General features: G+C 35.2%; 5 protein-coding genes and 1 long non-coding RNA gene across 13 annotated transcripts; 4 read left to right on the top strand and 2 right to left on the bottom strand.

Moving 5' to 3' along the window:
• Positions 1-2,830: 2,830 nt before the first annotated feature.
• On the bottom strand, positions 2,831-9,567 carry LOC138329254 (uncharacterized). 2 transcript variants are annotated; one of them, XR_011209432.1, is made up of 3 exons: positions 7,219-9,567; positions 4,091-6,671; positions 2,831-3,039 (listed from the first exon to the last, which is right to left on the bottom strand). XR_011209432.1 is itself a non-coding variant. In XM_069276096.1 (2 exons), exons 1-2 carry the CDS (start codon positions 9,493-9,495, stop codon positions 4,989-4,991), a joined length of 3,960 nt encoding a protein of 1,319 aa, XP_069132197.1. In that variant the 5' UTR covers positions 9,496-9,567; the 3' UTR covers positions 2,833-4,988. The 2 variants fall into 2 exon arrangements, 1 of the variants encoding a protein (XP_069132197.1); XM_069276096.1 differs by having other exon boundaries at positions 2,833-6,671.
• Positions 9,568-17,658: 8,091 nt separating this feature from the next.
• On the top strand, positions 17,659-33,573 carry LOC138328764 (uncharacterized). Its single transcript, XR_011209352.1, has 3 exons — positions 17,659-17,864; positions 32,382-32,474; positions 33,103-33,573. It is a non-coding gene; the product is annotated as an uncharacterized lncRNA (long non-coding RNA).
• A 233-nt stretch (positions 33,574-33,806) lies between these two features.
• Positions 33,807-44,745, top strand: LOC138329253 (uncharacterized). Of its 4 annotated transcripts, XM_069276093.1 has the most exons (10): positions 33,807-36,170; positions 36,486-36,579; positions 37,062-37,262; positions 37,402-37,675; positions 38,181-38,233; positions 38,858-39,370; positions 39,727-39,804; positions 40,218-40,427; positions 41,111-41,288; positions 44,338-44,745. In XM_069276093.1, exon 1 carries the CDS (start codon positions 34,866-34,868, stop codon positions 35,547-35,549), a length of 684 nt encoding a protein of 227 aa, XP_069132194.1. In that variant the 5' UTR covers positions 33,807-34,865; the 3' UTR covers positions 35,550-36,170; positions 36,486-36,579; positions 37,062-37,262; positions 37,402-37,675; positions 38,181-38,233; positions 38,858-39,370; positions 39,727-39,804; positions 40,218-40,427; positions 41,111-41,288; positions 44,338-44,745. The 4 variants fall into 4 exon arrangements, with proteins under 4 accessions (XP_069132194.1, XP_069132196.1, XP_069132192.1 ...); XM_069276095.1 differs by having other exon boundaries at positions 37,062-37,675; positions 41,114-41,288; XM_069276091.1 differs by having other exon boundaries at positions 37,062-37,675.
• Positions 44,746-52,699: 7,954 nt separating this feature from the next.
• Positions 52,700-89,795, bottom strand: LOC138329251 (ubiquitin carboxyl-terminal hydrolase MINDY-1-like). Its single transcript, XM_069276089.1, has 9 exons — positions 89,494-89,795; positions 82,982-83,607; positions 81,727-81,833; positions 76,549-76,739; positions 73,048-73,190; positions 61,801-61,991; positions 61,141-61,242; positions 60,550-60,754; positions 52,700-59,344 (listed from the first exon to the last, which is right to left on the bottom strand). The coding sequence occupies exons 1-9, from the start codon at positions 89,663-89,665 to the stop codon at positions 59,330-59,332; spliced, it is 1,752 nt and encodes a 583-aa protein (XP_069132190.1). The 5' UTR covers positions 89,666-89,795; the 3' UTR covers positions 52,700-59,329.
• LOC138329252 (uncharacterized) lies at positions 65,583-70,269 on the top strand. Its single transcript, XM_069276090.1, has 4 exons — positions 65,583-66,497; positions 66,932-67,055; positions 68,151-68,287; positions 68,671-70,269. The coding sequence occupies exons 1-4, from the start codon at positions 66,395-66,397 to the stop codon at positions 68,781-68,783; spliced, it is 477 nt and encodes a 158-aa protein (XP_069132191.1). The 5' UTR covers positions 65,583-66,394; the 3' UTR covers positions 68,784-70,269.
• A 228-nt stretch (positions 89,796-90,023) lies between the features above and the next one.
• On the top strand, positions 90,024-123,871 carry LOC138329250 (recombining binding protein suppressor of hairless-like). Of its 4 annotated transcripts, none has more exons than XM_069276086.1 (14): positions 90,024-90,510; positions 101,611-102,016; positions 104,560-104,749; positions 108,097-108,123; positions 109,457-109,552; positions 110,057-110,222; positions 113,540-113,714; positions 114,486-114,623; positions 115,527-115,639; positions 116,302-116,442; positions 117,907-118,062; positions 118,782-118,885; positions 119,487-119,568; positions 120,068-123,871. In XM_069276086.1, the coding sequence occupies exons 2-14, from the start codon at positions 101,761-101,763 to the stop codon at positions 120,248-120,250; spliced, it is 1,827 nt and encodes a 608-aa protein (XP_069132187.1). In that variant the 5' UTR covers positions 90,024-90,510; positions 101,611-101,760; the 3' UTR covers positions 120,251-123,871. The 4 variants fall into 4 exon arrangements, with proteins under 4 accessions (XP_069132187.1, XP_069132186.1, XP_069132188.1 ...); XM_069276085.1 differs by lacking the exon at positions 90,024-90,510 and adding an exon at positions 91,113-91,480; XM_069276087.1 differs by lacking the exon at positions 90,024-90,510 and adding an exon at positions 99,418-99,551.
• Positions 123,872-124,150: the final 279 nt, after the last annotated feature.

Below are 124,150 nucleotides of genomic sequence, written 5' to 3'. Positions count from 1 at the left end.
ATGTAAGACACACATTGCCATTGATGACAGAATCTAACCGACGGTTACCATGGAAATAAAATAAACAATTATTTTACAGCACTTTATAAAACTTATAGGCATATATACCTAAACCGAAAAGAAGAGTGGAGTCACCGACAAGAGATAATGAGAGTTAATATCTAAGTTCAATAGAATTGCGTAATCAAATGTGTTAAACCAAATCAGGTTACATTTAATTATTTAAGTGCTACATGCTAATATGTACAATTTATGGATTAGATCAGTTTATGAAAGAAATCCGTAAAAGCGAATTGACATCCACCCAGAGTTGTCTCAGGAGCACTATATTATAAAAGCTTCAAGTCGACGTGCGTGGTATCATTTGCAAATTATATTTGTATGAAGCTTTCACAATAAAACAACGTAAACAACGCAAATATTACATTGAACGTAAACCACGCAAATATTACATTGAACGTAAACCACGCAAATAGAGATTGTCAGCGCTACATGTAGAATATGTCTGTATCCCATTGCGTTCATACCACCTTTAACGCAATCAAAACAATGTTCAATCTTTATATTTACATATTTACATTTTGCCACTGCGACTTCCATTACTCTAATGATAATCGTGATCTGCATTATGAGCCAATAAATACAGCCTTGACTTGGTGTAGTTATATCTACATAGATGAATGCGAGTCTTGTTTACTGACACCATGTTAGTCCGCGCGGGAAAATTTACATTATAGTTGAATGAACCATTTTGGTTAAAAAACTTATGAAAAATCTTTTAAATGTCTGGATAATTGAAAGTAAACGGAAAAGCTATTGAAAAACTTTGAGATTTTGTTATCTTTCCAATTTTTATAGGGACTTTTTATCACATTGAACTTAGCTGTTGAGGTAAAATGATATATCGATAATGTCCATTTCGAATAAACCGAGGCGGAACGACTACCGGTATGTATCGTTGTCAGGGTAGTGATGCGGTCCGAATTGGAGCGAGCCGCCATATTTAATTTTCAATCGAGGAAAGCAACTGTGATACAGCCTATTGATGGTATGACCATTGAGCTGCTGAATGTTTTTATGTATGTGTCGGTCAAAGAACGCGATATAGACTAAATTCTTTATAGTCATGACTTTTATTTTATAGTACGGAGGATAAACAAGTGTTTACATGGTGTGTGTGTTAGGCCTATTTTGAATGCAAAGACGGGGGTAAAGCTGAAGATACTGTTTTGTATCGAAGCGTGAACTAGAAGTAGTCCGAACCTTCACTGTGTTTGTATTCATACGTCATTGCGATTACGCTAATTTGAACGCAACTCCTCACCCATTGTCTATATAGGGCCATATGTAAATATATTACCTTGAACGTTAATAACGCAAATTACCTTGAACGTAAACAACGTAAATTACATTGAACGCCAACAACGTAAATTACATTGAACGTCAACAACGTAAATTACATTGAACGTCAACAACGTAAATTGCATTGAACGTAAACAACGTAAATTACATTGAACGTCAACAACGTAAATTACATTGAACGTCAATAACGTAAATTACATTGAACGTCAACAACGTAAATTACCTTGAACGTCAACAACGTAAATTACATTGAACGTCAACAACGTAAATTACATTGAACGTCAACAACGTAAATTACATTGAACGTCAACAACGTAAATTACATTGAACGTCAACAACGTAAATTACATTGAACGTCAACAACGTAAATTACATTGAACGTCAACAACGTAAATTACCTTGAACGTAAACAACGTAAATTACCTTGAACGTCAACAACGCAAATACCTTTGAACGTTAACAACGCAAATCGCATTGAAAGCCTCTCTATCCTCACAGGAAAAATATTGCCGGTCAAAACATACAGATTTTATCCAAATGTCACCCGAAACAGAAAAAGTGCTTATTGTAAACAAAGAAATGTTGATTTTTATTGTAATCTTCCATGCATGTGTGATAAAAAACAAGATGTGATGAATCAATACTAAATTCTCATTTCCATCCTTAAAGGAAGCACATGGATTAGTTCTTTTGAGCATTGTTGAAAGAGTTTCATCTCTTCCATTGATCTATATACTTTGAACGCTTTCACACGAGAATCCCCTTATCAATAGTTTTGATTTCAGGATGATCTCAATGATTTTCTCCGTGTAATCATACTTACTATTGATTAAATCATGTTTTGAAGTTCACCATATCCAAACGATTCACCTGATGAAGATTAAAATTGTGTGGTTCGGCAACAGAAATCGACTTGAATTATAACAATACTCTGATTAGCCTTTGAAGAACAAACATCAATATACGTATTTCCTGGGTTCTTATCGACGCATACATACTGAAAATAAAACACCTCTTAAATAAAGGGATTCTGAGCCTAAGTCGTATTTCAGTACTTTGTAATATTTATCATGTGTTTTTAATTGTATTGTTGAAAAATTATGAAATCGAATGAAGTCTGTATATTCAGCTAAAGACTGGCTTATGTAAGTATTCACAGAACAGGAAAGATTTAGTACTATGAAGTCGGCTTTAAAAACACTATTGTCACTATGCGAGAAGAAATAAAAATGCGACGAATTAACATTATTCCCAGTTTTTCGATCACTGTTTTCTCCTTGTGTTCATTATCCTCTAAATAGATGTCTAAGAAATTGTGTTAATCAATCTTCAAGACAACATACCATAACGATAAGTTTATTTATCTATCTAGCTTCTGTATTACATGTGTAGTAGGTTTTGATGTAATGACAACAAAAAGGTGAAAACATATATATATATATATATATATTTAATTCTAACAAAATATTCAATGTTAAACAAGTAATAAATACATAAATGCTAGCAAAGTGTATATATTTGTGTTCCACAAGTATGAATATATACATGATAAAGCTCACATAAAAATGTTGAAGATTCGTACATACAATAGCTTGTAAACACTTAGTAAGCAAACTGATAACTGCGCACTGTTCAGAAATAAATTAATAAATACGATATGCACGAAAATGAAATTATCTTAAGGTAGCTCCATACTTTTGGGAAAACCCATGTCATTTTTTTCTAACAGGTCTTATTTTCTTGCATTTTTCAAGTATATTTCAAATCTGTAAAGATAAATGGGTGTTCTCGAACTACTTTTTGAGATATTTGAGCTTGAAATATACCATCCATGCAAATTTGCTGGCCGAAAATAGAAACATTCATAAAATTATGTTTTCTGTAATATTAGGGTGAATGTAGTCTCGATCCTGTTGATTTTTTGTCCTAAATTTCTAACGATAGAACAATATACAAAACTCTTGTATTTTAACAAATGCTAACTAATTTTCGTTATTTCCCAGGACCGTTTCTATACGTAATTATCATGTTTTGCCATATTTTCGCCCGTAAAAAATCAATGAATAGGCCAAAAAGGAAATGAAAACCCATGTCAATTTCACAATATTTGTATATGATATGCCCAAGATAATATATTTTTCAAATATCATATAAAAACATGGGGTCCTCGATCAAAATTTCACAATTTTGTAAGCTTGAAGTTTGTAACTCGCAACCCTACCCCCATTTCATCCAGTGCTAAGATGGGTCATATTTGACTATTTTTTGAAAATCATGCCACAAAAAACATTACACATCAGTTCATATGTTTTTGTGATAGTATATCTGGTTTATGTCTGTTTATTTTTATGATTTTCTCCAAATTTTGTGTTTGAAGGAAATACGTGTGCGATTTTTTTAGAATTCCGGAATTTGGGTCCGGCCGGGTCCCCTCTTATCATTTATAGCGACGAACGGCACTTCCGGTGTTTAAAAATCCATTCCCATTTACGACAGGGACCGCAAAAACCTCAGAGATAGCATATAATTTTCACTTCACTGCTTTTATTTGATTTATTTAATGATTTTAAACATTCAATATAATATGTAGACAATTTTCACCTATTGAAAAAATATCCAAGTGGGATGTCGTGGCGTATCGGAAACCATTCTGGAATTCAAAACAAACTCCGCAACTTCCGGTATAGCGTCATATGAATTGGCGCGGTTTTCAAAAGTATGGACCTACCTTAACTTAATAAGGTACAAATTACCAAACAGAACGGGTGATAATAGGAAAAACAAGCTCCATTCGTTCCATGGTAACTCCTATTGGTGCGATAAGTCTGATGCTGATGAAGGATGTAACCAATAAACAGTCGTCAACCCTGTGTTATTGCTTGTCTATTTGTTATATATAACACAAGCAGGAGAAACTATGGGACAATCAAAGTGCCAATGCGAGCCTTTCTGGTTAGTACATTAATAATCTCGTTTACGAATGGCATTGCTATTCTCCAAGCAATTTCCGTCGTCTTTCTTTAATACAGGGTAGTCTCGTTAGCAAAGAGATAAAATGACATCATTCGAAATGTCCGAAATAAAAAGGATGTTCGAAATATGATCAGATAAATCATTTGGTTAATGAACTTTTAATTTCTCATTTGCTTCAAAACCTGTGATTATGTCTTCTCTAAGTAGATAAAAAATAAAATATATGGAAAGTCATTAAATGATATCAAGTTTAATAGAAATTGTTGATTTTGATTTGAAACTGTCGTTAAACTGCGATTAATTAACTTATTTAACAACTGGGTCCATAAAAGGTCATTTCCAAAAATCTTATAATGATTTTTCGTATAGCCGTTTACTGTGTTTTTAAGCTCAAGATTTCGAGATTTTCATTCTAAATATAAAAAAAAAATCACAATTTAACTACATGTGTATTGTTTTACAACGTTTTCCAATTATATTACATTTCCATGTTATATTATTGCAAGAATGCATTTTATAAAAGAAAATAAATGTTGTCTGCAATCGCGAAGATAATTATCATCCGTGAAAGAATCGGCCGTATGGTATCTCCTCATTTCATTCAAGAGTTGATACCAGTTGACTTAGGCTTTACGAAGATCGACATCAAGATATTATATACGATTTTCTGTCGGAGTCTCTTTGCTCGATTTTTCTGATTCTGGCGCTGGCGGTCTTTTCCCCCAGGACGATATTCCTCTTCCTGAAGATGATGTCAAAACTGCCGACAATGTCTTAAGCGTTAAACTTTGTCTATAGTACGATCGAACCCGTCTATTAACAGAGTAGGCCATAAAAATAAAAATTCCCTGAGAAGCGTTGACTAAATTCACGACGATGGAGAAAAATGACATTGGAACGAAGGAGTCAATCAGCTGGAATATCCATGAGATTCCTGTCAGTAGGAATAGTTTGATATGAACTGTGACCTCTCGTCGCGAGGACTTGTTGGACGTCACGCGGGGAACCTTGGAGATGTGATAAGCAGTCACTGAGAAAAACACAATATTGGCCAAGCAGATAATGAAGATAGGACCGATAAATGACGCCATGAAGGCGAGCAGGGACGATATGAAACATTTATTGTCGCTCCCGTACCCAATACTGCCTTCCCCGCTCACAGAGATACCAACATAAACCGAGATGATCACGATAGGCAGACCAAGGCAGTAACCAAGGTAACAGATATGGGTCAAACGTTCTGATTTCTTATCTTTAGCCAGTTTCAAAGGGAAAACAAAGACTTGGAACATGTGATAGGAACATACGTTCATGCTGAAAAATGTCGCCAGCCAAAAGTAATGGATCAAGAGGCCAAATGTGGCGCAGAGTTTCCTGTCCTTGGATTGTAGTATGCCAAGCTGAGTGAGGAACTGGGAGAAAAACAGTGACGCTATCAAACACATATTGTTTTTGCCGGGAAGTGTACGAAGAGGTGAGAAGAAGCAGTAAGTCAGAAATGTTATGAACAGACCCAAAACTGATAAACAGACACACGTAAAGGACATCACTTGAAGAACAAATTTTACAGTGTCTTCAATGGAGTTTGTTTCTGCTCCTACATGAGACGCCATCATTCTATCAAAATCGTCGATACAAATTTGTAAGAGACTGGAAGAAGCATTTTTCCGGAATTCGCCAAACTTTAGCTTTGGCCCGTTAGGTAAGAGTTTGATGTGAAATTTGTTCTCCTGATATTCATATTGATCTTCGTCAATTTCAACATGCTGACAGGCCAAAAACTTCGACACATACTTCAACTTATATATGTCAGAGTTGAAACTAACCTGTTGATGCGAGACGAGGTAGCAACTTTCCTCCAAATCAACTGTATGGATTATGGTCGGCAGTTCGAGTGCATCCTTGTCGTAAGCGAATTCCACATGACACATAGTACCAAGACATGGCAGACTGAAGTTTGATGACGTCATATTCAAAAGCTTATTCTCAGTAGCAATCCTGTCAGCCATAGCAGAAATAAGAAATGACGTGTGCAATAAAAATGGCTGCTCACTTGGACCATACCTCGAAGCACAATCTTGATGAACAAGCATATACAAGGATACATACTCAATATCATGCGACATAATTTTAAGGTTTGTCGATATAAGAGAATCAATTACGTTTCTGATTGGCCTCATGACTTCACCGACTGTTTCATTATTTAGCGGTGTGAAATACACCATGACTTTTGCCGCCATTGCGTAGCCAAGCAACGTCGCATGTGGTAAAAACGGTCGGCAGTCGTTGTTGCTGAGGTATTTTCCTTCAAAGCAATGCAACGGTCGACAAACTTCCTGAAATTGAAAAAAAACAATGTTTATTTCACAAAGCAAACTTGAGAAAGAAATAATAAAAATGTTCATGCGATTGCAATTTAAGCCTTAAATCGTATGAAGTTGAAAAGACAACATATCGTATAGCGGGTAATTCTCATGAAGATGATATTAATTTCTAGAATCATTGATGAGGTCATGAAAAATTCACACGTGTAATACCAAGTAATACATTGTAGATAAACATGAACCCTTATAGCCGTATCGGAAGACATTGATGCGATAAAAGATGATTTTCCCGTTAATCCTAAATCACAACATTTCACACCTACAAATATAACCGACTATACCGTGATAAAAACACAACCAAAAAATAAAATAAAGCTCTAACAACACAATATCATCGTTAGATATTCAAAGATTTATGTAAAAAAAGTTATCGATAAATGATATCACTTAATATCCTTATTTCAACATTGTGTAATGTCAATGGTGAAAAATTTATGAACCATTTATATAATCTTCAGTATAAATAAACGAAGTATTGTTAATGAAATTATATATCTACCTTCCTTGAATCATACACTTCATTGTGTCCACATTTTCCACTCACATTGGCGTCATGTATATCGTCTAGAACAGTATAATCAGCAATGGCTTTGAATTTAAACATTTTCCTATAGGTAGAAGCGATAATTGGTCCGATCTCTAAGAGGTTATAACAATCGTCACTTTTAAATGCGTCATTTTGAATCACGTTTTGATACGAGTTATCAGGGACCTTCATACTGAATGAGGAAATATAACACTCGGCGCAAAACCTGTTCTTATATAGAGTCATAGACGGTGACTGTGGGTATACGCCACATCGTGTTGTCATGGTAACATTCACCGGTGTCAAATGCCCTTTCTTGTCACACGTATCGATAGTGGTTAGGTTAGTGGGCGAGTTAGAATTGCAGATCTTACAAAATATATTTCGGTATCCATTAACTTCATACTTGATAAAATGCGAAATACCGGATAAATAATTCTCGCATGCCCATTCTATGTCCGGATCATAATCGCCCCACGCTCCTGTAACGTTGCACGTAGAAACTGACCTATCATGGATCCAGTACTTAAGACGCCGGCCGTCCGAATACAATTTCATAGTACACTTTTCCTTTCTATTGTGTGGAAAGATATTATGTTCTATGTTTTTGATTAATTCACTCAATAAATAGAACTCTTCATGCTTGATTATGAAATTACATTCTAATTCCAAATCAAACTTTTCAAACATGGTTTGAGACAGCGATATGTTGACATTTCTGGTGAGCCTAGCAGGCGGTAGCAAATAACGTCCTTCGTTACATATCAAACAGTAGACGTTACGATATCTAACCCCTGATTGGCTTGACACAATTGGTATATGCGCAAAGCTGGCATCCGTGTTTCTATTTTCACACGAATCCATTAGATAAGGGATGTCTGTGACATTGTAACACTTTGCTACAACATAACCGGAAAAGTGTTTGGAAACCATCATCGGTGATGTCATTGCAAAATCGGTACAGCAATCTGACCTCAACACGCACGTGACGTCACATCCGCAATCTTGTAAGTTGCCAACTGTGTCTTTGGGATTCACGAAAGATATCGTCTTGTCACAGTACCGTTGGTGACCATAGTGTAGAAAGTGGATAAAAAGCAATTTTTGAATGTCAACTTTATTTCCAAAGACTGTAGCAGCTCCACCATAAAATGGAGCGTTCTTGTTGATGGTTTTCATGATCGGCTGATCTGCCGAGACAACTTTTAAGTTGTTGAATGATGTTATTTGAAACCCAAATATGGATAATCCATCAGATAAGTCTGTTGCCATAACGATGGAGGCATCTAAAAATATGTCGGCGTTACTAGTATTTCTGTTACACTGATAACAGAAAACGTTTTTAAAAGGAAAAGACCCCGCAACTAATGGAGTCGATTCACACAAACGCTGGAGGGTTTCATTCTGAACTGGCCATGCACCTGTCTGATTACATCGACCAATCACTTTACTCATTCTTCTCTGTATACCTGGGTTACATATATAGCAGAACATGTTTTTGTAGTGTTTGTATGGTTGATCCACTGTTCGACAAGCCCAATTTATATCTGGGTCGTAAGAAGCCCATGTTCCAGTAATGTTGCACTCTTCTAAATGTAACTTACGTGGGTCCTTCAACTTCTTTGGGATGTCGCAGTCTACATATCTTTGGTGGTTTGGAGATTGGTATATCATAGAACATCGATTATTCTCAATCACATCCAAAATGGCGTCGTACGAAGTAAGATGATTGAGGTCAATCATTCCTTCACAATCGATGTTCAGTGACCAAGGAATAGTGCTGATCTCCCCGAAACACTCGGCACAGTATTTGTTTCTGTAAACCAGAAAACTGTCGGCAGACGACACTGGTGTTACCGTGAATTTCTCCGTGCTGGTGTAGTTTCCAGAACATTTCCGAGCTATTGTCTCCGATGTTCCTTTCGGACATTCGGTAAGAGCAAATGTCGTGTTTTTTTCAAAGTTTCTCGGATTAAATACGGCAAGATCCATACACACGAGTCCCGGATGAGCAAACATGACATCCGGGCAACAATCTTTGCGTTTCAAACAATGCCTGTCGCATTGACACCTGGGACAGAATCTAGGACCATGGTGTGTCCTTGTTAGGTCTACGTCGTCTGTCAGTGTCTTGTCACCACAAAGATGTGTCTGTCCACATGTTAGATAGTATTGATGAAGTATATTGGTGAAATTAACAGCGCTGGTCTGTCCAATGTATAACAGCAAGGCAAGGAAGAGGGTCTCCATCTTGGATTTCTCTTCTTCAGTCAACGCTCGCTCAGACTTCGTACGCCATGTATCAATTTGATGAATCTGGTTGTGCTGGATAAAATAGCAGGATATGTAATTAAAATTAAGGTATATAAAATGTCTAGTTAGACTGACTATGATATTTAATAACATTTATCAAACAAGTGAAAAAACTTACAAGTATGAGACAATATGCCTGAAAAATTGTCACTGCACGAAATGCATAGCATGAACGATAAAAATGTTATTTTAATTGTATGTATATGAAACACAATTGTAAAAGCAGCCTCACAAAATTACCAAATAAACTCTATCAAAAGATAAAGATTGATTTGAACAGTTTATTTTATCACCCGGCCTTTTCCAGTACCGCACAACACGAGATAGCCTTAATCACTTTCATTCATAGCTTGAAACTCTCCAGTTATTTCGTGAGTAGATTTTGCTGCAGTTATTCTTTGTAAAAAAATTACTACAATAGTATACAAAAGACGGATTTCTTTGTTTTTTGACCATGGTTCCTCTAAATAACGAAAAAGTCGGGCACGTTTAGATGACCAGCTCAATATATATCAATTTTCGTTGATACCACCGAACGCGTACGATCATTATATTGTTTGTATAATTACCAAGAAACATGTTACATTATCTTTTCAGATGGAACTGTCCATGGTCCGACATTATGGTTGGTTTTTTTTTAATCTGGGAAAGTACATTGCATGTATTTAATCGTATATTAAAAACAGCATCATTGGCACCACTTCAACTTACAACCATACACATGTATAATAATGATAACATTCTCACCTGTGTAAATCCGTGACCACTGTGTTCGCTGCAAAAACCTGGGTATGAAATGAGCATGCCGGACAGTTTAATTGGTTTAAAAGTTGACATTTATGAATTATTAAAGATGACGACTGTTTACCTGAAATTTTATCTGTACTGATCAACAAGCGGGTCGGTAAATATTAATAGTCAATGTAATAAAAGTGAAATGATGAAGATCAGTCCCCAACAGACCATCAACTAGGGACCGGCTCTTAGATATACCTGATCACCTCAGCAAATTATTCCAGAACTTACGAATAGAAGAATTAACACTAGCGTGCTGTATAGGCCCTATCAATGATTTAGTACCGTTTAATTGAAGTTTCACAGCAGATAAAGCGGTAGGTGTAAATATACCATGCTCTTTAGACCCCTTTCTACAATACAGTGAAAATTTATCCTAATTGCCTGTCCCAAGACTTGAATATTTCATGGGGTGAGGACAAAGTGTCATGTCATAATTGTTCATTGTCCGTGTGATATAATACTAGGGATATATACATATATATATATATATATCTCTATTCTAATCACCTACATTTTAGCCAAAATCTGAGGTTGAATAGACCAGACAGTGGCACTATTTACTGTAAGCTAACTGATCTCTCTCTATATATATATCTTAGCAGTTATATTCTGACGAAAGACAAAAATCGCTGAACCGCTTTGGTTACAAGACATTGTGGGTTAGTAATTCACATGTCAGACACTTGGTAGGGATTGACCCATACACTTCCTGATCCTATCCGATACTTACATATGTTTGTTGTTCTACTGACGATGCCTCAAAGAAAGTCATTAATAAATGCCAAAACGATGACTTTTGCTGTTTGAAAGGACCCGTGTAGAGTTCAATCATTATTTCGCCAATCCTGGTTACTATCGGGAATACCAAGTGATGTCATTTCGTTTGACACAATCGCATTTGATTTGATCAGTCATTATTGTGAAAACCCGACGAACTAATGGCTGTTATCCACAGGGAACCTCGAATGGCCTGTCTCGACGGCATTTTAATCATCCAATTACATCCAATTGACTTGAAAGATTAATAAGGAACGATCTGAGAGAGATTTATAAGGCTGTATTCCCATAGGAACACGTGGCATATCGTCATAACGATGGGTCATTCTGGAACAATATATCCATTGGTATCAGAATTCTGACATCATACAGCACTATACCATAGAACAATCGAAGCACTATAAAAATATTAAGACTACCACTATTACATAAGAGTAAAAACACGAACATACCACAGTCGCCCAAAATACGCACCACTCACATCACACACAAAACACACCGTACCGATATATATAGAAGGCCGTCCTAAACTGTCCCTGGCTGTTAATAGGATGCTAATCTAATCAACTAACCAATCAAAGTGTCTCTGACATAGGTTAATAGGATGCTAATATAATCAACTAACCAATCAAAGTGTCTCTGACATACTAGGCCCCAAGAAATAGATTGTCGAAAAGAGTATTAATAAAGATAAGACACTTGAGCTCAAAGATTGCTCCACACATCAAACTATTCAGACCAAGACTACTAAATGACATATGAGATGACAATTAACATTAAAATCACTTGATGAGGAAAAGCTACCAGGTTTAGCCTACCAACCCTGACGGAGAATTACTGCTGGACAATGTTGGAAGAAATGTCCGTCTACCGGTAGTTAGACTACAAGATATAGGTATTAATCTGTACATTATATAAAGGCCACAACAAACCCAAATCTGACCCAAATAACTATCGAGCTATCTCTCTTTTGTTTGTAATTGTTAAAGTCTTCTGGAAAGTTCTGGTTGAAAGACTTCTACCCGAAGAATTATTTCATGTCAATCTCTTACAAAACGGATTCCAAAAGAAGCAGTACGATGACGTCATATGTCTTGCAAGAAGCAATGGATCTTTTGCGATGAAAACAATAGTAAACTGTACTCATGTTTTTTGGATGCAGCGAAAGCATTTGATTGTGTATGGCATGCAGGCCTGTTTTGTAAGCTTGCCCTTCTGGGTTTTAATCGTGATTTTGTCAGTTTAATAGTTTGCATATACACAAAGATATGTACAGTGCAGTTATGTACCAATGTTTTATATCTAAGTGGTTTTCATATGTCAATGAAGTACATATGTATTCTCTCACTTTGGATTTATTCTGTATTTAGAAATGACCTATTGAACGAGCTATGTGCTTCGAAATCTGCTTTATAAATTAATGATATTAAAGTGAACAGTCGGGCAAGGATTGCTGAAGTCGGTAAAAATGGTGTGAATGTATCCAGTATAATTTCTTATGAAATGGAAAAATAAAATCTCTCGTCAAAATCTGTCTGCGTACGAAGAAATTGATTTAAAGTATGGAAATTCTAAAACGTCCTCCTGGCTCACTATGTCCGTGGTTACATTTCCACGCAGCCTCGCTTTCAATGCTTTCAACTTTTCTTTACTTTAATGGTCAGAACTGGTAAACTAAGCAGAACTTGACCGTCGTATTAATATGTGAGAACTTTTGGAAGGCCAATGAACGCATTTAGACTGGTTTTCTTTGCCCGACTATTCACTTTAAAGGGACTAAATCGTTAAAAAATCATGTAATAAAAGATAAAACGAATTATAGAACTGAAAATAATGGTAAAAGTTATGTACTTTGTGTTTATAACAAAATTTAAAAGTCTGTATAACCATTTTGTTCAAAATGAAGAAAAAACTAAAAATAAATAGGAACGACCTAGTCACTATTTCATATCATTATCTTTCGGCGAGGTAAACAATCCCTGTGTGCATGCGCGATGTGGGAACATTTACCGAAGGAAATCTCATCTGTCTGATGGACATATCTGCTGTCGACTGAAAACACCAATTTATCGACTACAAGTACCTGATTACTGTGTTAAATCTAATAAACGTTGAAACGTATGCAGAAGTTTTGTGAAGAGTTTCTAAGTGTAAATATTCATATATTGTACTGGTTTTTGCAGCTTTAAGGAAGAGTTTTCATTATATTATAAGGTTTTATACTTGCTTCTTACATTATTTTATTTTCATTTTACTAGTTCGTTAAACCTGCCAATATTATTAGGTTTAAAAAAGGGCCTAATATATCAACATTATAACAAGGAAAAACTAATAAATAGGCATGTTTAGCGGACTAATAAGTTTCATGTATTTCTTTTATCATTATATCAATATTTGACATTCCCTGTATATCCTTAGTGATAATGTCTATCCGTCTAATGGACATTCCCTTTATAGCCCTAGTTATAATATATATCCGTCTAATAGATATTCCTTATATAGCCCTAGTTATAATATATATCCGTCTAATGGACATTCCTTATATAGCCCTAGTTATAATATATATCCGTCTAATTGCCATTCCCTATATATCGTTAGTTATAGTCTCTATCCGTCTAATAGATATTCCTTATATAGCCCTAGTTATAATATATATCCGTCTAATAGATATTCCTTATATAGCCCTAGTCATAATATATATCCGTCTAATTGCCATTCCCTATATATAGTTAGTTATAGTCTCTATCCGTCTAATGGACATTCCCTATATAGCCCTAGTTATAATATATATCCGTCTATTCCTTATATAGCGATAGGGCGTCTTTAAAAAATCAACCGAACTATATATCTAAATTATATGTGTATTTTCATGTATTCAAAGCAAAAATATATCTTACATATACATTGTCGACCTATGTAAAATCCGTTTACGATAACAATAGGTGTGTACGTGATATCGCGAGAACAGCCCTAGTTACTTATCCCAATACTATTTAAATCTCTGGTAAAATGTATATGTTTGCTTAATAAAGTACATGTACACCTGTATAATATATACATAATTAACGGGTGAAAATACCTCTCACTTCTTGTCATATTTTCATCACATACTCTAAAGCTTCATAGAACGTATGCTGATTTACTTACATTGTATCAATGTATGTATCGGCTGTTTCACTGAATCAGGCCAATATAACCGATAGAATACAAGTGGCCTCTTATAGTGGTGTTATTACATCTATATCCATTAGCCGGATGAGATTTTCAGTGATCCCGATTTTGAACTCAAAGCTGCACTCGGTTCTTTCCGTGATAAACAGCCAATGCCGATAGATACAGTCTCTTGTTGTGTTTGGCGATATTTTAACGTTGATAAACATTGCCAGTATTTAAAATAAGATGTTGTAATTTTGTAAACTTTCTAATTTCAGGTATAAGAACGTTTGTAGGAAGTCAAAACCCCTAAGAAATCTATGTAAATCTAATGATTTAGTAACTTTAACGTAAATTGTCCTACACACGCAGATGAAATTGTCTTATTTTCACTATGCAAAATTGACTTGGATAAAATAATGCAATTTTGTTATTTATACAGTTTTAAATGACAGTTCAAGTATAATGCCTCAAAATCCATTGTTATTGTTATTGTTTTAACGAAAGAAAACGTGCATTTTCAATCCAAAGAGGGAGTGGTACATGTATCTAGGGCCAAACAAAGTAGAAGAGTCAACTAATACAACCAACACATGTCGGTATTTTTGTAGATAAATTCAGTACTGGTCGTCCAGACATAAATGAAGTTGTACATAATTTACATGGGCAAAGCACTACTCTGATGCAGTGTGATTTATTTTGTCCGGGATTCTATCCAGTAACAAGTCTGAAACGGTTCACGTCGTTTCGAGACTATCCACTGTTATCATACGTAACTTCATGTTGGTTCATTTACAAATTCGTTATGCCTTTATATAACAAACGCTTCGGTGAAAAGATAAATGCAAATATATATTTGTGAAATTCAATGTGGTTTCCCGACTTTGGATGTAAAACCACGTCCCGGGAGGATTTTCATCCTAAAGATTGAACCAATATTAATAGTACACGGCCATTAAAACCGTAATGGAAAATTCGTTATGCCTTTATTACGGTGGCTGATTTGTGCCATTTCGTCTTTTCGTCTTTTCGCCCCGAAAAGACGAGAATTAAGAAACCTTAATTTTCGTCTTTTCGTCTTTTCGCCCCGAAAAGACGAAATTTAACACATTTAAATTTCGTCTTTTCGCCCCGAGAAATTGCTCAAATACAGTTTATTAGAACAGTCAATCAGTAGGTACAATGTACTGTGTATTATTTGAAAAGACATTTTGACTACATACATGACATGGTTTCATCATAATTGTACATTAGAAAAAAATCGGGGCGAAAAAGACGAAAATTAACAAATTTAATTTTCATCTTTTCGCCTTCAAAAATCTCGGGGCGAAAAGACGAAAATACGAAAACTAAGGTTTGTTAATTTTCGTCTTTTCGGGGCGAAAAGACGAAAATACGAAAATTAAGTTTTGTTAATTTTCGTCTTTTGGGGGCGAAAAGACGAAAAAACGAGATTTTTGAAGGCGAAAAGATGAAAATTAAAGGCGCTAATTAGCGTGCTTCACTTTCGTCATTTCGTGTTTGACTTTTCGTCTTTTCGTCTTTTCACCGCGAAAAGACGAAATTTAAATTTGTTAATTTTCGTCTTTTCGGGGCGAAAAGACGAAAAGACGAGAATTAAGATATTTAATTTTTCGTCTTTTCGCCACGAAAAGACGAAAAGACGAAATGGTATAAATCAGCCACCGTACTTTGTATACAAAACGCTTCGGTGAAAAGATAAATGCAAATATATTTATGAAATTCAATCTGTTTCCCAACTTTGGAAATGAAACCACGATCCGCGGGGGATATCCCCCCAAATGGTACAAAACACGTGGTTTTTGTAGTAAAAACGTAGTAAAACGAGTCACGTGCTATGATGTTGTATTATGGGTAACCAGTGATCACGTGATTGCGTGTTTATTTCCAAATATAGTGATTTCTCTGACCTTTGATAAGGTATAATGCCTGCTGTTTTCAATTCTAAACCAAGACTACATGTTCATTAGATAGATAAATGATAAATAAATGCACGGTTTTGTTGTCTTTGACCCCCAATAACAAAACATTGTTCGCTTTCTTCTTCAACATACCGATGTTGGTCAAGTGATGCCACTCGGGTTTCCATTATTACCCGAAAGTGACGTTGATCTGCGGTCGTAATTTTCCTCAGTCTATCTATCTCAATTTTATGGACGTACTTTTAAGCGCAAATGCGAAAAACTGCAAACTAGGATTTATTCGCACGACTATGAATTAGCGCTATCTGTGGTGCAATACTAGCTGCAATATTGTAGCTCAAAAGACTTTTTGACAGAAAATGGTGTCGTCTTTAGAGCTACAATTGGTGCCTATTACTGCTAATGGAGCAAAGTAATGATTATGCAAACCATTATAAAACGTTTGTTTGCATTTTTATCGTACTTGTTTGATATCGCTTACCTTCTAGGCAATAAAACTGAACCACATGAAATATCAAATTCTCATCGAGGCATTATTTTTTTTACATAATACATATGAATGTCTTTCTGAAGGGAATTTATACGGCAAGTCCACAAATTGTGAATTTGACGTCTTGTGAGCGGTACGGTAGATATTAAGAATGGTAGTTATGTTTGTTTTGGACAAAAATAATATGTAAATGCATGTATACGCATAAAATAATTGGAAACCTACAAAAAGTAAAGAAAACTATGCCCGAGTGATTTTCGGAGGCAGTGCTCCACTACGACACATAGGGACCAATTCGTACCCGGCCGAAAGGTATAGTAGGCCGGGTACGTATATTCGTTCTAGTGCAATACCGGTAATATAATTTACATGTATACATGTATGCTGTACATGGATTAGCTCTTCAAAAACAGCACGAAAATAGCCAAATAAAAGTACAGCTAAAGAAGTACGTTCACAGTATGTATCCATATTTACACATTGTATGGTTTACGACAGTTTGGTAGAGTGCACCCTCAGAAACCCTGAAACTTCAATACGATCCCTTCATAGGCTGATTAACGTGGATAACTGACGATGGGTAGAGTGAAAATTTCATGAAATATATATTTAAATTCTTATTTGTGCTAAGCCCAATGGTACAACTTTTGCCCGAGATAATTATTTTAGATTCAAAGATTTGTTTTATATAGATGAAAATGAAAGCTTCAAGTTTTTTCCCTTTTCATAGATGCATTATAATGTTAGACAAAAACTTTTTAAAATCTGTTTATTGTATCCTTTCCTTACAATATAATAATGCTGTCGTGTCCATACTATTGTTAAATATTTCATGGGATTTTTAAATAGTCTTACATTAACCACTGCTTCTATTGACGTGTCAGTTGTGACACAGTCTTTCGATGTAACAAGCCCCTGTGGTCTCGGTCACGTACTATATCATATAGCTATGCACGGACTCGCGCACGTGCTCCAAACAGGTAGAAGTCGTGCTCGTCGTGTGTTGTAATGGGAAAGATCTTCAGTAACAATTCCAATCAAACAAAGGATCTACGTTATATACATACGATAATAGATTGTTACATGTAGCTACATTTGGTACTAAAGTGGTGGCTGGGATCAGATGTTGATGTACATGCACACAGGTATGTGGTTTTTGAGATATTATTCTTTACATATTTATGTACATTTAATTTGTTGGTAGAGTCAAACCGTTAAGCATATTAATTCTAAAATGACCATGGAAATGATGCGGATACGCGGGAGTACCAGAGACTATGGTAGCTACATATATAATGTTGTATGTGGATACACGGGAGTACCAAAGTCTATGGTGGCTAAATAATCAATATTAATTCTAAAATGAGCGTGATATGATGTGGATGCACGTGAGTACCAGAATCTATGGTGCATACATAATGTTGTATGTGGATACACGTGAGTACCTGAGTCTATTGTGGTTACATAATGTTGTATGTGGATACACGTGAGTACCAGAGTCTATGGTAGCTACATAATATGGTATGTGGATACACGGGAGTACCAGAGTCTATGGTGGCTACATAATGTTGTATGTGGATACACGTGAGTACCAGAGTCTATGGCGGTTACATAATGTTGTATGTGGATACACGTGAGTACCAGAGTCTATGGTAGCTACATAATGTGGTATGTGGATACACGGGAGTACCAGAGTCTATGGTGGCTACATAATGTTGTATGTGGATGCACGCGAGTACCAGAGTCTATGGTGCCACCATAATGTTGTATGTGGATACACGTGAGTACCAGAGTCTATGGTGGCTACATAATGTTGTATGTGGATACAAGTGAGTACCAGAGTCTATGGTGCCACCATAATGTTGTATGTGGATGCACGCGAGTACCAGAGTCTATGGCGGTTACATAATGTTGTGTGTGGATACACGTGAGTACCAGAATCTATGGTAGCTACATAATATGGTATGTGGATACACGGGAGTACCAGAGTCTATGGTGGCTACATAATGTTGTATGTGGATACACGTGAGTACAAGAGTCTATGGCGGTTACATAATGTTGTATGTGGATACACGTGAGTACCAGAGTCTATGGTAGCTACATAATGTGGTATGTGGATACACGGGAGTACCAGAGTCTATGGTGGCTACATAATGTTGTATGTGGATACACGTGAGTACCAGAGTCTATGGTGCCACCATAATGTTGTATGTGGATACACGTGAGTACCAGAGTCTATGGTGGCTACATAATGTTGTATGTGGATACAAGTGAGTACCAGAGTCTATGGTGCCACCATAATGTTGTATGTGGATGCACGCGAGTACCAGAGTCTATGGCGGTTACATAATGTTGTGTGTGGATACACGTGAGTACCAGAGTCTATGGTGCCAACATAATGTTGTATGTGGATGGACGGGAGTACCAGAGTCTATGGTGGTTACATAATGTTGTATGGATTATATTGCTCCTTACACATTACACCTTACGTAGACACAAATGTTTAATTTTTTGTGTTTTCTGAACTTTTTAACTTAAATATTCTAAAGCCGATCTCGGTGTTATATCTTGAAATGTTGACCAAACTTTTGCTGTCAGTTAGCGGCATGGTAACTCATATTTCAAAATTCGATCAGAAATTATATAAACATTTCTATTGGATCAAGTGGAACTTTCCGTTGCAATCAGTAATCAATCATTTCTTTCAAAGAATTCCTCAAAGATGATATTTACACAACACAATTGATCAAAGTTCTGTTTAAAAGGTTGTACAATTCATCTCACTTACAAACACAATGTTTAAACGACTTTATCCATTTTCATTTCACAGAATCCTGCTGTAACAAAATTATCCCTCAAATACAGGAGTTTTACTCAAATGCAGGACTATCCCGCATATACGAGAGTGTCCCCAACCTGTCTAATACTCCATGTTTCTCTATACTATGTACATTATAAAGAGATAGAATTAACTTTGATGTTTGAAGGCACAGGTAATAGAAAAATAAATTGAAATGAATCAAATCGCTATTAATTACAAGATTCATGAAACTTGTACAGTCACGGGCGTTTAGCTCTATAGACGTTTCTCTCTATAGAGCTAAACGCCTGTGGTTCAATTGTACAATGCTAACTTTGGCGCCGTAGCACTATTTCCATACAGTTGGATGCATAATTCATTCAGTAAACCTAGCCCAAGTCATATTAATTAAAACATAAGCAAAAGAATAAAAATCAGAAAGTAACTTATGTGGACTCCACAAGCCCCATGTTTAATGATAATCTAAATAATCGTTTGTTTGAGTCATAGTTATCGACCGTTTAAATATATTTGGATATATCCTAGTGCCCTCCATCCTCGACACTTCAGGGATTACTAGCTTTCATTTTCGTAAATACATATTAAACGACTGTGATAGTTACCCCTGGAATATCGAGGATGTGTGTCCTTAAACAATTTTAACTAGATTTGGATACGTCCTATATTCAATATAAATCACATGGATTTGAGAATTAGTTACAGATTATATAATCATGGACCACCAGAGTAACCTGAGACCATTTTTAGACGTTTTAGAAGCCTAGATAAAAAAACGATACAATTCATATTCTACATGGTACTATATATGACCTCTAAAACGTCTAAAATGGTCTTAGGGCACTCTGGTGGGGCCATGATTTTATAATCTGTAACTAATTCTCAGATCCCTGTGAAATATATGTAAGTAGACTTACAAACTACGAGCGTAAAGTAGTGGGATGATCACTGTTCAGTAGTCGATATGTGCCCTTGCACGATTATGCTGGTCACATGACAGAAAGGAAGAATATCATTGGTTCACATTTCGAATTTCAATTCAAATCTCTGCCCATTTCTCAGAGATACTCTTGACCATACGCACGCATTTTGCATCGATCCGAGATATGGAGTCTTTCACCGCTCTCTTTCTTGCCATGGAAGTGATTTTCCAGAGCTTGAGCAAGGCTATTGTTCGCGGAAAGGTATGTAACCTAAGTTTTTATTGTCGGAACAAGAAAATCATAGGATTAGGGCCACACGTTCTTACAACTCTTAATGATTCTCAATGATGATTTCCAGCACAGGCTCCTTATAGATCCTCTTTGCTGGACTCACAATGTTATTAGTTACATATTATGAATGTTTAGTCGCTTCCTAGTTGATATTCTCTTTATAGTTATTGTATTTAATTTCCTGCTCGCTCCAGTGATTGTCCAATCTGTTTTTGAAAGTATCCAAAGTCTTAGATGTAACGACATGGTCTGGTAGGTTATTCCACTATTGAAGCAATCCTAACGGAGAATGAGTTCTTCCTGATCGATGTTCTAGTATGCTGGGGGAATATTTTCAGCGAGTTGTGTCGGACCACATCCTTATGAACTGAGTTGCTCCTTTGTCATATCTCCTTGTAACTGCCTTGTATGTTTCTATCATGTCGCCTCGTACACGTCTGTAACTCAGGGTTGGAAGTTTTAACTTCTTTAGCCTCTCAGGATAAGATAAGTTATCCATTCCCGGTAGTTGTTTAGTCGCCTTTCTTTTTATATGGTCTCCAGACAACACAATTAACACTTCCATATTTCAGATGGGTTCTTACCAAAGATTTGTAAAGTGGAATAAATAGTTTAGAATCTAGGAACTTAAATGTTCTTCTGATCATACCGAAAATTAAAGTTGCTTTATGGACCTTTTCGCTTATGTGTTTGTCAAATGTAAGTTCTTTATCAAATATGACCCCAAGGTCCTGATATAGCTTTCTCCAATAACATGACATAGTTAAATTTCATAGTTAAGACGAGTGTCCTTAAACTATAAGACGTTCATTAGGGATACGAGGCCATTTTAGGGGTCTAAATCTAGATCCATTCTAACTTCAAAGTTGTCTTGTTGCTCTCTGAGTACCCGCGGACATTATTTGAAAGTGTACAAAGAACATTCAAGGCTGTGCGTGAGAAAACAATTTGAATATGAACTCGATTCACATTGGAAAGATCAGCCACTAAGTATTTATACACTGAAAAAAAATCCGTAAATTTCTAAGAGCTGACTATTATAGGATTATAAAAAATCCTGTACATGTTAACATGTATGTTGTCAGAATAAATCTATGTATCTATGAATAAACACGCGGGTAAAGATTGAAATAAGAGTTTTTTTCTGGGGTTGATAAAAATATCTTTCTGGGGTTAAAATCCTACAATTTGAGGTTACTCTTTGCTCCAGTCGAAACAATACTTAGTAAACATGGACAGACGATTTAATCAGATAAATTGGTAGCATGTTTGGATGAAGGGCAATATCAAGTTATCAAATGGATGACCTTAACCTAATCCGCTAATCCTGCCTACATTATTGGACCTTCTTTTGCCTAAAATATTTATTAGGCAAAAATTATTAAAAAGGCCTTGTAGGTTTAGCGGTCTAACCTTAACCTTCATCGAAGGTCACAAGAGTAAAACAGACAAATCATGTTTTAGTTATTTCCCAGTCAGTAATATACATGCAAGTACTGTAGGCTAATACATCAGTGTATAGAGCTACATTTCCCGAAAACGACGTGCGGTGAAAATGGTATCAGGTCGTTTCGGTCACATAGCTGAAGTCGTTTCGGTACATTGTACGGTCGTTTCCATCCTCGATATTCCAGGGGTTCCGATCGCGATCACTTATCGTAAGTGATCGGAAGCCCTGGAGTATCGAGGATGGGTCGTTTCGGTACTTATATGTACAAAAAAAATAATAGACACGGTGGATTTCATTTAGATTTATAAACTGGTTTTTTTTCAAAATTGTTGTTCGCAGGGGAAATTAATAAGTACCTCCTGAAATTTCTACACGTTACTATGGGTAGTAAACGAATCCCATTCATAAATCGCACGTTTCTTAGATATGACTACAATTAAGGGGGATAACTCGCAGACAATTGTTGTCTCTTCCGTATATGGTAATTCAGTCGACTAGGTGGTAATCCTTAAACTATAAAAAATAAGGACAACTTTTTAATTCCAAATTATCGACTTTCTACTACAACAAAATCCTCCTTTCCTTAACTTGGATGATAATGTTAAATCACTACCGTTTTCTTCTTTTCAACGATATTTCTTTAATTTCCCAACCTATTTCTACTAGTCTACCATGTTATACATACATATACTAAATTTTCGGTATGAATTTGACACTAGACTGTACTTGTGTTTTAATTGTAGCAACATTTGTGAAAATGCTAACCATTTCTTTCTTGAATCTCGGAATGATACTACTGTCCATGCTGATGTGGCCCAAGTTTTTAATGACCTAGACATAGAAGTAAATTTATATTTGTTACTTTATGGAAATGAAAACTTGACTTTGAAAATAAATTGTTATTTATTTGAATTTGTGCAATCATTTACAAAGCCCAGTAGAATTTTTTATCATGAATAATTGTATATCTTGTAATTATGTAAATAATATGTTAAATTCAACTTATACAATGTACTTACAGTGTATACATGTATGCCATCACTTGTATATAATGTTGATTGAAGAAGGCTTCATATGTTAAAATAACCTTCCTTTTTACTTATCTTAAGACAATAAACTGCAGTGTATATGAATGTAAGCTAACCTTTACCCTTAGTGCACTAGTAGTACACAACATTTAAACTACAGGTAAACTACAAGTGCACTACACCCAGATAGGTGATTAACACAAAAAAAACATACAGGTAATGGTCGGCTACCTGTGATTCTCACCTTTGAATTTCTGGTAGTTACATGAAGTCTAGAGTCTAGATTGTATTTGGTTAATTGCTCAGGACAAAACCAGAGAGAGTGTTGATAATTAATTCTATTAAGAAGCTACCTACTGTTATCATATACTGCAGACTCTATCTGTGAAATGAATAATTATATCTAGGGAAAGTTAACAAAAACAAAATTAATTTATAGATACATAAATAAATAATTAAGTTGTATTTTCAAACTTTTCATTTTGTTGATAAAATTTTCTTATCAGTATGATTTCATTCATTTAGCTTTAACACATTTATTTAGCAAATGGTTGGTACATGCAACATGTACATCATTAAATACTTTCTAGGCCGCAGAAAGTAATAAATACTCTAAGTAACAACTTGAGAGTGATCTCCCTTTGCCTATAAAACTATCAATTATGCTTGAGATATCTTTAATTCAAATAACTTAAAAGATATCTTTAATTGAATAAGAGATATTTCCATTTAAATATCATGATGTTTCTAATTAAACACAAAATAGAGATATCTTTTATTAAAAATCTGTAATTTCAATTAAAGATATCTCTAAATTTTGTAGCAATACAGATATCCTTATTTTAAATACAGATATCTATATTTGAATTCAAGATACTGCTTTAGTTGTGTATACATAAAATTCAAGTTTCATGTTACATCTGTACACTAAAGATGTATAATAGTTACATTTCAAAACAAATTTTATCTCATAGTTTGGTTTGGGGTGATGTTTATTCTCACTGTTGTGATGATGTGGTAGCTACAGTTGGTAGTAGACTAAAGGTTACACATTGTGCACACGGTGTGAACTACGAGTGGACACGGAGTGCACGAGGTTTAGACTACAGGTAGACACGGAGTGCACGAGGTTTAGACTACAGGTAGACACGGAGTGCACAAGATTTAGACTACAGGTAGCGGAGTGCACTACGTGTGAACACGGTGTCCACTACAGGTGGACATCGTGTCCAGGTAAAATGTCCACTACATCCAGACCACAGACAGACTAGATGATGTGCCACAGAGATATGAGAAATGTATTTATTCTGCAGTCTATATGGACTTTGACAGATAGAAATATTTATTGCGATCAGAAACATAATATTTATTGCAACATAAAAAATTGCCGTTAATTACTGGAAATCATTCGTACTGTAATGTTTATTTTAATAGATACATATAAAGTAAAATGTGTCAATATATATATATCATACAATTTAATTTATAAATAAGGACGTTAATTAGAATTTATAAAAGCAAATTAACTGCGTTGCAAATTAACTGCGTACGGTAAACCACATACTGGTTATGTCTCATCAATGAATGGTTCCCAGTGAAAACTATTTTTCTTAGCTAGTGATATGTAGTTTAAAGCTGAAATTCTTTTTCGTACGCATAAAGTGATGAACCCTGCGTGGAGTAAGATTTTTAGTATAAGCAAATCGTCGCCAAAGAGATATTTTGATCGGCAAATTATTTTGATTAAAAAGAATATTATATTGATGGGCATAATAAAAGCAAGGACATATAAACATAAACAAATTAAATTCTTCATAAAATGTTTAACTATGTATGTATGGAATATAGTTTTCTAAACGGCAATGTGCGCGAAAATAGTTTTAATCCTGTCAAATGTATAATACGTATGCATTTGCTACATGGAACATGGCGCGTTGCAAAGCATTGGAAAAATGAGAAATCGTCCATATATACGTTAAAAATCGGCATTAGAAATTACACTTTAATGTGTCAACCGATTGAGGAACCTGTAAGCACTGGCTTAAGAAAGCAAAAATTTATTATCGGGCATGTGGCTGCTCGTGAGCATCAACACTGTTCAAAGGACCGATCGCTAAAATGTAGGTCACATGCCTGATAACAAATCAAACAGACAGAATCAAAATAAATCCAACTTCTACCCATTTAAACTGTAGATTCATAGTTGTTGATTAGATTCTGAATTTGTCATAATTATTTTAATTCTATAAACCTTGATAATTTGACAATATCCTATTCTGACCTTCTTTTACAAACCGCGTGAGTTACATGATAACAATGTATGATCCATACATGTAGTATATATATTGTACCTGCTCGAAAGGTAGACCCCTAGGCTAGGACTGCAGTTGCCATGGTCACTTGGACTTCATACTGTTCCATCAACCACACCACGGGTATGATAATCTAAATTACCTAACATTGGTCAGAGTGGGGCCAGGGGTCTGGGGCCTTCTTTGCCCAAAGGGTACCCTTCAATATGTTCAGTCAAGTGTATCACAGACTAACAACACCTGTATATAAGTAGTACCTTATCCCAAATACGTACAGTTATACAACAATGCTAGTCAATAGGGATATGTGTTTTAACTGGTAGTGCATTTTAATTTATTTGTTAATGAAGCTTTATATATTAAAATTAAAAATAATCTAAATACCAAGTGTATAATTAACTAAAACATTTATTTCAAGATTATTGGAATATCATATTTCATCCAATATCTTTTCATTAATTTATTTTTTTTACACTGGCTTTTTACATATATCAGAAACCTGATTACTTAGTATCATGACTATGTATATAAAATACCATATTATAATGTTGAATAAGTACCTAATCTAAATTAATTTTGATTATAATATATACATGTATTATTGGTAAATTCAAGGTTGTGACAGACATGCATGATTTACGCATTGTACAGCTCCCGTCAGCTCCACTTCACGGCTGCCTGTCATGACAATAATTGAGGTGTATTCAGCATCACTTACTATATGTTTTGCCAGCTAGTTTTTACCTCATCCCAATCTAACCCCCCCCCCCCCCCACCCCGGGAAACGGTGTACATGTTTACCCAGGCTCTACAACAAGCATGTACATGTATCTAATAAGAATGGTACTATGTGTTTCAAACTCATGAACCTATATGATTTTTAAACGGTAAAGTATGTTTTGTCTTAACAAACTTCCATAGAAACAATTCTAAAATCACATATTATATAAAGATACTGCCCCCATTCTCATAAAGCCGTGCAAACACAGAAGGCAACGATTCTGCCCTCTGGCTATCTATCGATGGTCACCTTGAGGCACCTGTATAGCTGGATACTGTGGCTTACCTGTATGTTTGACAAGTTATAATTATTGGACCATGACGCAATATACGGTCAAGATAACTTGCGGGTTGGGATCATAAACTGATTGTGTGTACCGGTAATTAAGAATCAAAACAAGCTGAATTGGGTACTTGTAGGTAGACTAGCCACCAATTAGTGGAGGACGTCATATAGTTTGAAGTGGATTTAATTCTGCATGATCTTTAAAAGACGTTCAGTTTTTAATAAAGAATATGTAATTAAGCTATTTTACGTACATAATATACAATACTTTTAGAACTTAAAATAGGAAGAAAAATATTATAAAAATGTATATATTTTAATGAAAGACGATCTACAAAGGTATCGCTAGACAACTGATTGATCGGCACCAAATCTTTTTGTTTAAAAGCTATGTATTACCCGGTATATGATTGTATTACTGATAGCTTATTATAAAAGAAAAAGTCTCAAAAACACATTAGGACTGGTTTTTGCTGCAATTCAAAGTTGTTTTTGACTTGTGAAAATGCTTGATGTAAATGATATATATATATATATATATATAATGCAATTTACCCATAAAATATTTACTTTTGAAAACGTAATATAGACAATTTAAGATAAGAATGGCAGTGAAAAGGTTTTATTCATGTATACTAAAAAAATATCGTATTATATAGTTATATATACTGTACATTAAATTGTAGATGTTGTAATTAAAAAAAAAATAAACACTTCAAAATTATGATTATGTATTATTTCAAATTGAAGAACTTATTCTTCCCCGATCCCTAACTGTAACACATCACCTTGTCTGTCTAGGTCTCAATGTACCTGGACACGATGTCCACCTTTAGTGGACACCGTGTTCACACGTAGTGCACTCCGTGTCTACCTGTAGTCTAAATCTTGTGCACTCCGTGTCTACCTGTAGTCTAAATCTTGTGCACTCCGTGTCTACCTGTAGTCTAAACCTCGTGCACTCCGTGTCTACCTGTAGTCTAAACCTCGTGCACTCCGTGTGCACAAGGGTGTAACCTTTAGTCTTCTACCAACTGTATAAATACACAGGTAATTTTTATAGGTGCCCTCTACCTGTATCATGAAATTTTGTGAAGTCATTTCTATTGACCTGCAGATGTGTGGTCCCAGATGTGTCGACTTGTTTCATTTTTTCCAACCAGCATCCAAGATGGCCGCCACAGCCTTTCATTGTTCAAAATTGAACTGCTTATAGAAATTTAACTATACTGGTCCAATTTCCTGGAACCGTTTTCAATATGTAGTTTAAATCAGATTCTAAATTTTTTAAGTGAAAAACACCTTAATGATGAATAAGAAAACAAATTTTGTGACTGTTTCAAATTTTCTAAAAACAAGTAAGAGTTATCTTTATTTACCTTTATTGACTGGTCAGCAGGGATCCGTATTAGGTCCAAGTTCATTTTTGTTGTATTTTTTAAGTTGTAGATTCTGTTACTAGTGACATAAAAATAATTTGAGGTCATTGTTTGGGCAAATTTTGCAGAACAGGAGTCAAGATGGCTGCTATGGCATGCAATTGGTCAAAATTTAACAAAAAGGAACTTAGTTGAGAACACAAATCTAATACAATTATAGACATTGTTTTGCCTAATATATTAACTTTAAATAATGTGACATTTCAAAAAGCATTTTTCTTCTGGGAAATAAAATTTATTTACCAGTAAAACAATGTCGCATCATCATTCAGGTGAGGTCACTTTTGTCAAATTAGGCTCTGTGGAGATTGGGGGAACTTTATGTGATGGCACCTGTCACAATTAGATCTAGTTATTATTATTCTTTTAATTTCTTCAGTTGTTTCTTCTTCTATTTTTGTCGCGAATTTGTCCAACCATTTTCTCAAAAACTGTATGTCACATAACCATGAAATTTTACGAGGTTATTTTTGGTGACCTGCAGATGTGTCGACTGGTTTCATTTTTTCCAACCAGAATCCAAGATGGCCGCCACAGCCTTTCATTGTTCAGATATGAATTGCTTCACTCCTACTTGTCAAATTAGGCTCTGTGGAGATTGGAGAAACTTTTTGTGACAGCATCCGTCACAATTAGATCTTGTTGCTTTGTGTTTAAATATTAATCTTGGCACAGAGCACGTAAAAATGAGTCTTTATCAGAAATGTTCCAAATCCAACATAAAGAAAACTGAAAAACTCACCTCCATAAATGGATAACTTTAATTCAGAAACTTAGGAATTAAATGATTGATTTGTAGATATCAAAATTAATTTTGGTAATGAGTTACTATGACAGAAACATATATAATGTTCATGATGTTGCCATACTTAAATACCATAAATATCCTGTTTTAAAAATCCATTAATGTAATTAATAACTGTTCATTTCATTTTAAACTAAGTCAAAGTATAAATTATATTACTTTAATATGCATACTCCGTAATCACTTGACAAATAATATATCTCACCAGTCAACATACTTGTACTGTTATAGCATACAGGTACTTATTATATAAAATGATTCTAAAGCATAAGTCTTTTGAGACAAAGATTTTATTTTGGTCTTTCAATAATTTGAAATTTTTTAGGGCTTCTGACTCGAAGGGTCAAGATGACCTATAGTCATCATGCGATTTAGCTGAAACTTGCATGAAATGATCCCGACATGGTCCCAACCAAGTGTTGTTATTTTTTGGGTCGATCCAAATTCGAAGATGGCTGGCACAGCCACCATCTTGCAAAAAGATTTTGACCTTTTCAAGTTAAACCGGTACAATTTGGCTGAAACTTTCCTGAAGTGATGCTGATATGATCTTGACAAAGTGTTGTTACATATCTGGTTGATCCCAAATCGAAGATGACACCATTGCTTTTGCCATTGAAGTCAGATGACTGTTAAGGCCCTTGGGCCTCTTGTTGTTTGTTATCATCTTAAACTTATCATTTTGCAATATTTCTGTTCTGGTAACATTATGGATATTGATTATAAACTGTTGAGAAAGGTAACACAACAGACATTTGTCTGGATTTGTATGGTTCTTGATCATCATAATGACATTCATTGAAAATGGACTAGATAGAGAAAATACTATGATTTCAAAGAGTTTCAGATATATCTTATATTACAGAAGGAGTAAAATAGCAGTATTTCTTTGTCCTTGTCTGTGGTGTTACTATGTTTGTCCATACTGTTATCAGACTTAAAATGTGGTGGTACTTTTGCCGATAGTATGTGTGATTCATTATTTTGAAATGTATTTTATCTATGAAGATATATACATCAAATAGTATAACGATTAAATGAAAAGGTGTCTTAAATTTCTTCTTGTGTGACTTTTATTTTTTATTTTGTTAGTGTTGTTACTATTTTTATTTGGTATACGTAACACCAAGGACAGTAACACCACAGAAGTTTTCTTCAATTTTTAAAGATTTTCATTTCTACTCTTTATCATAGTACAAACTGTAACATCTCAATTTGAACTAACTAGTAGTTCTTTTACTGTCACTAAATACAACAGGGAGTTGGCCAGTGAAGGTAACTAAGCAGAGCAATAAGAAAATGGCTGCCATTTCCTTGGATATGACACCGTCATAACTGGGGAATGTCTCGGAAGCAATTTTTGAAAAAAAAATTCATTGTTTTTTTTTTTAAATTTCAAATGCATGCTTTTTAACTTGCATTGTCAGGTTCAAGTATGAATCTGGGTAATTTCTCTGGTGACAAGCCCATGTCCTTTGGTTGACCTACTTTGAATTGAAAACAAAACCTCAACATAATTGTTCTTTTCAAAACAAAGTGCATTAAAAGTTAGTTTCTTGCTTAAAGTCAGTTTTAAGCCTGATACATAAACCTTTTCCTATTAAAATATTTCAAAAAAAGACAATATATAGAGAAGACAGCAATTTGGAAATTTTCTGAGAATGACTCAAGTACAGATGTCTTAAATTCAAATTGAGATACCCGTATTTCAAATATTCTCTAGTTGATTTAAAGATATCTATATTTGAATTTTTATTTTAAATTCTATTTCAGATTGGACAAGAATTTGAAATAGAGATATCTGTAATTTGAAAGAAGATATCTAGTTTCAGTAGAAAAAGAGATATCTGTATTTAAATTAGACATCTTTATTTTAAATAGGGATATCTTTATTTAAATTAGAGATATCTTATTGAATAGAGATTTCTTTAATTAAATAGAGATATTTAAATATTGATGCATATATTCATATAGCAAGCGTACCAGTCTAGGTACAAGTCCTATATGACGGAAAGTGTACCATTTTTTTATCACTTCGCCAGAAATTGTGCCATATTGATCACCTTTAGCAGCCATAAAGCATTTGTATGGTTACCTTGGAGAAAAATGAAAATAACATGTCGGTGTCTGTACTGTTGATCCAGATATAAGAGAAAACTACCATTTCATAAATGGAAAGGAAGGATTATATGACTCTTTCATCTGTGTATTAGCCCGAGATACTCTAGCCCTGACACCAGACTTAGACAATATGACAGAAAGATGTCTGGTGTAGCCCAAGATACTCTAGCCCTGACACCAGACTTAGACATTATGACATAAATTATATGGATGTCTTGTTAGGACTAAACCAGACATCTATCTGTAATAATGTCTAACTCTGGTGTCAGGGCTAGAGTATCTCGGGCTACACCAGACATCAATCTGTCATAATGTCTATAAGTCTGGTGTCAGGGCCAGAGTATCTCGGGCTACACCAGACATCAATCTGTCATAATGTCTAAGTCTGGTGTCAGGGCCAGAGTATCTCGGGCTACACCAGACATCTATCTGTCATATTGTCTAAGTCTGGTGTCAGGGCCAGAGTATCTCGGGCTACACCAGACATCTATCTGTCATATTGTCTAAGTCTGGTGTCAGGGCCAGAGTATCTTGGGCTACACAAGACATCTATCTGTCATAATGTCTAAGTCTGGCGTCAGGGCCAGAGTATCTCTGGCTACGCTGGTACCAGACATCTATCTGTCATATTGTCTAAGTCTGGTGTCGGGGCAAGAGTATCTCGGGCTACACCATACATCTATCTGTCATAATGTCTAACTCTGGTGTCAGGGCTAGTGTATTTCGGGCTACACCAGACATCTATCTGTCATAATGTCTGTCTCTTGTGTCAGGGCCAGAGTATCTCGGGTTACACCAGACATCTATCTGTAATAATGTCTATAAGTCTGTTGTCAGGGCCAGAGTATCTCGGGCTACACCAGACATCTATCTGTCATAATGTCTAACTCTGGTGTCAGTGCCAGAGTATCTTGGGTTACACCAGACATCTATCTGTCATATTGTCTAAGTCTGGTGTCAGGGCCAGAGTATTTCAGCCTACACCAGACATCTATCTGTCATAATGTCTATAAGTCTGGTGTCAGGGCTAGAGTATCTCGGGCTACACCAGACATCTATCTGTCATAATGTCTATAAGTCTGGTGTCAGGGCCAGAGTATCTCGGGCTACACCAGACATCTATCAGTCATAATGTCTAAGTTTGGTGTCAGGGCCAGAGTATCTCGAGTTACTGTGTATATGAATGATAGTGATATTCTACCCTCTGGATCACAAAATATAATGCATTATAATGTAAACATTTAAAATATGACCCTAGGGTAGATTATCTCCAACTTCTCTGTTCACTTAGTCTTCTTTTACTGATATCAATTAATCTTATCTACATGAACATACCTGATCAATTTGTTTGACCAGATTCTTACTTAAATATTTGTTTACTGAACTTCTGTTGCTTTTGTTCTTTGTAGGCTGTGTCCTTCCGTGGCTTTAGCCTGGTGAGCCGAGCAGCAACATCGCTTGCTGTTGCGGTTAGCCAACGTCTGTCTCTGTCGGAGGCCGTGGTAAGATGTTACATTTTAACGCTAAGTGTAGAATACGTTATTCTCTACTGTGAAAAAAGTTCTGTCTGAGCTGTAATATTGTAGCTCGAAAGACTTCTAGACAGATAATGGTGACAGATAATTGGTGTAATCTTAAAACCTACATGTACTCACGCTGAATGGGCACGTACATGTACATTACCATATACAGTTTTCTCTGTACAATTGGAACTCCAATTTTCAGTAATTGGTGAGAATTTATTTTGAGTCATGGTTTTCTTAGAAAATGTCATAATATACATGTACTGTAAAAATAACACCAATCAAAGGTACGATAGAAATGGATACCCTTTCATTATACAATGTACTGTGTATGGATACATGAAGAATAGGGATATTCTAAACTCGCGGATCACAAATATCTGTATCTGTATAAACAATGGGAATATGCAAATAGATAAAAAATATATTTTTTGCCCGTCCCTATCTTCATGTCTACATATTCAAATAGTCATATCGGTAACCATGGTGTACATAAAACATATCTGATCATTGCTTAGGCCAGATTCTCACTTGAATATAGCTCTACCGAATATTGTGTATTATGCACCTTTATTTGTTTACTGAAATGCAGCTTGTGTTCTTGCAGGTTGTGTACTTCAGTGCTTCGTTTGACTGCCGAGGAGAGGATAGCCACTAGCCTTGCAGACGATGAGCCAGCTTGTAGCACCCGCTCCCGCCCCTGTGTCTGTCCGAAGGTCTGGCCGTGTGAGGAGGGCACCAGCCTGGCACAAGGATTACGTCATGTGATGTCAAAATCAAATGTACTGTAATATCCTTGTAAAAGTCCATGGACTGATGTTGCTTGAGGATGTGGTAACCCCTCAATAATCGTCCCAACCCCGATCCCTCACCCAAAAATGTACTCTCTCTGCACATGCAGTGTTACAACTAAGAGGTTGTTTGAGGTATACATTATATTTGTAAGGGTTTTGAGTGATTATCAAAAAACTTGAAACTTGACAGGCATACTCGTGGGGAGTGTGCATGAAGGGTTTTTCGAGATAGAAATTCCAAGATGGCTGCCAGGGGTCCACACTTTCTGGTATAAATTGGTAAATGGGGTTTTAAAAGGGATGCATTGTAAAGAATTGATTTGATTAGTTGTACAGAAAAGTAGTCAATAGGTTTTTTTTTTTTGTCCCTGTCCCTAACAATACTCACATTACCTGCCCAAAATACCCTAGCACAAACACAGCATGCACTTATCTTTAACATTCTAACCACTACTTTCTACATGTACACTCACAGTTGACGTATTCAAAAACATTGTAAAGAATTATGTCATTATTAACAGCCAAGGTCATTTATGTACATGCCAAAGTCAAAGGTGGAGAGAAATCGCTGACCAGAGGTCAGAACCTGGCAACTGCCCCAAAATTGAATGGAACCTAATTAATGGTCATCGGACAATCTTGGCACCATGCAGTGAAATAGGAAAGATATGAATAAAAAGTTTTTCAAAATGGTGACTTTTGCGCCCATCCTTGAAATTCAAAATGTGTTTTTAAGAACACTTAGTTGGGACCATGTCAGGATTATTTCAGACATATTTTAGCTTAATTGTATTGATAGAACTTGAGAAGAAGTTCAAAGTTTGCTTATAAAATGGAGGTCATTTAAGATATGTTCCATTTGCCCTTCCAACCCCCTGCCTCGCCCCGCTCCACTCCGCCCCACCCCGCCCCACTTAAGGATTGTGATATCCTTAAATAATTACCCGCCCCACCCCACCATGCCCCACCTCTCCCCGTTCCACTTAAGGATTGTGATATCCTTAATTAATTACCCGCCCCGCCCCGCCTCGCCCCAAACCCGCTCCACCCCGCCACACCATACCCCACCTCGCCCCGCCCACTTAAGGATTGTGATATCCTTGAATAATTACCCGCCCTGCCCTGCCCTGCCCTGCCCCGCCTCACCCCACCCCACCCCGCCCCACCCTGCCCCACCCTGCCCCACCATACCCCACCTCACCCCGCCCCACTTAAGGATTGTGATATCCTTAAATAATTACCCGCCCCACCCCACCCCGCCCCGCCCCGCCCCGCCCCGCCCCGCCCAGCCTCCCACCACCACCACGTGCCATCTAACTCCAGGACGACAGGAAGAGACGGAAGTTGTAGAATTAAATAAAAGGAGTGAAAGGAAGTATAGAAGTGTTGCATGTATTTAAATACATGAAGAAAGAAAGAAAGTTAGAAAGAGAGAAAGATAGAAGAAGAAAGAAACAAGAAAGAAAGAGAGAAAGAAAGAAAGAATGAAAGAAAGAAAGACAGAAACATGTGAAGAATGAAAAGCCCCCTGCGAGGGGACAAGAAAGAAAGAAAGAAAGACAGAAACGTGTGATGAATGAAAAGCCCCCTGCGAGGGGACAAGAAAGAAAGAAAGAGAGAAAGACAGAAACGTGTGATGAATGAAAAGCCCCCTGCGAGGGGACAAGAAAGAAAGAAAGAAAGACAGAAACGTGTGATGACTGAAAAGCCCCCTGCGAGGGGACAAGAAAGAAAGAAAGAAAGGCAGAAACGTGTGATGAATGAAAAGCCCCCTGCGAGGGGACAAGAAAGAAAGAAAGAGAGAAAGAGAAAGAAAGAAGAAAGAAACAAGAGAGAAAGAGAAAGAAAGAAGAATGAAACAAGAAAGAAAGAAAACGGAGAGAAAGCAGGAAAGAAAGAAAGAGAAAGAAAGAAGAAAGAAAGACAGAAACGTGTGATGAATGAAAAGCCCCCTGCGAGGGGACAAGAAAGAAAAAAAGAAAGAAAGAAAGAAAGACAGAAACGTGTGATGAATGAAAAGCCCCCTGCGAGGGGACAAGAAAGAAAGAAAGAGAGAAAGAGAAAGAAAGAAGAAAGAAACAAGAGAGAAAAAGAAAGAAAGAAGAATGAAACAAGAAAGAAAGAAAACGGAGAGAAAGCAGGAAAGAAAGAAGGAGAAAGAAAGAAGAAAGAAAGACAGAAACGTGTGATGAATGAAAAGCCCCCTGCGAGGGGACAAGAAAGACAGAAAGAAAGAAAGACAGAAACGTGTGATGAATGAAAAGCCCCCTGCGAAGGGACAAGAAAGAAAGAAAGAGAGAAAGAGAAAGAAACAAGAGAGAAAGAGAAAGAAAGAAGAATGAAACAAGAAAGAAAGAAAACGGAAAGAAAGCAGGAAAGAAAGAAAGAGAAAGAAAGAAAGAAAGAAAGACAGAAACGTGTGATGAATGAATAGCCCCCTGCGAGGGGACAAGAAAGAAAGAAAGAGAGAAAGCAAGAAAAGAAAGTCTCTAGTGTCAATGTGTGATGAATGAAAGCCCCCTGCGAGGGGACATTTCTTTATATTTAAAAGGCTGATCCCAAGGCCCCAACCTTGGCAGTCTTCAAATGTTCTGGGGTATTAAAAAATTTTATGAAAAAAAAAAACAAAAAAAAAAAAACAAAAAAAAAACAAAAAAACAAAAAAAAAAATAAAAAAGACAAAAAAAAAAAAAAAAAACACAAAAAAAAAAAAAAAAAAGACAAAAAAAAAAAAAATGTAAATACAAAAATCAGCATGTAATAATTGTTTCAAATATTTTCACATTTTCAGGATAGCCATACCATGAATATAGTGACAGTGACACCCGATAGCAGACGTTCCATGATAGCGACCATTAGTAATTAGCAGAGCTTAATTAAGGTATATTCCCTATAAAACTACCATTATTAAAATTGTAAAATTAATTACAGTTCTATTGCAAATGTGCATGTTTTGCAAACCATCATAAGATAGTTGCTGTTTAATTTGCTTTTCATCTGTGGTCAAGTGTTTGTCAGTCCTTTTGTCCATTAACAATTATGGTTAATGTTAATCTCAAAAAGAAGACAAGGATTTTAATAGTAACTGAAAATGTGATAGGAATTATTACAATAAACAATGTAATCTTCAGTTTAAATCAGCATGTATATTTTTTCCACCGTACTGATTGTTTTCACTATTTCTCCCCAATGGCAGCTCCAGCATATGGTGACCTGTGAGGATCTACCTATGTTTTAGTTTGGGGACTCTCACTGGCATAGTAAACATCTCGGAAGAATGTCTCCATCAGGTTAGTTACAGCTTAGAGAATAGTGACAACCATCAGGATAGTTGACAAGTATAGAGACAACATTGAGGTAAATTTACTATTAAAACTCAAATGAAAAGTTATATTTGAATTGTGAAATTAAACTGCAGTGTTATTGCAATGTCTAATTGTCCCCTTCCCTTACCCTCTTCAATCCCAACCAAATCCATTCCACTCAACACTGTGATAATTGGAAGAGAAGTGGTGAAATCGAATTCCTTTTACAAGAAAAAAAATATTCATTTTCAAAATACATCAAATATTTAAGTTGGCATTTAGGTCTAAAAACAGGAAGAGGAAAGATTGGTTAAAATGAAGTATGCAAGAAGAAAAATAAAACAAAAACTTCACATTTTTAATAGAACATTAACAATTAAAATGGACAATGCATTGTCTTGTCTTATTTATTACATCATATGTTTACAACCATACTAATGATATCACTATTTTGACCCAAATAACAGCTCGAGCATCTGGACCTTTTGATCCATCAGGATAGCGACAACCATCAGGATTTGATTGAAGAATGGTTCTATGACAATCGCAATCAATTTCAATATTTTTGTCTTTAACAGCGGCGCTCGCTCCAAAAGGATAAACGAATAAAACTAGAGTGTTCTGATATAGGGCGGGATTACTTTTCTAGACGGAAAGACAGAAAATAGGTAATTTGTCCCCGTAATTATCGGCAACCTTTCCGACTTATAGTTAACGTAGACACTTTAAGGGGTTGTGCTGTGCTGTTGGGGACAACTGCATTGAATTGACTGTGCGATTGCTGTAGAACCTTTGTCCTTCAATCAGAAAATGGAACTGTCATCACAGAAAGCCTGCCTGGATTACCATTGGGGCACCTGTGACCAAAATCCATAAGTCAAGGCTTGAAAGTCGAAAAATGAAGTGGAAAATTCAGAATCAAAAATTGCAACACAACATTTACTCATTAAGTATCTACTGAACAAGAAGATGGTTATCGGGTCGCAAGAAAGACAAGTCTGTAGCCTGTAACAATGGAGAACATATGAAAACTCGAAGGAAGGAAAAATAACGAGCAAGAATCCTTTGATACCAAAATGAGGTAGGTCAGATGTTCCTAATGAGGAGAAATGGGTTAGGATATATGAAAATTACATTAACGAAGGAATGTCGATGACCAAAGCACAGGTGAAAATGGAGGGAAAATGAAACTTGTTGAAATGAACATGTTTGACACAAAGGTTTGGTCCAATTATAAAATATGTTATTCACTTAAAAAACATTGGATAGAAGTCATTGATGTTAGAATCATTATAATGAATATCTGAATATCTGATCTTTAAGTTTCAGTTGGCATTCAAAGCCAATATGAATGCTGACTGGACAAAGACAAAATCCATGAAGAGCATACTTTACGCTTCATGTTGAATTGTCTAGGATTGTCTCCCCCTTGATTAATATCAATATTCTCTGTTTTTGGTCAGAGAAATTATCAAATATATACTCAATATTAAACAAAAAACTGATCAATACCATTTCAATAATTGATATATGATTATAGCAGTAAATCCATTACATTGTCAATTCACAATTTTCTTTTTTCATAGATTGATATCGAGTCCTGAAGAATTTGGTTAACAGATCAAGTCCATAATTACAGGTAGGATATATCCATTTCCATGTAGTGTACTTTTCTTCCAACAGATAAACAAACTGCATTATCATTTTCTGCTTATTGCAGTAAGATTTGGTGAACAAAATCTGTAACTTCTTCAGTCTCTGCTTTCTTTCTAATCATCACTTGTAATGTGGTCATTTCAGATATGATTCTATTTCTCATGATATAGAATATGTTACTATAATTTCAAGATTTTAACACAGGACATGTGTTTCTCTCCAAGCTGACCATTGACCATAATCTTTATCAGCATTTCTTTTTTCTCAGTACCTGTGCACTTAATGTTTCTTAGTGCATGTGTACTTACTGTTTCATCTTTTTAGTTTATTGTAACAGACAGGCTCTGTAAAACCTGTTTTAGAGCCTGCTGATTGTATATACAAGATCTTATAAGTTTCATAAGTTTATTGTGTATGTTGGGCAATACATGTAGATGTAAATTATGTAAAGAAATTTAACTTAGATTCGTTTTTGACAAAGGGAGGTAATCAAGGTATGAAGTTTATGATAATTTTGATCAATTTTTGGTGGGGAATACTACACAAGATGGCACCCCTACTTAAAAGTTTAGCAAGATGATACATCTTTAAAAAAAATTATTCACAGGTATGTGAGATGACCTTAAAAATCAGTGATGGGTAACCAGACTTGAAAACTTCATTGAACCTGGGAAGTGGCAAACGTTAACATGGTCGACGGTAGGAAATCATTTGGTTCTGCGGTCTCTTTAGGATGACAACCGGATATAACGCTTTCAAGAAAACATTTCATGGAGGTATTTTGGCAAAATTTAGAGCAGAAATTAGTTTCAAGAGAACATGTATGGGAAACAGACACCGGTGTAGACTGTGGAGAAGAGCTTTGGACCAAAGTGGTTACAAATGTCATAGGATGACCAAGCAAGTGCATCGTGTGGCTCATGATGGTCACGTACAGATGGTTTAAGGACAATTTCATGCAAAAGGTAATTGACATCAACATTTTAGAGGTCAGTCATCACTGCCACAAGAATTAGTTATCGAGACCCACGAGGCAAACCAGGCCAGAAATCATTGTCAGCTTCAAAACCAGTGTTCAGGTTGTCATCGTCCTACATATCTTCTATGAAAGGTGTGATAGGTAAGTGTGACAAATATTGTGTTTTGATGTCATGGTCACATGATGCACTTTTCTTAAGACTTTATCTATTTTTTTCTTGAGATGCAAACACCTTAAGTTTGTTTATTTGTAAACAAAAGGGCTGTGGAGGTTCCATCCATGCAACACTAAATATTTCTTCACGGTTGAATCTGTTTCTGTCTGGAGTTGTCTCCCCTTGATTAATATCAATATCCTCTGTTTCTTTCTGATCAGAGAGATCAAATATATACTCAATATAAAACAAAAACTGATCAATACCATTTCAGTAATTAATATATGATAATTGCTAAAAATCAATTTCGTTTTCAATTTACTGTTTATCTTTTTTTTTCCAGTTTATCTGCGGCTTGATGTTTGAGGCTGATATTTGAGATCAGAAGAATTTGATAGACAGATAAAGTTCATAATTACAGGTAGGATATATCTATCTAGTGTCCTTTACTTCTGAGGAAAAAACTGAATTATCATTTTCTGCTTATAACAGTAAGATTTGGTGAACATATCCTTTCTGGTAAAATCTGTTATTTTCTTCAGTCTCTGCTTTCTTTCTAATCATCACTTGTAATGTGGTCATTTAAAACATGATTCTATTCTTTATGTAGAATGTTGCTATAATTACAAGCTTTATACTTTTTATCTGTGGTCCAGGTTCATCCATCTTTTTGTCCATTAACAATAATTTCAATTATTGTTCATGTTATCTATCAAAAAGAAAACAAGGAATTTAATAGTAACTGTGAAGTTTTAACAATGTATTGGCTGGTTTAAATCAGCATGTATGCTTTCCACCATACTAATTGTTTTCACTGTTTCTCCCCAATGGCAGCTCCAGCATATGGACCTCTGTTGGTGCCCTGTGAGGATCTTGACTAAGCTTTAGTTTGGTGACTCCTGCTAGCAATCCAAAATGGTACATATCTCAAAAGGATGTCTCCATCAGATTAGTGACAACTTTGAGAATAATGACAACCATCAGAATAATGACAACCATCAGCATAGTGAGTCAGTGACATCATCTGGATAGCAACAACCGATGGTAAGCATTCCTCGATAGGGACCATTTGTTGTATATGAATTGTAAAGTTCTATCAGGGAAAACACGATCGATATAGGTTATCCTGACCAAATAAAGTATCATGTTAAATAATTTTAAATATTTTTCATTTGCCATTCCAACACCCTACCCCCATTCCCAATCCCACTCGGTGACATCTTAATCCAGGACGACAGGAAGAGATATTGTAGAATAGAAAATGTCTTTTTATAAGAAAAATATCAATTAACAATTAAAATATATAGAATATTTATAAAGAGGAAGAATAGGTTTCAGTGAAGTATTTGAAAAGAAAAAAACTGACAAGGTTAACTACATACCCGGTAATAAGAATGGATTGACTGGTTTTATTGATTTTGAATTATAATTACTGTGATAGCTATGGACAATCATTCAAAGGAGCAAAATGATGAATTTTTAGAATTTCAAGAGGCCCAATGGGCTGAAATAGCAAGGCTAAGGCTTTGGTGCAAGTCTTGTTCACTTTTATAATGATTTCTACAATGATTTTGAATTATGATTGTATGAATGGAACATGGAATTAAAATTAACAAGTGTCCAGAGGCGAGCTTTTTTATGATATTGTTATGATAGTGATAAAAATAATTAGATATTTTACTTAATTTGTTTTATTTATCATACTATCTTTTTTTCATCGTTATAAGCAGGATAGTGGCAACCAGCAGGATAGTGGCAACCAGCAGGATAGAGACAACCAGCAAGATAGAGACAACCAGCAAGATAGAGACAACCAGCAGGATAATGACATCCACCAGGATAGAGACACCCGATGGCAGACATTCCTTGATAGTAACCATTAGTGATGAACAGAGCTCCATTCAGGTAATAATAATGGTCTTTATTTCCTCCAGACTGAAGATTACAACATCACATTATAATAATGTGTATGTAAATAAAGTCATAATATGCTATATTAAAATTATGAGAAAAATGTTTTGCGAAACAATTTGTTATTAAACATGTAGTAGTAAGTACATCTGTTTTATGTTACATTCAGTCAGATTATAAAGGTATTGACAAATGAATATTCAAGTAAATGGTGAATAAATAACTTTGCTAATAATATACAATCACAAGTTAATAGATTAGCTGTTGTAGACAAAGAACATGTTGTAAATATTGATTACACAGACAAAATTTTGGGAGGCTGCAGTATGTTAAGCGTTGTGCCATTTAGTAACTTTTTATAGTGCTATTTCACTGGAGCATCTCAATAAAGATACCAAACAAGTACACTCAACCTTTTACATTATACTGACAACGTCAAACCAGTCCTCCCACTCTCTTTACCACTTTATAGACTATGGGTAAAAAAAAAAGCTAGTATCAAGGGAGACTTGGAAGAAGCATTGTAGCACATTTATTCATTCAAAAGAAGAAAACCTACTTTTTCATCAAAACAGAAACCTCCATGATTTAAAGATATTGTTTAGTTTTATAATATAATCATATTAATATTGCAGAAGATAAAATTCTAAATTCTTTTCTCTGCTTTTATTTTTCAATTGTACAAATTACATGTAGCTTTTTCCAAATAATGAAGAATTTTGGATTATAACAATAAAGACATTTTTGTTAATGTGGTGTTTTAGCCTATAAGAGCCAGTAGGATCATTTTTAGCTCTTACATTAACCAGTATATTTCTGAAAATCATTCTTATAATGAAAAATCTTCCAAATGTCCTGCATAATCTATCTTATGTAAAGTTTGAAGATAGCCATTGTAGCTAGTAAACATACTATCTGATATCATGTCTTGTTTTTTGAGTACCCGTAACTTGTTTTCCAAATTTTGTTTTATAGTATTCAATTAAAGAATATAGAAAATGAAGTTCTTTAATTCTTATACTAACTCTACAAGACATTGACGAAAAACCTCCCAACTGACTGGACACAAACGACTTGACTGGACAGACATGGGAGGCGCGTACGAACTGACCCTATCATTAAAACTACTAATTCACATTCTCACTACAAAGGACTTCTTTCCTATATTCTGTAGTTAATAATATAACCATAGATTTCAAAATTGTATATATTATTGTTTAGTGAATAATTTGTTAGTTTAATGAAATAAAGTAAGTTAATTGAAAACAAATAAATTGAAAATATCTAATTGGAAAGAAGTGTTAATTTCAAATTTTATTTTCCTACAAATACTTGTTTGAGCTATTATGACCATCTGTCTTGTAGACCAGAATATAGCTTTGTTTTTTATGCTAAAATAAATTTTTCCTAGAAAATCATGGTAATACAATAATCATTGAATTATCAACATGATGGAAATTTTGACAGAAGACCAAGATGTAGCAAGAATTGTAACATTATGTCATTGATAACGATTTTCAATTAAGTAGTTATCTTCCTTTTAAATATCACCTAGATGTCAATATTTTCAATCCTAAATTTATAACAGCATTTAATCAATATCGTGAACAAAAAATCACAAACTTAGATTATGGAGGTTATAACTGTTATTTTGAAATAAGTACATTTTATTTGTGAATAATTTCAAAAGATGCATCCTGTTCAGCATAATTACATGTATGTCGTTTAAGGGTTTGCAGAGCTTGCATTAAGGTATCTGTCACTAATCAAACTTCTATACAAAACAAACCATAAGTTCTCTCCCTTATCATGAACCTGCCATCTTTAAAAGGAATGTACTTTATTTGTTTTCAATATTCTTTAGAGCGAGACCGTATCATGCTAGTTTAATGTGCAATGAGTGATCATTTCGAGGCAGGTTCCATACAGTACTAGAACAGTATCTGAAATAGGAGTTTCAGTGGTACATATAAACTGGGTCTCTTGATAATTTAACTATTTTGTATAATTGGTACTATCTCCACAATATTATCATACATAATCTAAACGTTCCAAATTAGAAAATATTTTGTCGAAGTACTGTCCTACAATCTATAAAGCTTATTATTTTGTTTCAAAACTATTAAGTTTTCATATTTACATTTTAATGAAGCTATTCAAAATAGTTTTAATTTTTAGCAAAAATAGCTGAAAAAAATAATCACTTTTGTATCAGTATCAAGCACACTGACCCTCTATTTTCATGATTGTTTTAGAAACAGCAACTTGTTATCTTTTGACCTGCACTTTTTTTCTGTGAAGCGCTGAATCTGTGAAAATTGTAAAAAAGAAAAAAAAAACATTTTCATCTTCAAAAATTTGACAGGTATATAGGGACAATATATACACAAGTTCAAATTCTATATTCTTTTCCTGCTTTTGGATTGTATAAGTTCTGCAAAAATTGAACATGCTTAGTCTTTCATAATAATATTTCAGTATAGAATGAACTTTTATGCCACCACCACAATTCCTATCAAATAAGTATCCGATTCATACAATGTAAAAGCTCAAAATCAAGCACACTATCGTTTTGTTTTTATTCCATTGTCAACTTTGATATGAACTCCTTTTTCCAGAATCCATATTAGAAAAACAGTTAAGTCATCAGAAAAAAAAAAAATCACCAAAGCATCCTTAAAAGCTCTAAAATATTTCATTACAATGTACCTAATTATCAGATCATGGTAAGATTAGAATGACAGTGGTCTGAAGTCTTTGAGAAATATGGCTTGTTGATTGACATTCGTACAAATGGCAAATTTCTGGATTTCTATAAATTCCAGATGTATGGTGTGATATCTAGTTCTATATATACAGTCATTATAATTTAATCATCAGTATGTTAATTGTTTTATTGGAAGTTGCAAGTGTTCCAGTTCAATTTCAAACAATTTTATTGACAAATACCAGGTATCAGAGATTTAAATATCAAAGTGATTAGGCAGCATGCAGGCATTGTCTATATTTGTGCAGGAACTAATGACGTTTTTCTCTGTTGTAGAATTTGGAATGATTTCTGTGTATATAAGTTGCAATATTCTAGACTTGGTGTAGGATCCTAGAGGACCAGCATACATTGGACCAAACATTACGGAGATGTCCTATTTTGAAGGCTACAGTGTTTATACAGCATCTACAGATGTTTCTTAAATGTCCACTGGATGTTTCTTGTGTAAAGACTGTTTAATAAAGATCTTATTCGGTCATATTTTCGTTTTCGCGCCCATCTTAAATCCAGTATTTGAAATCTTAAGCATTGAGTACTGGTGCACCTCCTGCTAACCTGCACTGCAGGATTTTTCAGGTTGGGTGGCTCGCTTGGTTTCACAAAAGGCCTTTGGACTCGGACATGTACATTATACTCGTCCACTATTACCAATCAATCAGCCTAATACAGCGTTCAAAAGAATGTCAGTCTTGTGTTTTTATTTTAATTGGAATATTTAGAAGTGAAATAGTTATGTTCTGATAAGGTACGAAGTGGAACATACATACATATATCTTGTCTATACTATTGGGGTAACTTCTTTGGCCAAAATTAAATTTGATCTTAAAGACATTTGTTTTTAAGTATCCAGAGTAATCTTGATCCTTATAAACAAATGCCGTGTGTAATCCATGTTAACAGTTCATCTCCCTGTTTTGCTGTCTGGTGCAGTGAGAGTAAACCAACACGCTTATTATGACGACGGCGGCAAACATTATTTGATGACTCAGGTTACAAAAATCAACATTTATTTTGTCTTCGAGACATAATTTGCCACGTCAATTTTGAAGTGAATTGTCTGGCAAAAGAAAACTAAAGTCGGTAAAAATAGTGTTAATATATCCAGTATAGTTTCTTATGAAAAAGAACAAGAGATCCCAGAGGGATCATGGCGCCCACCAAAGTCTGATCTTCGTTTTGTCTGCTTTTCAAACTTTTACTTCATATTACTACATATGAAATTTGAGACAGATCGCTTCAGTACTTTCTGAGGAATAGTGGTAACAAACTTTAACTATCAAAATCCAAGATGGCGGCCATCTTGCTGACCGATCGGTGTCAAAATGCAATATCCACAACTAGGGTCCTAGGATAACCTACATATGAAATTTGAGAAAGATCCCTTCTGACATTTCTGAGAAATAGCGGTAACAAGAAATGTTAACAGACGGAATGGCGGATGGACCAATGGACCATGGACGAAAAGCGATTTGAAAAATAAAATCTTCCGTCAAAATTGATCTGCATGCAAAGAATTTATATAATAGTCCTAAAACGTCCCCTGTCCCATGTTCGTTATAACTGTGCTTTATTTACATAGGCCTTTTCATTTGATTCAATGGTCAACACTAGACATCATAAATAGAACTTGATTATTGTTTTAATATACATGTACAAGGACTTTTGGAAAACCAATGAATGCATTTAGACTGGTTTTCTTTGCCTGACTATGTATTCACTTTAAAGGTGGGGTTCTTTCAAATTTTTCAGTGTTAAAGGGCTAAGTATATTTCTCCTTAAAGAGAACAACGATATAATAGCGACCAGTAGTCCACATGTAAATCCAACAAAATACATGGATCATTATCGGTTCAAATGATTTAGCATCATCGAAATGGAGCCGAAGTATCATAACATTCATAATGGTCTTTCCATTAGTGACCCGGTGTAGCATGGTATTTTGAATCATGGTATATTAATATACAATATACCATTATGGTGAAATGAACCCCCCCATGGTAGAATGACTCCCCCCCCCCCTTCTAAAAGTTACTATAACACTTGAAGACATTATTTTTTCTTCTCATTTATGATAAACTCCAAATTTGGATTAAGTTAGAGCTATGGCTAGCTGTGGAAGGTTTTTTTTTGAGGGGGGGGGTCAAAATACCATGGCCATGGTTAAATGACCCCCACAACATGGCCGACAATCTCAAATATGTTACATTATTACAGTGTTCCTAAAGCTGTGCAATATAACATCTCGAACCGTGCAATATAACGTTTCCATGGAAGCGTGCAATATAACTTCGAACCGTGCAATATAACAAGGTTTTATTGAACGGTCGGTGTAATAGATGAAAATATTATATTTCTTCATATATAGATTTGTGTAAACAAATTATGTAATAAATGATTTTATTGTATCTTAAGCATTTCAATGTGAATTAAAAATATATTATTGGCACGCGGAGGGGGGTCATTTTACCATGGCCATGGTATTTTGACCCCCCCCCCTATTTCTCTTCTAAAATGAAGTTCTCAAACTCATAGTTTTTTAAAATTAACATCTAATATTCACTGAAATCATAATATATATATATATAAGGCAGGTAAAGGTGAATTAAAAAGACATAATTGGCATGGGGATAGGGGGGTCATTTCACCATGGCCATGGTATTTTGACCCCCCCCCCTTCCCCCCCAAAAAAATAAAAAATGCCTTCCACATGCTAGCCATAGGTCTAACTTAATCCAAATTTGGAGTTTATCATAAATGAGAAGAAAAAATCATGTTTTCAAGTGTTATAGTAACTTTTGAAGGAGGGGTCATTCTACCATGGGAGGGTTCATTTCAGCATAATGGTATTTTGACCCCGGGGTCATTCTACCATAGGGGTAAAAATACCATACTACACCGGTGTAGTATGGTATTTTTACCCCCATGGTAGAATGACCCCGGGGTCAAAATACCATTATGCTGAAATGAACCCCCCCCCCTTCTAAAAGTTACTACAACACTTGAAGACATAATTTTTTCTTCTCATTTATGATAAACTCCAAATTGGGATTAAGTTAGACCTATGGCTAACATGTGGAAGGCATATTTTTTTTTTTTTTTTTTTTCTGTTTTTTTTTTTTTTTTTTTGGGGGGGGGGGGGGGGGTACGGGTGATCAAAATATCATGGCCATGGCAATTATGCCTTTTTAATTCACATTTAACTGCCTTTAGATACAATAACATCATATATATTATGGTTTCAATGAATATTAAATATCATCTGCAAAAACTATAATTAAGAGAACTTCAACTTAGAAGAGGAAGGTTGGTGGGTTCATAATACCATGGCTATGGTCAAATGACCCCACCCCCCCACAACAATTAGATTTTTTTAATTCACACTTAACTGCCTTAAGTTACACTGAAATCATATATACCGGGTACTGTTTCAGTGAAAATAAAAATGTTATTTGTAAAAAAAAAAAACTATGACTATTAGAACTTAAACTTAGAAGGGGAAGGTGGGGGTCATTTTACCATGGCAATGGTAAAATGCCCCCCCCCCCCCCCCCCCCCCTCCCCACACCAATTAAAACTTTTTAGTTTTTAATTCACACTTAACTGCCTTAAGTTACACTGAAATCATATATACCGGGTACTGTAATTTCAGTGAATATTAAATGTTATTTGCAAACAACTTCAACTTAGAAGGGGAAGGTGGGGGTCAAAATACCATTAAAACTTTTTAATTAACATTTAACAGCCTTAAGATACACTAAAATCATATATAAAATGATCTCAGTGAATATTAAATGTTATTTGCAAGAGACTATGAGAATGGGAAGGGGGAGGGAGGTCATCAACCATGGCCTTGGTTGACCCCCCCCCCTTCATCCCAACACCAATGTCTTTTGTTTTATATCAGATAATATTTCAATCATTCATAACAATGAGGTCTTCAGTTTAGAAGAAGAGGGGAGGGGTCAAAATACCATAGTTATGGTGAAATGACCCATTACCAATTTTTCATAACATTTAACAGTCTAAATTACAGGTACACTAAACAGCGAGACATTGACAATTATATGAGACTTTCACTTTGTTATTGATATTGCTGTTAAATGTGTTGTTTTTTTTACATTTGTCTATGGCAACTTTGATTAGGGTTTATTTTACCATGGCTGTGGTATTTTCACACACACACACACACACACACACACACACACACACACACTCCTTTACCTCCAACAAACTTCAAAACTATAGAAATCAAATTATCACAAAATTTTTATTGCACATTACTGTAATTAGTAGTATGGATAAGCCAATAATCAATTTGAAAATCATAGCCATGGTAATTTGAACACCCCTCCCTCCCTCCCCAAACATTCTTAAATAGAAAATGGTTTTCAGTTTTGTTAAGTACAAATTATAGAAAGCCAAACTAATTACTAAACTAAGCTTTCCTCATATAGTGTCTGTTAATAATGTTCAAAATGTATATGATTGTAATGTAAATGAAAAAAAAAGAAGAAATTATTAGGGGGGAGGATTATTACCATGGTCATGATGTATACAACAAGAGGCCCACAGGACCTGTATCGCTCACCTGGTTTGTAATGCCAAGTAATGTTCTGAATACAGGTTCATTGTTTCTTCTCTGAAGGAATTTGAATATTTATCTCTAACTCCCCTATTGGGCCCTGCCCCTCCTTCCCCCAGGGGGTCAGAGCCAAAATTTATACAAGTTCTCTTCCCCTTCCCCCAAGGATATTTGTGGCCAAATTTGGTTACAATCCATGCAGAACTGTAGGACAAATAACGATTTATAGGATTTACCTCTAATTCCCCTGTTGGGCCCCGCCCCTCCTGCCCCGGGGGGGATCAAAGCCAAAATTTTTACAAGTTCTGTTCCTCTTCCCCTAAGGATATTTTTGTGACCAAATTTGGTTACAATCCATGCAGAACTCTATGACTAGTAGTGTTTAAAGGAAATGTTGACGGACGGACCGACGACGGACGGACGGACCGATGGATGACGGATGCCGTGCCATGACATAAGCTCACCGGCCCTTTGGGTCAGGCGAGCTAAAAATTCCGGGTAGGGTATTCAGTTAAGTACATATGGAAAGCTAAAATCATTTTGCAATATCGTTAGTATTTTTTGGGAATAGAGTCTATTTCATCATAGCCATGGTATTTTGATTCCCCTTTTCACTTCTAAAGTAATTTTCTCCTATTCTCTACAAATGACACTTAAAATAATTAAAAATCATCAGTTTTCTCATCCAGTTACCCATAAATGACATGAAATGGTATCCAAAACCACAAAGGACATCATTTAAGTCTAACTTTAATCAGTTAGAATTGTTTGTTTGAAAAAAAAAAAAATAAAGTGGGAACAGTTGGAAAAGTCATTTCACCAAGGTCATGGTATTTTACCCTCCTTCTAAGTAGTTCTCATAGTCATAGTTTTTTGCAAGTAACATTTACTGTGGGTAACATTCACTGAAATCATAATATATATGATTTTATTGTATCTTAAGGAAGCTAAATGTCAGTGATAAAATGAAAATAATTGATTAATTGAAATGGGAAGGGGGTCATTTCACCATGGCCATGGTATTCTGACCCCCCCCCCCCCCCACACACACACACCTATAATATGATGTCCTCAAATTCACAGTTTCTGTAAATAACACTAAATGTTAACTAAAGTCATGGTATTTAGGATTTTATTGTGTCTTAAGACAGTTAAATGTCAGTTGAAAAAAAGAAATTGGCCTGAGGATGGGGATGGCTATATGGTATTTTGACCCCCCTCCCTCCACTTTTAAAGTCTAAGTTTAAGTTCTCATAGTCATGAGGTTTTGTAAATAATACTTAATATCAACTGAAATCATAATATATGTACTTTTATTGTAGGCAGGTATATGTCAGTTGAAAAGAATTAATTGGAATGGGGAAAGGGAGGGGGGATCATTTCGCCATGGTATTTTGACCCCCCCCCCAAAAAAAAAAAAAAAAAAAAAAAAAAAAACAAAAAACAATCCACTGCTAGCCATAGGTCTAACTTAATCCCAATTTAGAGTTTATCATTAACGAGAAGAAAATATTGTTTTCAAGTGGTATAGTAACATTTAGAAGGGGGGGGGGGGGGGTTAATTTCACCATAATGGTATTTTGACCCCAGGGTCATTTCACCATAATGGTATATTGACCCCGGGGTCAATGTACCATGATTCAAAATACCATGCTACACCGGGGAAACAGTCAATACAAAGATAAAGTTGTAATAAACTGCAAAGGATGAAGATGATATCTAACGTTTTCTGATTGAGTGTCACCAGGCCAAGACATCAGCTGATATATTTTCAAACATAATTGGTTTCACCAAACAGTAAGAGGGATCATAACGAAATCAGTAGAAGTAAACTGCCAATCATTGACACTTGATAAGCAATAAGCTCCATGTTAAATGATTGAACAATTGGAAGATAAGAAAGAAGAGTTAATTAATCAAAACTTATCCAAATACTTGCAAAGGAGCCAACAATTACAATACAAAATTAGGCCGCATTGGAAAGGAGAATGAAACCATCAACGAGTAAGGCCGAACTGGAATAGGCCTTGGTCTTACTTAACAGAAGTGTACTCTAGAAACGAGACTGAAACTTTCAATGAGTAAGGCCTAATTGGAATAAGCCTTGACCTTACTTAAAGATGCTCGATTGCTGACAAATGGTATTCTATTCACTATTAAAAACAGGAGCAGACGATTTCGTATTTTTCTTCAGTTACAAAAGTTACTTTCTTTAGACCATTACCGCTATTGAAAAGTTTGAGCTTCTAATTATGCTTCAAGTTAAAACATAAAAAATAATTAATCGCATTCCAAAAAAATTCCGTGCCACTATTTCCTATATGGAATGAAGTACTGATTGTGCATGCACCAAAGGTGAAGTAAATTATTTTATATATTTTTTGTGTTAATTAGGCATATATATACACGAGTAAACCCCAATTATTGTTCAAATGATGAATATCATTTATACTCTGTCGGCGGTGGAGCATCTTTAACACAAGTGAACTCTAAAAGCTAGACTGAAACCTGCAATGAATAAGGTCGGATTGGAATGGGTCTTGACCTTTATAGAAGTTTACTCTAGAAATGAGACTGAAACCTTCAATGAGTAAGGCCAAATTGGAATACACCTTGATCTTACATAATAAGAAGTGCACTATAGAAAAGTGATTGAAACCTTTGATGCGCAAGGCCTAATTGGAATAGGCCTTGGCATTACTTAAATAGATGTGTACTCTAGACATTGAGGATTAATTAATCTAAAGCAAAAACAGGAATCCCCCAAACATGGATTCGCAATTAGGAAGGACAATGTTGTCAAAAGCATGGATGGAAATCAACATTTTTTATTAACAACACAAAATATTAACATTGGAATTTTTTTCCTCAACTAGGAAAAGTACGGGAATGGGAAAACGGGTTAAGGATCGAAATGCCAGAAAAATTCTAGAACTGATTTACACTTTTGGTTGGTTCTCTTAATTGTAGACCTTTGGTTTTACTGGAATGCTACATATTTAATTGATCATTTATTTCATAGTATTCTCAAGTAATGTTTATATCGTGAAGTAAAAAATCGGTCTTGCTTTTCTACACCAATATGGTGCATTGGTTAGATTGTTCCTCCGCTTCAGTGCACATTGGGCACTATTTCAGTCAACATAGCCTGCCAAAACATCAACGAACTGCATTCTTTAAAATTGCTCCATCACTGACAAATTATATTTTTTCACTATCTAACACAGGAGCAGACAATAAGTTTTTTCTTCGGTTACAAAAGTGACTTACTTTACATCATTACCACCAGTGAAAAGTTTGAGTAACTAATTTTACTTCAAGATAAAAATATTAAAAATAATGAACTGCATCCCGAAAAAATCCGTGGCACTTTGTCCTATATTGAATGAAGTACTGATTGTGCATGTACAGAAAGCTAAATACATACATTATTTCACTTAATTCTTGTGTTAATTACACATACATATACACGATTAAACACCAATTATTGTTCAAATGATGAGTATCATTTATGCTCTGTCGACGATGGAGCATCTTTAATACTCTCAGAGCGTCAATTTCGTTAACAAAGGATTTTGTTATCACCAGTGTTTCCACTCCTTTGTGACGCAGAACATCAAAGTTCTAGACCGGATCACTTAAGAGGAGTTAAGGAGGCCATTTACATCTCAACATCATCAAGACTTGCAGTCCACCATGACAAGAGATGATCGACGTAACCAACTACCGCCGGTCTTTCCAAGCTTGATCTACACCAGGGTCTAAATCTCACACCAGGTCATAGGCTGTAGCTAGCTCCTAACAGACCACAGGTATGGCAGAAGAAGGCAACTAGGAGGTTGTCGAAAGTAGATTTGTTGTAGACTTTGTCCAAGTATTGTCTATTAAATGATTTTGTTATAATTTTTGGACTGTTGTTTATGGTACTTGGTGTCTTAGACTCATCATAGCCTCTGTATAGGGATATTTCCTCTAAGTGGGATCTCTCCAAAACATTTTATTCAATGGGTGAGAGATACTTTCATAATCTTTGAAAGAAAACAGCAAAATCAGTTTCATTCAATCATCATTTTATATCACAAGAGGTAAGAAAGAATGAAAATATGGTAAAATCACTTAACAATGGAGTTTACTCATAATCTTTTATCCAAACAGTTCCATGGGAAATACAATGTCTAGATATCTGGAAATAACACAAACCAGAGTCACATTCTGTCGTTATATCACAGTGTAGAGTTGTTTACCCATTAGAGCAGGTGTTTATTTTGTAGGATTTATTTCACTTCGTGAGTGTAACTTTATTTAGAAGAGAAACTAATAAACTTAGATATGTCAAGTAAATAGAGATATTTCACTTCAATTAAAAGTTAGATAACCAGCAAGAGGCTTAATTGAAAATGAAATATTAGCAGCATAAAAGCACTCCTATGGCACCCTGATCAGTCAAATATGTGTCAAAAATTATTGCATTACCGACAATTTAATTCTGGATGAAAAGGATCACGTGTCCAATCTTACATTCTTCAGAATTGACAAAAACATCTCTCACAGGTTGACAAAGCTGTGATTGTGAGAGAGAGAGAGAGAATATTCTGAAGCAATCTCCTGAAAAAGCAACACATGCTCACAAGGGGCAAATAACTATGCTATGTGAGAAGACATGCATGTAACATTGTAGAAATCTATTTTCTACCTGTACATAATGACTACTGATATATTTCCAGCTTTGGTACCTAGGGTACAGGTAAGATGACTAAAAACAAAGACCAACAGATAATTGTGCTTTGGAAGACTGTAATTTAACATCATTAAAAATTCACTATTACCTCATTCACCCCTGAAGATACATGTAGACTCTTCTAAATCAAAGACTAGACATGCCCATTATGAAACTTCAGGGATGAATGAATTCAGATTCTTGCAACAAAACAGCCTATAAAATAATCGATCAGATACCAAGCGTATGTTATCACACTCGGATAATGGTACTATAAACCAACTCATTTTCACGATGACTTAATTTTACGTTGCCATGCCAACAATTTCACATCAATTTAATTACATTGATATGATCTACATTTAAATGTATTTAAAACAAATACAATCAATGTAAAATAGAAATAGTTTATATCTTTATTCACTGAAATCAATTTTTGGTGATTACTTTTTGTGTTTTCTTATCGCTTCTGAATAACACGGCATTTAATCACATGTGAATACAAGTTGGTAGACAGTTTTATACATTACACCACATGTATAACGCCTAGCAGGATGGGATTGGTGTAACATTTGACCTTGACAGTTTTATACATTAAACCACATCTATAACGTCTAGTAGGATGGGATTGGTGTAACATCTGACCTTGACAGTTTTATACATTAAACCACATCTATAACGCCTAGCAGGATGGGATTGGTGTAACATCTGACCTTGACATTTTGGCTGTTGATGTTCAGGCTACTTCTAAACAGGATGGCACAGCACTACACGCATGTAGACATCAAAACAGAAAACTGTATAAATTGCTAAGGATTTGTCTGAAAGATCATTCTGGTAAAAACATTTCAAAGTGACCGGTATTAATCAACATCTATTTCATGAATATTAATGAGTTCTTTAATATATATTTCACAAATGAAACCAGGCCCAGTATCACAAAACTCAAGTCAAAAAGTTTCAAGTCTAAAAAAATCTAAAGTTTTTCTTTAGCCAATTAAAAAAGAAGTTACAAAATGTTACATCATGTTTGATTGGCCATGTCTAAACTTAAGTCTTATATTATGTAATGATCCTGGAGCCAGGCCTACTGTATTTGACAGAAAACACTTCTAAAAGGTCATAGAAAAAAAGTCTGATATCATAACTCTCTTGCAAATGACAAAAGTCACAAAGAAAATCCCGAAAACTTATAATATGAATTATGAACAATCTCCAGCATTAAAAATGAACGCCTGTCCGTCTGCCCGTGACCAGTAACTTTATAGTTATAGGGCAGACAATTTTTGCCATGTAGCTGGTCCTTTGACCAACAATGTTTTGGTCCAGATAGATTACTATACAAAACAAATATAGCAAAGCATCGTACAAAGGTTGAAGATCAAACTGCACCAAACAAAGTTTTGTAATTATTAATATTCTGGTTTTCAGTCAACTTTGTTGAGAGCGCATGATACTAAAACGTATATGTGGATATTTCTGTTAGTAAAACTATTATTTGCTATAAACTACAAGGATGAATTGTAACTCAGTAAGGACCAGTAACTTTCAGTTAGGACCAGTAACTTTTAGGGTCAGTCGGTCCTTAGGACCAGCTGAAAAAAAATCCTTAAGGGAGACCACTGATAATCTCTATGTATGATGCAAAAATATGGAGTTCAAAATTAATTCCTTGTCTTGTTTACAATCACTACAATATGCTGATAAGAGTTTACTATGAAATTTAGAACTAAATGTTTCAAAAAGAAATCAGCCAAAAAATGCAGACTGACAAAACAACTAGACCACCTTCACAAAGCATGAAGCACTTCAATAAATCTTGATTTTTCATTGAATTCCATGATACATTTATTTATCTTTTTCATCATCTAGATATTGGATACTGTTTATAAAATTAAGTGACAACACAATCTCCAAATAAAGTATTAGTATAACAACTTTGAGAAACAGTTGACTGTGCTCCAAAAGTAGATGTCTGAATTTCTATGCATGATAATTCATAAAATATGAATAACATCAATTGTTAAAAGGGTATTGATTTGTTTTTAAAATTCTCTTTGATTTCCTCCCCCCAAAAGAAAGTAGTTTTATAATTATAGAGCTCTTACCTATATCTTTATTTTAGGAGGCCTCAAATAGACATTGATTAATCATATTGTTACAGACAAACACCCATAATAACATGCTAACACATTTAAATTTCATCAAGCAAAGGAAAGCAATTAAATACATTAAATTTGTTATTTTGATCTGTATTTGTACAATCGGTATCTACTCAAGCAAATACCAGTAGTATTTTGGACCCAGCCAAGCTTCTATACAATCCCATTTTGCAAAAGAGGGAGGTATCTGCCCTTGTAAGTATCAATTGTGACCTCAATATTTTGTGAGCAAAGCTCACTTTTTCTCTACATTATAACCTTATATTCGGCTGTTCACACATTCATACAAAACCCCAAGGGCAGATAACTCTGCAATATGCAAACACATGATAACTTGTTCATAAGGCATAAAAAAAATCATAAAAAAACTGTAACCAGGCAGCGGAGATATCAAATCTGATAAAATAGCACGGCTATTCTGACAGTCCATCCCTAGGTTTAAGTATGACAACATCTCAGGCATATGATGGATTACAACACTGACAATAAATAGTAAGCACATAATGTTTTTAAATAAAAGCATCACCAATAGGTTAAACAAAGTTTTGTTTAATTTTCTCATATTCCTTTCAGTATCTTTACAGAAAACTGTGAGAAAAACATGATAAAAAAATCACCCTTGAGAATACAAGAAATGTTGTTTTATTCTCATTTGAAATATCTTCTATTTATCAGTATTATAATATGTTACTAAGGAAAGCCGACATATGAATAAACAAGGGAAGTAATTTCAACAATGGTACACATACCTCAATAGTGATTTATACTAGCTTTTCTGTACAAATACATATAACCAATAATGATTCCATTACACAGATCAATTAGACAAGAGCATGAGTAGTATATTAATAGAGACACCAACACATATTCCTTCCATTCTATATATTATACCATTCACAAAGGTGATAACCAATATCTTAAGAGAGACACCAACACACATTTCATCCAATCTTTGTATACCATTCACAAAGGTATTATCAGACAATTGTCATAACAAAACACAAACTTTCAGACATGATCTTCATTACACATCCTGTCAAACTTATCATTTCAAACATTCTAGTAATTAGGGATTACATATATACATATGAGGTGAGTTTTGAAAGCAGACAAAAAAAAAGATTTATTCTGAATATAACATTTAATTTCTAAATAAAAATAATCTGTATAGCAGAAGATTTAATTACGAGTGTGACTTGTATAACCTAGTCTATTATTGTAGTAAGGTCTGTACATTCAAGGTAATTTTATCATCAACCATGAACCAATAAGTGTATTAGTTCAGACCTATAGCATTTTCTTCAGATGAGGTAATTTTTCCTAGACAAAATAGTATCTTGAAAAGGACACACCTAGAGAAAATGCTGATTTCTTTCTGAAAATGCTATACTATTCTACGATGGAACATATTTCTGGTATGTGTTTAAAATATGGTAATTCAAAACTGATATTTTTTACTCTTTGTGATGAAGGCACCCACAATACCTTAAAAGAAAACAGAATACAGCACCACCTAGTGGTAGGTAGAGGACAGTGCCACCTAGTGGTAGATTAGATCACCACCTAGTACTAGGTAGAGGACAGTGCCACCTAGTGGTATATTAGAGCACCACCTAGTGGTAGGTAGAGGACAGTGCCACCTAGTGGTATATTAGAGCACCACCTGGTGGTAGGTAGAGGACAGTACCACCTAGTGGTATATTAGAGCACCACCTGGTGGTAGGAAGAGGACAGTGCCACCTAGTGGTAGATTAAAGCACCACCTGGTGGTAGGTAGAGGATAGGGCCACCTAGTGGTAGATCAAAGCACCACCTGGTGGTAGAAGAGGACAGTACCACCTAGTGGTAGATTAGAGCACCACCTGGTGGTAGTAGAGGACAGTGCCACTTAGTGGGAAATTAAGAACACTACCTGGTGGTAGGTAGAGGATAGCGACACCTGGTGGTAGATTAGAGCACTACCTGGTGGTAGGTAGAGGATAGTGACACCTGGTGGTGGATTAGAGCACCACCTGGAGTGACAATAGTCTAAGGGCCTCATTGTGATGTAGCCTTATTGCTGTATAGATGTAAATGTCATCAACAATGAACAAGGTGTTCCAAATAATATGAAAGACCTTATAGTTTTCAATCACTCTCAAGCATATATATATTGACACAAGTTATGGACCTCACACATCGAACAGGAAAACACAACACATACAGATCACACTTACCATCTATATCAGATATAGTTACCAGGTTACAGGCATAGTGGAAAGTCCATATATAATGGTAGAGCACCCAGACCAGTAGATTTCTATGTACAAAAATTATTGTCAATTTGAAAATAAATAATTTCTCCTACCTAGCTATCCACAATTTGTTCTGAAAGTATTGTTACAAAGACAGACAATGGTTGATGACACTCTGTGAAAAACAGCATATTTCTTACTTCACCTCATTGTAAGGCTTGTGAAATAAAACAAACAGCATTTTATCTACTAATACTTAAAATTGACCTTCTGCCAAAGGACAGTGGGGTAGTTAAAATACATACATATAGTCATACTATATATTATAAATGTAACTGTATCAGTCTCTATTTAAACTTGGCTCTAGAAAACTACTTTTTTTTCCAAATCCGACCACATTTTTATGATCCTAAGTAATTCAAAATTTCCTACATGAAAGTATTACAGAGGTGAAGAAAAAATCTTAAGTTATGTTTTCTAAGAGATATATTTGTATTCAGGAATTCAATTTTAAAACCTTGGTCTGGCTCTAATTTCTCAAGAAAAAAACCAAAAATCTAGTTAAAGTCAAAACTGAAGTTTGTTCTCCTCATGACGATTATCTATCTTAAGACGATTTATTTACTAATATTTGTTTTGAGAAATTGAAGCCTGATCCATCAATACTATTACGTATACAGTAATTGTAATAGTCAGTAAACAATATAAACAATAATGGTACCCTGAACAAACTGAGGTACAGAGACATCAGTAGACACAGGTATACATTTCTAGTAGGATTACTGTAGCGATGGCAACCATTATTTCCAAAAATGCTTCATCAGCCTGTAAAAACTATTTGTTTACATATTAATTTGTTTTTGTTTACATATTAATCTGTTTTTGTTTATATATTAATCTGTTTTTGTTTACATTTTAATCTGTTTTTGTTTACATATTAATCTGTTTTTGTTTACATTTTAATCTGTTTTTGTTTACATTTTAATCGGTTTTTGTTTACGTTTTAATCGGTTTTTGTTTACATTTTAATCGGTTTGATTGAAGAGATTTCAAATATACTTTAGATAAGTTGAGAGTGAAATGTAGTGTCTCACAAATTACTTAATAAGATTGGTCGTTTGGTGACATTTATTCTGAACATTTTATTCTTTTATACAATTTTGTTTACTGTGTTAAGATCAAATGAAATGTGGATGAAATTCTGATTCAATCACATGTTTGTATTCACACAGGATCCTGTAAACACCTACAGTATACAAATGATACAGAACATAACACTTCGCTCTTGTTCCATAACGCAGGAAACTGGACTGTCCATATTGGCCAGCAGGATTCTCTGAAGATCACACGGTCACAGACATTTGGACCGATGTTTCAGTTGAATACTTCAGGTGTTTGGAAATACCACAGAATTGTCAGTCCTACAGAGGCGCTGCTACTGTTCCTAGATATTGCCTAATCAAAGACACAGTGGACACAGCGTTACCAAGGAAACAGTGAAAACACTCTGTTACCATGGAAACAGGTCTGTTAAGGACTACAGGGATGAAGACACTTGGTGAGATCTTCATTATAGTATACAGCACTGTAACAGACAAAAGTACAATAATCAACAATATAGGTCATAAACATTTAATTAAAACTATATTTTTTTTCTTTTAAACAATGTTATATTACATTTTTGATTTCTTATGGAAATTTGTCATTCCATGAAAATACTGGAAAGCACTTATTATCATATAGAACTCAAATGCAACTTATAATGTTTTACCAATTATATCAAACATCAAATAAATGCAGGGTTGTCAGTAAGAGTCCATGATCACAAAATGTACTTGGGAGTATGTTTAGAATAACAAAGACAAAATATTGTTTATGTGAAAATCACATGGTTTACACTAGATGAATTTTGATAACAATTTGATTTACTAGACACTTGCCTATATTAAAGGGACAATTCAGTGAGGCTAATTCTGTTACATAACCATGAAACAAAATATTACATAAATGCATTGTTCTTCATTCCTTATGAAACACATAACAAGAAATATTGACAAATTTCACAACATTGTTAAGAATTTTGATTGATACCATTAGAATTCCTAATTGTTGATCAATACGATTAAGCAGGTACAACATGTATGCTGTACCCATGCCAAAGTCAAAGACTTGCATGTTAAATAAATGCAAATGTGATACATAACCGCAGAGGAGTAGATGAAATTATTATTAGACAAGAACATGCCTCTAACAAGGTAAACACACTACTGTAAAAGCGGTTTGAGTAGTTCTAGACAAAAAGACTACTCTGGGTTCGGCATACAAGACATCCGACCGTTATGTGTAATGGCGGACAGTAAGAGAGTTTGAACATTTCACATACATTTCAATACAGTGGGCTTTTCTGGTATATCACAGTAAAACCAACTAAACTTATTTCTATTAGAACTGGTTTGTTTCCGAAATATGTGGAAATTTTAATGTCCTCTTCAACTGAATAGTCCCTTTAATAATTTCTACAGCTATTTATGATCAATAGACTTTAAATGAAGATCTACAGAAGATTACCAGCAGGATGTAGTTCACTCAATCAGAAATGTAAATGTAAGGCCATTTCCATTTCTTTATATTTGTCCCAATAAACAAGAATATAAGACATATATGCCCGCTGCTCACATATGAAATTGAGATGCAACACACCGAGTGTGACATGATATAAAGGACAGGACATGAGTAACAATAATAATTCCCCCATTTTATCATAAAACAAGTGATATCTATATATCAAACCTCTTTATCTTTTGACTTGGGTTCTCTGGTTGTGCGTTCTCTCTCCCGTTGACGATTCCCGTGGTGTTGTGGGGTCCCACCCCCTTGGGAGCCCCCTTGTCCCCAGGACGGCTGTTGTTGTTGTTGTTGCCGTTGTTCGTGCCGTCGTACAGCCATTGCTAATCTTTTGTCCTCCTCAGCCTGCATCCGAGCTGCTAACTCATGGCTAAAATAGAGTGTATTAAATAAAGTCTTTGTAGTCACTGGATTATGTAAGGTTGTTTAACTTGTGGCTCAAACACAGTATTTAAATATATATCTACAGTTATTACATGAATTTGTCTGAATTTCTACAAGTGAAACAGCCTAGCTTCCTGTAGATTCTGTGTCACAAATTACAGGTTTAACTAAATAATTCTTTCACCATAGTGCAGAATATCAAACTTTTCAATCATTCAGGCAAATTTTTTCTTATCCTTTTACAAAAAGTAAAATAATTTACAACCAGTAAAATCCTTTGTGTGTAAATTGTCATACAACTTTATCCTTCCAAACACATTTTGAAGTAGAATGTAGTGGGCTGAAGTGAGACCAATGGGAGATAACTCTTACTCTGACAGTCGAGGCTGCTGTGGGTCTGCTCTATCTTGGTTCCAATCTATCTCTTCATCTCTCAGCTGCTGCTCATGTTGGAGGGACATCGCTAGCAGGTAACTATTAAACATCAAAAATAGCTGTTAGGTATGGTACAAAACACAGGTAAATACAGGTAACAATCAAAAATAACTGTTAAGTATGGTATGAAACATAGGTAAATACAGGAAACTATAAAACATCAAAAACAATGGTTAAGTATGAAATGAAAAACTACTGGTAATTATAGGTAACTATAAAAAAAAACCTGTCAAGTATGCTACAAAAAACAGATGAATACAAGAGATTAGAATTCTACTCAGTGTGATAGTACATTAACTAGGTATATGTTTAGTCATGATAACAGAACTATGCTCCCAAGATTATTATAACACCTACATCTTCCACTTGTTATATAACATAGATTTGACCATGCCTGAGAAAAAAACCATGAACTGCTTATTTTCATGATGTTCAACAAAACCAGGTTTCACTTTTATCCATTTAAACAAGTAATGTGTTATTCACATGGAATGATCTAGAACTCCTTACACAAACCATTTTTTTAAAAACAGTTTTCAATTATTATCTATATTAGCATTGATCACACTTCTCTATGTACTGAACACATGTACTCACTCCTGATCAACTTGTTCCTCAGGGTCCATGGGTGCTGGCGGTATGACAGGCTCGGTGGGCGGAGATTTTCTGTACGTGTGGAAGTTAGCGTCCACGAAATAGCCATCACCCTCGACGTTAGAAAGCGTCTCCCATACCACATTACGCTCACTGAGAAATCCCTGGTCAGTTACTAACAGGAAAAGCTCATTCTGTAAGAAAATAAATATTATCTGTAACAACAGTATATACTGATAGGGCACTCATTTTTATTTACAATCAAACCTTGTTATTCTGCTTGTTGTTTTAACACCCAATTAACAGTCAGAATCATTTAAAGGCATTCTAAGTTTATCTGTGGAGGAAAGCCAGGGAACCTGGAGAAAAACCACCGACCAGTGGTCAGTACCTGACAATTGCCCCACATGACCCAAAAGGCATGTGATAATATGTTTTAATAATATGTTTGACGAGAACATTGTAACACATATGCAGTTATCCAGGTATTTAAGATAAATTAACTTGAATAACCATAAAATATTCTAGTTTAGTTGGGACAAACAAAATACTTTGAATTAAATGTGTTTTTTAGATAGACATGTTCTAGTTGAGTTTAGTTGTTAAAAGTGTGTATACTTATGTTTTGCAGTAAACTTAAACATCTAAGTATTTTTGTACATTATCTGTTAATTTGTTTGTATTATTTCCATTTATTCAATATCAACCACAAAATCAAGTTTATACACAATAATAGCTGATGTTCAAAGATTTGCAGCATTTCATTTAATATCAATTTGCAGCTGAAACAATAAAATCGAAATTAAAAGTGACATTTTGATATCAAACACATTCATTATAAGGCTAAGAAATGAAGGCAAAGAGAACATATACAGCTACATGCAGTTACAAAATATTTTAATACTTATCATGAAATGATGTTAATTAATACAAATGCAAAATAATGGTAGAAAAGGTGTTATCCATTATATTTTCCCAATTTAATCTTTGATCAAAAAGCAAAGAGTACAACTATGAAGGTGCTCAAGTCCAAATCAGTGGCTGGATATGTAATAGACCTAGAGAAAGCTTGATTTAACATAATAAAGATAGACCCAGATATAATGGTATCATCTCTAACCCAGTACTAGCAGTTCCTCTTACTATATCAAATCTAGATTTTTATCTAAGTGTATCATTTCCCCACATCTACTATAGCTACATATATATATCTTTATTCATACTTCCGGCCCCTCATGTACAAATGATCTGTTAAAGTAACTCTGACTATGCCAAAAAAAAAAAAAAAAAAAAAAAAAAAAAAAAGACCTCGATGAGAATGACCTTGAGGTGATAGACAAATCTGCCCAAATCTATATATTTACAAGAATCCAGAGTTAGCCTTTCACATGATTTCCCTTTGTAGTGTTGTGTAAGTGATAAGGTCGTTAGTTACCACTGTAAGTGTATTAGGGCGGTATCCTTGGTATATATATAATTGTATGCTATTCTAATTAAAGTGGTTCCTAAAAGTGGGCTATTAAGCAAACTTCATTGATTATAGTGACAGAGAAAGGGTGTCACCTTCTGGGCGGCCATTGACTTCTTATAACATGCAGAAGTTTGTGAACTAAAGACCAATGGCCTAATTTTACACTTAATTACTGAAGTGGAGAATAGGTTTGAAAAAAAAAGATTTTGTCCATCTTTGTTACAGGACAACACCTAAAAGACTTGATAAAAAGGGAAAGGGCTTATTGTTGGTATAGAGGATACATCCACAAATCCATCCATTTTTTTTTTTTTTTTGTAGGAGGTATGAAAATTAGAATCCAATCTTAACTGAGTTAGATCTATATGGAGCAGTTGAGACAGTAATACACACTATGATGGACATCAAGTTTTATATGTAAACATATCACATTGGAGCAGTTGAGATAGTAATTTTATATAAACGTATCATATTAACAGTTACTTTGTTGAAATTTGATCCCAGTACACAATCAGAGACTTCATTGGCCAATATATTATTTTATCATAAGCATGAGATAACTTTACTTATTATATATTTTATCTAGACAAATTATACCAGAGTCTTAATCAGTTTTTATCATGGCAGAACTTAACAACTCAATTAGCTTATTGTACAAGATACAGTTCAGTTTTATTTACAGATATTGGTTAATGAAGTTGTGACACAAGCAATAATAGATAAGCAAATCTCCTTAAGTATAAAAAAAAATCCCAAGGTTGTTATTTTCAAATGACGTACGATCTTGTCCAGCAACAAGATTTCTCCCTATGTATTGATACTTTTTTATATATAAAACATTTCCCTATCAATATTTAGGACCAGAAAAAATAATTTTCCATACTGTTTTCATATTTAAAGATGTATGGCCTATCACTCTCGCTCTTTTTGTCATAGTGAAAACTGTTTAAATGTTATATAGTGTACATATTTTTCTCCGTCTCTCCGAGGTTTATACTTTCTACTTTTACCACTTTTTATAAAGTTGCAGCACTGGAAGTATTTTAATTATAAAAGTAAAAAATCTTTTTAGTGTGTACACGTTTAAAATAGCTTGGAAGTATCAGAACTGTTCCGATCTATACTGGTATTACCGATACTGAGCACGTGATACGGTTCGGGAGGTTCCGATTGATACGGGTATCGCTGATGTCGGTCACATGATGCAACTCGGTTTTCCGATATTACCTGAAAGTTTGAAACATGGCGTTGACTGTGGCGGTTCTTTCAAAACGTGTGATATTTCATGCGACATTTACCGCTATGTCAATAGTATATTGGTGTTTTCATGGATCTGAACCATCATATATAAGCATTCATGTTCACACATTGTATGTTTTATGAGAGTTTGTGATGGTGAAATTTACAAGAAATACACCTTTAAAAGAAAATAGTTTAGTCTGGATAAAAATGTTCTTATCTTGTCTACAGCTATTAATCCTTTGGAAATATGTGAGGTTTGTGTGTTGGGAGTTGCTGGATAAAAACCACAATTCTATGATCAGTATCTGTTACGCGTTCCTTAAATCACAACCTATGTTTGAAATCTTATAAATGTCACATTGGTTTCAAACATGATGGCAGAGCAGTTATTTGGTTGACCAACATTCTACCCCTAACCTTCCACATCACGTTTGGTTACCAAGTACTAATCAAAGGTTGCTGGTTGTTCCTCCAGGTACTGCAGCTTTCTCTGCCTCAAAATGTGGCCCATCCTCACATTTTAAAAATCTGGACTAACTAAGTAATCAACATAACTCAAAAGAAACAAGTGATAGAATTTCAAAATCATAAACCACTTTTTACATGAAAATACCAGGAAAATTATTGAGAAGAAAATGAAATCACAATGAGTTTAATTCATTTGTTCTTAAAACTTAACTAGTTCTAATCTTCCAATTAAACAAAAATTGTCTTTAAGACCTTGTGTCTGAATAAAATTGAAATATGACAGGGTGGGTGTGACAGGACGGAAGGTGACGGAGATTTATAAAACCTATATATGCCTTTCTTGACTGGGACATAAAAAATTAAAATGTATATTTAGGACCGTTTAGAAAGAGTTATACGCCCTTACTGAATTAACAATAGATCTTTTTTGCGAATCTATATTACTATAAGCATTTTGAGGAACTAAAACAAAACGAAAATTTGAGCAGTCAAATGATAACAAGGACCTCACTTCAGTGTAGATCATGATACCAGGAAATCGTGCACTGAGCTGTGTGTATTGGAAAGCCTAATCATAACAAGCATATAGAAACCATTAAATATGCAGCTTTAATTTGATTTACAAATATCAAACATGGACTGTATCCTTCTGATACAGCAATAGGCAACATCTGGACTTTAGATAATGATTTAAAGTACGAAGTGTGTACCAGTTATAGTTCAAGTTCAGGTGATTAGGAAGGAAATGACATGGTTTGTCAACTGTTTGAAGCTATAATGCCGACATAATGAGGACAACGACACTGGATTTGGTCAATGAGTACAATGTAACTTGACGAGGGATAGACCATGTTACAGAGACCAGCACAAACTGACATCAGGACCGCTGACCTTAGCCGCTCTCTCACTTTGAACACAATACATAAGTGGATGATTCATTTTACAAGATCAGCCAGCAGGAAGTCCGTCAATACGGGGCGCGATTTCCCCTTTACACTTCGGACCAACCCAGGATACACATCCAAATTTTTCTGACGAACAGGATCTCAAATGTTTTGTTCATAATAGTGTTGTGATTCTGTTTAATGACAATGCATCTACATACCTACGGATTTAGCCTGTAAGAAAACTTCACAAATTCTGCCAAAACCCTGTGAGCTTTGTTTCAAAAGAGAATCAAGGGAAGGAATACACATCTGAAGTGTTCTAGCAAATTTCACAGGATGTACTCGAGTTTGATATACAAAATATGGAGCTAGAATACCTTGTTGTTTGTGTATGTGACAAAAATCTAGCATTGGATTCAACAAGCATTGGATACTAGCCTATATGTGATGTGGATTACTATGAACCTAAGCACTAAGCAAGAGATAAATCCACAGTGTTGGAGAGTTGAGAAGTTATTGTGAATCAGAGATGGAGTTATATTTTACCCTGTACCTTCCATCTTTATTGAAGCAGAGCCTGTGCTCCATCTTTGCTGTTTTCTATTTTGCTGTATGTTGTAACTTTATACTTGGTAAGTAAAAGAACCGGGTTATCTCCCTTTATTTTAAGATAATGATTTTTAAACTTTACATCAAAGCTGTTGTGAAAAATGTGCTTCAATTTTTCAAAAAGTTCCAAAATTTATTTATCATAGATAAACCAGAAATAAATCAATGCGAACTTCGATGGCAACTTACTGCTCTGTTTGTCTTATTGAACAACCTAAAAGTAAAGTATAGCAAGTTATTGGCCATTTTAACTAAAGAAAGAACACTAAATTTAACCGTTTTTGATATTTATAATAAAGTTTTCAAGGTTTACACCATACAACCAATTCTCAATATTTCACAGATCAAATTTTTTTGCGATCATAGTGTAATGTCAAGTAAAATCTCAAAAATATAACCTATACTATATTAATACCAATGAAAGGTCATGTTATATATCCTTATACTTTGATTCTAGCGGACAATGTTCCTAAAGATGTTGGAGGGTACTGTATATCATACGCCCAGCGTGAATGTCGTGACCTGTCCGATCCCCTGTACGAGGGTATTTTTAAACCAACTCCAACAACAGATATTTGTAGGTAAGTAATGCTGAGAGCTGGGTGATGTCACAATAAAAATATCAAAGTTGTTGAATCTATCACATCCAGGTATAAATAAATCAACATAAAATTCTACCATCAAATAATAACCAACCTTTAAGTATAATTGATGCCAACTTTATCAGATAATAACCAACCTTTTAGTATAATTGATGCCAACTTAATGATTCAGAGAAAATAGTAATACCCAGAATTCTGTTTTACCACTGTTTCAAAATAGGGAATAACCAGGAATGTCTCAATTTTTCAAGCATTTTGATATTATGTTTCGCTTAATTTACCACATCAATATCACCACTATATATATAAAGATTTAATCCTGAACTGTCGGATTCCTAAAAACAGTTTGATATTCTATTTTTCTTAGATATTTTAACATATATATTATCACTGTGCAGAGTAAATTTTCAATGTGTCCATGCAACAGTTTGATATTCTGTTTCTCTTATTGATTTTTCAACACATATCACCACTTTATACAGGATTTAACCATAAGTTGTCCAATAACTGTAGCAGTTTGACATTCTATTTCTCTTTCAGGCTTTTTAACACATATCACCACTTTATACAGGATTTAACCATAAGTTGTCCAATCACTGCAGCAGTTTGACATTCTATTTCTCTTTCAGGCTTTTCAACGCATATCATCACTTTATACAGGATTTAACCATAAGTTGTCCAATCACTGTAGCAGTTTGATATTCTATTTCTCTTTCAGGCTTTTTAACACATATCACCACTTAATACAGGATTTAACCATAAGTTGTCCAATCACTGCAGCAGTTTGACATTCTATTTCTCTTTCAGGCTTTTCAACACATATCACCACTGCATACAGGATTTAACCATAAGTTGTCCAATCACTGTAGCAGTTTGATATTCTATTTCTTTTTCAGGCTTTTCAACACATATCACCACTTTATACAGGATTTAACCATAAGCTGTCCAATCACTGTAGCAGTTTGATATTCTATTTCTCTTTCAGGCTTTTTAACACATATCACCACTTTATACAGGATTTAACCACAAGTTGTCCAATCACTGCAGCAGTTTGACATTCTATTTCTCTTTCAGGCTTTTCAACACATATCACCACTGCATACAGGGGATAACCTTAAGCTGCCCAATCACTGAAGCAGAGAAGACTTTCTATGACACTAGTTTTGTACAATTTTTCAATAAAGAGTATGGGTGTCACATTTCTACCACAGGTAAAATTTCCATCCGTCAAAAACCATTACATTAAACATCACAGTTACTATAACCAATAAATTCAGGTGTAAATCAAAACAGTAAAATGTTTAAGTCAGAAAATTTTGTTGTACTGGTATCAATATATGGAGTCATTACTAAAATCATCATTTACTTTTTTCTAAATCAGAATATTTTGACACAATAAACATTGAAATCAGTTTACAAAGAATCAAATTAATCACTGAAAGTGTTTCTTAATCTTAAATTTATAATCATGTGGCTCAGGAACTCTCATTGATTGAAATAAGATATAAACAACTTTTGTTATGATGAAATTGTTTGAACTAGTTAACAGTATCTGTTTCTGTTCAGAAATACAAAATACTTTATCTTTTTTCAGGACAATTACAACATAGCCATAGAAACAGAGGAGCGTCACAGAACTGTAATTTTTGGTTGTCATGGAGACTTGGATTTCTACTGTTATTTACTTTCTTAACGAATCAACAGTGAATGGCTTGCTTTTTTTTTTATTTATTTGGTACTTGTGTGTACTGTAATTGATATGATTATTTAAATGTAGGAGGGAAATTGTGAAAGACCAAATTAATCAAGTAAAAAAACAGTCAAATGTGTAGCAAACAATAAGCTATTGCTGACGACCATGTCTTGTTATATGGAACCTTGAAAAAAACCACATGATCAGCATTTCTATAGAGAAAGGTCAAGAGGTCACAGAGGATATTGCAGTTGATCAAGCACAATGAAGACTTCATAGTTATTCAGTATATTTAAGAAAAAGAATAGTTTATGTAAAAAAAAAGACTTATATTAAGAAATATGGAGGTAAAATTGTTTCTGCCACAGCATCATGTGGTAAGACTGGAGCCACCAAATTATGTGATATAGAATCCTAGTCTAAGAGAATTATATGGATTCCTGTGATATTAGCTGGACTCTCCTTGGTGAAGAATGTGTGTGATTGTTAGTTGTGTAAGGAAGGGAGAAACCGATTCAAAAATAAAGATTTTGATATTTCATGTCATATGAAAATATGTCTTAATTATGGAGTTTAATTTGATAAGTGAAATATTGTAATTATTGTTGAGGTGAAATCATAATTCTGTCTAAGGTAATCCACGAAGGAAATCATCATTATTTGTTAGCTATACATAGCAGTGCCATGTGAACAAAGCATCCCACCAAAGTCAACAGAAATTAATGTTTGTAGAGTAGAGAAAGGGAGGTAACTCATGATTAGCCATCAAAAGGTAACAGCCAATTGTCCATAGGTGGATTTACAGCTTAAAATTGATAATCATTACACAGAAATCAGACTTTGTTGTCACCAAATGATTTTTTGTTATTCAATTACTAACTTTTTTAAGAACTGATAAAAGATGCAAACATATTAACATCTACAAACTGATTATTCAAATCATAAAATGTCTGATAAAAGAGATACAAAACAACCATTTCCCCTCAAAGTTGGTGTTTATTCAATTATTTGCATCATCTAACTCTTTTGTGAATAATAATTCAAAAATACGAGAATTTAGAATTAGGTAAATTATTTTCTTCAATCACTTTCTAAAATTTCTAAATGATGCAAACAATAAGTTGATCATATTTCAGGCTGAACTAGATATCTCCTATGTATGGAATGATGAGAAGAATTAAAACTTTGAGATTCTCATTTTTCTGTGAAAATATTTCTCTCTTGTATGAAATGATAGTAGCGATAATAAGAACTTTACCAAAGTCTCTCTTCTGACTATTTTATGTAAGATTGTAAATAATTTTTTTTGAATGGATGAATGATTGGAATGTATGCAAGCGCAGATTCTTAATACATCTGTAATTAGGTACAAAAGAGTGGGGTAAATTTGATCTAAAAGATAACAAATATGGAAATTGAATGAGAGCCCTAGATATGCGAATGGGAAATGTATTGTTATTTACATGTATTACTGAATAAAATATATTTTTTGAAAAAAAACCCAAACTTTACCAAGTGTTACTTTACCAAGTGTTAGAAGTAAAGTTGGATTTTAAATGTAACTAACACAAAATTTCAAATCCACATATTGCAATCTGAGATTTTAACATACATATGCAAAACTGGTAAAGGATTTGCCTCAATCTTTGCCCATACATTTATACTGATGTAAAAGACAAACAAATATAAAATTTGACGCTGCCATTGTTAGAAAAGCAACACCAATCTGAATAAAATTCAGATCCTTATTATCACTATGATTCATAGAAGATCTGACAGCACCTCATTAGGGGTCATGTTCTGGTGACCTTTCGAATATTGGAAGTAAATTTTAGGGGACAAATAGTTTGCAAGAGCTGTCAGAATGTATATGTGAGCTGGGATGAAATGTCATTTTTCAACTGATGTAGCGAAATGGAGAAAATACATTTGATCTGAAGTCCAAGGAGTTTAAAGTTCACCAGAACGTGATCCTTTATGGGATGTTGTCAGATCCTCTATTGTATAAAGGTCACCAGAACGTGACCCCTTATGGGATGTTGTCAGATCCTCTATTGTATAAAGGTCACCAGAACGTGACCCCTTATGGGATGTTGTCAGATCCTCTATTGTATAAAGGTCACCAGAACGTGACCCCTTATGGGATGTTGTCAGATCCTCTATTGTATAAAGTTCACCAGAACGTGCTCCTTTATGGGATGTTGTCAGATCCTCTATTGTATAAAGGTCACCAGAACGTGACCCCTTATGGGATGTTGTCAGATCCTCTATTGTATAAAGTTCACCAGAACGTGCTCCTTTATGGGATGTTGTCAGATCCTCTATTGTATAAAGTTCACCAGAACGTGATCCTTTATGGGATGTTGTCAGATCCTCTATTGTATAAAGTTCACCAGAACGTGATCCTTTATGGGATGTTGTCAGGTCCTCTATTGTATAAAGTTCACCAGAACGTGATCCTTTATGGGATGTTGTCAGATCCTCTATTGTATAAAGTTCACCAGAACGTGCTCCTTTATGGGATGTTGTCAGATCCTCTATTGTATAAAGTTCACCAGAACGTGATCCTTTATGGGATGTTGTCAGATCCTCTATTGTATAAAGTTCACCAGAACGTGATCCTTTATGGGATGTTGTCAGATCCTCTATTGTATAAAGGTCACCAGAACGTGACCCTTTATGGGATGTTGTCAGATCCTCTATTGTATAAAGTTCACCAGAACGTGACACTTTATGGGATGTTGTCAGATCCTCTATTGTATAAAGTTCACCAGAACGTGATCCTTTATGGGATGTTGTCAGATCCTCTATTGTATAAAGTTCACCAGAACGTGATCCTTTATGGGATGTTGTCAGATCCTCTATTGTATAAAGTTCACCAGAACGTGATCCTTTATGGGATGTTGTCAGATCCTCTATTGTATAAAGGTCACCAGAACGTGATCCTTTATGGGATGTTGTCAGATCCTCTATTGTATAAAGGTCACCAGAACGTGACCCCTTATGGGATGTTGTCAGATCCTCTATTGTATAAAGTTCACCAGAACGTGATCCTTTATGGGATGTTGTCAGATCCTCTATTGTATAAAGGTCACCAGAACGTGACCCCTTATGGGATGTTGTCAGGTCCTCTATTGTATAAAGGTCACCAGAACGTGATCCTTTATGGGATGTTGTCAGATCCTCTATTGTATAAAGGTCACCAGAACGTGACCCCTTATGGGATGTTGTCAGGTCCTCTATTGTATAAAGGTCACCAGAACGTGATCCTTTATGGGATGTTGTCAGATCCTCTATTGTATAAAGTTCACCAGAACGTGCTCCTTTATGGGATGTTGTCAGATCCTCTATTGTATAAAGTTCACCAGAACGTGATCCTTTATGGGATGTTGTCAGATCCTCTATTGTATAAAGGTCACCAGAACGTGACCCCTTATGGGATGTTGTCAGATCCTCTATTGTATAAAGTTCACCAAAACGTGACCCTTTATGGGATGTTGTCAGATCCTCTATTGTATAAAGTTCACCAGAACGTGACCCTTTATGGGATGTTGTCAGATCCTCTATTGTATAAAGTTCACCAAAACGTGACCCCTTATGGGATGTTGTCAGATCCTCTATTGTATAAAGTTCACCAAAACGTGACCCCTTATGGGATGTTGTCAGATCCTCTATTGTATAAAGGTCACCAGAACGTGACCCCTTATGGGATGTTGTCAGATCCTCTATTGTATAAAGGTCACCAGAACGTGACCCCTTATGGGATGTTGTCAGATCCTCTATTGTATAAAGGTCACCAGAACGTGATCCTTTATGGGATGTTGTCAGATCCTCTATTGTATAAAGGTCACCAGAACGTGACCCCTTATGGGATGTTGTCAGATCCTCTATTGTATAAAGGTCACCAGAACGTGACCCCTTATGGGATGTTGTCAGATCCTCAATTGTAAAAAGTTCACCAGAACGTGATCCTTTATGGGATGTTGTCAGATCCTCTATTGTATAAAGGTCACCAGAACGTGACCCCTTATGGGATGTTGTCAGATCCTCTATTGTATAAAGTTCACCAAAACGTGACCACTTATGGGATGTTGTCAGATCCTCTTTAAAACAGACAGAATAAGGATAGTGTATTTCAGTTTTTTAGATTGTCATCGCATATGACAACACATTAAGATAAAACAAAAAACAAAAAAACTGAGAAATCTACCAAAAGATGATGATAAGGAGTAAAGAGGTAATGCTATAAAACATCACTGTTAATGGTGTTACCCTTACCTGGTGTCTGTACATGGTACTAAAGTGGTTGTTCCTGAAGAAGACACTCAGCTGGTTCTCCTTGACCACAGAGTTCAGTTCACACAGGCCATGGTAGGTCAGCTGGGCTGCTGCTCCATCAAGAAACGACTCACATAGCAAGGCTGAAGGTTCAACAACAAATTATAAGGAATGACTCACATAGCAAGGCTGAAGGTTCAATCACAAATTTTAAGGAATGACTCACATAGCAAGGCTGAAGGTTATATCATTAATCACATAGCAAGGCTGATGGTTATATCACTAATGATTTATAAGGAATGATTCACATAGCAACGCTGAAGGTTATATCACTAATGATTTATAAGGAAAGATTCACATAGCAACGCTGAAGGTTATATCACTAATGATTTATAAGGAATGATTCACATAGCAAGGCTGAAGGTTATATCACTAATGATTTATATGGAATGATTCACATAGCAAGGCTGAAGGTTATATCACTAATGATTTATAAGGAATGATTCACATAGCAAGGCTGAAGGTTATATCACTAATGATTTATAAGGAATGATTCACATAGCAAGGCTGAAGGTTATATCACTAATCACATAGCAAGGCTGAAGGTTATATCATTAATCATTTATAAGGAATGATTCACATAGCAAGGCTGAAGGTTCAATCACAAATTTTAAGGAATGACTCACATAGCAAGACTGCAGGTTCAATCACAAATCAATTATAAGAAACAACTCACATAGCAAGGCTGAAGGTTCAATCACAAATTATAAGGAACGACTTACATAGCAAGGCTGAAGGTTCAATCACAAATTTTAAGGAATGACTCACATAGCAAGACTGCAGGTTCAATCACAAATCAATTATAAGAAACAACTCACATAGCAAGGCTGAAGGTTCAATCACAAATTATAAGGAATGACTCGCATAGCAAGGCTGAAGGTTCAATCACAAATTATAAGGAATAACTCACATAGCAAGGCTGAAGGTTCAATCACAAATTATAAGGAATGACTCACATAGCAAGGCTGAAGGTTCAATCACAAATTATAAGGAATAACTCACATAGCAAGGCTGAAGGTTCAATCACAAATTATAAGGAACGACTCACATAGCAAGGCTGAAGGTTCAATCACAAATTATAAGGAATGACTCACATAGCAAGGCTGAAGGTTCAATCACAAATCAATTATAAGAAACAACTCACATAGCAAGGCTGAAGGTTCAATCACAAATTATAAGGAATGACTCGCATAGCAAGGCTGAAGGTTCAATCACAAATTATAAGGAATAACTCACATAGCAAGGCTGAAGGTTCAATCACAAATTATAAGGAATGACTCACATAGCAAGGCTGAAGGTTCAATCACAAATTATAAGGAATAACTCACATAGCAAGGCTGAAGGTTCAATCAATCACAAATAAGGAATGACTCACATCATAGCAAGGCTGAAGGTTCAATCACAAATTATAAGGAATGACTCACATAGCAAGGCTGAAGGTTCAATCACAAATTATAAGGAATAACTCACATAGCAAGGCTGAAGGTTCAATCACAAATTATAAGGAATAACTCACATAGCAAGGCTGAAGGTTCAATCACAAATTATAAGGAATGACTCACATAGCAAGGCTGAAGGTTCAATCACAAATTATAAGGAATAACTCACATAGCAAGGCTGAAGGTTCAATCACATATTATAAGGAATAACTCACATAGCAAGGCTGAAGGTTATATTACTTGTCAATTATAAGGAAGGACTCACATAGCAAGACTGAAGGTTCTATATATATACTAGTCATTTATTACTCTTTGTAATTATCTTTTCAATAATTTATTCTTTTCCTTCAAATCCTTCCATTGCTTCATCTTTATAAAATCTTTAATGCTTGAACTTAACTTATTCAAAAGTTCTTGAGACTCAACATAATAGCCAGGTTTTATATTAATAAAGGAACTTTAGAACAAATATTTTTGTTTAATGTTCAATGAAGGTTACATACAACTACATGCAAAAGTCTGGTATCAATTTTACCAGAAAAGTTTATGCTTTATAGGTTTGTACTAGGCACTCAGCAATACAGCTTCTGGTATTTACGGTAATGGATGTAATAACAAGAAAACTTTATTTATTTTACATTAATTGCTAAACAAGTTAATATATAACATATATATATATTTGGTGACTCGGATGTATGCATATGAGAAGTCTTGGAGGAAACTGAAAGTATCAGGAAAGAACCCATGTGATCGCGATCAAGAAAGACTACTAACGTTTTCATATCTGTACTGGTGATTGAACCTCAGTCGTCTAAGTGAAGGGTGAGTGGCTTAGCCACTACACCACACAACCACCTAAATTAATGTGTGTTTACATCCAAATCTACTGTTAATGGAAAAGCCTAAATATTTTTTACATCTGTAAAATTATTATTTTCCAACTGATTACGGTAATAAATTTTGTTTAAAATATAAAATCGTAATAACTTTATGACAAAGTTACAGATCCGTCTGGAGAGAATTACATCAATGACTATAACTTTCACATCATAACACTTCCTCCCATCACACCTTAATGACAATTTAATGTTCTGTTTTAATTTCAGCAAAATATTTCATGCAATATGAAATGATTTTGAAGCTAAGATATCCATCAGTTATTTTTAAAAGGAAACTGCAGATGACACCATGAGATTAAGGGATTATTTCCCCTCCAGTGAATATCTAAGACATTTGAATAGAATGCAATACTCATAAATGATTTCTAGCCAAAGGAAGCCATATTTAACACCCGAGACATAGCCTTGACTTCACACTTGAATCAATTCTGACGTTTCAGTTGCCTGTCTTTTATATCCCACAAAAATATTACTTTCTTGTAACTTCATCTCATCAAAGAATGGTTGGCATGTTAAACTTAGAAAAGGATTTACACATACACACTATTTAAATGTGTTCAAGTTTATTTGCATCACATTTTTCTAAATATTGTTATTTACAGTGATGCCACTCTCACATAAACATTACGACCCATCAAAAACAGTTTATCTTCATTACATATTCATAGTAAAATATATGTACATGTACTTACCAGTACACAACTCTTATAATTCACAGGGTTAAAGGGCATCAGTTATTGTAACGAAAGTACTCATGATCAAATGTGAAACCTAATATAATACTCAGGGCATCGTTATTTTTTTTGCAAGAATCCTTGTAAAATGTTGATGATGATCTTTTATCTCTGAAACATTTTCAAATACTAACAAATATTTCAGAAAAACCTGGATCCTCACAAAAATTCTCAGTCTATATGGTATATATTTATAACTTTTCATGTTGTTAAATGAGGAATAAAATGATATATTAGTAACTATGCATGTAACAGATTCTACATTGTTTTATCATTCTCATAAAATATATTATACTTAACTCCAAAAAACATTAAACTGGATATGTTTTATTTGAATGGCATCACAGCTGTATGAGAATGCAGACGTACCTTCTGTGACGGTTTCTGGTTTGTCTGAACTGCGTTGGGAGATGATTTTTTCCACCAGTTGGTTGTAACTACATGTCCCTATGGCTGTGATAAGGTCCTTATCCTGAGGGTCCACCAACCAACCGTGGTACAGAGGGATACTCAGCAGGTCAAAGATGATACACTCGGGTGTGTACTCAAAGTCACTCACTCTGGAGAGAAATAAGGGACAATAAGTTACTCAAAATCCCTCATCCAAGAGAGAAATAAGGGAAAATAAGTTATTCAAAATCACCCACCCTGGAGAGAAATAGGGGACAATAAGATACTCAAAATCACTCAGCCTGGAGAGAAATAAGGGGAAAACAAGAGATCCCAGAGGGATCTTGGCGCCCACCAAAGAATGATCTATATCTGACAAAGGAAAGATGGATCTTTTCTCTATTTTTTAAACTTTTTCAAACATACTACATATAAAATTTGAGACAGATCGATTCAGTACCTTTTGAGAAATAGCGGTAACAAACTTCAACTATCAAAATCCAAGATGACTCCTTGGCGGCCATCTTGTTGATCAATCGGTCCCAAATCACAATATGCACAACTAGGGCCCTAGGGGAACCTACCTATGAATTTTGAGACAGATCCCTTCAGTACTTTCTGAGAAATAGCGATAACAATCTTTGAATAACAAAATATAAGTTGGCTGCCTGGCGGCCATCTTGTTAATCGATCGGTCCCAAAATGCAATATGCACAACTAGGGCCCTAGGGGAACCTACCTATGAATTTTGAGACAGATCCCTTCAGTACTTTCTGAGAAATAGCGATAACAATCTTTGAATAACAAAATATAAGTTGGCTGCCTGGCGGCCATCTTGTTAATCGATCGGTCCCAAATCACAATATGCACAACTAGGGCCCTAGGGGAACCTACCTATGAAATTTGAGACAGATCCCTTCAGTACTATCTGAGAAATAGCCATAACAAACTTTAACTATCAAAATCCAAGATGGCGGCCTGGCGGCCATCTTGTTGACCGATTGGTCCAAAAATGCAATATGCACAACAAGGACCCTAGGGGAACCTACATATTAAATTTGAGAAAGATCCCTTCAGCACTTTTTGAGAAATGGGGATATCAAACCTTAACTATCAAAATCCAAGATGGCCGCCTGGCGGCCATCTTGTTTTTCCGATCAGCCTAAAAATCTGTATGGCACAAATAGGGACCAAGGGTACCCTCCATGTGAAGTTTGAACAAAATTCCTTCTGTAGTTCTCAAAAAATATTGATAACTAACTTCAACTGCCAAAATCAAAGATGGCTGCCTGGCGGCCATCTTGTTTTTCCGATCAGCCTCAAAATCTGTATGGCACAACTAGGGACCAAGGGTAACCTCCATGTGAAGTTTGAACAAAATCCCTTCAGTACTTCTAAAGAAATATCGATAACAAACTTCAACTGCCAAAATCAAAGATGGCTGCCTGGCGGCCATCTCGTTTTTCCGATCAGCCGCAAAATCTGTATGGCACAACTAGGGACCAAGGGTACCCTCCATGTGAAGTTTGAACAAAATCCCTTCAGTAGTTCTCAAGAAATATCGATAACAAAAATTCCTTCAGTAGTTCTCAAGAAATATCAATAACAAACTTCAACTGCCAAAATCAAAGATGGCTGCCTGGCGGCCATCTTGTTTTTCCGATCAGCCTCAAAATCTGTATGGCACAACTAGGGACCAAGGGTAACCTCCATGTGAAGTTTGAACAAAATCCCTTCAGTAGTTCTCAAGAAATATCGATAACAAACTTCAACTGCCAAAATCAAAGATGGCTGCCTGGCGGCCATCTTGTTTTTTCGATCAGCCTCAAAATCTGTATGGCACAAATATGGACAAAGTGGACCCTCCATGTGAAGTTTGAACAAAATCCCTGCGGCAGTTTTTAAGAAATAGTGATAACAAGCATTGTTTACGGCCGGACGCCGGACGCCGGACCACGGATGCAGGGCGATTTGAATAGCCCACCATCTGATAATGGTGGGCTAAAAAGTTACCCAAAATAACCCAGCCCAGAGAGAAATGAGGGAAAATAAGTTACTCAAAATCATCCACCCTTGAGAGAAATAAGGGACAATAAGTTACTTAAAATCACCCACCCTCGAGAGAAATAAGGGACAATAAGTTACTTAAAATCACTCATCCTTGAGAGAAATAAGGGACAATAAGTTACTCAAAATCACTCACCCTGGAAACAGATAAGAGACAATAAGTTACTTAAAATCACTCATCTTTGAGAGAAATAAGGGACAACAAGTTAATAACTGTTAGACATGTCCTCAAAATTACTCGTCCTGGAGAGAAACATGGGACAATAAGTTACTCAAAATCACTCAGGTGTGTACTCAAAATCGCTAACCCTGAAGGTCCAGCTAAAATAGCAGTACAACATTCCAAGATTTTGGCTGAAATTGATTGCCATTATACATGATAAATAGTTCCACCTTTTCAGTATTTTGTTTTTGAATAAAAATATGAAATTTCAAGAAAAATGGGGATAGGGCATCATTTAGGTCCAAAATTTTGCAGAAAAACCCTTCACTTATCCCATACCCTAAAAAATCTCGATAATAAGTCTGAACTCAAAATAAGCCGGTCTTGAAGTAGGTCTTGGATTACTTCCAAGGAAATTATCTAAAAAAAAATTAGACTTTTTTTCTGATGGTGTTCAATATGAAATTCTCTTAACATTCTGTAGTGGTGTTGTTATATTATTATATGCATAACTATTTGCATATAAATAAATGCATATTTGTATTAATTATCAAATTTATTTGTGTACCTAATGTTTGTTTCTTTTGTTTTAATTTGAATGTTTCGAAAATAACCGTAAGTGAGCCTATCTTACGCTACAGGATACATAACTTTAAAAATATGACGAGCTTGAAAATGTGCCAGACCTGAAAATAAGCCTGGGATTTCCTACCAAAAAAAGAATATAAGCCACAGTTTATTATCAAGATTTTAGGGTATCTCACCTTAATTTTATATATGAAGTAATATCCTATCTACCTTAACAGCAAGTTATATTAGTTACTTGTACTGTACTCAGTAGGTGTGAAAATAGGCAATTAATTTGTTGCATTCTCATTCATTTGTTGAGAACATGAAGTAGTACAGGCAGACTCTGAGTACTTTATATAGCAGTAATTGTACCAGCATAAATCTGAAGATTTGCCTGGCACATCACCCTCATCTTACACACAAAATAATCCACCAGTGTCAGGTAAAACGACTGTACCATTATACAACAACAGCCCGCATACATCTCTAACAACAGTTCTATATCTAACTCTCTGCTTAATACATTTAACAACTGTGAAACTACTGTTTGAATGTCTGTATGTAAACTGAACCTGACAAGAGATCCCAGAGGGATCTTGGCGTCCACTAAAGAATGATCTACATCTAATGGAAAGAGGGATCTTTTCTCTGCTTTTCAAACTTTGACTATCAGAATCCAGGATGGTGGCCTTAAATGGCCATGAGCCATCTTGTTGACTGATCAGTCTCAAAATGCATTAAGCAAATCTACAGCCTATGTGGAGTCTATACATATGAAATTTTAGCATGAGCCCTTCAGTACTTTTTCAGAAATATTGGTATCAACCTTCAACTATGGAAATTCAGCTCGATCCCTTCAATACTTTCTGAGAAATAGCGGTAACAAACTTAAACTTTCTAATTCCAAGAACACCATCTTGTTCACCGATTGGTCCCAAAATGCAATATGCACAGCTGGAGCCCTAGAGAAACCTACATATGAAATTTGAGACAGTTCCCTTCAGTCCAATCTGACCTGGTGGCCATCTTGTTGACCGATCTGTCCCAAAATGCAATATTCACAACTAGAGCCCAAGAAGAACCTACATATGAAATTTGAGACAGATCACTTTAGTACAACCTGAGAAATAGCGGTAACAAACTTTAACCATCATATAACCATCAAAATCCAAGATGGCGGCCAGTCCGCCATCTTGATGACCGATTGGTCCCAAAATGCAATATATACAAATAGGGCCCTGAGAAATAGCGGTAGCAAAAATAGTTAAAGGACAGACGGAAGGACAGGCGGATGACAGACCATATACGTACAAAAGGCAATTTGAATAGCCCATCATCTGATGATGGTGGGCAAAAAATGGGGTAAATACATACCTATTCATCATGTTATTATGATTTCTGTACCTATACTCATCCTTATAATAATCCTAAACTTCTGTTCACACAAACTTCATGTTGACATTTTGAACTCATTCTTTCAATAGCATCAAAGTTGACATCCTGTACTCATCCAGTAAATCTGATGTTGACGTCCTGTACTCACACAGTAAATCTGATGTTGATGTCCTATACTCATCCAGTAAATCTTATGTTAACGTCCTGTACTCATCCAGTAAATCTAATGTTGATGTCCTGTACTCACCCAGTAAATCTGATATGGTTCCTGTACTCACATGGTAAATATGACGTTGACGTCCTGTACTCACCCAGTAAATCTGATGTTGACGTCCCGTACTCACCCAGTAAATCTGATGTTGATGTCCTGTACTCACCCAGTTAATCTGATGTTGACGTCCCGTACTCACACAGTAAATCTGATGTTGACGTCCTGTACTCATCCAATAAATCGGACGTTGGTACTCACACAGTAAATCAGACGTTGACGTCCTGTACTCACCCAGTAAATCTAATGTTGACGTCCTGTACTCACCCAGTAAATCTGATGTTGACATTCTGTACTCACCAAGTAAATCTGATGTTGACGTCCTGTACTCACCCAGTAAATCTGATATGGGTCCTGTACTCACCCAGTAAATCTGATGTTGACATCCTGTACTCACCCAGTAAATCTGATGTTGACATCCTGTACTCACCCAGTAAATCTGATGTTGACGTCCTGTACTCACCCAGTAAATCTGATGTTGACGTCCTGTACTCACCCAGTAAATCTGATGTTGACATCCTGTACTCACCCAGTAAATCTGATGTTGATGTCCTGTACTCACCCAGTAAATCTGATGTTGATGTCCTGTACTCACCCAGTAAATCTGATGTTGACGTCCTGTACTCACCCAGTAAATCTGATGTTGACGTCCTGTACTCACCCAGTAAATCTGATGTTGACGTCCTGTACTCACCCAGTAAATCGGACGTTGACGTCCAGACCTGTCTGTAGTTTGTGTATGACAGCCATAGCATCATGCATGTTCTGCTGGTAGTTTAACTGCACTGCCTCTGATGTATCCTTGAAAGCAAAAAATAAATAAAAATTCAGTATTCAATTGAAATGAAATGATCCTAAATAGTGTATTTTAATCTATATTATAGCTATGTAAACCAAAGATATTGTTATTATGATGATACATCAAAATTGATTTGAACTTTTCTTGATCTTCTTTCTGTGACCTTGACCTGAATATAACATTGCATGCTGCAATTAAAATTATCATGATATAAAATCATAAAATGATGTTTCCAAAAATATTTCAATCAGAATATGATTGCACAGTTATGACCAAACTCTTTCTGAACATAATTTTTACAAGACATTTTATAATTTGGGAAATATATAGCTTGTTAGTGTGAATAGAACCCATGACAACTTCAAACTTTCTGTTAGAGAAAACAGAATTGTAAGCAATGAAAACCAACATTGTTGTTGGTGCATGTGACATTATCAGAGGGGTAATATTATTAGATTACAGAGAATTATGCCCTTGGTTATGGAGATTTACATCATTGTCTGGCTGTCCTAAAAGGCAATTCTCCTTATGCACTTTTATATATTATGCAGGTTATTCCCAGTAGTGTGATATTTTCTAATGGTACAGCTGTTGTTCACGTATTTTCTGTTAATGTCTATTTTATTTATCAATACATATATATGTGTGTGTATATACAGTATTGATTATATTATTAATGTATTTCAAAATAAATTTATTGAAATTAACATAACAAGCAGAATGTATATAATAAAATGATCTTTTTGATAGAATATCTTCAAACTAATATCTATAGCTTTACAGTCAGTTTATTTCACTTCATGTCCTAATAGCCACCTGCAGATACCAAACTCATTTAAGAATGTAAAGGTTTATGGAGTGGAGGAAAGCCAGAGTAACCAAGAAAAAATCTCTGACATATATAATTCCAACCTAGTATCTATATTGATCTCCAATCTCTTATTTAACAGATAATTTTGGAGACAAAGTCTGGTAGCCAATCTAGGATATAAAAGGGCAAATGTCCTGTAGATGAAGATTGGCTTAAGGAAACCATAACAATATCCCAGATCGAGGTATAAATGGGCATCACTTATGCATTACTACGTTGGTATAGATATTTGGTCATTTATTTAAGAAAACTTCTTATAAAACTATCTTTTGGTGTTACCTGTGTCTTGGGAGCATTTTCTAAAATACAGTTGCCAATGTAAGTCATCAGCTGATCAGGTGTTATGACTTCTGTGTTAGGAGGCAGGTGGACTTGGCCCTTTAGTAGTAACACATTCATCACAGCTATCAATGGACACGGCCCATTTTCATTCTGTGTTATTGTCGGTATTTCTTTGTTTTTATATGCAATCCATTTCACATGGTAGACATTCCCATCAGATGTAGGAGAAGCACTGGCCCCATCCACAGCTCCTTCTATCTCTGATGTCGTCGCACTTTCTTCTTTTGAACTTTCATTTGATGCAAGGGGAGGTAACTGTACTGTCAGATTTTCGTCTTTTAGATCATTATCATTATACTGACTGTCATTACTGTTATCTGTCAATAGATCATCGAGATTGTCTATCGGTGTTTCTGTACCAGAGGAAGACGTCTGAACATCACTGTCTTCTTTAGACTTATCCTCGTTATCACAATCACATTTGGTGTCGAGAGTCTGTGTGATCTCTGGTTTACTATCAGTCTCTGATTTGTCTGAAGCGCCCTCCTTACCCTCAGGATCTCCTTCTCCCTCGGGTGTATCAGTTTGTTTACCTTCACCTTCACTGCTTTGCAAATTTGGTTCTGGAAACAAGAATAGAAGTATGTTTTGAATCTATTTTGAATAATTCTAATTAATGCTATAGTTGAAAAACTGCTAAGAAATATATATATCATATTAATATTATCATTATACTTTCTCTACATTTAATTATATGTTATGTTACTTCCAATTTCTCTCTTTTTATTTTCTATACATCTGCAGGGCTTTATATGCATCAGCATTTTACTATAGAAGAGAAATTAAATATAACAAGAGGCCCATGGGCCTTAACGGTCATCTGACTCATGGCACAAAACAACAAAGTCACAGTATAAAGTATTGGTTAACGATTAATATAAACAATACAAGGAACTCCTTAGTTGAATATGTAAGTTTCTGAAATAGGTAAATGTCATTTGTTGAACAAACTTGGTAGCCCTTCATCCATATATGGTTGTAACCCATTCAAGGATTAATATAAGGAGGAGTCAGATTTTAAAGCCAAATTTCAGCAAAGCTCCCATTTTGGACCTCTACCGTACTATCCCCATGGGTCTTAGCTTGGTCCTTTATAAAATATGATTGTCCTCACCTAAATTTCCCCTTTCTGAATCAATTAAAACCCCTATAGACCAATTTTTATTGAGATCGGAGACTGAACCCGAAAACAGGAAGTGGGCCAGCGGCCATCTTGGAATACCAAAATCTTTACGAAAATGTTTGCATGTTGTTAGGCATCAATTAAAACCCCTATAGACCAATTTTCATTGAGATCGGAGACCGAAACCTGAAAACAGGACGTGGGCAGCTAAAATTAAGAAAATTAGCCCTTTTGGGCCCAACCCCTCAGCCCCTAGGGGTCAGACCAGGCTCATTTATATAAAATATGATTGTCCTTCCCCAATGATGTTCCACACCAAATATGGATGAAATTCATCCAAGGATGAAGGAGGAGTAGGATTTTAAAGCTTAGATTAAGAAAATTTGCCCTTTTGTCGCCCCAACCCTCAGCCCCTAGGGGTCGGACCTATCTGATTTATATAAAAAATAATTGTCCTTCCCCAATGATGTTTCACACTAAATATGGATGAAATCCATCCAAGGATGAAGGAGGAGTAGGATTTTAAAGCTAAAATCAGAAAATTTGCTGTTTTGGGGCCCCGCCCCTCTGACCCTAGGGGTCGGACGAGGCTCATTTATATAAAATATGATTGCCCTTCCCCAATAATGTTTCACACCAAATATGGATGAAATCCATCCAAGGATGAAGGAGGAGTAGGATTTTAAAGCTAAAATTATGAAAATTTGTCCTTCCCTAATGAAGTTTCACACCAAATATGGATGAAATCAACCCAAGGATGAAGGAGGAGTAGGATTTTAAAGCTTAAATTAAGAAAATTTGCCATTTTTGGGCCCCACCCCTCAGCCCCTAGGGGTCGAACCAGGCTCATATATATATAAAATGATGTTTCAAAGCAAATATGGATGAAATCCATCCAAGGATAAAGGAGGAGTAGGCTTTTGTATAAATAGTCTTACGCACGACGCTGCACGGCGCACGGTGCATGACGACGGACAAAACACGATGACAATAGGTCATCCTGACCTTCGGTCAGATGACCTAAAAATACATAAAAGAAATGTACAATATATATTTATACATTAAAAACAAAATCAAAGGTACTTTATATGAAGCAAGTAATAAGATGATAATTTAAAGCAATGACAGATCTCTGTAAAATAAAAGCCATGATGTTTTCTGAATTTCTTTCCTTTTACAGAATGCTACAGTGTATTATTGGCATATGACATATATATATATAAGAGTCACTGCATTTAAGATATAAAATTAAGCTCTTTATTTATAAGTGATCAGATATAAAACCATTATGAATCTGCATTCTGCAGATATTATACAGGAAATATATATAACATGTGTATATGAAACAAGAGGAAAAGAACGAGGTAACATTTAACTAATTGCTTCTGTTGGTAACTTAATTTGGCATTATATATCATGTACATATTGTATAATTATATTATATAGTATGGTATGTGACATTTTCTTTCCCCTACATAGTGTGTTTAGATAGGTTAGTAGATTAATCAAATTTGTGTGTACTTGTATGTCTCAACGAGTGGCTAAAATCAATAGCATTGTCCGGGCGCATTTACATTGCAATCTATAGTAAAATGTGTAATAATTTATAAAATGTAATTATATGTAGTAAACACAGGAAACTGAGCGACCAACTGCATTAGAGATTAGTGTATATTATGATGATGATCATGTAAGAAATTCAAATGTTAAAACTGCAACATATGCCATCATTTGACCATTCAGCTCTATTAATTATATAAGTTATGTCAGATTAAGGTAATCATAAATGAGACATATAGACAAAACTCTACAGTACTATAATTGATTATTTATAAACATCTCTCTATTTTACATTTAACTGTATTACAAACACTGACATTTAAATTATTTACAGTAATTATCTAATATGTAATACCTTATATTGTTAAAGTGAACAGTCGGGCAAGGATGGCTAAAGTCGGTAAAAATGGTGTGAATGTATCAAGTATAATTTCTTATGAAATAGAAAAATAAAATCTCTCGCCAAAACCTGTCTGCGTACGAAGAAATTGATTTAAAGTATAGGAATCCTAAAACGTCCTCCCGGCTAACTATGTCCGTGGTTACATTTACGCGCAGCCTCGCTTTCAATGATTTCACCTTTCCTTTAATTTAATGGTCAGAACTGGGAAACGTAAGCAGAACTTGGCCGTCGTATTAATATGTGAGAACTTTTGGAAGGCCAATGAACGCATTTAGACTGGTTTTCTTTGCCCGACTATTCACTTTAATGAATTATGGGATAAAACATATAACATCAATTGTATAGAGTGACTGTCCATGGTTAAAGATATAATCCTACTGCATATAATGATATGTATCAGTATAACCAAAGGAGTTATATATATATCCATATTTTATTGATGACAAATATTCATATTGATCATATCGATCACAACACTACGATAATATATAGTATATTGTTGATGTACAGGTACAATACATTGACAGAAATCCTCAATTTTAGTGATTTACTTTAATTTGTCCTGAAGTACCCCACGGTAAGGCCAAAACGGTCAACAATTAAGTTAAAGAACCAAAGATGTCCATTCAGTATGTTGTGATTGGTCCTGTCATTCAAATCAGAAACATACACTATATATACTTAGAGATTGGAAACTCCAGGATCCTTCTTTGTCTTTGTTGATAGGCAAAGGGACCTCAAGTTTATAGGCATTTAATTTGCCTTGGCTAACTTCTTTTAAGCGTATTCTTTTTAACATTATATTTTTGGGTCAAAACAAAGTTTAAACATTATATCATGGTTTAATGTGATCAGTTTTCCTGATTGATGTTATTTTATATGATTTTTGAAAGCATGAAAATATGCAATTTTACCTGGTTTTTTGAAAATCAGGCATTCAAAACCAGAAGTGTGTTTTGTTTTATTAATATATAAGTTAAAACATTATTTTTTTCTTTCCAAAATCGTACTCCAACCATCTGAAAATTACTGAACTTTTACAACATATCAAAGTTATTCTTTTATATTCAACTATTTAAGAGTTTATCTAAACAAGAGGCCCAAAGGGCCTTAACGGTCATCTGACTACCTTGGCAATAGTAAAATTAATTTCATATGGTGTCACTTTGTCAGGACCATGTAAGGATCATTTTCCATTTCCTTCAACAAATCTTATTTCAAACAAGAGGCCCAAGGGCCTTAACATATAGGAAATTAATCAGATATAGTGTCATGGTAACCTTCTTCGATTTGGGATCAACCAGAGATGTAACAATACTTTGTCGAACCATGTCAGGATCATCTCATGCAGATGAAGTTGCAGCCAAATCACAAAGGTAGAACTTGAGAAGAAGTTCAAAATGTGTTTTCAAGATGGCGGCTGTGGCGGCCATCTTGGATTTCGGATCGACCCGAAAAATAACAACACTTTGTCAGGACCATGTCAGGATCATTTCATGCAAGTTTCAGCCAAATCGCACCGGTAGAACTTGAGAAGAAGTTCAAAATGTGTTTTCAAGATGGCGGCTGTGACGCCATCTTGGATTTTGGATCGACCCGAAAAATAACAACACTTTGTCGGGACCATGTCAGGATCATTTCATGCAAGTTTCAGCCAAATCGCACCGGTAGAACTTGAGAAGAAGTTCAAAATGTGTTTTCAAGATGGCGGCTGTGACGCCATCTTGGATTTCGGATCGACCCGAAAAATAACAACACTTTGTCGGGACCATGTCAGGATCATTTCATGCAAGTTTCAGCGAAATCGCACTGGTCAAACTTGAGAAGAAGTTCAAAATGTGTTTTCAAGATGGCGGCTGTGGTGGCCATTTTGGATTTCAGATCGACCCGAAAAATAACAACACTTTGTCGGGACCATGTCAGGATCATTTCATACAAGTTTCAGCCAAATCGCACCGGTAGAACTTGAGAAGAAGTTCAAAATGTGTTTTCAAGATGGCGGCTGTGGCGGCCATCTTGGATTTCGGATCAACCCGAAAAATAACAACACTTTGTCGGGACCATGTCAGGATCATTTCATGCAAGTTTCAGCCAAATTGCACCGGTAGAACTTGAGAAGAAGTTCAAAATATGTTTTCAAGATGGCGGCTGTGGCGGCCATCTTGGATTTCGGATCGACCCGAAAAATAACAACACTTTGTCGGGACCATGTCAGGTTCATTTCATGCAAGTTTCAGCCTAATCGCACCGGTAGAACTTGAGAAGAAGTTCAAAATGACTTTTCAAGATGGCGGCTGTGGCGGCCATCTTGGATTTCGGATCGACCCGAAAAATAACAACACTTTGTCGGGACCATGTCAGGATCATTTCATGCAAGTTTCAGCCAAATCACACCGGTAGAACTTGAGAAGAAGTTCAAAATGTGTTTTCAAGATGGCGGCTGTGGCGGCCATCTTGGATTTCGGATCGACTCGAAAAATAACAACACTTTGTCGGGACCATGTCAGGATCATTTCATGCAAGTTTCAGCCAAATTGCACTGGTAGAACTTGAGAAGAAGTTCAAAATGTGAAAAGTTAACGCACGGCGCACGGCGGACGGCGGACGGCGCACGGCGGACGACGACGGACAAAACATGACGACTATAGGTCATCCTGACCCTTCGGGTCAGATGACCTAAAAACCCTAAGCACATACAGAGGTACATCTGCTGATCGTAAAATTGGAGGAGTTGCCAATCTCTATGTATATGTTTCTGTTCAAATCTATCATAATGTAATTACAACTACATGATCAGTATAAGTCAGTATACATATTATTCCTCTTTTCATATAAATAAACATCTTACGGATATGACACCTAATGTAATTGTATATATGCTACAAAATTCTTGAATTGACAATATTTTGAAACTTAATCATCTCCAATCAAACATGTTATTAATAAAAGCGTAGCATATCATACATGTAATGATGACAAACCTAAATGGAATGTTAAAAATGATGACTAAAATGAATGACAACAAATTGACAGACCTATCATGATATATATTACTACATCTGACTTTGAGGTAAACACTATATAATTGTAAAAATCCACATTACACCTGTACAATTTTAGAAAGTTCGATGTTTGCATCTCTGGGAACGAATTATAGAAATATATTATGATGTCGATGTGAGCGACAAATTATGGTCTTTTTTTTATCCTTTCCCAATATAAGGTGTGACACGTCCACTAGACAGACACAATATGGAACGATTAAGATATCAATTCACAGAAGAAATGGTGTCGGTTTACCCAAAAAATAAAAGGATATCTTATGTTATGTTTATCTTACAGATTTGGAGGTAAAAGTTCTACCTGGCTTCGGGTCGAGTTGATCACTTGATTTCACCTCAGGCTCAGGTGCTTCCGAACCCTCAGCCTTGTTTACATTTGTTGGGTTTCCCTTATTGCTATCACCAGTCTCGTTACTATTTACAACATCTGAATCTCCTGTTGTGTCTGATTGCTTGCCTTGTTCCTCTGACATCTTTCTGGTTTTGCATTCACCCTTTGTACACAAACAATCAGTACAACTTTTTTTCAATGTGGTCACTTCGTATTCATGTCCGCCATATTTATCGATTGTCAAATGACTCGCCCCTGCTACTACTGTATCATCAATATACTCGCGTCTAACACCAAGTTATTTCCCAGGGGTTCCCGACAGGGTAAGCGGGAAAATATGAGAAATAAAATAAGAAAATAAAATATGATTTACCGGTTTTGTTCTATCAATGCAAACCAAATTTCCATTCAGTTTACATTATCTCAAATACACAGTTCGCATGGATTTATCTTATCCGGTTTACGATTCTAAGTTAACTTCAATGGGAATCCTGAAGGACAAGAGGGACGAAGCTGATATTCAACAACAATCGCCATCTTGTGCAAAGTTCTGAAACTTGGGACCTGTGTTTGGAATACAAAATAAGACCGGGTATACATCCTTGGGAAGATAATGAATTGGTGATTGCATATTTATAATCATTCGGCTTTATTAGAGACTTGATGAAAAGAAAAGCGAATATCAAAAAGACGTGATTGTGTGGACCAAAGTAGACCTATCGTTGACTGAATGAAAACAAATCGGGATTCCTCAGGAACTCGGTTCGGCAGATGCATTGGTATACATATATGATTTATAAAAACAACCAATTAATTAACATGCTGGATTTTTCGTCAATTCCCTTGAAAAATGTTTGATTCATTGATGCCATAAACTTCAAAAATCTTGCTACATTGATCGGTGGTTGCTGGGTAAGAGATAAACAGTGACAAAGCGAATGTTGATCGACATTCTGATAAAGGAGTGTGCAAAGATCACGATTTTCGGTAAGTAGATTTGTAAGAAACATGTGTTTCAGGGTTTCGTCTGTGGATTTAGGGCATTGGATAACCCCATAAATCGGAGGGCTGCCAAGGGTTTGTCTGTCTGCTCGCCTCGTGCCAGCTAACCCGGCAGGCCAAGTCAAATGACAACACTGAGAGTTGCAGTGTTTGGCTGTAATATTTGCTCTTCACCAGAAACAGCTGCGACCCCGAGTCACACTTGAAAACTAACGTGCAAGGAATATCTTTTCAAGACAAATTTACCGAGATTTTTATCTGGTACTCCTTGCCCTTTCACGTAGCCCCCTTTATCGGGTTTATTTGACCGCAAAAGCGCTTTCGTGGGAACACCTGCTCCCCAAAAATGGCATCTACCAATCAAAACGCTCCATTGGCTATTCCTTTAACCCCCAGCGCGTGATTATGTTTTATTATGGTTTGTACATGTGCCTATTTTTCCTACAGGTATTCTAAAATAGAAATGTGCATGATTAAACAAGGGTATTGTTTAACTTGAATTCTGTCTCCGTACCGTCAAGAGTGGTAATGACACTTTTATTACCAAATGAGTTCCCAGGGAGGTGAATTCAACAGCCATTGACTATTGTTCTCACGGTATCAGGATGCAAATGTGTTTTCCCACGGGTGTTTCTTTCTAGTTTTCGAGTTACGTTACAACCAGACTTTCTCATGCGAATGTACACCAATAGTAGACCTGTAATTGATTTCAGCAGCATGGGTTCTTCAACTGACAAACGTTTTGGGGATTCTGGCAGTTTTACGTTTGAAGAAAGCGTGTGTTAGATTTGTGACCTGGAGAAAACTTCAAAAAGATTCTCTTTGCAAAGTAGAGGCAAAATTGTCAGTAAGCGGCAAGCACTATGAATTCTTAGGTTCTGTACCAAACCTCGGAATATTAACCGTTCTAGTCTGTGATATAACTATGAACGAACAACAGCTATTCGCTTCTCAGGTAAGTTTAATAAATTGAAAATTTATATGTGACTACAAATTCGAAGTTGAAATGTCTGTAAACAAATCACTTGAATTGTACGGAAACAACTCTACAGATGGTGTATCCTAGCCAGCCATTGTAAAGAGGAAAGGACCCGGCTTTTCAGTGGTGTGAACAGGGGCCCTATTTGTTGCAAGGTCAGGGGCGTGGGAATATTCTATGACAACCAAGAAAAGGAGTTCTTTGTTCACAGTACTTAACAGTCATACAATGCACTTTTTCATTGGGCTTAAGTGTTGTTGATATATACACACACCACGATACGCACATCATGATATTTATCACTGCATTGTATCATATTAATGTAGATATTCCTATTCATTTATGGTTTTAAAATATTCTTAATAATGATAAATAAGTAAGCAATTGAAATTAAATGATATTTAATTTGTGTAATTTGTATTATAATGCGAAGTCCCTATGATGATATAATCATTGTATGAATTAATTTCTTTGATACATTGGATCATTGAAATATTTTCATTTATTTATAAAAACAAAGGATTTTTTTTTTGTTTAAAGCTTTAAATATAATCTGTCTCAAATCATAGTTTATATATATATTATTTCTTGATCTGTTCCACCACACAAGCCATTATCCATTATCTTGTCACCTGTAGTTTCTATATGTACAGGTGCACCCTACATGTGCAGTTTGTGAATTGCCCCCATTCATACAATTAATCCCTGATATGACAAGAGTATTTGACAGATTACAATGCCGACAGTATTGTCTCTGACAAAGATATAGGCCTTTGCATGGACTGTGTTTGCAGTACTTGCCCTATATTTGACGTAACCTGAGGGTTTGATATATATATATATAAATACAATGTAAAAACACTGTTTGATAGAAAGAAGAATGAACAAATTATAAAAGTCTTGACTATTATTGACTCTTTACCATATTTAAGATGCTACTACACCACTGACATGATTATTTGATATCAGCTCAATAGTACTGTAACTTATTGCAGCTAGAATTATTTGGGCAATAAAGGACATTTACCGGTACCCTGTAAAACCAATTAAAACAAATGTCAAAATTATTCTAACATTTAATTGCATTGGTATATTTGGGTATTGCACATTCATGATTAATATATCTACTAGAATACCCCGTTGTATTCAATACAAATAACATTTTAAATGAATCATCATGATCAGTACTCCATTCAATAGCTTGGAGGAAGAAAGCAAACAGTATACGTAATACTTCTTTTAATTGAAAGGTGTAGTATATATATAAGGGTTGTTCAGATTTTATCAAATCACCATTTTAAATTATCTTCTGAAATATTTAATGAATCTTCATGTTAGACAGTGTTGAAAGGAGAATTTGATATGCAGATTTATATGGGGTGTATTAATTGATATGTTACATGTATATTGAAGCTATGTTTTATCATTTTCTATTATGCATTTAATATTGAATTTGGTTCTTAAATTGTTATGTACATTAGTTTCAAATCTACTCTACTTCAAAAGTATGTGTTCAAACAGATGATCATTGATTGATGTATTTCAATTTGTAATTGATAAGCTATCCCAATTGAAATGGATGTAATGGCAAAATGAATGATTTGTTCTAATCAATTGAAATTTGATGATCAGGATTCTTTTGAATCATTTTTGAAGTGAATTCATGCATATTTATTATACTTTATTTTGAATGAAATGCATAATAAATGCGTCATGATTTTTATATCATGATTTCTCAACGCCTGAACGGGACTCACCAAAATTTGAAAATTAATGTTCTGGACTTGCTCAGTAAACACAAATTGTTGTTCTGCTAGATATTTCACAATGCAGTCTAGATTAGATCTATTATTTATATATTAGGATTTTTCATAAATTTGAATGTGTATATATGTATTAAATAATAAACAATTTTCCATACTCCAGTGATTAAGATGTCATAAAACTTGTCAAATCATGACATCATAATCACTGGAAGGTGGGACTAATCAACGGTAAATTGTACTTTTCTCATCCATTTAATTTTGGTATCTCGAAACTCATGTATTTAATTAACATACTTCTGTATGACATTGTAAATTTGTAATTGCATTGTACATATATGAAGATCCAGAATATTAAAACATATTAGTAAAAATCTAGATCCACAATATAAACTGTGGTGTATGTGGCCTGGATGGATGTTTGATGATTTTGATATGTCCTGATAATATTAGGCTTACATTTTTAAATAATGTTCTATTGATAAAATAATTTTGAGTTATTATTCAAAAATAAGTGTTATATACCGGTAAAGATAATTTTGTATTATTATATGAGGTATTTATGATCATGGTATATCTTTTAAGGGTATTGCCATTGCATAGTCTATATGAATCCATAGTATGCTGACTTCATACACTATGTTATAATAAATTTGATCGATGATATGCATGCGAAGACACAAAATTTAATATTCATACAGGACAAATGTTTGACTAATTATATTTACTGCGTAAAGTAACATGGCAGTGATTTAACGATTCTGGACGTCAGCGAAACATCAATAATTCACACCCAACAACAGCAGATACCTTGCTTTCTAATTACTCAAAACACTGGTACAATTAGCCAAAATATACAAGGTGAAATCAACTAAATAAATAGTTACTGTATCTATCTACATATCAGCACAGTACCTACAATGTCAATGAAGTTTGTTTTCTTTTTCCTAAGAACATCTAAAAATTGTCACAAAAAATTGCCAATTTAAACCTTACCCAAGTACGAAGCCCAAGTGGCTAATTAAATGATTAATCGTTAGCAGAGTACCACCTATATGGCAAGGTTGTTTGACCATATTATTTGATAAATTGGTATGCAGTATTTATTGTAAATCAAACATGAGTTAATACTTAGTAAATAGGTATAACAAGGAATGAATATTTGGTACACCAACAGCTACTTTGATGGTCTGTAGGGGAGAGAGATACTGGTACTGAGGTGTGTAGGGATCCTGGAGATATACCAGTACTAATAAGGCGTGTAGGGGAGAGATACTTATGCTGGGATGTGTAGGGGAGAGATAGTGGTCTGGGGTGTGTAGGGGAGAGATAGTGGTCTGGGTTGTGTAGGGGAGAGATACTGATGCTGGGATGTGTAGAAGAGAGATAGTGGTCTGGGGTGTGTAGGGGAGAGATACTGGTACTGGGGTGTGTAGGGGAGAGATACTGGTACCGGTTCTGGGGTGTGAAGGGGAGATATACTGGTTCTGGGGTGTGTAGGGGAGAGATAGTGGTCTGGGTTGTGTAGGGGAGAGATACTGGTACTGGGGTGTGTAGGGGCTCTAGAGATACTGGTACTGGGGTGTGTAGGGGAGAGATACTGGTTCTGGGGTGTGTAGGGGAGAGATACTAGTACTGGGGTGTGTTGGGAAGAGGTATACCAGTACCGGGGTGTGTAGGGGAGAGATACTGGTACTGGGGTGTGTAGGGGAGAGATACTAGTACTGGGGTGTGTAGGGGAGAGATACTGGTGCTGGGGTGTGTAGGGGAGAGATACTGGTTCTGGGGTGTGTAGGGGAGAGATACTGGTACTAAGGTGTGTAGGGGAGAGATACTGGTACAGGGGTTTGTAGGGGAGAGATACTGGTTCTCGGGTGTGTAGGGGAGAGATTATTAGTACTGGGGTGTATAGGGGAGAGATACTGGTACTGGGGTGTGTAGGGGAGAGATACTTGTACTGGGGTGTTTAGGGGCCGGGAGATATACTGGTACTGGGGTGTGTAGGGGAGAGATACCAGTATGCGGGTGTGTAGGGGAGAGATACTGTTACTGGGGTGTGTAGGGGAGAGATACTGGTACTGGGGTGTGTTGGGAAGAGATATACCAGTACCGGGGTGTGTAGGGGAGAGATACTGGTACTGGGGTGTGTAGGGGAGAGATACTAGTACTGGAGTGTGTAGGGGAGATATACTGGTACTGGGGTGTGTAGGGGAGATATACTGGTGCTGGGGTGTGTTGGGAAGAGATACTGGTGCTGGGGTGTGTTGGGAAGAGATATACCAGTACTGGGGTGTGTAGGGGAGAGATACTGGTACTGGAGTGTGTAGGGGAGAGATACTGGTACTGGGGTGTGTAGGGGAGAGATACTAGTACTGGGGTGTGTAGGGGAGATACCAGTACTGGGGTGTGTTGGGGAGAGATATACCAGTACTGGGGTGTGTAGGGGAGAAATATTGGTACTAGGGTCTATAGGGAGAGATACTAGAATGTGAGACATACAACCACCTAGTTGACCTCGGCAACTGTAGCTTTCTGAAACCCCTATCTATGTAGCCTTGTGCTAATCTAATTGAGGGTAAATGATCCATAGCATTTCCCATGGCCTGGTTTCTCTCCAGCCTGCCTTACTAGCTGTACAGGGAAATTGTGTCAAAACTTCACACTGCTTAACACATACACTGTAAATGGTGTCAGTAGAGTTTTGGGGACCCATTTCAAAGGTACAGTGTATATGTACAGGACAAGAACAGTTCAGGCTGATTTTGGTAATTGAGAATCATATATACAGCTTACATTGTAAATAAGAAAGCAAAGCATATGTACCTTTAGATTTATCTGGTAGCTTGTAATTACAGATATTATCAATGTTGTATATCCAGGCATTTTAATGTATTGGGAATTGTATGTGTTCATACATGAGGTTCATGATGTTGCAACATGGAGTCTCTGTAAACTACAAATAGATCTTAGTTAGATTTCAACTGTTTTCCACATTATATTTCCATTGGTGATGGTGGCATTTTGATTACCGGTATTTATTAATTTGCTCCATTAATTAAGAATGTGCCAGCTAGCAATAGGTTTCAATACTGGTGTGTATATAAACACTTTCTTAATTATATAAACAGAGGAAAGTTCTACTGTGGTACAACCAGTCTCTAAAATATATTTATTATATTTGTCGGTGCAACATGACTTATTTTAGTTTCAAACCTGAGGGAGATGATTATATAATCTAGTATTAAAATTCTGCTGAGGAAATCTAAATAACAACATAGGGTCTGGTAACCAGTCTATATAATTTGTGTAAACAGCATTGACATTTAATTTGTAAATAGGAAGTGAATTGAAAATAATTAGACTGAGACCTGCATGCACATGCAGTTTTATTCCCTAAACAATTAGTGAGTACTGGTATATTATGATAATAAGAATTACACCTTTCAATATAGATCATATGGAGAGCACTTTAAAATAATAAAATGATCATGATAACTTTATTCTAATTAAAACTGGGGGTTATATTGTCAATGTCAACAAAAGCTTGGCAAAAATCGAGATCATGTGCATATTATATTGAAATTAAGTGTTATGCAAGTAAATTTATATATTTATCAACAACTTTTAATTTTGTTCTAATTAGATTATAGCCACTTGCAATTGCTGCCAATTAATTTTGCTTGCAGGCACAGGACATTGATTTAACTATCATTGGAAATCATTGACCACTCTTGATGAGGAACAACCTGTTTGTTGATAAAAAAACAAATGCAAGGAGGTAAAACTGTTTACAGATAAAAATGTATGACACATTCCATATAACTAAGGAATCATGGTTGGAGTATATTGTATCACAAGCACAAACCTATATGTATACTGACAGAGAGCTAGTTAGGAGTCAGAGTCGCAGGTCTCTCATAAAACTTATCTCAGCAATCCATCCAAACTGCTCCCCCTCCACAAACAGTCCCCTAGACTGTGTCGAGATATTTGTTTATGCAACTGGTCTCTGATAACCTAATTGTCAGCAATTATTAATAGATGTTTCTGAAAATTACAGTTAAGTATTTTATGATTTATCTAAAAGAAGTACATGAAATGCCACGACAAGAGAATTTCCCAGGGTCTACTTTCAGTCTAAAGTTACAAAACCCTGAAGTCGGATCTTCGCCAACTTGTCCATGTATAACCTTATCATCTGGATGTACATTTGTACATTGTGTGTATGTCATACGGATAAATGTGGTTCATGACAAACAATGTTGTTTATGTAAATATTAATGTTAATGATTTTCTTGACAGTGTTATCATGACCAATTTTATACTATTATTGTGTTTTAATTTTCTTTAACATTAATTTGGAAAATTACCATTTTGTGGAAAATATAAAAACTTGATTGACAATATAAAAGACAGAAAGTGGATTGAAGTTTGAACACCTAATTCTGATCTTTTCATAATTTGTGTAAAATACCAATTTAAACATTTACCTTTGGTAATACATAATGATATATCGCTGTATATACAGTATAAGATACATTTATGTACATAACAATGTAGGACTTGTTCTGTTTGATAATATATAATACAGGTACCACATCATTATATGATAATATATAATACAGGTACCACATCATTATATGATAATATATAATACAGGTACCACATCATTATATGATAATATATAATACAGGTACCACATCATTATATGATAATATATAATACAGGTACCACATCATTATATGATAATATATAATACAGGTACCACATCATTATATGATAATATATAATACAGGTACCACATCATTATATGATAATATATAATACAGGTACCACATCATTATATGATAATATATAATACAGGTACCACATCATTATATGATAATATATAATACAGGTACCACATCATTATATGATAATATATAATACAGGTACCACATCATATATGATAATGATATATATGATAATATATAATACAGGTACCACATCAATTATATGATAATATATAATACAGGTACCACATCATTATATGATAATATATAATACAGGTACCACATCATTATATGATAATATATAATACAGGTACCACTCATTATATGATAATATATAATACAGGTACCACATCATTATATGATAATATATATATACAGGTACCACATCATTATATGATAATATATAAGTACACTACAGGTACCACATCATTATATAATATATAATACAGGTACCACATCATTATATGATAATATATAATATACAGGTACCACATCATTATATGATAATATATAATACAGGTACCACATCATTATATGATAATATATAATACAGGTACCACATCATTATATGATAATATATAATACAGGTACCACATCATTATATGATAATATATAATACAGGTACCACATCATTATATGATAATATATAATACAGGTACCACATCATTATATGATAATATATAATACAGGTACCACATCATTATATGCACATGCAATAAAGAATTAGATGTTATATATACCAATGCATTCACACACATATTCTATTGCTAATTCTAATGGTTAAGATGTCCCAACTTTTAACACAAGCGCTCTCCATCTCTTTGTTGCAAGTTTGAATCCCATGTGATGGCATATATATATCAGTTCCCAGGTACTGACTAGTACTGGAGCTGGTTGGTGGTTTATCTCTTGTTACTCCAGCTTCCCTGTAACACCAATTCAATAAACCCGGCTTGTCCTTAATGACCCTGGCTTAACGAAAACTAAAACCAAACCAAAAGCGAAGTGATCACATTTATCGTTATCAGTATACATTTGTCCTATATGTATGAGTATGCATTCATAGGAATTCCCAAATCTTCTTTTATCGTACATGTATTCATGAATATTCAATAAATAATATGATATAAATATGATTATATCCGACCTGGATTCACTTAATTAGCTTGCAATCAATGAACAAAGCGTGAATTTCTATTTGATACTTTTAGTTTACTGAATGATAAATTTAATGAAGGGAGCATTTTGTTGGCATATACAGTATATTTGTGGAGGAATTGTATTCAAGTGACCCTTTTAAAACGTAATAAACAATCAGTTCTGGGTTTTTCCGTAAACTTTACGTTTCTGCTTCCAGTTGTTTATCTGCCAGGTAAAAAGATGTGTATACATTATATATATGTAGGTGTTCTGGCCTGGGTTACCCGGTTCATTGCTTCATATTTAATGTAGTTCAAGGCCTAAGCGGAGGAGTAATAATCACAATTATCGGCCAACAAGGGACATCTATAGGTATTTTTGTGCCAAAAATCGGGATAACAACATCTCGTGAAAATGACACAGAGATCTTATGACTATGGATTTGAATGAAAGTCTTTGTTATATTGTCAATACTAAACTTCAAAGTCACGTGCTTGATCATATTATTGATGATTTTAAAATTTCCTTAAACAAATCCGATTTTATTTCATTTTGGCAATGCCCAGGTGGGACTGATTTGGAAGTTGGAATAGAAGGTAGCACATGTATATGCAGCAGGTGTTTGGAAATCATTACTGTGTTTGATTTAGGTATATAGTGAAGTGATAAATAGTGTAAGTGTACCTGAATTTGACTTGTATGTGTCATAGCATAATTGTACGTTGTATATTGTACCAGGTATACTAATATATAACTATATATGTATTCACTACACAGGATGCAAATGGTTTAAAAGTAATCTCAGTCATTTACTTAATATATTTGTGTTTAGTGACATGTTAATTTGCCATACTAATGTGCTATATCAACTATTGTTTTACGGGATATGTATGGCTATAGTGTAATCCCACTGTACTGTATTGTTTTACAGGATACATATGGCTATAGTGTAATCCCACTGTACTGAATTGTTTTACAGGATATGTATGGCTATATATATATAGTGTAATCTCATTGTACTGTATTGTTTTACAGGATACATATAGCTATAGTGTAATCCCACTGTACTGTATTGTTTTACAGGATACATATGGCTATAGTGTAATCCCACTGTACTGTATTGTTTTACAGGATACATATGGCTATAGTGTAATCCCATTGTACTGTATTGTTTTACAGGATACATATAGCTATAGTGTAATCCCATTGTACTGTACTGTTTTACAGGATATGTATGGCTATATATAGTGTAATCCCATTGTACTGTATTGTTTTACAGGATACATATGGCTATAGTGTAATCCCATTGTACTGTATTGTATCCACTTTTACAGGATACATATGGCTATAGTGTAATCCCACTGTACTGTATTGTTTAACAGGATACATATGGCTATAGTGTAATCCCACTGTACTGTATTGTTTTACAGGATACTATGGCTATAGTGTAATCCCACTGTACTGTATTGTTTTACAGGATACATATGGCTATAGTGTAATGTACTGTATTGTTTTACAGGATACATATGGCTAAAGTGTAATCCCATTGTACTGTATTGTTTTACAGGATACATATGGCTATAGTGTAATCCCATTGTACTGTATTGTTTTACAGGATACCTATGGCTATAGTGTAATCCCACTGTACTGTATTGTTTTACAGGATACATATGGCTATAGTGTAATCCCATTGTACTGTATTGTTTTACAGGAAACATATGTCTATAGTGTAATCCCACTGTACTGTATTGTTTTATAGCATATGTTTGGCAATTTTGTAATCTCATTGTACTGTATTGTTTTACAGGATACGTATGGCTATTGTGTAATGCCACTGTACTGTATTGTTTAACAGGATACATATGGCTATAGTGTAATCCCACTGTACTGTATTATTTAACAGGATACATATGGCTATAGTGTAATCCCACTGTACTGTATTGTTTAACATGATACATATGGCTATAGTGTAATCCCACTGTACTGTATTGTTTTACAGGATACTATGGCTATAGGGTAATCCCACTGTACTGTATTGTTTAACAGGATACATATGGCTATAGTGTAATCCCACTGTACTGTATTGTTTTACAGGATACGTATGGCTATAGTGTAATCCCACTGTACTGTATTATTTAACAGGATACATATGGCTATAGTGTAATCCCACTGTACTGTATTGTTTAACAGGATACATATGGCTATAGTGTAATCCCACTGTACTGTATTGTTTTACAGGATACTATGGCTATAGTGTAATCCCACTGTACTGTATTGTTTAACAGGATACATATGGCTATAGTGTAATCCCACTGTACTGTATTGTTTTACAGGATACGTATGGCTATATAGTGTAATCCCACTGTACTGTATTATTTAACAGGATACATATGGCTATAGTGTAATCCCACTGTACTGTATTATTTAACAGGATACATATGGCTATAGTGTAGGACCAGATCACTTGGCCAACACTGAAGTGCTGCTGTCCTGTTCCCAGTCCGCTCCCAATGGCCCTCCGATCGGTTTTCCAACCTCCAACGGGGACAACTCTTACCTTCTCAGCGACCACGCTCAGACCATGTACAGTCCACAGCAACTCCGGGCCCCGTTACCCAGCCTGGGCGGGATTAGCCAGGCCCAACAGAGACATTTAAAGGGTCACATGGCTCAGAGCAGCTTCGAAAATCCAGTTGACTTATCCAGTAGTAAATTAGTTGGTTTAAATAGACATATAAAGGAAGAAGCAGTACCACAACATCACCATGGTTACGGTGGTGGTAACCATCCAACAGTCACTTCCTCCATGACGATAGGGATACCCAGCCAAGCTTGTGGTAAGATGATTTTTACCTTATTTATATATACTATATATGTATATCTAGCCAGTTGTTTTCACAAGGATATTTTTGTAAGCTTAAAAGGTCCCCATGGTTGTGAAAATTTGATCCTTGAACATTAAAATCGAATAATTATATACATATGTACACTGTTGAAGCTAAATCAGGGAAGAAATCACGAAAATAATATAATTGCGAGAAATAGGTCACACTATTGGTTCGCTTGAAGGATTTTCCTAGAAACCTTTATTGTGATTCTGTACATTTTGTATATATATTTAAAATAATGTTAATCTGGGGACAGATATAGCAGAAGAAAAGCATACATCTGTCACGCAAGTTTTAATTCATTCATAATTGTAATTGATTGTAATTAAATGGCATTGTATCCAGGTGTGAGATGCAGGTCCATTGTGCCTTTTGTTCGTCACTGTTTTTCAAGATTTGACATAATTTAACCAGAACTTAACACATTTCAATGATTTGACGAAGAGGTGGCAAGGACCGACATGAAAATTGATAAAAAAATTGGTAGATTAAATACTGGTAACTGTAATGACATTTCTTTGACAATGTGTAGCCAATAAGGGGAATTGATTGTTTGAGCATTCCCTGTCATCAATTATTCATACCCGTAAGTCCACATTCAAGTGCAGGTTTACTGCTTGTAATCCAATAGAGGCCAATTTAAAGGATAAAAAAACACCAATTCGAAAGCATTTAGCTTCTTGTGTAAATTAATTTTCAATAAAATAGTTTGAAATGATCCAAATTTTCTTTTATTAAGAATATCAAGTGTAATTTTTCATTGAAAAACTTGCTTTAAAAACTAGGTTATTGAGATCATGAATTTTTTATAAGCATTTTTCAGCCTTGTATGTAATCAAAACAAGCAAGTGGCATGACTTGGTGATTAATCAATGTTACAGAAGTAATTCTAGAGATCAAATGGACTCGGTGAAGCACAGTCTGTGCCTTCCATTGTCTCCAGCTATTTCCTACTGTTATGTGTGGATTTGATCCAATTTGTAAATTACAACCAGAGGGCTGTAAATGTTGGTGACTTGTGTCATCCCGCTCGTCTCCTCACCAATCCATGGGTTTGTTTGCCCAAGGCTCCAATACCAACTCACAGCTAGTGTGGGAAAATTTGAAAGTGACACAGGTGACGACGGTTTGTAAATTATCAATAATCAGACAGACCTTGTCGGTGTACCGGCTAAGACAACTACACCTTAAACTGTTACTGATAAGCCTGTCCTCCAGAACAATGCTATCAAAATTTGGCTAGCCTTTGTCTTAGGTCCAGTCTAACTACACTAGATACCATGTGGATTAAGATTTAAAGATTCTGTTGGTTGGTGTAGTACAACACGATGTAAATGTTGTCGGATTAATACAAGGAATTCAAGGATTATATAATTAGTTACAACAGCACCATGTTAGCACCACATCAGGAATTTTTGTTCGACGATTTTCAACAGTATGCTTTTGAAACACCATTTGGTTATGAAAGTAAGTTTTGTTGTGATCAAATCAATCATAACTGGTGATATAATATTTGCTTTACATCAATATCTACCAATCAATATTTTACTCCATGCTTACTTATGAAGGATTGTGTACGTCCTACCTAAGGGATGTACATTATTACTGCTCCTTTACTTTTATAAATCTGTATAATATATATATATACTATTCCGAATTTGCATATTACAGAGTTATAAGCACTTGTGGGTAGGTATTGATTGTGACGTCATGTGTTTGCGAGTGTAATGTCATACGTTTCAGAGAAAACGACGTGAATTACGCTCACAAAATAATGACGTAACAATCGATACCTACCCGCAAGGGAGCTAACTCTGTAATATGCAAAGACGGAATTATAAACCGCTTTAATTTGGTGAATACAATATTTTGCGTCAACATTATTTTCATCATGTTCATAAATATATTTATTTGCAATCAAGGGCTTTTACTGAAAATGGTGCATTTATATTTATTTTTTATACAATTATTCGTGAAACATTCAAATTCACATTTAATCTCTCGTGAAAATTAGTATTTCGCAAAAATAAATTACTGGTGTATGTGTATTCATTGATTGAAAATTGATAGTAATTTCTGTAAAATGAAAATATTTGTAGAATAATAGTTTTGGTCGGTGTTATAAATTCACTAATGACCTTATAATGTTGATGTCGGAAATGTGTTACTGAATATATATATATACCATCTCTAAATCTATTTTGTTTTCTATATTAGATATATACCGGAAGTTCAAATGTGTTGCAAAAATTTAGAGAAGGCCGCAATTTTGTAACAATATATTCAAATCCTGACGTCAAGTTATGATGTCATAAAAGATTTCCAGCCATTGAGAAGCGCTCCAGGTTATATTATACTAGTAACATATACAAAAATATTACTTGAGCGAAGTCACTGGATATCAGGCGAATTAGATGATAAATTATATAGATCAGTGAAGGAACAAGCATTTCCTATAAGCAATGATTAATCATGTTAACTTTTATTTTCAGATGCATCTCACATGGTGGCAGGGTCCCTTACACCACCAGAAAAAATCAATGGAGAGTTAGGTCCCATGGCAACCTCCAGCCCTCTCAGCATTAGTACGATAGCCCAGACATTAGCAGCGCCCCCAAGTCCCATCTCAACTCCGTCCCCAAGGTTCTCGTCAAATGGCTACGAACACCCTCCACATCGAAGGTAACAATTTGCTGAAATATATTTCGGATTTGTATACATTACAAATTTACGGAACATTTCCTGTTGTAGGTAGATATTTATTATCACACCATAATTTTATGTGAAGATATTGGTCTTTTTCTCTTCAAAAGATTATGTTCTGATAACAAACACTTGACATGACAACCAATACAAATTTGTCTTAGTCCCGTGGTTGGTCTTTATAGACAGGTTTGACTTAAATTGTGTTTTAAAATCTATGGATTTAAAAATGGGCTTGTTACATAATACCAACTATAAGAAAAAGAATACATTTTTGTACAGTAGCTCAAAAGTCAACTAGAGGTCCAGAGGTCAACTCCAATTTAATATTACATTTACATATAGGTCAGAGTTCAATTCTGGAGGTTAGAGGTCAGTTTTGATATATACTGGGCTCAGAGGGACTCTCTACAACACATTCTACAGCACTGTCTGGTGGTAGCTTGATTCACACATGGAAACCTTTGATATCTGAATTTCCTTAAACTTCAAGCACATCAAAAACGCTTTTCAAACTAGTTATTTCTGTTATAGATATGAGCTTAAGAAAAGGCTTCCAAATTTACTTAACATACAAGGTGTATATATTGAACATTTTGTTATGAACATCGCCTCATTTCACAAAATAGACAAATTGTTGACATAACATAAAGAAGTGTATTCATTTCAGATTTTAATGTTCATGTGTAATAGATATTGTGCACAGTAGTAGATGTTAAGGATCTGTAGAAAATTGCATACATTAGCAAGTAGATTACAATTTGATTACTGTCTGAATACATGGGGGTTGTGAGAAAGCTTGGCAGACCGATCTTCTCTATTGATGTTGTACACCTAGAGATTCAATGAAGCATGATAAAGTTATATTGTTTTATACAAACACTTTATGTCAATGTGTAATTCACATTTCATAATTTCTCAAAACTTCCCTCCCACGCTGTTGATATGTGGTAATAAGGTTGTCTTGACATTCTGCATCAAGCCTCCACCACTGTATATATATAATCCAGTGCTGTGGCTGACTTGTAGAAATATCTGACATTCTACCACATTCCTCTACCTCTGGACCATGGTCGCTGTTAATACTGTTAATACGTCTGACATTCTGCTACAAGCACTCTGTCTCTCGTCCATGGTGGCTGATGCAAAAAAATATTCTGCCACTAGCCTGCCAGCTGTGGACCATGGTGGCTGAGTGGTTAGGGTGTCTGACATTCTAACATGAGCCCTCCACCTCTGGACCATGGTGGCTAAGAGGTTAGGGTGTCTGACATTCTAACACTAGCCCTCCACCTCTGGACCATGGTGACTGAGTGGTTAGGGTGTCTGACATTCTAACACGAGCCCTCCACCTCTGGACCATGGTGGCTAAGTGGTTAGGGTGTCTGACATTCTAACACTAGCCCTCCACCTCTGGACCATGGTGACTGAGTGGTTAGGGTGTCTGACATTCTAACACTAGCCCTCTACCTCTGGGCCATGGTGGCTGAGTGGTTAAGGTGTCTGACATTGAAATACACGAGCCTGCCACCTGTGGACCATGGTGGCTGAGTGGTTAGGGTGTCTGATATTCTTAACACTAGCCCTCCACCTCTGGACTATGGTGGCTCAGTGGTTAGGGTGTCTGACATTCTACCAAACGAGTAGCCCACCTCCTCTGAGACATAAAGCTGTAAAGTGGTTTTGTGTTCCAACATTCTAACACTAGCACTGTTACAGCGGTTAGTTTACTCTAATCCTATTGTCTTGGCTATGTAATACTGGAGAGCTTTGTTACTGCAGTTAGTATACTCTAATCATATTGTCTTGGCTTCGTAGTACCTGAGGGTTTCGTTTCTGCAGTTAGTATACTCTAATACTATTGTCTTGGCTTCGTAGTACCTGAGTGTTTTGTTTCTGCAGTTAGTATACTCTAATACTATTGTCTTGGCTATATAATACTGGAAACATACTCTAATTCTATTGCCTTGGTTGTGTAATACTGCTTCTGGTACCACATTCACCATTAAATCGTGTAGTACATCATCTGAACTCTTTATTCCTCATCACAAAATGGTATATTTGTGACATTTACTAAGAAGTGGGGAACCATAATAATTTTGTGACACTCACAAGCTGTTAAGGGACACATTTATATGTGCACATAATATAACTGTTACCTTTTATGGCCAGGAATGAGTAAATTAGAAGCTTTCTTCTGATCTTCCCAAAATATCACTGTAATATTTCTAGTAATCAGTGGTGCTTGATGCCAAAGTAACCGTTTGATCTGGAGAGGGTAAATGCTCTATAGATCAGTGAACCCTGTGAGTACTGTGGACAAGTCTGCTGCCTTTGAAGGACCAGTCCTGTACTTGTCTGTGAATGTAGGCCCTGCTGGGCATCGTCTTTTATCTCTGAGTACTATAGTGTCAAAGGCAGATGTTAGGCCATTGACTCTGATGGTACCAGTCTTATTATGAACAGGACAGACTACTGATAGATATCTGATATAGTACTGTTTACTTCATAGAATGACTGTTTCAATGTAAAATTTCCTTCATCCAAATTTTTTTCATTAAGTATATCTGCATTTGATTGTGAATATTATTAAAATTTAGATTCTAAGTTTGCAAAGGACAGACAGAAGAAGACTAGAATTATGTTTTCCCACTAATCACCTTAAGTGGTACACAATTAGTTATTTACATTCTCCAAAATCAAGTTAATCTAATCTAAATCAGACATAAAATTATTTAGGAGCTTATAATTATAGTTGGTCAAAGAAGTAGAGTGGCTAGGGTGTTCTGACACAGTACCAGTTTACTACTAGCGAGCCCTCCACCTTTTGGTAATTGACACCCACTTGGGGCAGATGTCTCAAGGAACTAAACCTGGCATGTCCATATATTATATGACCCTATATATAGCTACCATAATCCACCCAATAAGTGTCCAGGGCGATAAAAAAAAATGAAGAAAAAATGAAAAGGTGCTTAACAAGACAAAATGATTGCAAACCTACACAGTTTTGTTTAGTTTTGGTCTTCATTTATGGCCAGGCAATTGAAATTGAGACCTCAAAAAGGAAGAGGGGCTCTTATAGGGACATGTGTGTTTATTGGGTCGAGTACAGTAGCTGTAATATGATTTAAATATCATATAAAATCATTAGATAGCTATTTGTTAGCAAAATCATTTATTGAGCATATAATTGACCTTTAGTTCATGATAAAATTTGAGTCTTAAAAACATCAAGATCAATCATGAGTCTTAAAAAATAGATTTATAATCAATTGAGAATCTTGAACTTAAAAATAAACATGACCCGTTTTTATCTTTTTCAGTCAATACCAAGACCAGAGATTGACAAGGTGAGTGGCCATTGATACTTTACTTACAACAATGCATTCCACAAGGAATTCACTGGTATTTCAATACCTGTAGCCTTTGTATTGTGACAATGATGTACTGATGTGACATTGATTGGTTGGGTATGCGGTTTCGGTCAGTGACAACACCGGTACCCTACAGTTGTTACACTAGTGGATCATGATAAGCTGTTGTATCCCGAGTGTTTCACCTGTCTTATATTGAGGTTATATTTGGGTATGATGTCACTGACAAAAAGCCTCCGACCAGCTGGTCACATGAAGCCTAGGTCTTGGCTGGTGTGGAGGTTTAGGTTATAACCTCTACTCGAGACCTTACCCCTCCTCCTATCTCAACATGCTGGCTTAGGGACAACTACATAGGTTTTGGTCTAGGTCTTCTATATGTACTCATCCTCTTAATGTCATCTGTGCATTCTGATAGACAGAGAGAAGACCCCCACATGCATGTGTGCAGAAACTTTGATATACAAAAACTGATTTTAAAAATACAATAATAATAATAAAAGAATACTATGATCTTAGCATTGGTTAGTTTATTAGGTTTTAGATTTTCTTGCCATGATGTTGACAATGAAATCCTCTTCAATCTGTGATCAGTGTTGAGGTAGAGGAGGGTTTTCTCACCTGTCTAGTTAAGGCCGGGGGAATGAAAAGCTTTGTCCTGTAAAGATATGATCAGTCATTGTTTGCTACTGCAAGTCACATTCCTCAACGCCTAGTTAGCTTAATACCCAATTGTTGACTGTATACAAAGCCGACAGTACTAAGAGAAAAGTAAGGCGGACACATGTGCAGGAGTTTTACCCCGAGTACCAACATTTCAAAACCTGATGACCCATACCCAGGTACAATACAGAATAAACTCAAGTCAAGTTTTCATGGAAAAATAAGACTGAATGATAGAAAAAACAAGAGAAAATGAGATAATAAATTAAATGTTAACATTATACTTAACCATACATGGAGCAACATATGTTGGTTTGGGATGTGAACTTTGCATTACAATTATAAGCCCATTTGTTCTTAATTATCTAATAACAGTTTGAATTCTTACATTCATATATATATATATAGATATCACTTTTATGAATTAAATTTAGTGAATAATGGTCTAAATTCCACGTTTTTATGCCCCTGTCATGAATTAAAGAGGGGGTGAGGGGGATATCATTGATACTAAAATTGATACCTGTAAGATGATTTTATTTCTTGTGCGGTGATAAGAAAAAACCAAACCATACTGTTTCTTTCAACTGCTTTAACATTTTGATTTAGCAGTGAAGATTAATATATATATTTTTTGTTGTTACAGAGAAGCGATGAGAACCTACTTAAAAGACCGAGGCGACCAGATATTAGTAATTTTACATGCAAAAGTTGCACAAAAGTCATATGGTAATGAGAAAAGGTCAGTAGCACAATAATGAGTGGTGAGCATACACATAATGATTTTAAGCACAATGTTTCAAACAGAATGCTTGCTGTTGATTAATTATAAACTGCTATTCACAACTTCTTTGAGTTAAGCTTCTTATCAAAAGCTTTTGATAGCTACTCTCCATCTTGGTCACTCTCATTGTTGATGCTAGATAGTGTTGGCACATCACTCCACGTAACCTCACAGGAGTCTATCTAGAGAATGCATGCTGAATTTCTAGATTTTGAGATACTAAAACAATGTTGATTATTCCCCCCTTCCTGTAGTTGTGACATCTTATTTTGACCTGATTGATGTGATTTACAATCACCAGAAGGCGACACTGATACTGGTTATTGTACGTTACCTGTGTTGTATTGGTATCTAAAAACTCTGTATCGAAAGTTTTTAGATTAATGGCAAGATAAACTGAATTAATTTCCTATGTTTTCTGATACATATAATATCAGTGAAAACTCTTTGCTGTTTTTACAGATTTTTTTGTCCGCCTCCCTGTATTTATTTATTTGGAAATGGGTGGAAGAAGAAAAAGGAGGAACTGGAGAGGGACGCCGCGACAGATCATGATTCTATTGTGTGTGCCTTCATGGGGATCGGAAATTCTGACCAGGAGATGGTCCAGCTGAACCTGGAGGGGAAGGTGAGGAATCAAGATAGTAGAGAGGCGAGGAATCAAGATACTAGATAGGCGAGGAATCAAGATACTAGATAGGCGAGGGATCAAGATACTAGATAGGCGAGGGATCAAGATACTAGATAGGCGGGGAAGGTGAGGCGAGGAATCAAGATAGTAGATAGGCGAGGAATCAAGATACTAGATAGGCGAGGAATCAAGATACTAGATAGGCGAGGAATCAAGATACTAGATAGGCGAGGAATCAAGATACTAGATAGGCGAGGAATCAAGATACTAGATAGGCGAGGAATCAAGATACTAGATAGGCGAGGAATCAAGATACTAGATAGGCGAGGAATCAAGATACTAGATAGGCGAGGAATCAAGATACTAGATAGGCGAGGAATCAAGATACTAGATAGGCGAGGAATCAAGATACTAGATAGGCGAGGAATCAAGATACTAGATAGGCGAGGAATCAAGATACTAGATAGGCGAGGAATCAAGATACTAGATAGGCGAGGAATCAAGATACTAGATAGGCGAGGAATCAAGATACTAGATAGGCGAGGAATCAAGATACTAGATAGGCGAGGAATCAAGATACTAGATAGGCGAGGAATCAAGATACTAGATAGGCGAGGAATCAAGATACTAGATAGGCGAGGAATCAAGATACTAGATAGGCGAGGAATCAAGATACTAGATAGGCGAGGAATCAAGATACAGATAGATAGGCGAGGAATCAAGATACTAGATAGGCGAGGAATCAAGATATAGATAGGCGAGGAATCAAGATACTAGATAGGCGAGGGATCAAGATACTAGATAGGCGAGGAATCAAGATACTAGATAGGCGAGGAATCAAGATACTAGATAGGCGAGGAATCAAGATACTAGATAGGCGAGGAATCAAGATACTAGATAGGCGAGGAATCAAGATACTAGATAGGCGAGGGATCAAGATACTAGATAGGCGAGGAATCAAGATACTAGATAGGCGAGGAATCAAGATACTAGATAGGCGAGGGATCAAGATACTAGATAGGCGAGGGATCAAGATACTAGATAGGCGAGGGATGGATCAAGATACTAGATAGGCGAGGGATCAAGATACTAGATAGGCGAGGGATCAAGATACTAGATAGGCGAGGGATCAAGATACTAGATAGGCGAGGAATCAAGATACTAGATAGGCGAGGGATCAAGATAAGGGATCAAGATACTAGATAGGCGAGGGATCAAGATACTAGATAGGCGAGGAATCAAGATACTAGATAGGCGAGGAATCAAGATACTAGATAGGCGAGGAATCAAGATACTAGGTAGGCGAGGAATCAAGATACTAGATAGGCGAGGGATCAAGATACTAGGTAGGCGAGGAATCAAGATACTAGATAGGCGAGGGATCAAGATACTAGATAGGCGAGGAATCAAGATACTAGATAGGCGAGGAATCAAGATACTAGATAGGCGAGGAATCAAGATACTAGATAGGCGAGGAATCAAGATACTAGGTAGGCGAGGAATCAAGATACTAGATAGGCGGGAATCAAGATACTAGATAGGCGAGGAATCAAGATACTAGTAGGCGAGGAATCAAGATACTAGATAGGCGAGGAATCAAGATACTAGGAGGCGAGGAATCAAGATACTAGGTAGGCGAGGAATCAAGATACTAGATAGGCGAGGAATCAAGATACTAGATAGGCGAGGAATTCAAGATAGTAGATAGGCGAGGAATCAAGATACTAGATAGGCGAGGAATCAAGATACTAGATAGGCGAGGAATCAAGATACTAGATAGGCGAGGAATCAAGATACTAGATAGGCGAGGAATCAAGATACTAGATAGGCGAGGAATCAAGATACTAGATAGGCGAGGAATCAAGATACTAGATAGGCGAGGAATCAAGATACTAGATAGGCGAGGAATCAAGATAGTAGATAGGCGAGGAATCAAGATACTAGATAGGCGAGGAATCAAGATACTAGATAGGCGAGGAATCAAGATACTAGATAGGCGAGGAATCAAGATACTAGATAGGCGAGGAATCAAGATACTAGATAGGCGAGGGATCAAGATACTAGATAGGCGAGGAATCAAGATACTAGATAGGCGAGGGATCAAGATACTAGATAGGCGAGGAATCAAGATACTAGATAGGCGAGGGATGGATCAAGATACTAGATAGGCGAGGGATCAAGATACTAGATAGGCGAGGAATCAAGATACTAGATAGGCGAGGGAATCAAGATACTAGGTAGGCGAGGAATCAAGATACTAGGTAGGCGAGGATCAAGATACTAGGTAGGCGAGGAATCAAGATACTAGATAGGCGAGGAATCAAGATACTAGATAGGCGAGGAATCAAGATACTAGATAGGCGAGGAATCAAGATACTAGATAGGCGAGGAATCAAGATACTAGATAGGCAAGGGATCAAGATACTAGATAGGCGAGGAATCAAGATACTAGATAGGCGAGGAATCAAGATACTAGATAGGCGAGGAATCAAGATAGTAGATAGGCGAGGAATCAAGATAGTAGATAGGCGAGGAATCAAGATACTAGATAGGCGAGGAATCAAGATACTAGATAGGCGAGGAATCAAGATACTAGATAGGCGAGGAATCAAGATACTAGATAGGCGAGGAATCAAGATACTAGATAGGCGAGGAATCAAGATACTAGATAGGCGAGGAATCAAGATACTAGATAGGCGAGGGATCAAGATACTAGATAGGCGAGGAATCAAGATACTAGGTAGGCGAGGAATCAAGATACTAGATAGGCGAGGAATCAAGATACTAGATAGGCGAGGAATCAAGATACTAGATAGGCGAGGAATCAAGATACTAGATAGGCGAGGGGATGTGTGAACTCATTCACCCCTAAAGACACATTTGAGCCCTTCTAATACAAAGGCTGGAAGGGTTTATTATGAATTTTCAGGGGTCAACTTAATGTATATAATAATTAGATCTTCATATTATAATTATAATTCTATACATGGGATCAGAAAATATGGATAAAACTTTTAAAGTAAAATGTTATTAATCTCATAAAGTAAAACAAATTAATTTTAAGTGGAATATAGAACAATAAAGTCGGCAATACATTAAAAAATATTTATATTTCCTAACCAAATAATTGATGTAAAGTATACTAAAGATAGTATTTAATGAAACACATCTAGGCTCTTCTTGTTCATAATGAAATTTTAGGGTTGAATCTTTATCTTTTATAATGTATCAATAAATATAATAGTGATATATAGAGCTACACATTTTCTCGATTTCCTATTTCCTGACATGTTGGTTTTGATTTGGTGTTTCAGAATTATTGTGCTGCTAAGACATTGTATATATCGGACTCTGATAAGAGAAAACACTTCATGTTAACGGTGAAGATGTTTTACGGCTGTGACCAAGAAATTGGTGTCTTCAATAGTAAACGTATCAAAGTCATATCAAAACCCTCCAAAAAGAAACAGTCATTGAAAAATGCTGATTGTAAGTATAAACTGACCTGGAGTCAATAAAATACTGAAAATCATCAGTAAAATAAAGGATCTTGGTGTGTATGCCAAGTTTTAAACTAAGGAAAGATCATTTAAGATGGTCCAAGAGTGACGATAGCCAGATATTATAACAGGGATTATATTTTCATGATTTTACGAAAATTTGTTCTATGAAATATTAAGAAATGATTGAATTATATATATATATATTATGCCGAATTCAGAAAATTTTGATTTGCTAAATTAGTTTTTGTCTAAATGGTGAGAGTTTTTACTCACAAAAATAATTGGCTGTCAGGTATATACGGGGATAACCTTTCCTGTAGAACAGTAATCTGTTTAATATTACAGACATACAAGAGGATTGATGACTCTAGACCAATGTCACACTTTATAGTTGTTTTACATGTATAAGGCCTATAGGTTTGTACATGCCATGCATGTTCTCAACTTACCTGGACAAGTAGTGTTCAGTTGATTCGCCATTTTTCAATCAATAAGGTATCAATCATATTCCCATAGACAATCAATTATGAAAGGTAAAAATGGATTATTAAACATACTGTCCTTTTATCATGCAAAATGTATGTGCAAATCTTCATTTTGAATAATCTTAGATATAGCACTCAATGAACCAAACAATAGATAGTCCTTTGCTTACTGTGACATATGTTTGCATGTGCTATAGTTGATAAAATTCAGGAATAGGCAGAGTGACTAAGGTGGTAAGTGCCTCACTAACTACGATATACTTGTGTTGCAGTATGTATAGCCTCAGGGACAAAAGTAGCACTGTTTAACCGACTCCGCTCTCAAACTGTCAGTACGCGGTACCTCCACGTAGAAAATAGTAACTTCCACGCCAGCTCAACGGAATGGGGTGCTTTTACCATTCATCTGTGTAAGTATTAAAAGTAAAGTTCAGTAAGATATCTGTTATCACTAATGTAAAGTAGTGATATAAGCAGCCAGGGACCTAAGTATCGTGGTGTAAATATTCATTGGAGACCCTGATGACAGGTAACATTGTATCTACTATAAACTAAGTTATTTTCACATACAATTAAATTTTGAGTATTTCGCAGATGGTGAGAAATCACAAGAAAATATTTGGCACAAAAATTTATAAAACACGTATATAATGTACTATATACAACAGAACCATATGAGTTAAAATCAATGATTTAATCACTGTGAAAATAAATGGACACAAAAACGTGAAATTAGGTTACCTTGAATATTAGTTGGTTTACATTATCAGCCAAAGTTAAAGCAATGATAATCTTGTCTGGATACTAAACATTATAATTTCAATGTAATGACTGTGTACGTTCTTTATCATTGTGACATCAAAATTGTTGTGACAGCCATCACAGAAAACAGCTGTTCAAATGGCTGTTCCATCCTTGACGTTAACGAATGATTAATTCATTGTAGATGCGAAATCCCTTGGGATTTCATCATAGAATTGTAACTAAATGTAAATTTAAGCATTGAACGTCTTTCAGTTGGCATTCATAGCCAACATGAATGCTGTTTCATGTTGAATTTGCCTCTGTTCAGTTGGCATTCATATTGTCTATGAATTTGCCTCTGTTCAGTTGGCATTTATAATGGCTATGAATGACAACTGAAAGACGTTCAATGATTAAATAATGGGCATGTTCACACTACTTTTGCTTCACTCACTGTTACAGTTTTAGTGACAAATAATTATAAAAATGTCCATTACATTCTTAAATATGAAAGTTGTTCTATATTACATATCTTAACCTGTATGTAAAACTCTGACGTGTGTTTACAGTGGACGAGAATGAAGGGGAATCAGAAGAGTTCACAGTTCGGGATGGTTACATCCACTACGGTTCTACTATCAAACTAGTCTGCTCTGTCACTGGAATAGCTCTACCTCGCCTTGTAAGTAACAAATCAGGAGGAAACGCAGGGTTTGTGTTGAATGTTCCAGAAATAGGGTCCTTTTTGGATAAAATGTGGTCCCTCTTTAGAATTGGAATGGACCTTCAGGAAAAAAGTGGGGTATTTTTCATTTCCTGTACTTAGAGAGGATAAGGGTATGATGTTAATACAAATTCTGTTAATAGATGATAATGTAATACACGTTTATAACTCACACAATAAATTCATTGTTATAATGTAGCAATTCTCATTTCCCGTCAAAGTTCTTATACCATATCTACAATATGTATATAACAAACCATGTTTATAAAGGTACTTATACCATATCTACAATATGTACATAACAAACCAAGTTTATAAAGAAGTAATGTTGATGGTGCCCAGAGGTTCGTCATAACTGTGTTTTACTGAACTTCCTGGTAGTGAGTGCAAAATCCACATTGGTCAGCTGTAAGGCACTGACTACAGGTCGATGGTTTTTCTCCGGAAACTCAGGCTTTCTTTCACCTCTTAAACAACAATGTCCATAAGTCATTAAATAACCTTGGGTTTTAATGGGACTTTAAATAGGATAAGCCGACATTTGCATATTCAATTTAAACTATTATGTTTTAGAGGTTTGATTGGAAAACTTGCTACACATGTTGCTTTCTTTTTCAAAGGTAATACGAAAAGTTGACAAGCAGACGGCCATCTTGGATGCTGACGACCCTGTGTCTCAACTTCATAAGTGTGCGTTCTACATGAAAGACTCAGAACGCATGTATCTCTGTCTCTCTCAGGAACGAATTATTCAGTTCCAGGTAAAAAAATTCTTACTGAAAACAATTTGGTCCGGGGAAGTAGAACAATATGATAATGAGAAATGAACAATGTCCTTGGGGTTTTGTTAAAAGTGCAGTGTATTGTTTTTCTGGGTTACATCATCGCACTCTGGGACCTAAAAACTTTCTTCTTTTTTTTTGAGCTTCTAACATATCAATTATAAGACTTGTTATAGCTACAAATTTGACGGTCCAGTGATCTGTGACAAAGAATTTACATAAAACCTCAGACTCGGTTGATTTCATTACATATTTTTGTAATTTTCACTCTAAATAATTAAATTGAAGCCATTAAAAACAGAAACAAAAGGATTATCAATCGAGCTGAACATATGTTATACTTTCTATTATCAAAGTCATCATCATTATCTCTTAAAGTGGGGTAATTATCAATATTGAGTCGTAGGCTAACTCAGCACATGTCTAAATATAAAGTTGCTACTGAATCATTTATCTCCCTGATTCCCTCACAATAATTGTTAAGGGAGACGAGACTTGTTTGGTAGAAGTCTTCATTGATTAGTAGTTTTACCTATAATAATAATAAAAATCATAGTTGGTCTGGTCTTTTAATAGAAAGAAGTTTCTGAATATTTTAAATTTTTATTATATAATTATCATCAAAACTTCTGAGTATGCATTTCCAATTATTTGATGTCTAACATTGTGGATAGACAGTGCATATAGGTGATGAAAATAATCAATAAATTTTTACATAAGATATACTTACCATTCTCCTAGTGAGGATTGAAAAGGGATTAATCCCTCTTTATATAATACAAAGTTACATCCCTTTGGTAGGTATCTATCTTGACAACATTATTTTGGAGCATTTTGAAGTAATTTTTTCCGAAAAGTATGATGTTATGCGCACACACACGTGACGTGACAATCAATAACTACTCTCAAATGCTGATAACTCTGTTATATACAGAATAAGACAAGAATTCCCAAAAGATCCCAAAATGACGTAAAGTACGATTTACCATTGAGTATTCCCAACTTTCAGTGATTGTGACGTCACAAAAACCACATAAAAATGTCACATCATAATTACCAGAAAGTGGGATTGATCAACAGTAAATCGTCCTGTACAAACCTTGTTTTGGGATGTCGAAACCCTGGTCAAAGTGTACCAAAGTCCCTATCCTGCCAAGTGTACTAGCCCTCCAAACCAGAGTTTCAAGTAAAGTTGCCTGGTGCCGTTGGTTAATTATTTTCTTACTAAACAAGGGACATCATACACTAGAAAATAAACTCAACAAAATACTAATGGCTGTGTCATTCAGAATGTACAATGTATGTAATTTTGATTTCTTTGACCATTTATCAATGTACTATTTAGATTTAATAGAATGTCATTTTAACAAAACAAAAAACAAAGATGTAAATATTATTGGTTTAAAAGGAGGATTTGTCAAAATGTGATTATTTCTTTTCAAGGCCACACCGTGTCCAAAAGAGCTGAATAAGGAAATGATAAACGATGGAGCTTCCTGGACAATAATCAGCACAGATAAAGCGGAGTACACCTTCTATGAAGGGATGGGGCCGGTCAAGAGTCCTGTCACTCCGGTACCTGTGGTCAGTACGTTACATGTAAGTACAAGTGAGAGAACTGTGTACTGACCGGAGACACACACCAACAACATGCTAATACTTTGTTTGTCAAGGTTCTCTAAGGGAATCTGCTGATTAGTATTTGCTCATGCCCTATATTCATTTTTCATTACGAAAAAAATACCAAATCTCTGATTTGAGAAATAGGCTGCAGTCTTTGTTTCACTAGCAAGGGACCTACCGTATTCAACCCAATAAGCGCCCATGTCCCTATAAGCGCCCCTCCCCCTTTTTGAGGCCTCAATTTCAATTGCCCATGCATAAATAAGGACCAAAATTACATAAAACGGTATTGATTTGCAATAATTTTGACTTATTAGCACCTTTTCATTTTTATCAATTTTTTAAGCGCCCTGGGCGCTTATTGGGTCGAATACGGTATATGTGTTAGCTTTATTCGGGGAATAGATGTTCAAGGACCATTTAAATTGAAAAATTTCAAGGTCATTTTCAGAATGAAAAAAACATTTTAAAAATTCTGAATTTGCAAATATCAAAGTAATCAGTAATTTCCTGTAAATTATTGATAGACCTTCTCCAAAATTATCCCTGATGACTAAAATTTGTCCTGTTCTTTCTTTCCTATGATTTCAAAAAATAATCCATAACTTTATTTGGCTTCATAATTTTCCTGAACATTTACAACTCTAAAACACTCTTGGTATATATAATGCTAATATCTGTGTTTTCTGTTTCAGTTAAATGGAGGAGGTGATGTAGCGATGTTGGAACTGTCTGGTGAGAATTTTACACCTGCCTTAAAGGTTTGGTTCGGTGATGTGGAAGCCGAGACTATGTTCAGGTTAGTATTTCACAATAAACTCAACACAGTTGGCTCCCTTGGCAAGTTTCACTGTGCTTTACAGATCTTAGGATGATTGACTTTAATTACAGTAATGGTCATCTACCTTATTCTATAAAAAATTCCGTATCTGAAACATATGCCTTTATATAAACTGTTATGCCGACTGTGAAACTAGAAAGATTGACACATTTCTAGCTATGCTTCAAGGGAGATAACTCCCACAGTTCCTAATCAATTTAATCCCTCTGTCAAAATGAAATTTCTCTACTTATCGGGAATCAATGAAGTTATTAAAATTTTGATGGTTATAGAAATGATGATAGATGTAGTGAATATGGAAACTAAGCAATACTGTTGGTATCGTATTATGTGTCCACTTTGAAAGGGGAAAAGGTCCTTTGTCTCCTATCCCGTTAAAAAGTGTACATCACAGCCCTTCACTCTCTAGATTAGAGTAGAGGCGATTCATGTGATACAGACATTTCTAGCTGTCATTTTCATTTGCTCATCAGATTTACACTATCTGCTAGTTATTATAAAGTTTCAAGCTTATTTTTATTAAAGGTCCTAATTACTATGAACTATTTTACTTTTGTAGATGTGAAGATACCATGTTTTGTGTAGTACCAGATATTTCAGCCTTCAGAGCGGGATGGCGGTGGGTTCGACAACCCCTACAGGTACGTTTTGTTCTGCCATACATGTCCCTAATTAGTTGGTATGAAAAGATTCTACCTTAAGTGAAGATGATTGTCAATTTGTTTGAGCATTCCTGATTAAACAGTAAAAATAGAAACACTGTCAATTACTTGGAGCATTCCTGATGAAACTGTAAAATAGAAATACAGTGAACTTGCAATAATCTGTTTATTTGCAATTCGCACAGTTTTCACTTGGGATACAGATGTCTGTTTTATCAAGGATCCACTAAGATGTCTTACCAAGAATATTTGTGCAGAAATGTTTCCGAAAAAATCATAAGAATAAAAGTATTCTTACACTGAAGCCAAAAGTTTCATAAAATGTAATTGTTTAAAGTAACATCAGTTTAATATAAGAAATGAATCAAGATAACATAAATTTTTTGATTATGCGTACAAGTGAATAATTTCTGACTAATTTTGTGACAAGTTCTGATTTACTCTCCTGATGTCTGACTACCATTGGTTCTGATTACAGGTGCCTGTTTCTTTAGTACGATGTGATGGTATAATATTTTCTACGGGATTAACATTTACATATACGCCTGAGCCGGGCCCACGGCAGGGCTGTCGGGAAGTTGACCGTATTATCCACGGCCGCACCTCAAGTCCCGACTCAACGTCACATTACAACCTTATGGACGATAGAACTACCCACTGATGAAGCAGGGTTCCTGTGATATTATTAATGAAGTGGCTTCAGCTATCAACTAAGACACTTATTGTGAGGTCAATCACTGTGGAAGGTTCAGTAATTACATGCTTCAGTGACTACAGACTAAATAGTTGAAAGGTCAGACCGTTATAGTGTTCACCTGCCGTTGTCAGAAGTCATATGACACCAAACCCAAATACATACATCACCATGGAGACAATTTAACACTGAGCTCTGATTGGCCACAGTGACATTGAATTCTGATTGGCCACAGTGACAGACATCACCATGGAGACAATATGTGTGTGTTTCAAAATGGATAACATAGTAAATTTAGAATTCTAATGGAGAAAGGATTCAACAACAATTTGTTAAGGTTGAATTTTGTTAGTTCTCATGCTCTTACACAGTGCTAATTTTGCTTTGTAAGCATTCAAAACTGTTACCTCCCTTTCATAGTTTTGTGGATACTCTGAAAAATCCTTGCATAGTTTCTATGATAACATTTCAAAACCACATTTTTTTCTATGTTTTGAGATAAATCAATTGACCAGGTGCAACAAATACTTAACTTATCCATGACCATTAGTTTAAATATATAGTCACAAACAATATTTTTATGTCAATTTTCATTTTATAACATACAAATATTAAATTTTAAAAGTCCCTTTTTAAGATGAAAGTCTTAATCTAGATATTTTTCAAAGGTAGATATTGAAATCGTTATGTGTGATATTTTTTCTAATAGAAGAATATTTCAAAATGCCATGAAAAATAGTTTGCTTGTATGTGCCCCAAGATGGCAGCCATACCTACCTGCTAAGAGGCAGCTCTCTCTCCCCACAGACCTTTTTACTCCTCGAACTGCCAAGCTAATCAGTTGACGAAGCTACTCCTCTTATCCACCATACCAGATATTAATGCAATTTTCTAGACACAATAACTTTCTCATAACCTGTAGTCGGCTTTGTGACCACCTAATTGTGAAACCCACCGTGTACATTTTACTGTAAACCAACTTTTATTCGCGGCTACTTAATTTCGCGAATTCCGTTTCAAAACAAGTTCGCGGAGATTAACTTTTGCGGATCAGACTATCATTCTACTTTCATTATTTTTCCTGACATAAAGTATTTAAAAGGTATTACAAATCTGTTTTTGTGAAACTGCTGTTTACCTGCGTTTATCATTCGTAAGCGTTAATCCTTATACAAACATGTACAGTACGACAGAATAGAACTCACTATCATCACAAATAAACAATGGAATCTGCCAGTATTGGGGACGATCAGTATGCTAACAAAACAAACAAAATAACATCTACTACATGTAGCTAAAAAGGATACCATAACTCAAAATTCTGAGACTTTAGGAAAAAAACAAAAAAACTCGGGAACCAAAGTGAGCCCTTTTGTCCCCTCACCGAAACGAAACTAATGCACCGATTAAGATTTCCATCTGACGTGTCATGGTGACTGACAAAGACACCGTCTCTTGAGAATGGCAGCGTTCTGGGATTATCAGGTTCACTTTTACTGAACTTTGAATTGTTTATTTAGTTTGAATATAGATATTTTACTTCTTAGCAAATATAATCATCTTTATGCTAACAAGGCATTTTGAACTATACAGCCATACAAATGTATCGATAATAATTCACAGAGATTAACTTTTGCGATTTTTCAGTCGATCGTGAAATTCGCGAAAAAAAATTGCACGCGAATAAAAGTTGGTTTACAGTATCCAGCCTACAGATATTACACTTAATTCAGTCAACCTTTATGTCAAGAATATTGTTACATTGGGAACAACCACACTGGAAAACTTGATTTAGAGTATAATATGCAAATACAAAATTATTTGCTTGACTTCGGATTTATATAATATGCAAATACAAAATTGTTTGCTTGAATTCGGTTTTCTATAATATGCAAATACAAAATTGTTTGCTTGACTTCGGATTTATATAATATGCAAATACAAAATTATTAGCTTTCTACAGTTAATTTCTGTACAGAGTAGTAATTGATTAGTGTATGCCACATTAGTTAGTTGATCGAGACGTTTGCTGATCTACCGACTGTAAGACATCTACAATGATAGGTTATAGGCCACAGTTGTACTAATGGCTCCCTGTAGCAGCCCTATAGCAGCCCAGTATATACCACCAGTGTGTAGATAAATGGCAGATTTAGTTTAGCATTACACATGTATATACGTTGTTCAATGAAATCTTTAGACAAAGGCATTTTGAGCTTTTTTGTAAAGCTTCCATTTATGAATTGCTTTCTTTTGCTTTGTAATTTCGCTGCTGAAATTCCTTGTTTAAAGAATTGAAAACGCCCATTTCAACACCAGTAGAGGGTATTTATTTGTTTACATCTAAATATTGAATACTGTCATAAAAAAGTCTCTATATATAGAGAAAAAATTAGTAAATCTTTTAATAAAAAATTATCTTTATAGTAATCATATTTCATTTTAGATATTAAGTTGTCTTTGAAAAATAATGTAAATATCACACATTCAAATTAACAAACTTATCGTAATGAATTTAAACATTCTCCTAATATCTGGTTTTAGAGGGATGAACATCCGTTTAAATGCATATAAAAGTTTAAAAATCGAAATCATGAAGCTAAGCCTACACATTTACCAAACCTGTTATTATCACTCATGTTAACCTCTAAACTTAACAATTAACCTATGAGAAGATGAACATTTGTAGTTACAATCTGTGTAGTGGGAATGTGAAAACATTGATATAGTTATATCATCATTCCTTCGGCTGACAAATGGCAGTATCTATCCGACACATATCATCATATTTGAAGGTCAATATATATATACATTAAAAAAATTTACATGACAGACTGGGAAGGCAGCAGCAGCTTTAGGAAAGATTTAACACATGCTCTGGTAAATTTCTGTAGAATTATGGACCCGAAATATACAGACATCAAAAATTCATCAACTGGTTTTAGGTAAAGAGGCAGCAGGAGTTTTCACATTCTGGTTTCATAGATATGGTTAATGATTTGGGATTGTTTGATAAATATGTTCATAGGCTTATATCAGATCTGTTTACTAATTGTATCATACAAAACTGGTAATAAACTAGTTTCATGCTATACAAAGTAAAGGGACATAACTCTCACAACAGAAGAAAAACATTAAAACACTTATTTAATTTTAGAATGTTGTAGAAGATGTTTTACCTGTTATTGAGTTTAATTTTCCATTTTGCCAAAATTGATGTGCTTCTATTATATATGTATAATTTATATATTAATTTTCTGCTTTTATAGTTAACTTTGTTATGTGAATCTTCCCAATGCATGTTGAGTTTGTTTGAGAACTCATGATACTGCTATAGAAGTGTATATAGGTGTAAATTTGTATTATAAAACTGTATTTCTATATATAAATTTGTAAATATCATACTATTTTTTCTGTCCTAAAGTGCCAGTATAATTTTTTAAAAGATTAAAAAAATTGATGAATTTATATTATTAAACTTATGAATTTGTCACAATATTAAGATACGTGTATTAATGATTGAACCAAAATTTCAGGTATTATGTAAATATGTATTGGTATGTAAATAAATACAAACAACTTCACCTTAAGTTAACTTGGTGTCTTTGTGTTTTATCTACCATGTGGTATGTTGTAGCCACATCTTATATAATTAGCATGGACATGCGGATATATATATTAGATTTCAGAGCAGCACATCAATCATATTAAGTACCAGGGGTAATTGACTGGCAAATGACAATAATGGATAACTTTCATTTATTTTAATACTATAAACATACTGATTTTTGCGGCAGTTTTGATTTAGCAGGGCAAGAAATATCCCAGGTCCGATGGCCTGAGACCAGTAAAATATGATCACGGGCA

This window comes from Argopecten irradians, chromosome 8 (assembly GCF_041381155.1).
Source record: "Argopecten irradians isolate NY chromosome 8, Ai_NY, whole genome shotgun sequence".
NCBI classification, from domain to species: domain Eukaryota; kingdom Metazoa; phylum Mollusca; class Bivalvia; order Pectinida; family Pectinidae; genus Argopecten; species Argopecten irradians.
The sequence above is the reverse complement of the archived record's forward strand: the minus strand, read 5'-3'. Positions and strand labels throughout refer to the sequence as shown.

Coding starts and splice junctions, on each gene's coding strand:
- LOC138329251 (XM_069276089.1), bottom strand. CDS start 89,665: ATGTCAGAGGAACAAGGCAAGCAATCAGACACAACAGGAGATTCAGAT. Junction 61,243..61,800: donor GAGGAACAAGTTGATCAGGA/GTGAGTACATGT, acceptor GATGTTTAATAG/TTACCTGCTAGCGATGTCCC. Junction 60,755..61,140: donor CAGCAGCCTCGACTGTCAGA/GTAAGAGTTATC, acceptor ACTCTATTTTAG/CCATGAGTTAGCAGCTCGGA.
- LOC138329252 (XM_069276090.1), top strand. CDS start 66,395: ATGGAGTTATATTTTACCCTGTACCTTCCATCTTTATTGAAGCAGAGC. Junction 67,056..68,150: donor CCAACAACAGATATTTGTAG/GTAAGTAATGCT, acceptor TTTCTCTTTCAG/GCTTTTCAACACATATCACC. Junction 68,288..68,670: donor GTGTCACATTTCTACCACAG/GTAAAATTTCCA, acceptor ATCTTTTTTCAG/GACAATTACAACATAGCCAT.
- LOC138329254 (XM_069276096.1), bottom strand. CDS start 9,495: ATGGAGACCCTCTTCCTTGCCTTGCTGTTATACATTGGACAGACCAGC. Junction 6,672..7,218: donor AAGTGTATGATTCAAGGAAG/GTAGATATATAA, acceptor TTTCAATTTCAG/GAAGTTTGTCGACCGTTGCA.
- LOC138329253 (XM_069276093.1), top strand. CDS start 34,866: ATGAAAAGCCCCCTGCGAGGGGACAAGAAAGAAAGAAAGAGAGAAAGA.
- LOC138329250 (XM_069276085.1), top strand. CDS start 91,451: ATGAACGAACAACAGCTATTCGCTTCTCAG. Junction 113,715..114,485: donor GTCATTGAAAAATGCTGATT/GTAAGTATAAAC, acceptor CTTGTGTTGCAG/TATGTATAGCCTCAGGGACA. Junction 118,886..119,486: donor GAAGCCGAGACTATGTTCAG/GTTAGTATTTCA, acceptor TTACTTTTGTAG/ATGTGAAGATACCATGTTTT.